Here is a 134,569-nt window from a genome sequence, read left to right as displayed (position 1 = left end):
AAAGTTATGGCTCTTGGAATGCGGAGTGTGAGACGAAAATTCGAAATAAAAAAATGGCTTTGTCCCGAATGGGTTAAGGTGATGGGAAGTGTTGAGTTTGCACCACACACAGCGTTTCCCATGTTAACCAAAAAGTTAAATTTTAGTCTCATCTGACCAGAGAATATTCTTCCATATGTTTGGGATATCTGCCACATGCTGTTTGGCGAGCTCAAATTGTGTTTTCTTATGTTTTTCTTTTAGTGTAGATATGGCTTTTTTTCTGGCCTCTATAAGCCCCACTTTATGGAGTGTATATCTTAAAGTAGTCTTATGTACAGATACTTCCATTTCCGCTCTGGCTCTTTGGAGCTCCTTCAATGTTAGTGATGGTGTCTTTGTTGAATCTCTAATTAATGCCCTCCTGGACCGGTCTGTGAATTTTGGTGGGCAGTCTTCTCTTGTCAGGTTTGTAGTTGTGCCATATTTTTTCCATTTTGTTATAATGGATTTAATAGTGCTCCATGGGATGTTGAAAGTTTGGGATATTTATTTTTATAACCTAACCCTGATTTATACTTCTCCACAACTTTATCTCTGAGAGAGCTTCTTGGTTGTTATATTGCTTGCTTAGTGGTGTTGCACTCAGGGGCATTTCAGTTCAGGTGTATTTATACTGACATCATTTGACACTTTGATTGTACACAGGGGGACGTTAGTCACGATATGTTGAAGCTATAAGGGCAAAGCCACACGTGGCGGAATTGCTCTTGAATTCCGCTGCAGACACTCCGCAGCGTTAATCCGCAGCGGAGCCGTTTCTCCATTGCCTTCCACTTGTTTTTAGTAGGCTTCGTTTAGACGAGCCAGAAAATTCCGCTGCGGAGCATAGGCTGCGGAGCGGAATTTGGTGTCCGCAGCATGCAATGGCTGTTGCGGAGTTGTGGCGGACTGGTTGCGGACTCATGGCGGAATTTCTCCATTGACTTCAATGGAGATTCTAAATTCCGCAATGAAGTCCGCAGCTGTCATTAAAATGTTATATGTGCTGCGGATGCGTCTTGCTTTTTTGACATGACATTTCTTCATTCTGGCTGGACCTATGTATTTCTAGGTCTACAGCCAGACTGAGGAAGTCAATGGGGCTCCCGTAATTACGGGAGCGTTGCTAGGAGACGTCAGTAAATAGTCACTGTCCAGGGTGCTGAAAGAGTTAAGCAATCGGCAGTAACTTTTTCTGCACCCTGGACAGTGACTACCGATCCCAATATACAGCAACCTGTCAAAAAAATAGAAGTTCATACTTACCGAGAACTCCCTGCTTCTGTCTCCAGTCCGGCTTCCCAGGATGACGTTTCAGTCTAAGTGACGGTTGCAGCCAATCACAGGCTGCAGCGGTCACATGGACTGCCGCGTCATCCAGGGAGGTCGGGCTGGATGCCGAAAGAGGGACGCGTCACCAAGACAACGGCCGGTAAGTATGAAATTCTTTTACTTTCACTAGGGAAAGTGCTGTCCCTTCTCTCTATCCTGCACTGATAGAGAGAAGGGAAGCACTTTTCCCGCAGTCCGCAGCAGCTAGTCTGCATCAATTTACTGCACATTTTGGGCAGATCCGCCGCAGAATCTGCAACGCAGATTCTGTGCGGCATTGATGCGGACAGTTGCGGAGGAAATCCGCCACGTGTGGGCATGCCCTAAAAGGTCAAGTGCATCAATTTAAAGAATGTCTCTCTCCACCTCTTATTAATTATAAATTTTCAAACCTTTTCCCAGCCTAGTATTATTTCTATTATCTTTGGATCCAGTGTCCATTGTCCCCATGTCTTAAACAAATGTTGGGGATCTATTTTTAGGAAAATATTTTTTTTAAGCCCTTTATAATATGGATAAACTAACCCTATGAAAATCAGGACCTATAATGTCATCCAACGTATGAGTGGGTGCTTCTTTACTTAAATCTCCCATTTGCAGAAAATATACATGTGCATCATATCCAGAAAACTTCTAATACCTAAATTAAATTTTTTTTAATCTCTATTGGAGAGAGCCATCTACGACCCTCAGTATGTATCAGGTCTTTGCTACTCGGATGCCTCTTGCTTGCCATAGCTGGGACATCCTGGCATCTCTACCCTGTGGGAATTTTCAGATGATTCAAAATCAGCACGTGTTTTAACACCAGGAAGGGCAGAACAAATAGTCTCCTAAAGGTATTTGCACACGACAACGCAAAATATGTCTAAAATTACAGAGCTGTTTTCAGTTGAAAACAGCTCCTGAATTTCAGACGTTTTTGTATGTACTCGTGTTTTTCGCAGCGTCTTTTACGGACGTAATTGGAGCTGTTCTTCATTGGAGTCAATGAAAAACGGCTCCAATAACGTCCCAAGAAGTGTCCTGCACTTCTTTGACGCGGGTGTAATTTTATGCGCCGTCTTTTGACATCGACGCGTAAAATGAAACCTTGTCTGAACAGAATATCGTAAGACCCATTGCAAGCAATGGGCAGATGTTTGCAGACATATTGGAGCAGTCTTTTCAGGCGTAATTCGAGGCGTAAAACGCCTCCATTACATCTGAAAATAGGTCGTGTGCACATACCCTTATAGTCTACTAGATTACAACCGTGTCTCTGAGCAAAATAGACAATTTAATATGTGGCAGATATTTAGCATAAACCATATGTAACAAGGCCTCTAGCTCCATTGAATCGCTAAACTACTTTACTGGGTACAATTGGAATGATCAGTATGATAAAGTCTACATGTCTAATAGAGACTGACCACATTATACCTTCTGATATTGGAGAAATTAAATCCCCCTTCTGCCTTACTGAGAATGAGCTTTTGTAGTGCGATGTGCGGTCATTTCCCAGCCCAGATGAAACGTGTAAATGCTGCATTTAAACTAGAAATGTCAGAATACTTTAAAAACAAAGGGAGGGTTTGGGAGGGATATAACAATCTATAAAAGCTGATCATTTTCACCAGGTGGCATCTTTCTAGAAAGATTAGAGGCACGTGTTTCCATCTATCTAATTCTGCTAGGATTTTGCGTATTAGTAGAGGGTAGTTTACGGAATATAGTTGATCTGGAGATTTACCAATTTTAATATGGGGTGATTTTCAGGGGTTGGCCTAGGCCCCTTAGTTCCAGTAAAGGGAAAACTTAATGCTTCAGTTTACAAAGACATTTTAGACAAATTGTTGCTTCCAAATTTGTGGGAACAGTTTAAGGAAGACCCTCTTCTGTTCCTAGGCAAACCCCAATAATTGCATGTGCAAGGGGCCGAATATCAAAAGAGGAAATGAGCGGCTGCTTCCTCTGGTTAGAAGAGTGGATTGCTGGAGATTTAAAAAGCCAGACTGTCAATGATCAGTTGGTCATTGTGGCTGTTGGGACAAACTCTTTAAGAGCGAGTTCAGGCGTGGCAAAACCTTTATCCACATGTAGCGGAAAATATCTGCAAGGAAGCGGAACATGTGCGGAATCCAAAGCATGCGAAGTCTGTGGTTGTGAAGCCAAGGATTTTCACCACAGATTTCAAGCTTTGCTATGCATAGGCTGAAACCTGAGGTAAATCTTCTTCTAAATCAGAAACAAAATCTGCCTGTCTGAACGTGTCCTGGGATTTGACTGCCGTAAAAAAATTTCTCTGCGTATTTCTCTCTAGGAAAACAGCCAAGTGTCTCACAAAGAAAACACTATACTGGCGCTCGCATGGCAATGTTTTTCTGGTCCCCTGTCTCTGTACACCCGGCCTCCAGCAATGACATGTCGTCACATGTGACAATTGCAATTGGTTGCACAGGTAATCCGCAGCAAAATGCAGATTTCTTCTTCCCCGTTATATACAATGGGGAAACTTTGCAAGAAATCCATGCACATCTGCAGCAGAAATCGGCATGCTGTGGATCCGCTGGGTCCGCTGCACTAAAAATGTTCACAGCATGTGGATAAGATTTGTTCAAATCTCATCTACTTAGCTGCTTCTGTATTCTGCTGCGGATTTTCCATCCAGAAAATCTACTCCGTGTGAACCGTTAAACATTTACTTAGCCTAGGCCAGGGGTCTCAAACTCGGCCGGGTAAGTGGGCCGCATATAGAAAAAATGGGAAGTTGACGGGCCGCATTACTTTCAAATTTGATACAATACAAAATTATTGTTAATCAATTAGTTATTTGAACTACTAGAACACTATATTACTAGAATAATAATACTACATTACTATAATAATAGCGCTAGGTTTAAAATTTGAGATATTTCTCCACATGCTTATTTCAACAATCCAGCTTTCCAGTTTAAGTGTCGCTAACTGCAGTCCGGCAGCTCAGTTAGCACACATGTCAAGATTAGGCAGCCCCTTTTTAGATGGTGCCGCAGTGCCCTCTGTGGATGGTGCCGCAGTGCCTTCTGTGGATGGTGCCGCAGTGCCCTCTGTGGATAATGCAACACACCCCTAGATAAGGCCACAGTGCCCTCTGTAGAGAAGGCCACAGTGCCCTCTGTAGAGAAGGCCACAGTGCCCTCTGTAGATAATGCAACACACCCCTAGATAATGCCAGTGTCCTCTTCAGATACTGCCACACACCCACTTGTAGAGGCTGCCACAGTGCCCTCTGTAGAGGCTGCCCCAGTGATGTCAGGGGCTTGCCCAGAGCTGGAGTCCCGGAGCAGAGCCGCTTCTAGCACCCTGCCTGGGATTCCAGCTCTGCTCCTGACATCACTGTCCATATATGGACAGAGGTGTCCGGGACAAACCCAGAGCTGGAGTCCCAGGCATAGCACTAGTAGGCTCTTCCTGGGACTCCAGCTGTGCTCCTGACATCACTGGGACTCCTGCTCTGGGGAAGCCCCTGACATCATTGTCGATGTATGGACAGAGATGTCAGAGGCTTCCCCAGAGTCCTGGAGCAGAGCCGATAATAGCGCTCTGCCCGGGACTCCGCTCTGGGGAAGACCCTGACACACTGTCCATATATGGGCAGATATGTCAGGGAATTCCACAGAGTCCCGGAGCAGAGCCTGTACTAGCGCTCTGCCCGGGACTCCGGCTCTGGGGAAGCCCCAGGCATCGCTGTTCATATGTGGACAGCGATGTCAGGGAATTCCACAGAGTCCAGTAGCAGAGCCGACACCAGCGCTCTGCTCCGCTCTGGGCAAGACCCTGACACACTGTCCATATATGGGCAGCGATGTCAGGGAATTCCACAGAGTCCAGTAGCAGAGCCGACACCAGCGCTCTGCTCCGCTCTGGGCAAGACCCTGACACACTGTCCATATATGGGCAGCGATGTCAGGGAATTCCACAGTCTCGGAGCAGAGCCTGTACTAGCGCTCTGCCCGGGACTCCGGCTCTGGGGAAGCCCCAGACATCGCTGTTCATATGTGGACAGCGATGTCATGGAATTCCAGAGTCTCCGAGCAGAGCCGATACTAGCGGCTCTGTGTCCCGCGGGCCGCAGATGACAGCCCCAGGGGCCACATGCGGGCCGCGTGCTTGAGACCCCTGGCCTAGGCCATAAGCCTATGTCATGCAGCAACTTTGTTGCTACAATATTGTGCAACATTTTGTCTGCCTGACTTCTGTAGGGAAAAATTAATTCTATGCTGAAAGTGTTGAAAAATCACACGTCTCATTAAAATTTATCAAAGTCTCCATGTCCTAGTTTTTTATTCTTTTTAATTTTTTACTCATGATAAAAAATGATTCAACATTAGATAACCTATAGTTTCAGTAAGCATAATTAATGAGCATATTAGTGAATATGGAAATAGTGTGCTAGTCTCTGAATATCCATAGGAAATTCAACAAGCATTCATGATAATTTGGGTCAGTGTTTACATTCATGCATCGCTGAAAACCTAGGGGCAGCATATCTGGAAGATTTATAACAGGGATTCTTTTTATGAAGAAAAATGGATTTAGAGAACAAGATCCGCCAGAGGGAGTCTGGAAAGGATGTATAGACTCATACAAATAAATGAGAACTGGCTGCACAAAAATCTTTATTACCACTGGAAGTAGCCAGGGGCTGGAAGGCACTGCTGAGAAAGTTCCATAGAGCTGCAGGCTATTGCAAGTACATTATTTATACAACAGAGCCTGTTGTAACAGTATGAATCCTTTTAACAAAATGCCCATTCTGTTTTCAAACAAACTTTTCTTCCTAATATGGTACGAACATGTACCTTCTCCAGTTGCATGTTTAGGAGGTATCAAAGTTTGGCTATATGCTTGTCCCCCCATTTTCCCGCAACTTCATTTGGTACTTTGGGGCTTGGTACTCTAAGGGTATGTGCACACACACTAATTACGTCCGTAATTGACGGACGTATTTCGGCCGCAAGTACCGGACCGAACACAGTGCAGGGAGCCGGGCTCCTAGCATCATACTTATGTACGATGCTAGGAGTCCCTGCCTCGCTGCAGGACAACTGTCCCGTACTGAAAACATGATTACAGTACGGGACAGTTGTCCTGCAGCGAGGCAGGGACTCCTAGCATCGTACATAAGTATGATGCTAGGAGCCCGGCTCCCTGCACTGTGTTCGGTCCGGTACTTGCGGCCGAAAAATACGTCCGTCAATTACGGACGTAATTAGTGTGTGTGCACATACCCTAAGGGTATGTTAACACGCTGTGTTATCAGGCGTTTTTCGAGCTGTAAACGCCTGAAAAAACGGAAGCTGAACGCCTACAAACATCTGCCTATTGAATTTAATGGGAAAAACGTTGCTTCTGTGAGATTAATCCCCATCACTCTTGAGTTCCTTTTTTCCATAACAGAATTTGTCCAGGATTCATTCATATTTAGAAAAATGACTGATCTGGAGAGATTCTACATACAATGGTTTGATGTACAGAAATCTAAAATGGCTGTGGACGGAGCCTTTATTTATAGGTTCATGCTTTCACTTAACACACATTAACCAATCAGATGATACCAAGTATACAATGTGTATGTTCACTTCTATATAAAGTAACAAGATTCTTCCTCCTAGAATCCCTTCAAGAACATCTGGTAGTTATTCGTTTGGAATGGCTGATGACGTCATCTTTAGCCTATGTATTCAAATGTTGGGGAATGCCATGTTTTAAGAGAATCTTAAAACATATCTTATTTATCCTTGAATATAATGCAGATATTTTGATAATGTTTATACAATTTATAGAATTACTCTGACACTTCGTTCAGACAAGGCGTTTTTTTTTTACGCGGCCGTTTGAAAAAAAGTAGCATGCCACCTCTTGATCCGTTTTTGGAGCGGTTTTTCATTGTCAATAGGGTATGTTCACACTCTCAAGTAAAAACGACTAAAATACGGAGCTATTTTCAAGGGAAAAAAGCCACTGATTTTCAGCCGTTTTTAACCCCTTTCTGACATTTGACATATGGTTACGTCATAGCCGGGAATGGGAAGTATGGAACTGGCTCCATTCGATGCCGGTGTCGGCTGTATGTTACAGCCAACACTTCACAGTAACGAGAGGGATCACTCTCGAGCGCGATCCCGCTTGTTGAACCCGTTAAATGCCGCGGTCAATAGCGACCGCGGTACTTAAATAGTTAGAAAGAGGGGGGGGGCGACCCCTTTTAGCAGCTCATCGTGCCCCCCGCAATGAGATCACGGGGTGGCGATGGCAGCCTGGGGCCTAATGAAGGCCCCCAGGTCTGCCATCTTTGTGCTCCCATTAAGCCCTGCCTCTGGCAGAGCTTAATACAAGCCTGTCAGAAAGATGATATACTGCAATACATTAGTATTGCAGCATATAGTGCAAGCGATTGCTGGTTGAAGTCCCTGATGGGGACTAATATAAAAAAAAAAAAGTTAAAATTAGTGCAATAATAAAAAAAAAAATCTGTAAAAAAAAATAAAATATGTATATTAAAAGTTAAAAAAATCCCTTTTCCCATTATCCCCCTAGAGCATTGTAAAAAAATAAATAAACATAATTGGTATCACCGCATCCATAAAAATCGGAACTATTACAATATATCATTATTTAACCCGCACGGTGTATGCCGTAAAAAAATAAATAAAAATAAATTAAACGCCAGAATCGCTATTTTTTGGTCACCTCATCTCCCACAAAAAAATGGAATAAAAAGTAATCAAAACCTTGCATGCAATCCAAAATGGTAGCATTAAAAACTACAGCTTATCCCACAAAAAATAAGCCCTCATACTGCTTACTCGACAGAAAAATAAAAAAGTTATGGCTCTCAGAATTTGGCGACACAAAATAAATATTTTATTTTTTACGTTTAGTTTTTTCCTTGTAAAAGTAGTAAAACATAGAAAAAACTATATATATTTGGTAGTGTCGTAATCGTATTGACCCGCAAAGTTAACATGTTTTTTTAGATTGCACAGTGCATTCTGTAAAAACAAAGTGCAAAAAACAATGGAGGAATCGCTGTTTTTTTTCGTTTTCTACCCCATAAATAACTTTTTACCTGTTTCCCAGTACATTATATGGCACAATAAATGGCGCTACAAAAAACTACAACTCGTCCCGCAAAAACAAGCCCTCATAGGACTATATCGGCGGAAAAATTAAAAAGTTATGGCTTTTGGAAGGTGGGGAGGAAAAAAACTAATATTAAAATCTGAAAGTGCTTTACGACGGGAAGGGGTTAAAGCAAACGTTTTTTGATGCTTTTTTTTTGGAGCCGTTTTTCTATTGACACAATGAAAAACAGCTCCAAAAACAGCTCAAGAAGTGACATGCTACTTCTTTCTACGCTGTTTTTTTACGTGCTGTTTTTTCAAACGCACAGTCTGAACGAAACGCAGTTTTTCACATTGAAATCAATGGGCACATGTTTGTAGGCATTCAGCTTCCGTTTTTTCAGGCATTTTTCGAGGTGTTTACTCCCCGAAAAAGTCTGAAACCACTGCGTGTGAACATACCCGAATAATCCCAGGGTTTTAGTGCGTGTTGTTTGTCCAGTAGTTAATGCTCTGGACAGCACATAGAAATATTAGGGAAGGGAAGGTAATTGAGCAGGTGGTTGCCAGAAGTAACATAAGGTCTCATAATCAGCAAGCAGTGTCAAAATCATGCAGATACAAAGTTAAAGGAGCATCTTGGTCACAAAGCTAGTCAGGGTCAAACAAGGGATTAGTAAGTACAGGGGCCTCAATCTTAGGCCTCATTTACACGAGCGTAATATACGCGCATGCGACGCGCGTGCTTTTCACGCGTGTCGTACGTACCTATATTACTCTATGGGGCAGTGCAGACGATGCGTGAATTTTGCGCTGCGCGAGTGCGTGGCGTAAAACTCACGACATAATCACGCATCACTTGTTATGTCCATGAAAGAGAGTCTATAAAGCTGGACAAAGCAAACAAAAACCAGGAAGTGCTTGCGTTTTGACTGCGAGTGGGCAAGGCTATTGAGTTGAGTCAGAACTTAGCTTCCACTGACATCTGCTGCCATGCTGCGTGGGATGGACGTGGAGCGCCTCATCGCCCTGGTCCAGGGCCATCATGCAATTTGGGACACTCGCGCGGAGGCGTACCACGACCGCACGGTCAAGGAGGACGCCTGGGAGGAGGTCGCGAGGGAGCTTTTTGGCCAGGAGTGGGAGAGTGGCCGAACCCGGGACCGCAGTCGGTTGGGTGAGTACCATGGTTTTTCTGTCAATGCAATGTCATCCCTATTGAAGAACTGGGGCCCTGTATGTGTCTTCCGCGCATTTGCCCGATGACCTTTTGTGGAGCAGGCGCATCACCGTGTACCACGTAATTGGCAGTGCAGGGCCCCTCATTTTTTTAGTGAGAGGGCATAGTTCTTATGGCGTGATATTTGTTTTTACTCCAACAGTCCAAGACATCAAAACACGGTGGCGGAGCTGCCGTGACCAATTCCGCCGTGAAATGGGGGAAAAGGGACGCAGCAGAGATGGCGGATCGCGTAAGCGCCCTTATATGTACACCAAACAGCTGATGTTCCTGAAGGACATAATGGCGACGCGCACGTAAGAGATTCTGCTTTTGCATGTGTCTAATGTGTGTTCGCCCATGTCCTGTTTGCCATCGTGTTGTTGTGGGCATTGTTCTATATTCTGTTCTAACGTAATTTTCCCATTATAGAACCACCGACAATTTGGAGGATACGACAGAGGAGACGGACGTTGGAGTCTCTCTGCCGGAACCTCCTGCTGCCCAGGTCCTGCCCCCTAGCCCCGAGCCGACACCCCTGGACCCCGCCCCTGTCCTGTCTGCACGAGCCGTCGCCTCTCAGGCTGAGGAGCGCCCCGTGCGTGCCCCCACTCGCCGGCGCCGGGCTCCACAGGCCTCCGCTGCTGCCCAAGTCGATAGCCGGGTCCTGGAATATCTCAGGCGAGCCGCAGATGAGGACGGGAACGACTCCTTTGGGCGCAGCATCGTTCCCCTACTCTGGCTGGTCCCCATGGACCGTATGGCCTGTCTGCAAGCGTCGATCGTAACGTTGATCGACGCCTCCAGACCGCCCCGCAATCCCAACCAGTGCTTCACGGCCATTGAGCAGTGGCGCAGTTTAGCCATGCCGGCCACCACGCCCCAGAGGCCGGGCACATACCATACAGCCCCCCAGATGCCACGTCCGCATCCCTATATGCGCCCTATGGCTCCCCACTTCCCTGCCCCAACATACCACGGGCAACATCAGCACCACTATGCTGGCGAGGAACAACCTCCACAGCTCCAGGTCCAGCATAGTGGTGCTGAAATGCCGGCGTATTCGTCCCCGGGCCACCAGTACCAACACCTTTGAGTGTGTTGGAGGCGAGATATTTGGGCGGCATAGATCAGTTTGATGCAGGGATGGCAACTCGCCGTCTTATGTATGTTTTATGTATATTCCACCATGTTGGTGTTTGTTTGTTTATTTTCCTGACCACACCATGTTTTCGTTGTGTGCATTCCAAACACATTAAAAACATGGATGTTGATTGTTTCTATTGCGTGTTGTTTTTAATTGATACCCCTCAACACAATGTTTGACCCACATTTCCTTTGGCTATACCCTCTCACACTTCTGGCCTTTGGGCCCAATGCATACACACGTGATATGAGGTTTTAGTTAATCTCTCGGGGTTTGACATGGTTTGCAAGAGGTGCGAACGTTTAGGTGCTGTCATGGGCCCCGAATCAAACTAAGTACACTTGCAATTGGACTTTCCTAACTTTAGGCCGCACATCATTCTATCTCCAGAAAGAAGGTTGGCAACTGTCAAAAGTCCTGCTCAAACCCCGACAGATGTAAGCTCGCAACCCGCGTCAAGGGTCCTCATGAACGCAACACGAACCCAAAAAACGTCCAAAAAACCTGGCCACATGTGACGTGTGTAGTGAAGCCGCCAAATAACAGACAACCCTTCAAAGGTCATCACGCCCCCACGGTGCGGCTCCTGAGGGGCACTCAAAATATGCCGCCAAAGTATCCTGCACTCGAAGGCCGGAAGAGAGAGGAATCACCGGGACAGTGTGGCTTGTGCCTGCATGTGTTAGGATATATTCTGCATCAAAGGTAGCATCATTAATGCGGCAGAAGTTATGCAGAACGACACACGCTTGTATAACATGTGTGACTTTCTGCATGGACAATTGCATTGTCGTCAGAAAGACACGCCACCTGTTCGACATAATGCCAAAAGGCACATTCCACACATCGACGAGCTCGGCCTAGGCGGAGATTGAACATGCGCCGACGGTCATCCAAGCCCCTTCTCGCAAAAGGACGCATGACTTGCCTTGTCAGGGCAAACCCCTCATCCGCCACGATGACATACGGGATTGGGGGTCCGCTGGAGCCCGGGAGGATGGAAGGTTCGGGCACCGCCAGTCGATTATTCACGAGTCGCTTGCCCATTCTTGATGAACGGAATATGCGGGCATCTGCCGAGCTTCCGTATGAGCCGATGTCAACAATAGTGAGACAATAATTCGTGTCCGCCAAGGCTAACAATACCATAGAAAAATACTGCTTGTAGTTATAGTATTGAGAGCCACTGCGTGGGGGCTCTCACACGAATGCGTTTGCCGTCTAGGGCACCAATGCAATTTGGAAATTCACTTGCTCTAAGAAACCCCTCTGAAATACTTAGCCACTGTTCTGTCGTGGGCTGAGGCATGACCGTGCTCTTTAACCTCTGCCACAACACGACACAGGTGGATGTGACAATGAACGAAATGGTGGTCACTCCCAAAAGAAATTCAAAATGTAACGAATGACAACTATTGCCTGTGGCCAGAAATCTATAAAACAAAGAGAAAGAAAAAGAAAGCCACAACACATGTTAGGGGGGGGGGGGCTGGTAAAGCAGACAGCGTCATTGTCTAAGTAATAGCAGCTGCACACATACCTCAAGGTCACAAGCAGACGTTCCTCGGGCGAAATGCAGCGTCTCATGTTGGTATTCTTGTAGGTGAGACCAGAGCGAATCTGCTCAAGCAGAAGGTCAAATGTGGCCACAGACATGCGGCAGAAGGCTCGAAATTTTTCAGGATGCCGTCGTAAGTCCTCATACAGGCTATGGAAATGGCCTTTCTTCGTACATTGGGCCACAAGTGGATGAACCCAAATGCGACATCTTCCAGGCGTCTGGTGCTGCAGCATGGGTCGACGCTCCCCAAAACGACGTGAGATCATGCAGGCAAGAAGCACACGTGCCAGCGACTGAGAAGGCATAATTGTGTCGTGCGAAGGCGATTCCAACCTCAATGGAAAAACACACACTGTGGTTTCTGCAGAGGGGGAAATAAGGTGCAAAACCGGCTTCTCCCATCAAGCAGGGGTTGGGCCAGCTGGCCTATTTGTAGGCTGGCCTCGCATTAATCCCCTCAGCGTTTTTTACGCGCGATGCAAACGCTAGTCGTGCGCGCGTTTAAAACGCAACAACGCTGCGTATACGCAGTGCAAACGCAATACCAACGCGCACAAAACGCCGCGTTTTTTCAGCGCGCAAAACGCACACGCTCGTGTAAATGAGGCCTTATACACGGTCAGAATCTTTCAGATGTTGATAAATTGGAAAGGTAGCAATCCGGCCGAGCTACATAAGGTTTACAAACAGGTAGAGTAGGCAATGAATCCTGTTCAAAACACAAGTAGTGTGTAAATCAAGGTATAAAGCTAGACACAGGGAGTGCACCGCTACAACTGGCAACAAGGAAAGATGCAGGAAAGTTTAAAAAGCGTACCCTATAGTGGAAGAAGCTGTACGCACTGCACTTTTGGAAACAGAAGGCTGTCACTAGAGCGTGGCAAGATAAGTTTATTACACAAATGCTCTTTTTATCTTGTGGGTCTTTCTTTATTTTAGTCACATACAGTATGTGATATTTTGTTACGTTAATATTATTCTTGTATCCTGTCGTGATATAATCTGTTTAGCCATAAAAATAAAAACCACTGACAGGTGAAATTAATAACATTGATTTCAATCAGATTCTTACACGGAGTTCATACGGGTTGGACACACTGCGTAAAGTTACACAGCGTATCCGCCCCGGTGGCCGGTTTTTCGCCCGGAAAGTCCGCTGCGGAAACCTGTATTTAGCCAGCCTGCTAGCAGGCTGGCCTCCTGGAATGACGTTTCATCCAAGGAGACTGCTGCAGCCTGTGATTGGCTGCAGCGGCAGTCACATGGGCGGAAACGTCATCCCAGGAGGCCGGCCCTGACTGCTAGCAGTCAGGGCCGGCAACCTGGGATGACATTTCATCCTAGGTGACCGCCGCTACAGCCTGTGATTAGCTGCAGCCGTCGCATGGGATGAAAGGTTATCTAAGAGGCTAGCCTGGAGGAAGAAACACAGACTTCTGGGTAAGTATAAGATCTTTTTTTTTTTTTTGGAGTTGCATTTTTGACACGAAATCGCTGTGATTCCACCGAAAAAAAAAAAAAGCAACATCTGATATTTGTAGCGGGTTTTACCTCCCCATTGAATTCAATGGGCAAAACCCGCAACAAATAAGCGCTTATGCAAATACAATTGACATGCTGCGGATTAAAAAAATGCTAAATTTCTTCGTATTTAAGCAGCGTGTGGATGAGATTTGATCTCTCTCATCCACTTTGCTGCTAATGTATTATGCTGCAGATTTTCCGCAACTAATTTAGTTGTGGGAAATCCACAATATTTATGCAACGTGTGAACTGACCCTGACAAGGGCCATATTGTGATTGCTAGATGACTGGTCAGAGCACCCCCAAAACAGGTCTTGTGGTGTGTTCCTGGTATGCAGTGGTTAGTATTTACCAAGGCTGACTGATGCGCATGGGGAGCGAAGGCTAGATCGTCTAGTCTGATACCACAAAAGAGTTACTGTAGCACAAATATGTGAAAAACTTAATGCTGGCTATGATAGAAAGATGTCAGAAAACACAGTGCATCTAATTTTTCTGCTTAGCCGCAGACCAGTCTGAGAGCCCATGCTGACTCGTGTCCACTGCTGAATGTGCCTACAATGGGCATGTGAGCATCAGAACTGGACCATGGAGCAATGCAAAAATGGGTCTGATCGTGTTTTCTTTTACATTTAGTGGATGGTGGAGTATGTGTGTGTCGCTTACCTGGGAAAGAGATGAAACGAGAATGCACTATGGGAAGAAAGCAAGCTGGTGGAGGCAGTGTGATGCTCTGGGCAATGTTCTGCTGGGAATCCCTAGTTCCTGGCATTCATGTGGATGTTACTTTGACACGTACCACCTACCTAAACATTGTTGCAGACCAAATACACCCCCCTCCAAGCAAAGGTATTCCCTAATGACAGTGGACTCCTTTAGAAGCATAATGCACCATGCAAAAATAGTTCAGGGATGGTTTGAGGTGTTGACTTGGTCTTCAAATTCCCAGATCACAATCCGATTGAGCATCTGTGGGATGTGCTGAAAAAAGTCAGAGCCTACAGTATTGAGATGTTCTGCTTCTAACATCTTGGTGCAAGATACTACAGAGCACATTAGGAGGTTTTGTGGAGTCCATGCCTCAACAAGTCAGAACAATTTTGGTGGCACGAGGTCGACCTACACAATCTTAGACAGTTGGCTTTAATGTTTTCGCTGAACGGTGTATAATCACAATATTGAACTCTATAGTTCATGCCCTTTCATATATTTTTAATGATACCTTTCTTTGAGGTATGTCAGGTGGTCATTTTGCATATACAGTGAAACCTCTCCTTTCTTTGAGAAGACCACTCACGACAGACAATAGACCAGATTTTTCTGTGATGAATTTCCAATTCCTTTAAATCCTGTCCATAATGTCTCTCTTCTTGAAGAGGACCACTTTGCAAGATTATTTTGGGTGGTCATCTCAAAAGTTTCACTTTATATGTTTCTGAGTTGCGGAGAATGTGTCCATAACCATAGCTCCTTTTTTTTGTAATCTTGATATGATTTGCCCTCGTCTTACTGCTTTTTCTGACTTTGATATTGTAATGCAGCCTTGAATTGTTGAATATAGTTGTGATTAGGGTTTTCAACTACTTTAAGAACATTCTCATCAATACCTGTACTTTGCAGGATCTCAACATTCAGGTAATGTTGGGAGCACCTCCGAACATGAAGGTGGTCAATTTCTTTTTTTTTCCCCAATTAAGTTTTTAGGTTTTTGAAACAATACACATACATAATGCAAGGACTCCAACAAGGAGCAGTCACGCAAAGAGCAGTTAACAATGGAATCAGGACAAAGGATTCCAACAACAGTAACAAACAAAATTGGCAACATAACATCTGCAAGTAAATGTGTCAGCATAGGCAAATAAATAAACAGATAATATCAGTGTGAATACAGGAATAATTGAAACAGTACAGTCACGCAAAATATGTAGATAAAATAAAAGGGGACAATCAGAATTCGCAACCAGTAAACTCCTCAGCTAGAAGAGGGTTACGGTAGGGGAGAGAGACCAGGAGGGGAAGTGTGTGTAGTCCTGAGAATTCTGTTCAGTATATCCACCGGGGAATCACATTTTTCTAAAGCATGTGTTCTAATAGCCTATGCTTTTCCCATCTGTTAAAGAGAAATGTATCGGATTTATCAATTCCACTTCTGAGAATATATCAGCGCATTTCCATTTACGGGCAATCATGAGTCTGGTCGCCTAAAGAATGACACGCTACAGTTCTTCCATGACTCAGGATACAATCTAGGTTCAGGAAGCATAAGGTCAGGCCAGGATCCAAGGAAACGTGCAGCTCCAGAGCCCCGGATATCAATTGGAAGGTGATATCTCAGAGATTATGGACTAAACCACACTCCCACCAATAATGTAAATAAGTACCTCTCACCCCATACCCCCTCCAACACATATCTGAAGCAGATGGAGATATTAAAAGGTAGTCAATTTCTTTGTATCAAGAGAAATGTGGCAAAAAATTAGATCAGGTTTAAGCTAAAATATCTCCATCTTAGCTCTCTGGTCTTGGTCCATCTTGGAAAACCCCCACAGGCCCACTTGTTCCATCAAAATATAACAAAATTGGTGCATGACCATACGGTGCCCTTAACTTTTAAACACCATAAGGGAATGTTCACACTGGGCGGATATGCTGCATAAAAGAACACAGGGTATCCGCCCTGTGCGCCGCAAAGAATTCCGTCTGAAAAACCGCACCAAAAATTGTGGTGCAGTTTTTCGGCCAGAATGTCCGCTGCAGAAAGCTGCACAGAAAATATATACTTACCATGACGACGTTTCCCTCAGACATCCTGCAGCCCTGGGATGAGGGCCTGGATGAAGAAACACAGAATTCTGGGTAAGTATAAGATTTTATTTTTCTGAGTTGCGTTTTTTTGCCACGGAATCGCTGCTTTTCAGAAACAAAAAAACGCAACATCTACTAGTTGTTGCGGGTTTTACCTCCCATTGAATTCAATGGGGAAAACCCCACAACAAATAAGTAGTGTTGACAATTGACATGCTGCAGACTAAATAACCGCACCGCAGTTCACGTTCTGAGCGTTTATTTCCCCCTCAGCATTTCTGCAGCGTGTGGATAAGATTTGTTCAAATCTTATCCACTTTGCTGTACTGTATTATGCCGTGGATTTTTCGCAACAAAGTCCATTGCGGAAAATCCGCAGTATTTACGCTATGTGTGAACTTACTCTAAGGCTGAATTCACACACAGGGTTTTGCGTGGCATTTTTTTATAAATTTTTGTGCGGCCAGATGTTACATTAAACTCTACAGTTCAATATAAAATGCACTACATACAACTGCATTTTGGTTTGTGACATTTTAGAGGCAATTTTGTGGTCAGTGGCGTATTTTCCTAAATGCAGCATGCGCTCTTTATGATGTTTTTTTTCAGGTATCTTTCCCATAGGTTTCTCTATTAGACTTCAAATACACCAGAAGAAAAACCATGTACAAAATGACACTAAATAGAAAACACCACTAAAAACACCTTAAAAAAACGCATGTTACATATTAATAACGCTGGCGTTTTGTGATGTTTTTTAAATTGTCAGAAAAATTGTGTGTGAAGGAGGCCTTAAGACATAAGGAACTTAACAAATGACAAGTTCTCAGCACAGGATGAATCCAAATCTAATATTTCTGGTTCAAACGTGAGACATTTTGTCCATCTAAAACCTGGAGGGAGCTACATTATTGACTGCAGCCAACTACTGCATAGAAGGTAGACAAATGGGGAAGAACAGATGAGGTAAAGGGAAGGAATTGCATACAATACGGTATAATTTTGTTTCATCAGACCTGTGTTTTATATACCAAAACCACACAATGCAGAAGAATATGATCACCTGGGTCAAATACACTGCTGAAAAGTCAGCAGTGTATCAGACTCAAAATCCACAGGGAAATCCGACCGAATATACACACCAAATCGTGCTTAGTTTTGTGCGTATATACAGGCAGAGTTTCTGCTGTGGAAATCAGCGGACAGAAAGGAAGCAAATAGGGCTAGATAAGAATGGTAAAATTTCTGGGGGACAGAATTTTTTTTCGAATCTAATACGACCGTTTTAAGGAATTCCGACATCCCACTATGCCTTTTAAAAGGGCCAGAGCGGTAAATGTTTTCTCAGCCAATGGCCTAGCAATTCGGACATCAAATCCTTACCTCAGCAGCAGGGTCCCTTGGTTTCCGGACTCTGTGAATGTGTTTTTTTCATGTATTCAGGATTGTTCCAGACTACACTAACAGATTATTGTCTACCCTGACCCATGCCTGTTTAAGCCTGGCAGAGTACTTTCATCACAGGTAAACAATACGGGGAAGCTCAGTCGTATTGAAAGTTCATGTTACCACGTTTAAACATATCTATCTACTTGCAGTCAGCCATTGCTAACCGAAACTATTTCAGGAGAGGGACCTGGGGATTCCCTCAGAGAAAGTCCATATCCCCATAAGGGGGCTTTAGAATAAACAAGAAATAATCCCGTAAACACCACCACCTTCCCTTATTTAGCCGCAAGTCATATATTAGTAACTCCGTGGGCAAACTAGCTGTCCATGACAGGTGCCAACTATCTATAACATTTGGTGCCAGTCATCTGTGGTACTGTGCTTCCTTCCAGTTTCAATCAAAGATTATTACTAATCCACTATTAAAATACTAGAACACTGGAGGGAAGTTTAATAACTCCATAGTAAATAGAACCTTACTGTAGTAGCCTGTCCACAAACACTATAATAAACATGTAGGACACTGAAAGAACAGATTGGGAAAGAGAAAGTACTGTCATATTTTATATAATTTTATTACATTATTGTGTTTATTTCTTTAAAACATATAAAAATAGTACATATGGCTTGTCATGGCACAAATCAGACATTAGATAAGAATCAAATATATGTACGGTCATATGCATGTACTTGGCCAAGAGCTTGTTGGTCTTACAATACATGATTTTAGCCTAGTATAATCAGAATTCTATTTTTAATGGTTTGTAATAACTCATAAAGATGCCAAAATTTCACTCAAAATATGCTTCCTGAACACATTTCACAAAATAAAAAAATAAAATAACCTTTTTATAGTTGATTTTATTATAACGGAGGTTCATGTGAACGTGTTAACCGTTCATGTGCATTTTTTTTAGAAACCAATGATATCAATGGTACAAACGGATGTTTGTTCTGCAGCTTAGGTGTTCACTATAGATGGCGTTGGCATTTTTTACAGCACAGTATTCGTATATGGTGCGGTTCACTGCAAAGATAAGTAGAGAGGTTCGACACCATACGTAAAATTCACCAAGGTTGAGAATTGCCGCACCAACTAAATTAAGCAAAAAGCCCTCCCTCATTACATTTTCTATTATTTGGATCTACTCCTTGCTTTGGCTGAAAAAAACAAAACCCTAAGACTAAAACTGCATGTGTAAATACAGCCTGAGGTGGTGCAGGTTGGGATCGATTTTTTTTTCTCGGTAAAAACAAGGTGTGAATTCTAGAGAGAGGAAAGGTATAAAAGAACGGAGTATTTTATTCTTTTAGATGAGAATACATAATAATAAAAATAAAAAAAAAGCGTCCAAGGGACATAGTCATCTTTTGTTTTTCTGTCATGTTCTGTATGAATCCTTAAAATGCCTCCAAATAAAAAATGGAGTATGGGGCGATATATTCTTCTATAGGTGTCAAAGCACCGTTCTGTAAAAATAGGCGGCCTTAATAAGGCCATGTGAATGTGCCCGAAGTAAAAGCATGATCAGATATCAGAGGGCCACTATCTCAAAGCAGGCTATGTAAATACCATACTGATAACGGCAGTGTAGAAAAATATAATAAACAATGTGGTAACTTATTGAGCATTCAGAACATAAGAAACTGCCACATAATATAGAAAATCAAGTAGCAAATGCATACAGAAATATTGGTGGAAATTTATGGAGCGGTCTACGCTACTTTTCTGGCGTAGAAAAGTTTCAATTTGCTCAAAAAGCAAGTTTTTATGCAAACAAAATGACCACTTCTATTTTTACGCGGACTCCGCAACTTTTTCAAAAAAGTGTGCAGGGCTTAGCTAAATAGGGTAGGGCCACAGCAGCCTGATCAATTTACTAAAATTAGGTAGAATACTGGCGTAAAACTATAGCGCAAATGTACTCCAGCTTATAGTTCGAGTGGATTTGATTTTCTGGCACAAATATGTTAATTTATTAGGAGGCTTGCACCTCTTAATAAGTTAAGCACATCTTACTCTAACTTTCTTTAGATTAAGATTGGCATATAAAATTGCAGTCCAAAAAAATTGCCCCCAGTGTGTATTGTTACTGGTCGAGAAGAGTCTTCATAGATGGATAAAAAACATTTTCAATCGTCTTTTAAACTAAGTGGCTGAAGAGCAGCTACATTGTGCGGTTCATGGACCACAACGGAATCTTGCAATGCATAGCATGTTATCCTTGATCAGATGTTCTCATGTTGATACTCTATAAAATACATTTATAAAATGTGCAAAAGAACAAGATTATGATTAACCTGAAATTCCAATAAAGGTAATGTTTATTCAAGTCCCCTCCTTTATCATGGATTATTAGACATTTAGTGTACTTCTGCTTAGATTTCACTTATTTTCCCATCTGGACTGTGAAAGTGGCTGTAACACACATCAGTCACTTACTACAGAAAAAGTAATCACAAATGCACCAATGGTGATAAAAGAGAATACAAAAAAAAGAAAAAAATATAGCAAATGTTTATATCAATTTGAATATAAAAAAAATATAGGTCTAACCTGACACTTTACATATCCGAATCCGCATACATCCCATTAATTAAATAATCTACTTGAATATAGTCTTTTTTCTTGTAGCTCTCGTAAGCCTGAAGTGCAAAGAGAACAACAACAGCTAAAAAAAACAGGTTTCCAAACAACAGGACTGCCAGCAAGAAGCTGGTATTCTGCACATGTTGTGTTACCTCCCCAGCAACAATAATGATACTGTCATTATCTTCCTTTGGGTCACCATCCTTGGAGGAAGGCACTGCCGATATCTTGGTAGCAGTTAACACATGAGAGTCTGGCTTGGACATATTGCTTGTGATTGGGTTACTGCTGCTGCTTGATGACATAGTACCTAGTATTGTTGTAGAGGTAATTATATTAAGTGAAGATGTCTCTAATAACTTTGTAGCAAGTGAAACTGGGATAGTAGTTTCCATCACTGTTGTCTCTGTCGTAATTAATTGTTTGGTTGGCTTCTTAGGGTTGATTTCTGTTGAAGTTGGACTCTTTGTAATATTAGCCTCTGTTGTGGTTGCTGGTGAAGGCTCCTTGGTACTAGTGAAGGGTTGAGCTGTCCCAGGAGACAACAAGGCTGAAAAAACTGTTGACTGAGTGCCGCTAATAGCTGTTGGCACCATAGTTGGGATTGTACTAGAAGTTTTTTCTTTATAGTTTACGTGCTCCGTTTTTAAAATTGTATCGGTTAGTACTGTTGCTGGCTTTGCTGTTATATTTATAACTAGAGGCTTCAAGATAGAAATAATTTTTGTTGCAGATTCTGTGTTGGTGGCCATTGCAGAGTAAACTTTTGTGGTTACTAGTTCTGTGCTTTTTGAGGTTATTTGAGAAGATCTTCTTGTTGTTGTAAATATGGCCTCTGTACGAATTGTGGATTCCGTAGTAATTGTTTTGAACGTTAATTTTGCTGTACTAGAGGTTGTTGAATTAGTATTTATGGTTTTCTCTGTGATTTCTATAGTTTGTTTTTCTGGATGTTCTGTACTTAAAGGCAAAGCTTTAGTGGTAGCCATTTTTGGTTCAGTTGTCTCTAGGGTAAATGTTTTTATACTTTTTGTTGTGGGCATTTTTGAGAGCATCGTGGTAATTGGGGGAGCTTGTTCTGTTACTGTCAGAAACAGTTTCTTGTTTGTAGGTTCTTTTTCTGTATTGCGTTTTCTTCTTTTCTTTAAATAATTTATACCTGTTCAATGTTTAAAAAAAAGAAAAATCAAACCACTTTAAAAAGGAAAAGTTTAATATCTGTAATAATTCAAATATTTTCCTGGTGTAGGAACCAGCACAGAATAATAAGATACCAGCAATGACACACTTGAACTTGTGACTTTGACAATTAAGTCAGGGTATAGTATTAAATCTTAAAAGGTGTTGACCCAACAACCCTTGTCAATTAGACAGGTGGTAAGGAAAGTCCAAAGTCTTACTTAGGGCGGATTTACACAAACGCGATATACGTCCGTGCCACCCGCGTGTTTTTCACGCGTGTTGCACGGACCTATGCAAGTCTATGGGGCAGTGCAGACTGTCCGTGATTTTTGCGCAGCGTGAGTCCGCTGCGTAAAACTCACGAGAGGTCCTATATTTCTGCGTTTTTCGCCAATCACGCACCCATTGAAGTCAATGGGTGCGTGAAAATCACGCGCACCACACGGAAGCACTTCCGTGGGACGCGCGTTATTCGCGCAACAGCAGTCAAAAGTATGTTTGGAAACAGAAAAGCACCACGTGCTTTTTTGTTTACAAACATCCAAACGGAGTGCCATAATGATGGCGACTGCACGAAAATCACGCAGCCGCACATCCTATGTGATGACACACGGAGCTGTTAAGTGCCTTTTGCGCCCGCCAAACGCGTTTTTTGCGTGCGCAAAAACGCACACGCTCGTGTAAATCCGCCCTTAAAGAGGCTGTCACCAGATTATAAGTGCCCTATCTCCTACATAATCTGATCAGCGCTGTAATGTAGATAACAGTGGTTTTTATTTTGAAAAACTATTTTTTTAGCAAGTTATGAACAATTTTAGATTTATGCCAATTTGTTTCTTAACAAAGGGGCATTTTTTTACTTTTTACCAATTGGGCACTGTAAAGAGAAGTGTATGACGCTGACCTATTAGCGTCATACACTTCTCTTCATTCATGTTTAGCTGTACTCACAGCACAGCGATATCTCGCGAGATCACGCTGTGCCGTCACTTACTCCCACAGTAACTTTAACGAAGTGTCTTAAGAGTGAATAGACATCGCCTCCAGCCAGGATGCGATTTCTATTCACACTTCTGACACTTTGGTAATGTTTCTTTGGGACTTACTCACAGCACAGCGTGATCTCGCGAGATCACGCTGTGCTTTGAGTACAGCTAAACATGAATGAAGGGAAGTGTATGACACTGATTGGTCAGCGCCATACACTTCTCTTTACAACTCCCAGTTGGTAAAGAGTTAAAAAAAACGCCCAGTTGTCTATTAAGAAACTAATAAGCATAAATCAAAAATTGTTCATAACTTGCTCAAAAATCAACGTTTTGCAGAATACAAAACACTCATCCACATTACAGCGCCGATCAGATTATGTAGGAGATAGGGCACTTATAATCTGGTGACAGAGCCTCTTAAACCCGTTAGTGACCCTGCTCGACCGGGTGAGATCGATATAAGTATCGTTCTCACCCTTTTAACCCCTCAGATGTGGTGCTGAATAGCGTGCACTGCATCGGAGTGGTTTTGGAGAGAGGGAGCTCCCTCTCATCCAACTGACACCCGGCGATAAGATCGCCGAGTGTCTGTTTCTCCGATGGCAGCCAGGGGCCTAATAAAGGCCCCCAGGTCTGCCTGTGGTGAATGCTTGCTAGGTCATGCCGGAGGCATGACCTAGCAGATGCCTGTCCGTTTTACACGGACAGGCATAATACACTGCAATACAGAAGTATTGCAGTGTATTATAAATGCGATCGGAGGATCGCATAGTGAACTCCCCTAGTGGGACTAGTAAAAAAAGTTTAATAAAAAGTGAAAAAAAATAAAAAAGTGAAAAAAAATAAAAAAGTGAAAAAAAATGAAAAACCCACTTTTCCCCCTTACAAACTGCTTTATTATTAACAAACAAAATAAAGTAAAAAAGTTAAACATACTTGGCATCGCCGCGTCCGTAACGACCCCAACTATAAACTTATTACATCATTTAACCCGCACGGTGAACGTCGTAAAAAAATATGCAAAAATTGCTGTTTTCTTTTAATCCAGCCTTAAAAAAAATGTGATAAAAAGTGATCAAAAAGTCGCATCTAGTCCAAAATGGTACCGGTAAAAACTACAAGTCGTCCCGCAACAAAAAAAAGCCCTCCTACAATTGCATCGGCGAAAAAAAAACGTTACGGCTCTTCAAATATGGAGACACAAAAACAAATAATTTTGAAAAAAAAAGTGTTTTCACTGTGTAAAAGTAGTAAAACATACAAAAAACTATACAAATTTGGTATCGTTGCAATCGCAAGAACCCGCTGAATAAAGTTAGTGTTATTTATACCACACGGTAAACTGCGTAAATTTAGGACGCAAAAAAGTGTGGCGAAATTGCAGTTTTTTTTCTATCCCCCCCCAAAAAAATTAATAAAAAGTTAAGCAATAAATTCTATGTACCCCAAAATGGTGCTATTAAAAATTACAAATTATCCCGCAAAAAACAAGACCTTATTCAGCTATGTCGACGCAAAAATAAAAAGTGTATAGCTCTTTGAATGAGACGATGGAAAAGTGTAAAAAATGGCTTGGTCATTAACGTCTAAAATAGGCTGGTCATTAAGGGGTTAAGCCTTTATGAACACAAACGTGTTTTTGCATCCGCAATTCATCTACAAGAATGCAGACCCATTCATTTCTATGGTCCCATGCACAAGACCGTGGTTTCCACGGTCCATGCATTGGCCGGTCACCGGACCGCAAAAAAAAATAGGACAAGTAATTTTACGGGCCATTTGTGGCCCGGGCGCAATGAAATCAATGTGTGCATGATCCGTGAATTGCAGACGGGCCGCAGATAACACTCCGCGGCTATCCGTGCCGTAATCACGGGCCGTGATTTTACTTTTCTGACCACGTGGACCCACATCTATACTACTTTTATGAACAAAAAGGATGGACAACACACTTTATGAAGCTAGATTAGTACAAAAATGTTATACCTGCCATAATGATGCTATTCTCCAAACGGTTGCTGATAATTGCTTTGATATTAGCCCCTGCCTTACTAATCTCCATATGTACCACTTTTATATGAGCCATAGACACAGCACATTCTAAAAAAGTAAAATGTTGTCCTGTCAGTCTGATGGTGGAAATAGCTCCATGTTATTCCGTTTTGAATCAATTGTGTAGCTAAGGTTTAGTTCACACTGGCATCGTGGGTTCAGTTTTAATAAGAGCCATGATGGTTCCCGTTGACTGATAATGGGATTAGGTCAGAGGAAAAAGTGGGCGCTGCGGTCATTAGAAGTCAACGATGTGTTGGTAGTGGTAAAGTAAATTTATTTACGGTGTCTTCATCTGGCCAAACAGATAAAAACGATACAATAAATACATAAAAAGGCGCATTAAAAAAAAATAATAGACGAGCTGTAGTTTTTATTGGTACTATTATTTGGTACATGCAACTTTTTGATCACTTTTTATTTCATTTTATTTAGAGCTTTGGTGACCAAAAAGTGATTTTGGCGGTTTAAATTTTTTATTTCTTACGGTGTTCATAATGCGCTATAAATGACAATTTTATTCTGCGGGTCAGTATGATTACGGCGATACCATATGCATATAGTTTTTTTATGTTTTGCAGCGTTTGCACAATAAAATCACTTCTTTATAAAATAATTTATTTTCTGTGTCACCATATTGTGAGAGCCGTAACGTTTTCATTTTTCAGTCAAAAAAACTGTGTAAGTGCTTCTTTTTTGCGGGACGGGTTGTAGTTTATATTGCCACTATTTTCGGGTACATGCAACTTTTTGATCACTTTTTATTCTATATTTTGGGAGGGGTGGTGACCAAAAAAATAGCGATTCTGGAATTGTTTTTAGTTTGTTTTTTGCGGCGTTCACCGTGCGTTAAAAATAACATTATAGTTTTATAGATTGGGTAGTTACGAACGCGGTAATACCAAATATGTGTACGGTTTAAGGGTTTCATTTTTTCCCTATAAGAGACTTCTTATAGGAAGAAAAAAAAATTATTTTTACACTTTTGTAAAACATTTATTAACTTTTTTTTACTTTTTACACTTTTTTTTTTACCTGCAGCTTTGATCGCTGCTAGAATAAATTACGCTACCTAGGTAGTGTAACGTATTCCAACTCTCAGTGTGACGTCACAGTCACTCTGACAGTAAGTCTACGAGGACCAGCCAGAGCTGGTCCTCATAGGCTTCCATACGTGGCAGACCCGGAGGCCGTTGTCTGGCCCCCGGGGTGCCATCACAAGCATCAGCAGCCCCCACAATTGCATGGGGGCTGCTGATGTGCTACAAACCCCCTACATGCGGAGATCGCAATCGAGCCCCGCATGGAACGGGTTAATTGCCGAAATCAGCGGCAATGAGCCGCTGATCGGCAACAGTAGAGTGTCAGCTGTCAGGGACAGCTGACCTCCCGGTTCCCGATGCACACTGTCACCGCGAACGGCAGTGACGTCCTGTCACTCTGACAGGATGTCTATCAGGAGGCTGGTCCTGATAGGCTTCCGTACATGGCAGACATAGAGGCCATTACTTGGCCTCCGATCACCATGCTAGCCATCTGCAAACCTCACAATTTCATTGTGAGGTCTGTCGATGTGCTAGAAACCCCTGAATGCGGTGACTGCAATCGATCACGGCAATTAAGGGGTTAATTGCCGAAATTAGCAACAACAAAAAAGCCGCTGATCGGCATACAGTTGAGTGTCAGCGACAGTTGGCCTCCCGGTTCCACCAGTAACTGTACGTCCCTGTGCGCTAAGACACTGGCCACATGGACGTACACTTGCGTCGTGGTGCGCCTAGGGGTTAAAATCTGCAATTAAGAAAAATGAGCAAAGTATTAAAAAGGGTCTGTTACCAAATGAAATGGACGAAGGACAAAAAAAAGAAGAAAGATATGCAGTAGTGTTAAAAAAAATATATCATCAGAGATAGCGTCCGAGATGGAACCTGTTTTAGGTAGTGACGATGACAGCGTCACTTCAGGTTCATCTTCAGGGGACGTTGCCCCTGATGCAGTTGAAACTGCAGAACTTGAAAGCGCAGGGCCAAGTAGCGCTGTAGCACGGGACAGCCTGGTCCCTTCAGTCCAGGCTCTTGTATGGGCACCTGCCCTATCTTTTGGGCCTAGAATCCACGGATTTACTGCCACTCCTGGCATAACCGTGGACAATACAAATTTTGTCCAAATGGATTACTTCCATTTATTTATAACGGACGACATCCTAAATCAGATTGTCCACGAAACAAATTTATATGCCACTCAATATATAAGGCAGAAACCTTCATCCACCCATGCCAGAGATTGGACGCCCACCAATTTGCTGGAATTAAAAAAAAATTTTGGGGCTCACCCTAAATATGGGTATTGTCAAAAAGCCCTCCATTAGGTCTTACTGGTCAACAAGACCCGCCCAAGCCACCCCAGTATATTCTGCAGTAATGCCCAGGTCTCGTTATGAGACAATAATGAGGTTCCTCCACTTCAATGACAACGCACAGGCCCCCCCAAAGTACCGATGCAAACCGGGATCGGTTGTTCAAAATAAGACCGCTAATAAATTCCCTGAATAATTTATTTCTGCAACTCTACACCCCTGAGCAGAATGTAAGTGTGGACGAATCCCTCCTCAACTTTCATGGCAGACTTAGCTTTCGCCAATATCTACCTTCAAAAAGGGCAAGATATGGCGTTAAGCTCTACAAATTGTGTGAAAGCGGGTCAGGATATACCACCGCCTTCAGAATTTATGAAGGGCGGGACCGCACAATAAATGTTCCTGGATGCCCCCCTGATCTTTCCACGAGCAGTAAGATCGTGTGGGAGATAATGCAGCCTCTGCTTCACAAGGGGTACCACCTGTACTGTGATAATTTTTATTCGAGTGTGCCCCTGTTTAGGCATTTGCATGCTGCAAGGACTGGGGCATGTGGTACCATGCGCAAAAACAGAATTGGTTTTACACAGCAATTAGTGGGGAAGCGCATGGTAAAGGGGGACTCCTGTGCTTATGCATCTGAAGAATTGCTGGCGGTCAAGTTCAGGGATCGCAAAGATGTGTATGTGCTAAGCACGATTCATACCGCAGGAACAGTGGCAGTGAGGGAAAGGGGGGCAACATCGGACAAGCACAAACCAGTGAGCGTGTCCGAATATAACAAGTACATGGGGGGGGTGGATTTAAGCGACCAGGTTTTACAGCCCTATTTAGTAAAACGCAAAACTAAAACCTGGTACAAAAAAGTGGCCATTTATTTGTTACAGGTGGCCATCCACAACTCATTTGTGCTCTACAAAAAAAACAGAGGCAGAGACACATACCTGGATTTCCAGGAAAAAATTATTGAAGGCCTCATTTTTGATGTTCAGGACACCCGAGAATGCCCCCAGTCTGAGGATGTCATGCGACTGACTGAAAGACACTTCATCAGTCGGATTCCCCCAACAGCAACCAGAAGCAACCCTCAGAAAAAGTGCCGCGTCTGCAGAAAAGACGGGCACCGCAAAGATTCCCGATATTTCTGTCCCTCATGTCCCTCACAACCAGGCCTGTGCATTGAGCCATGTTTTAAAAAATACCACACTGTTCTGAATTATTAGATTTTAGTTAATTCGTTGAAAATATATTTGCCCTACATTACGTTTTTATTTTTCCCCTGATTTTACTCCAAGGGTGAGGGAGGGAATGGGTGGGTGGGGGGTGGATGTCATGTTTGCATATTCTCTAAAGTTCATCTGCTGGAGAGCTCCATTTGCATAAACCTGCAATTTCTTATTTTAGAAAACCCCAAAAAATAAATTCCCCTTATACCCCTAGATGAATATTTTGGGATTTCTGCTTCAAGAGCAGATATTTTGGAAGTGTTATAGAAACTCTGTTGAGTTTGGTAAGACCAGCTTTGAAAAAAAGCGATTTGTGAAATAAGCTTCTTCTATCGTCCGCCCTCCTACTTCTCTATGTGATAAATAAGACACACATATTTGGTATCCCCATGCTCAGGAGAAGTGGAAGAATGTGAAAGGAGATGAATTTTGGCCATGGTCTATGCCGTGTGTGAAAAATGCTGGTATAAACTGACGCATTTGCTAAAAAATTGCTAATTTTATTTTGATCCATCTTATTCAAGAAACTTTCAGAAGAAAACTGGACTGTCTAAAAATATGATAAACCCCTTGAAGAAAACCTTGTGGGGTCTACTTGCGTGAATGAAGTCATTTATGGGGTGATTCTAATGTTTCAGCAGCATTACGCCCCCCAGAAAACAGTATGCGGCTATAAAATCAAATGCAAATTTCCTGGACCGAAAAGCCTCCTTTTATGCCAAGCCCTGGCACATGCCCGCACAGTGAATAAGGCACACATATTTGGTATCCCCATGCACGGGAGAAGTGGAAGAATGTGAAAGGAGATTAATTTTCTCCGTGGTCCATACCGTGTGTGAAAAATGCTAGCATAAACTGGCGCAATTGCTAAATTCTTGCATTTTTTTCCAATTTTGCCCACTTTAGAGAAAAAAAAAAAAATTATATATACTGACAAATAGTCATCTAAAGAAGCGCATAGCAAAATTGTGAAATTTGCTCTGGTCATTTAGCTGTAAAACAGCCTAGTCCTTAACCGGTTAAAGAGGCTCTGTCACCAGATTTTGCAACCCCTATCTGCTATTGCAGCAGATAGGCGCTGCAATGTAGATTACAGTAACGTTTTTATTTTTAAAAAACGAGCATTTTTGGCCAAGTTATGACCATTTTTGTAGTTATGCAAATGAGGCTTGCAAAAGTCCAAGTGGGTGTGTTTAAAAGTAAAAGTCCAAGTGGGCGTGTATTATGTGCGTACATCGGGGCGTTTTTAATACTTTTACTAGCTGAGCGTTCTGATAAGAAGTATCATCCACTTCTCTTCAGAACGCCCAGCTTCTGCCAGATCACGCTGTGACGTCACTCACAGGTCCTGCATCGTGTCAGACGAGCGAGGACACCGGCACCAGAGGCTACAGACGATTCTGCAGCAGCATCAGCGTTTGCAGGTAAGTAGCTACATCGACTTACCTGCTAACGCTGATGCAGAATCAACTGAAGCCTCTGGTGCCGATGTGTCCTCGCTCGTCTGACACGATGCAGGACCTGTGAGTGACGTCACAGATCTGCACTGCCAGAAGCTGGACGTTCTGAAGAGAAGTGGATGATACTTCTCATCAGAGCGCCCAGCTAGTAAAAGTATTAAAAACGCCCCAATGTACGCACATAATACACGCCCACTTGGACTTTTACTTTTAAACACACCCACTTGGACTTTTGCAAGCCTCATTTGCATAACTACAAAAATGGTCATAACTTGGCCAAAAATGCTCGTTTTTTTTAAATAAAAACGTTACTGTTATCTACATTGCAGCGCCTATCTGCTGCAATAGCAGATAGGGGTTGCAAAATCTGGTGACAGAGCCTCTTTAATGAACAAGCCATTTTTCAAGTTTTTTCCATCACCACATTCAAAGCGCTATAACTTTTTTATTTTTGCGTCGACATAGCTGTATAAGTTCTTGCTTTTTGCGGGACAAGTAATTTTTAATAGCACCATTTTGGGGTACATGGAATTTATTGATTACGCTTTGTTAAGAGAAAAAAACCCCAGCCATTTCGCCACACTTTTTCGTGTTCTAAATTTACGCCGTTTACCGTGTGGTATAAATAACACAATAACTTTATTCAGTGGGTTGTTGCAATTGCAACAATACCAAATTTGTATAGTTTTTGTATGTTTTACTACTTTTACACAATGAAAACACTTTTTTTTCAAAATTATTTGTTTTTGTGTCTCCATATTTGAAGAGCCATAACTTTTTTATTTTTTCACCGGTTCAATTGTATGAGGGCTTTTTTTTTTTTGCACAACGACTTGTAGTTTTTATCGGTACTATTTTGGAGTAGATGCGACTTTTTGATCACTTTTTAATCGCTATTTTTTTTTAAAATCCAGCCATAAAAAAAAAAATCAATTTTTGCATGTTTTTTTACGACGTTCACCGTGTGGGTTAAATATATACACACACACATATATATATATATATATATATATATATATATATATATATATATATTACACATACACGCATATACACACACACACACACACTCACACATATAAATATCTACACATATAAATATTGTGGTCAATGTTACCTACTCTAAATGTTCCCTGGTTATAGGTGGTGTAGCCCAGGGTTCCGTGCTGGGACCACTAATATTCAACTTCTTTATTAATGATATAGAGGATGGGATTAATAGCACTATTTATATTTTTGCAGAGGACACCAAGCTATGTAGTAATGTTCAGTCTATGGAAGATGTTCGTGAATTGCAAGGGGATTTAAACAAACTAAATGTTTGGGCGTCCACATGGCAAACGTACGTGGCAGACCGAGAGGCCATTGTTAGGCCTCCAGTTGCCATAGTAACGATCGTCATCCTCACGATCACATTGTGTCCATGCCGATCCCTACAAACCACTAAGATGCTGCGATCGCGGCATCTAGGGGGTTAATGGAAGGGATCGTAACTAGCTCCGTTCCCTGCCGTTACAGCAGACACCCGCAGCTGATATCGTAGGCTCAGCACCTGAGCCTGCACCATCTCCTTTTTGCGGCCGGAATCCTTTTAGGCCCTGCCTCCGGGCGGGACCTAGCAGGCTTGTACTTGGCAGACAGGAGGCCATTGCATTGCGGGGTTCTGATCTGCTAGGAAGCAACATAGATGCAGCGCTCGCTTTTGAGCGCTGATTATAAAGGGTTAATCGGCCGGATCGGAGGCTAGCTCCGGTTCTGGCCTTGCCCCAGGTTGTCAGCTGTAATATGTAGCGGACACCCGCTGGCGATGGTGTGGGCTCAGCTCCTGAGCCCTCATTAGCAACCCCATGTACCAGTATGTTGTGTTGCGTTAAGTCCTTAACGACAAGTATTAGTACGTTGGATGTCGTTAAGGAGTTAACCAATGTAGGTCCATGTTATTTTGGGCCTTGAAGACCAGACATAGTTTAGCCATTTTTAGCACGTGTTAGATTAATTTATTACCCATAACTTTATTTGTTGGATTGTTGTGATTGTTTTTGAGGGTTTTTTTGTTACTAATGCAAGTTTTTTTTTTCTTTTATCATTTTTAAAAACATAATTCTAGTTTTTAGATAAAATTGTTAGGCTTAGAAATAAATGTTTCAATTCTAGTTAATATTTATGGTACTTCTATGTTTATATATTTAGGTGTTATACTATTTTTATATATTATGTGATATAAACATTTTTTTTTTTTAATGTTTATTAAAAAAAACTACATTTTTATATATCATATGTCGTACTTAAATAATTGGGTCTGGGGCTAGCGCTAGAAAAACAACTGGTGGGAGTAAATTTTATGGTCTTTTGTTTTTTTTGCATGCGCTATATTTGTCATCTATCTCAAGACCATTGGGGGACATTATTATGTTATATATTTTTCCCACTATACTGTGGCTCCACAGCAAGCCCAATTAAAGGGGAAATCCACCCAGTTATAGAGACAATGGTCACTGAAAGCTGTGCCAGGTGTAGTCAGACCATGCAGCTTCTTACTGCTACTGGCGACTATGTGATTAGACACAGGGGGATACTCTTTTACACACATTAAGACACAGGGGGAGGCTGTATGATGAAGCTAATTATCCATGCAGCGGGTGTAGTATTCACACTGGATTTGGGGAGGGGGGTTCGCTTTGGCTCATAAAAGGGCTCCCGAACTGGGACCCCTCTCTATGACATCTGATGAGACAACCCCCTTTAAGAAAGAAAGCTGGCAGGAAGGCCTGATTATCAGGAAGAGTTTTGTAGCGGCTGAAGCAACTTGTGACCATGATTACCTGAACCTGGGTTTGCACTTGTTGTATGTACTTTGTTCCACATTCATTTTCTTTTTAAGTTTAGTACATGCTAGCATGATGTGCATGTTACAGGTTAGCTAATGCACTACTAGGTGTACAGTACTCAAAACTTTTAATACATTTTTCATGTATCTTACCTACAGGCGAATCTGTCATCATTCGGACTCCAGTTGTGTGACAAAACCTATTACAGAGCGTTATTGCACACCACTTGTTGAATATCAAAGATTTGCTGCAATAAAGATCTAAAAAGAATGACAGATTATTAATTTCCAAAACATCATTCACTTTCAAAGGTAGAAGAGAAATTAAAAATAAAATACTTTGCCCATTAAAGGGGTTATCCCACGAACCCTCTTATCCTGCAAAGTACGGGCATACACATTGTAATAAAAAAATAAAAAAAAATAAAAAGGACTATGCAAACTCAGAGATAGCCTGCTCGCCAGAGAAGGGAGTACCCCCGCATTAACGATTAGTCCTGGCTGAGCAAAGAAACGGCGCATGCCTGTCCACCTCAGAACATTATAGGGGCAGTATAGGGTTAGTGCAGAAAGGGTAGGTGGCGCTCTAATAAGTTTATAAGTTGTATATCGAATGATAAACAGTTTTTGAATGGGTTTAAATACACAATATGGTTAAAATCTGCGGCGATATTTAGGTAAACACCAGGAGGGAATTTATCTGGTGCAGAAAAGGTCTTGTGGTGCCAAAACAGTGGAAACACCCCAAAAGTTACCCCATTTTGGAAACTACACCCCTCAAGGAATTATCTAGGTGTATAGTTAGCATTTTGACCACAGGTTTTTTGCTAAATATATTGGAATTGGTCTGTAAAAATTAAAATCTACTTTTTTCCTGAAAAAACATAGAAATGTTTAATATTTACGAGGAATAATGAAGAAAATCTCCCCAACATTTGTAAAGCAATGTCTCCTGATTACAGCAATATTCCATATGTGGTAATAAACTGCTGATTGGACCCACAGCAGGGCTCAGAAGGGAAGGAGTGCCATTTGGATTTTGGAGCATGAGGAAGGACGTGCTGTACGTCTGAAACGCGTAGGCACCGTACCCATATTTTCACCCTTGCATTCGGGAATGATCTTGTTTTAAATCATCCAAATAAAATTGGAACTACTTTCTATTTTAAATTTGACTGCGCTGGACCATCTACTTTTGTTCGTTCCTTCTGTCTACAACACCGTGAGCCGTCACGGAGATCCAGGCTCTGCATCAAGGTGAGCTGGAGGATTCCTCCCACAGGTTTTTTTTATGTCAGATTCTTTATGACATTCTTTTCCTACAACTTAGAAAATCCCTATTAGGACATATGGATATCGTAGAGGGGGGGAAACTCTCTCTCTCTGGAGGACCCGCCATGGCCATGCATTACATGATCGGCCATCCATTTAAACGGCTGATGTAAAATACATTTCCAGGTGCAGTCAGCTGATCACGAGGGTGCCTCTATTTAGAATAGGTTATATCTTTATGAGACAACCGATTAAAGTGAATAACAGATATATTTGCATATTTTCTATATAGAATTGCAGTTATACTCTGTTTTTATTTTGAATGCATACTGTATGCTAACAAATTATTTCTAATGTAGATGGCATTTCAAGATTTTCTACCGAGGATATTGGTGTCAACCTCTGAGGTGATCTGTAAAATCACTCAATAAATTGTTGCGACAACGACCAGTTAACAAAGAGTTCCTGAAAACAGTGGACTTAAAATAAAGCAGTGAGTTACATATAATCCATCAGCATTAGTGTTTAGAAACACAAGATGCTGACTTGTTCAGCTCCAAATATGTTCAGATCACTTACAACAAAGTGTACAATGAGACGGAGCCTGGGAATTGATATTTGGTAAATGTAAACATAGTTTACAGATTCTGATTTCATATATCCAAATATAGCCCATTCTATACATATTAATGCTGCTATTGCAAATTCAATTTGTATACAAACAGATGAGCTATAACATTCAGAATTGTAGACAAGGGAGTGACGTTAGAGGTAGTGTGAATGGCGTTTTTAAAGAACAGTTGTACATTTTAAAATTCTCAACAGCAACTTCTTATTTTTTAAGGAGAGAAGAAGGTGTGAAAGTCCAGTTAGCCACAAAAATAGAATTACGGACAACCTTAATCTAATAAATACGGATGACAACCATGCCAGATAAGAAACACAAATCTAAGCACAGGGGGAAATGGGTGCAGAAGGAAAGGGCACACACTACTGCAATACAAAATCCACGTGTAAAGGATCTGCCAGACACAGCTTGTGTGTCAGACGCCCATGGTTAATCAGTCTGCATCTGCTCCTAGGTCTGATAGAGTGAGTCGATCTGCTACCACTCAGGCTGGTAGTCTGAGGAGTGGGAGAACCTATCACAGCCTGGCCAGACGGAGCTAGCTCCCGCCCTCGGTCTATTTATAACTTCATTTTCTGCTCTTCCTTTGCCTGTGATTCTGTCTGGTTTCCTGGCTCTGCTGTTCCTGCTAGTACTATTGACTTCTGCTTCAAATTGACCCTGGCTTTACTGACTACACTCCTGCTCTGCGTTTGGTACCTCGTACACTCCTGGTTTGACTCGGCTCGTTCACTACTCTTGTTGCTCACGGTGTTGCCGTGGGCAACTGCCCCATTTCCCTTAGCTTCTGTGTACCCTTGTCTGTTTGTCTGTCGTGCAATTATTGAGCGTAGGGACCGTCGCCCAGTTGTACGCCGTCGCCTAGGACGGGCCGTGCAAGTAGGCAGGGATTGAGTGGCGGGTAGATTAGGGTTCACCTGTCTGTCTCCCTACCCCGACATTACACAACGGCAAAGAAAGTATGTTAATATAGGTTTGTCCCAACTTTGTACCTAGAATGCGGACATGGAAATGGTAAACAGTGTAATATATATAGTCAAGTACACAAGAGCGACAGCTGTGAAGGGGGGTCCTGAGTGGGGGAAACACCTTTTCCGACATTCATATACTTTAATGGGGCAGAAGAACAGGAGTTACCCAATAGAACAACCTATTTAATACAGGCTATTTAAAAGGGGTTTTCCCAAGAACAAAAAAGAAATATATATATATATATATATATATATATATATATATATATGCCCAAACTGGTCAAATAATAAACATCATTTGCAACTTTCTTTATCATTCGAATGCTGCCGCTGTTCAGGAACCCTGGCCAGTCTGCGTGATGTCACATGAGTGGGCTGGCCTATAATGACCATTGCAGTGACATGTCAGCCATAGTGAGAACACTAAAGAGGGCTGTGACTTGCTGGCAGGTTCACATTACATCTAGTCCCTATGGAGCGATGAATTCTGGAGGTTAGAATATTGAGGAGTTCAATACTATATAACCCTCACCCCGAAAACCCCTTTGAAGAAACAGTGTTAGAAAAATGTTGCTAGAACTGATTCTATGGAAAAACTGGTCACGGTACCGCAAGTAAAAACGGACAACAGTGGAGGAAAAACCGTGACCAATCTGCAATGTTTAGGTTTGGATGGAGTGGTCATTTAATTCATGAAAGTTTTGGAAGGGATAAGGTTATGTAGGTTAGGATGCAAGATAAATCACAAATTTAATTTTGAGAAAATAATTTTGTACCATATATGCCAGACACCGAGAACAAACATGTTAAAGATGCTGCAACAAAGTCTGAAGAAATAAATGCATACTGGCGACAAAGGAAAGTGTAAACATACTTGTGGAATGACTCTCCCTGCAAATTTTTCTGCATTCAATCTCATTACTAATCTCAGAAACCTCCTGCAGATGGACTGCATTCTCTGCCGAATTCTTAATCCTGCTGTCAGATAGGCACAGACTCACTGACCAGAGCAGTGCAAGTGTCTTCCACATCATAGCTGAATTCTGCAGTCATCCACGGTAAGTCTGTTTCAGAGAAGCATGACCTTTAAAAAAAGACAAACAAGCATTTACATACATTGTGACAATCGGCAATACCATATTATTCATAGTGCACTGTATATGTAGTATAGTCAAGTCAAATCATAGTTTGAGTAGACACCAGAGGGTTAGCCAGAATCATTTGTGTTGAAGTGACCTATGAACGCTAAATTAAAAAAAAAGGTCTTTACAGGTAGCAACCAGAGCACCATTACGAGTATAAAGTACAGCCGTACCCATGCCACAGGGGGAGGCCGCATGACAAGGGAAATAGGAAGGGGAGTAGCCGAGGGACACTGGGAGGAACTGAGGGACACGAGGTGAAGTCAGATGGAGCTCTGGTTTGAGAGCCAGTTTGACCGGAAAGAGAACACAGAGCAGTTGTACAACTGCTCGCTCCTGCACCCGGCCTTCTCCAGTGTTTATTTCATTACACAGCTGCTGGAGCAGCTCCATTCACTGGCCGGCGAGCAGGGTTCGGATTGGCTTAGAGCCCAGCTCGCCGGTCTGGTAGGCGGCCCAGCGGGGCCTAGTGAGCTTGCGCCCTTGGCGAAGGTTGTGCATGGGGGAAGAGACTAGGGGTGAGAAGAGATCACCACTAGGATCTCCAAAAAACAGTGTGTCTGCAGCAGTCCAGGGGGTTGCGGCCGCCATCCAGATTGCGCCGGACCATGGGAGTGGTGATCAGGCTCAGAGTGGGGAGCCCCTACAGGGACCATGTAGGCGGGGATTCTGGGCCATCTCCTCCAGGCCTCGGTCTGGCTGGAATCCCACTTCCCTGCTGGATCCCGCAGTGGCAGGGGGACCAATCCTCTTGAGGCGGGGGACGACCCATGGATCACCAGGATCCACAGCGGGTTGGCCTGGCGATGCTCAGGTCGGACGGCCCGCCTATTTGCATGAGAGCAGTTCCAGGACCTACCGTCAGCCAGTCGGTGGTCGTGCGGTGCAACGGTGCCCATCTAGCTCAGCGGCAGAGAGACAATGGCCGTTCTAGCTCAGACGGAGTGTAGCAGGAGCTGGGTTAGACTTCTGGTTTTGTGACGCAAGCACCGGTGGACTTGGAGGAACTTTGGGATGGATGACTGGATGATCCTGTTCTTCTGGCTGGTGGGATCACAGCTCCTGCGCAGCCTGGTTAGTCCTTATTTTTTCCTTATTCAATTCCTGCCATATTTGGGACCCTGAGGTTGTGAAGTCCCTGTGTGGTGTAGTTAGGGGATCTGGGGTAGTGCGGGTCGTGAGGATAGTGAAAAAGTGTTCGCGAATTGTTGAGCAGCGTGCGGGAGTTGCTGTCACGGTGCCAGCACTATGGCTTAGCAGGGGGGGGGGGGTGTCACCGATCTCTCCTTAGACAGGAACTCGAGGGCAGTCGTCCCCGGGGAGATAGGTCATTAACAAGTGCGTCGGGAGTCCAAGGTGGTGGTGTCTGTACAAACGGACAAAGACTCGGAAGTCGATCGGGTCCGTTTTTATGATAGGGCAAAGGGGGAGTGTATGTGTGTTTCGAAGGCCCCCTTAGGGATCATTTGTAGGAGCTGTTGGGTTTGGCAATGGAAGTTTTTTGTACTTCAGCGTATGAGGCAGTTGTGTTTAGGGTGGCTTTTTTTCAGTGCGTTTCGGGTAGGGGGAGTTGGTGTCCCCCAGAGGATCACGGCCAGGTGGTCTGTTGGGGGAGTACGTAGTGCTGATGAACCAGAGGGTGAAGTTCCGGATTCGGCGCTCTAAGAAGGATCAGAGGGGGAAACTGGACAACCGAAACTGGAAAGTGTTGGAGGTGGTTCATGGTGCGCTCATGTGTCCTGTCTGCTCCCTCTTGGCTTACTGTAGGGATAAACTCTTAGCTGGTCCCTTCCTTACGGCATGCGATGGTGCGTTTTAGTCTCGTTATCAATTTCTGGTTGTTTTTTTTTTTAAATGTTTGATTTATGTCGGTCTCGACAGTAGGGCTCTTGCTCTACATTCTTTCCGGATAGGAGCTGCTACAGACGCGGCTGGGTGGGGGCTAGGGCCGGATGCGGTGAATCATATTGGAAGGTGGGAATCGCAGGGTTTCCGTTCACATGTTCGCCCTCATTTCCTTGTATAAATAGGGTTTATAGTTTTTAATTTGTTTTTTTGTCTAAGGAATAATGTTTGTTGCTAATCATTTTCAGTTTTATTCTTTCAGGTCCTTCCCTGTGCCAGACATGCATTTTTCTATACTCCTAAGTCCATTGTGGGGCAGTGCGAGAAGATGTTTGCCCGGACAGGCGGCAGCTTTGTTTTCCTAGATCAATGGCTATATTGCACTGGCTCAGATTCCGAAGCATGGGGTGGGGGAGGCGTATTTTCACCACTACGTGCTGCTGGATAGGGTACCGTATGTCCTTGCGTTGCATGTTGGGAAGGAACGATCTAGGAGTCAGGCCTTTCCGCGAGTTGATCAGGGACATCCGGTACGATTTGCTTAGGCTGTGGTCACTTTGTCCCCATGATTATGGTATGGTCGGAAATTGTGCATCGTAGGTCGTGGAGGGCTGTCAGGTCAGTAGTAGGGATTAATAAGGCTCGTGTGAAGGTGAATCGGGCTGTCATTTGTGGTGAGGAATGGTGGTGTGTTTGGCCGGCATTACGATTCTGAAGATGGCCTATGCAATTTCTGGTTGGCTGATGGTGTGCATTTGAATGCGGTGGGGATTGATTTGTGGGCATTGCGGATCCAGGAGGGAATTGAGCGTGCAATCTTATTGCTGGGGAATTTGCATACTTTAGGTGGTCAAGGTGTGCTTGTGGCAGGTTTTTTTGGGGGGGGTCCTTGGAGTTGGTTAAAATAGGTGGGGGAAGGATTCATAGTGGGTTTGGTCCCTCCCAAATTTATACGTTATGGGGGATCTGGCTTATTTGGGCTCCTGCTGGGTGGGGTCCCAAGGAGAAAAAGATGCAAATTTTAGAAATCTGCGGTTGGTCACGCTGCCCCTGCGCCTGTTGTAGTAATAGCTGTGTGTAAAATAGAGATATAGGCAGAGTGGCACCGGATCCTTTTCTTAGCTTGAAGGACCTCCTCATTTTTCCATAGGGTTGAATGGTTTTCAAGTGAATGTTGTCTGTACGGGTTTTCGTGAAAAAGTTACGTTTGTCACTTTTTAAATCAAATGTTTATTGATTTTCAAAAGTTTTACAGTACAGAAACAAAACTGAACATATAGAACACTCCCCTGACCTTCCGTCCAGGCACAATCACACATGACAAAACATATTAATACATGTTCCAAATATCAAAAAATTAATCCACAAGAGAAAATTTACAGTACATTTGGGACGTACTCAAGGTACTTCAAGGCATTCATAATCTTATTCCACACCGTATACATATCTGAGCAGGGTAGAGTAAGCCTCACTTATAGAACACAGATTATAGAAATAGGGATCATAGCCATTATCTTGCCAGCATCAAAGGTGTAAGTTCTAACATACTTAGCCATGGTCCCCAAATGGATTACATTTTTAAGTAGCATTACGTTTGACATAAATTTTTTTCCAGTATAATCATTGTATTCACTTTAGCAATGAACTCACTCCTAGTCGGCGGGGCGCCTTGTTTTCAGTGTAATGCAATAAGTTTTCTTGCTATGTAAAGCAATCTTGAGACAGCAAGCCTACCCAATATGTATCGGTACGTGTGTAACGCAACCTAAGACACATTACAGAGGAGTCCCCTGAAGTGTGATCCCATGAGTCATTAATCAGCTTCACTAGTGCAGACCAATAGGATATTAAAGGTGTACACGACCATAACATATGAATATGATCAGCTCCCTCTTCCGAACATCTGGGACAGGCAGAGTCACCGAACTCTCCAATATCAAAGAGAAATTTAGGTGTTTTATACACTCTATTAATAACTTATAATTGTGAGAGGCGCCCAGCCTCACTAGGAGAAATGTTCGGGACGGCTTCCATTATAATCGGACCACTGATCTTCAGAAATGGGGCCCATATTACGTTCCCCTTTTACGAGAGGCAAGCGTGAGATCCTAGAATTTTCCTAGAAATAATTGATAAATGGTGGAAACAGCACCAGAGGTGTCGCTCCCAGTATGCAGTATAGCCAACAGACCGTCTGAGTGTATAGTCACATCTGTGAGTTTACGATGAGTATCGTATACATGTCTGTTCTGCAAATACTGATAAAAACAACTATGCGACAGGTCAAATTTATCTTGAAATCGGTGGATACGTTTTAAACGTTGCATCATGCAGTAGCTGCGACAATCGAGAAATGGCAGCTGACCTCCACCGCAGGAAGCCCTCAAGGGAAAATAACTCCTGCATTGCCCAAGATAGGCATAAAAGCTGTACCCTCACCTATAGCTTTAATTGATCTTGCCCTTTCACAGACCTGAAGCATAAGAGTAAAGATGGGTATGTTCTTTTCCAAAAGCAAAGATTTTCCGGCCTCTAAAACGCAGCAGGGAGGCAGCTGACATTGCGCACCGAGTACGGCCTGACGACCTCTGGCGACATCCAGTATGTGAAACAGGCCTGTGATTCCTCTCTTATAAATTGCTACTCTTGAATGTTTGTGTACTTTTCTTGATGCTGAAACGACGCTGGGTATAAAGACCTCGATGACTTAGAACACACTAGTCAGGAAGAACCAGACTTTGAGATGCCTCAACCAAGTGTTACTGGAATGGTATACTGCTGTATATAATATATACCCACCTGAGCCTGCCTGCTGTATAATATATATGCTGTATGCACACCCCCTGGCTCTAAACCTTCTGTATACTAGTAGTATACAGCAGACTCCGGGGGTATATTATATAATAGTAGTATACAGCAGGCTCAAAAGATAAACATTAACTCAACAGTGTAGCATGTAAATAGGGGGCGTGGCATGCAAAAAGAAGTGTGGTCTAAATTATCATAATTGGGGTTGCATGTTCAATTTATCATGATTTTGATATAGGTCATAATCGTCCAGCCCTAATTAAAGGGCAACTAAACCTTCAGAAAACTTCTGACATGACATAGTGATATATCAGAAGTTTTGATCGGTGGGGGTCCGAGCACGGAGACCCCCCCCCCCCCCCCATCGCTAAAGCGAAGCAGCAGAATCGCTAGGGGTGAGCGCTAAGCCGCTTGATCTCTGATCGGCTTTTCTCGGAAAGGCGAGCAGTTGGTGTACAGACTCAATAGAAAGTCTATAGGCCTGTACACAAACTGCTCGGAAACTAAGCTGCGAAGCCCAGCAGCGCCCTTCTGCTGCTTCGCTTTAGCGATCGGTGGGGGTCTCAGTGCTCGGACCCCCACTAATCAAAACTTCTGGCATTTCACTATGACATGTCAGAAGTTTTCTGAAAGTTTAGTTATACTTTAATAGAAATAAAAATTGGAGTAAAGTGTGATAAATTTATTAAGAGGTAAAAGCCTCTTAACCCCTTCTAGACATTTGACGTAAGGCTACTTCATAGCCGGGTAGAGGGAAGTATGCGGAACAATGCGGGTGTCAGCTGTATGTTACAGCCGACATTTCACAGTAACGAGCAGGATCCCGCTCATTTAACCCTTTAAATGCCATGGTCAATTGCGACCGCGGCATATAAATATAGTTAGAAAGAGGGGGCAACCCCCACTAGCAGCTCATAGCACCCTCCACGCAATGCAATGGCGGGGTGGCGATGGTTGCTATGGCAGCCTGGGAGGAATAATGAAGGCCCCCAGGTCTGTCATCTTTGTGCTCCCATTAAGCTCTGCCTCATTTAAAAATGTAAACACCAGAATCGCTATATTTTTAGTCACCTCACCTCCCACAAAAAAAAAAAAAAAAAAAAAAAAAAGGAATAAAAAGTGAAAAATAACTCGCATGTACCCTAAAATGGTAGCATTTAAAACTACAGCTTATCCTGCAAAAAATAAGCCCTCCTACCGCTTAATCGATGGAAAAATGACAAAGTTATGGCTTTTAGAAAGTGGGGAGGAAAAAAAAAATGAAAATCTGAAAATTGTTTAAGACTGGAAGGTGTTAAAAATGTGTCACATATTTCAGCCAGGCCAAGCACCATTGTGGCGCAAGGACCATTACCATGCGCCATACATACCCCTCCAAAAATAAAAAGCACACTCATCTACCGTCCGAGTCCCTTCATCATTCCAGAGCGGCTCATACAAGGTCCTGATAACAAGCAGCGTCAGGGCCTTATATGCAATGCAGCACTTGATCAATGCTGCAGCGCATACGACGTTCTGACGCTGCCTGGCGTCATTGCATTGTATGAGCTGTGCTGGAATGATGAGGGAGCCTGAGGGGAGAAGAGGAGCGGCGACGTGAGTAGTGTGTATATATATTTATAGACACTATTATATAGTGGGGTATTTAAACAAGGGCTGAGGAGGGAGGTCAATGTAGAAAAAAAAAGGGGTAGTCAGGTTAGAGAGGGGTCAGACTATATTGGTGGGGGGGGAGAAACATCCTGTTGTCTAGTCCTCTCCCCACAGTCTAAGGCAGGGGTGGGCAAACTTTTTGACTCGCGGGCCACAATGGGTTCTAAAATTTGACAGAGGGGCCGGGCCAGGAGCATTTGGAGGGAGTGTTTGGGCCGGATATACTAAAGCATTAAATGTAGTGTGTGCAAACCTCATAGCACCTACACATACAGCCGTTGATCGGACTTCAGTGAAGAAGTATTTTGTTAAAGTGAAATAAAGAGAAATACGCGCCACATTAACAACGGTCAATGTGTTTTGAGTGCGCCATCTATTGGGAAAACGTGGGCATTGCAGGGAAAGGGGAAAAAAAAAAGGAGGTTTTTACTATAATTTGGACAAGTTCAGCGGGCCGGATTAAAAAGCCTAACGGGCCGTATGTGGCCCGCGGGCCGTAGTTTGCCCATGTCTGGTCTAAGGAGATCCTTTTTTACAAAACAGCAGTGTAAATAAAAATGCCCAAATAATGTCAAATCACATTTCTGATAATAAAAGTGAAAAAGGCAAGTTAAAGTGTATGTTCACAAATGCCAGAAGTCTAGCAAGCAAAATAGGGAAGCTGGAGGCCTTGGTACTGGAAGAAAATATAGATATAGTTGGCGTTGCTGAAACATGGCTGGACTCTTCACATGACTGGGCTGTAAATCTACAGGGTTTGATACGGTTTCTGAAAGACAGGACAAATAGGAAAGGCGGTGGTGTATGTCTGTATGTGAGAAGTGATATGAAGGCGAGTGTGAAAGAGACAATAGTGGGTGAATCCTGTGAGGAGGTTGAAACCTTGTGGGTGGAACTAGAAAGGGAGGTAATCACTGAAAAATTACATTTGGTGTAATCTATAGACCCCCCAATATAACTGAGGAGTTGGAAGGTCAGCTATATAAAACAGATGGAGCGGGCTGCACAGGCGGGTACTGTAGTGATAATGGGAAATTTTAATTTACGTGATATTAATTGGTGTCATGGTTCGGCTTCAACTGTAAAATGGAGACATTTCCTCAACCTGTTGCAGGAAAATTTTATGGGCCAGTTTGTGGAAGACCCGACTAGAGGTGAAGCTCTGTTGGATCTGGTCATTTCTAATAATGCAGAGCTTGTTGTGAATGTCAATGTTCGTGAAAACCTTGGTAACAGTGATCACAATATAGTTATATTTTACCTATACTGTAAAAAACAAAAACACAGGCTGGGAGGGCAAAAACATTTAATTTTAAGAAGGCCAATTTCCCCAGGATGAGGGCTGCAATTCAGGATATAGACTGGGAAGAACTAATGTCAAATAATGGTACAAATGATAAATGGGAGATTTTCAAATGTACTTTGGGTAATTATAGTGCAAAATTTATTCCTATAGGTAACAAGTATAAAGAACTAAAGTTAAATCCCACATGGCTCACACCTTCTGTGAAAGGGGCAATACATGACAAAAAAAGGGCATTTAAAAAAATACAAATCTGAGGGTACATCTGTAGCCTTTGTAAAATATAAAGAGCTTAATAAAATCTGTAAAAATTTAATAAAATTAGCAAAAATACAAAATGAAAGGCAGGTGGCCAAGGATAGTAAAACAAATCCCCAAAAAATCTTCAAGTATATAAATGCAAAAAAGCCAAGGTCTGAACATGTAGGACCCCTAGATAATGGTAATGGGGAGTTGGTCACAGTGGATCAAGAGAAGGCAGAGTTACTAAATGGGTTCTTTAGCTCTGTATATACAACTGAAGAAAGAGCAGCTGGTCTAGCCGCTGCCAGTGCTGTTAATATATCAGTTGATATACTGAATTGGATGAATGTAGATATGGTCCAAGCTAAATTAAATTAAATAAATGTGCACAAGGCCCCGGGACCAGATGGGTTACACCCTAGAATTCTTAAAGGGCTTAGTTCAGTTATTTCTGTCCCCCTTTTCATAATATTCAGAGATTCTCTAGTGACTGGTATAGTGCCAAGGGACTGGCGCAGGGCAAAGGTGGTGCCTATTTTCAAAAAGGGCTCTAGGTCTTCCCCGGGTAATTATAGACCAGTAAGCTTAACATCCATCGTGGGGAAAATATTTCAGGGGCTATTGAGGGACTATATACAGGATTATGTGACAAAAAAAATAATATTACAAGTGACAGCCAGCAGTTTTACTAAGGACAGAAGTTGTCAAACTAATCTGATCTGTTTTTATGAAGAGGTGAGCAGAAGTCTAGACAGAGGGGCCGCTGTGGATATAGTGTTTTTGGACTTTGCAAAAGGCATTTGACACTGTCCCTCAGACGTCTAATGGGTAAATTAAGGACTATAGGTTTAGAACGTATAGTTTGTAATTGGATTGAGAATTGGTTCAAAGACTGTATCCGGAGAGTTGTGGTAAATGATTCCTACTCTGAATGGTCCCCAGTTATAAGTGGTGTACCCCAGGGTTCAGTGCTGGGACCACTATTATTCAACTTATTTATTAATGATAGAGGATGGGATTAATAGCTCTATTTCTATTTTTGCAGGTGACACCAAGATATGTAATATAGTTCAGTCTATGGAAGATGTTCGTGAATTGCAAGCGGATATAAACAAACTAAGTGTTTGGGCGTCCAGTTGGCAAATTAAGTTTAATGTAGATAAATGTAAAGTTATGCACCTGGGTACGAACAACCTGCATGCATCATATGTCCTAGGGGGAGCTACACTGGGGGATTTACTTGTTGAGAAGGATCTGTACTTGTAGATCATAAACTAAATAACAGCATGCAATGTCAATCAGCTGCTTCAAGGGCCAGCAAGATATTGTCGTGTATTAAAAGAGGCATGGACTCGCGGGACAGGGATGTAATATTACCACTTTACAAAGCATTAGTGAGGCCTCATCTAGAATATGCAGTTCAGTTCTGGGCTCCAGTTCATAGAAAAGATGCCCTGGAGTTGGAAAAAATACAAAGAGCAACGAAGCTAGTAAGGGGAATGGAGAATCTAAGTTATGAGGAAAGATTAAAAGAATGAAACCTATTTAGCCTTGAAAAAAGACGACTAAGAGGGGACACGATTCATTTATATAAATATATTAATGGCACATACACAAAATATGGTGAAATCCTATTCCATGTAAAACCCCCTCAAAAAACAAGGGGGCACTCGCTCCGCCTGGAGAAAAAAAGGTTCAACCTGCAGAAGCGACAAGCCTTCTTAAAGGGGTTTTCCGGAAGTAAAAAATTACATTCATTTAAATTAAACAATGAAAAATATATAACTTTACAATGTACTTACGTTTCATCAGATGGCTGTAGCGTCGTATATCCTCTTCCGTCACCGCCCCCTTAGTGACGCAAAATCTGCACTTCCTGTGCAGACCCGTCCATTTGGTCTGCTACCTTACTTCCGGTTTCCAGCTTTCACTGTACGGTTACGTCACAAATGACGTAACCGTACCACGTGCTTCTTTATCTGATTAGAGCATGCGTGGTTAACACTCCACCACGCATGCTCTGTGAAATTAGCAACGGAATATGAAGTTGCGGGAATAACGGCCGTTTCGGCAGTCTTCCCGACAGATGCAGGAGCTGTGACAGCTGCTGTCTTGTTCAGCAGCTGTCACAGCTCCTACAGCGGGGACCGATCGCTGTGTTCCCGCTGTTTAACCCCTTAAAAGCCGCGTTCAATAGAGATCGCGGCTTTTTAGGGGTTAAGTTACCATCGCCGGCCTGCTACACGATAGCGGCCGGCGATGGTTACTATGGCGTGCGGCTATGCCATAGACGGAAGCCTAGTGGGTCCTGACAACGTCAGGACCCACTATGCTTGCTGTCAGTGAGTAGCTGACAGTTCTAATACACTGCACTACGCATGTAGTGCAGTGTATTAGAATAGCGATCAGGGCCTCCTGCCCTCAAGTCCCCTAGTGGGACAAAGTAATAAAGTAAAAAAAAGTGTCAAAATAAGAAAATAAAAAAGTTTTAAAAGTGAAAAAAATCCCCTTTTTTTTCCCTTATCAGTCATTTATTATTAATAAAAATATCTAAATAAAAACTATACATAATTGGTATTGCCGCATCCGTAACGGCCTGAACTACAAAATTGTTTAGTTATTTATCCCGCACGGTGAACGCCGTAAAAGAAAATAATAATAAACCGTACCAAAATCACAATTGTTTGGTCACTTCACCTCCCCAAAAATTTATTAAAAATAGATCAAAAAGTCGCATGTACCTAAAAATGGTACTGATTGAAACTACAGTTCGTTACGCAAAAAATAAGTCCTCGCACGGCTTTATTGATGGAAAAATAATAAAGTTCTGGCTCTTAGAATAAGGTAACACAAAAAGTGAATGATTTTTTACAAAACGTATTTTATTGTGCAAACGCCATAAGACATAAAAAAAAAAACTATAAACATCATTATGGCACTCCGTTTGGATGTTTGTAAACAGAAAAGAACGTCTTGCTTTTCTGTTTTCATTCATCCTTTACAGTGCTGTTGCGCGAACCACGCTTGTCCCACGGAATTGCTTCCGTGCGACATGCGTTTTTTTCACACACCCATTGACTTCAATGGGTGCGTGATGCGCGAACAGCGCACAAATATAGGACGTCGTGCATTTCACGGAGCGGACATACGCTGCCTGAAAATCACGCACCTGGCTGCACGGCCCCATAGACTAACATAGGTCCCTGCGACGCGCGTTGCACGGACGTATAACACGCTCGTGTAAATGAGCCCTAATCGTATCGCCCCATAGAATAAAGTGAATGTCATTTATAGCGCACGGTGAACGCTGTAACAAAAATAGAATAAAAAAAACAATAATAGAATTGCTGTTTTTTAGTCACCACGCCACTTAAAAATAGAATAAAAACTGATCAAAAAGCCGCATGCACCCCAAGAAAACTACAATGAATTCCTCAAGGGGTCTAGTTTCCAAAATGGGGTCACCTTTTGGGGGTTTCCACTGTTTTGGTACCACAAGACCTCTTAAAACCGTTTAACCCCTTAATGACAAGGCCATTTTGCACGTTAATGACCAAGGATTATTTTTTGTTTTTTCACGGTCGCATTCCAAGAGTCGTAACTTTTTTTTTATTCTGTCGACATAGCCGTATAAGGGCTTGTTTTTTGCGGGACGAGTTATATTTTGTAATTGTACCATTTTTAGATGCTTATAATATATTGATTAACTTTTATTAACTTTATTTTCGGAGAGTATTGAAAATAAGCAGCTATTCCAGCATTGATTTTCACGTTATAAATTTACGCCATTTACTATGCAGCGTAACTAACATGTTAACTTTATTCTATGGGTCGGCACGATTATGGGGATACCAAATATGTAAAGGTTTTATATGTTTTTCCTACGTTTGCACAATAAAAAGCCTTTTAGAAAAAACGTACTTGTTTTTGCATCGCCTCATTCCAAGAGCTGTAACGTTTTTATTTTTCCGTCGATGTGGCCATACGTGGGCTTAATTTTTGCGGGACAATGTGTAGTTTTCATTAGTACTATTTTGGGGTACATAGGACTTATAGAATAATTTTTATTTAATTTTTTAGGGTGGAATGTGAAAAAAGAGCGAATTTTGCCGTTTTGTTGCGTTTTTTTGGGATGCCGTTCATTCGGCGGTTTAATTAATGTGTTAATTTTATTGTTCAAGTTGTTACGATCGCGGGGATACCATATATGTGCATGTGTGATTTGTTTTGACACTTTTACTAAATAAAACCACTTTTTGGGCAAAAAAAGTAGTTTTATTTGATTTTCACTGTAATTATTTTTTATTTTTTTTCAGCAACTTTATTTAACTGATTGACATTTTTTTTTTTTAGTCCCACCAGGGGACTTCACTATGCGATATGCCGATCGCGTATATAATGCTTTGGTATACTTCGTATACCAAAGCATTATTGCCTGTCAGTGTAAAACTGACAGGCAACCTGTTAGGTCATGCCTCCGGCATCGCCTAACAGGCAGATGCTGAAGACAGACCTGGGGGTCTTTGTTAGACCCCCGCTGCCATGGAAACCCGACGGCGACACGCGATTTCTTTGCGGGGGCGCCAATGGGTGACAGAGGGAGCTCCCTCCCTCTGTCAAACACATTAGATGCCGCTGTCACTATTGACAGCGGCATTTAATGGGTTAAACTGCCGGAATCGGAGCGCGCTTCGATTCCCGCAGTTGCAGCAGGAGCCAGGCTGTGTATAACAGCCGTGCTCCTGCCGCTGATCGCGTGGGTACAGTGACAGTACCCGCACGATTACAGGACGGATATATCCGTCCTCCTGCGCGAACAAGCAGCTGCTGAGGACGGATATATCCGCCCTTCGGCGTTAAGAGGTTAAAAACGCAGATATCCAGTGATTTCAGCTTGTGCCATCAGTAATAGAATGAGAGCACCAAAATGAAGACTGAGATTGCAGAAGTTAGTAGAACTGGGTGTAGTAGGCGGAGCAAGTGCACTGCTGCATGCACATTGCATGCTGGGACTAGAGCAGTGCATGCAGGGAGAGAAACACAGGAAGAGAAGAGGAATTAACCCCTTTAGGACACAGCCTGTTTTGGCCTTGTGGACACAGCCTATTTTTTCAAATCTGACATGTGTCACTTTATGTGGTAATAACTCCGGAATGTTTTTACCTATCCAAGCGATTCTGAGATTGTTTTCTCGTGACATATTGTACTTTATGTTAGTGAAAACATTTGGTCGATAAATTCAATATTTATTTGTGAAAAACTTCAAATTTTAGCAAAAATTGGCAAAAATTAGCATTTTTCTAAATTTAAATGTATTTGCTTGTGAAACAGATAGTAATACCACACAAAATAGTTACTAGTTAACATCCCCTATATGTCTACTTTATGTTTGCATCATTTTTGTTCACGTACTTTTATTTTTCTAGGACGTTACGAGGCTTAGAACTTTAGCAGCAATTTCTCATATTTTCAATAAAATTTCAATAGGCCATTTTTTCAGGGACCAGTTCAGTTCTGAAGTGGCTTTGAGGGCCTTATATATTAGAAAGTCCCCATAAATCCCCCCATTTTGAAAACTGTACCCCTCAAGGTATTCAAAACCACATTCAGAAAATATTTTAACCCTTTAGGCGTTTCACAGGAATTAAGGCAAAGTAGAGGTGAAATTTACAAATTTCATTTTTTTTGCCGAAATTCATTTGTAATAAAAAAAAATCTGTAACACAGAAGGTTTTACCAGAGAAACGCAGCTCAATATTTATTGCCCAGATTCTGCAGATTTTAGAAATATCCAACATGTGGCCCTAGTGTCCTAATGGACTGAAACACAGGCCGCAGAAGCAAAGGAGCAGCTAGTGGATTTCGGGGCCTCCTTTTTTTAGGAATGTATTTTAGGCACTATGTCAGGTTTGAGGAGGTCTTGTGGTACCTAAACAGCCGAAACCCCCCCAAAGTGACCCCATTTTGGAAACTACACCCCTCAAGGCATTTTTCTAGGGGTATAGTTAGAATTTTGACCCCACAGTTTTTTTGCAGAATTTAGTGGAATTAGTCTGTGAAGATGAAAATCACCTATTTTTCTGTGGAAACATAGAATTTTTTCATTTTTACAAGGAATAAAGGAGAAAAAGCACCCCAAAATTTGTAACGCAATTTCTCCCGATTACGGCAATACCCCATATGTGGTCGTAAACTGATGTTTGGACCCACAGCAGGGCTCAGAAGGGAGGGAGCGCCTTTTGGATTTTGGAGCGCAGATTTTGCTGGATTGGTTTTCAGTGCCATGTCGGGTTTGCAACGCCCCGGAGGGACCAAAACAGTGGAAACCCGCCAAAAGTGACCCCATTTTGGAATCTACACCCCTCAAGGAATTTTTCTAGTGGTATAGTGATCATTTTGGCCCCTCAGGATCTTTTTTAGAGCTAGGGTGACCAAAAAACAGCGATTTTGGCGCTTTAAATTCTTTATTTATTACAGCGTTCACCGTGCGCAATAAATTACGTTTTAATTTATTCTGCCGGTCGGTACGATTACGCCGATACCATATGTGTATAGTTTTTTTTACGTTTTGCAGCGTTTGCACAATAAAATTAAGTTTCTATAAAATAATTTATTTTCTGGGACACGCTATTCTGAGCCGTAACTTTTTTATTTTTTCGTCAAAAAAGCTGAGGGAGGTCTTGTTTTTTGCGGGACGGGTTGTAGTTTTTATTGGTACCATTTTGGGGTAAATGCGACTTTTTGATCACTTTTTATTCTATATCTTGGGAGGGGTGGTGACCAAAAAATAGCGATGCTGACAGTTTTCCGTTTATTTTGTTTGCGGCGTTCACCGTGCGGAAAAATTAACATTATAGTTTCATAGATTGGGTCGTTACGAACGCGGCAATACCAAATATGTGTACTTTTTTTTAACGTTTTCATTTTTTCCCTATAATAAATGACTTATTATAGGAAAACAAAACCATTTATTTTTACACTTCTATAAAACATTTTTATTAACTTTTTTTTACTTTTTACACTTTATATTTTTGTTTATTAACTTTTCTATTACTTTTTACACTTTCTTTTTTTGACCTGCAGCTTTGATCGCTGCTGGAATACATTTCACTACCTAGGTAGTGTAACGTATTCCAACTGTCAGTGTGACGTCACAGTCACTCTGACAGTTGGTCTACGAGGCTCAGCAGAGGCTGATCCTCATAGGCTGACATACATGGCAGACTTGGGGGCCGTTGTCTGGCGCCCGGGTGCCATCACAAGCATCAGAAGCCCCCACGATTGCATGGGGGCTGCTGATGCGCTACAAACCCGCTACATGCGGAGATCGCAATCGAGCCCCGCATGTAACGGGTTAATTGCCGAAATCAGCGGCGATGAGCCGCTGATCGGCAACACTGGTGAGTGTCAGCTGTCGGGGACAGCTGATCTCCAAGTTCCCGATGCACACTGTCGCCGACAGTGTGCATCGGGAACGGCACAGTGACTTTCTGTCACTCTGACAGGAAGCCTATCAGGACCAGCCGAAGGTTGGTCCTGATGGGCTTCTGTCCGTGGCAGACCCGGAAGCCATTGTTTGGCTTCCGTTTGCCATACTAACTATCGGCAGACCCCGCGATTTCGGACGGGGGTCTGCCGATATGTTAGAAACCCCTAAAATTCGGCGATTGCACCCGATCGCCGAATTTAAGGGGTTAATGCGCCGAAATCAGCGGCAAAGGACCGCTGGCCGGCAAGAGGGGAGTGTCAGCTGTCGGCGACAGCTGACCTCCTGGTTCCCGGTGCACACTGTCGCCGACAGTGTGCACTGGGATTAACTCAGTAACTGTACGTCCTCGTGCGGGAAGTAACTTCCCGCAACGACGTACAGTTACGTCCTGGTGCGGGTAGGGGTTAACTTACTGAGCAAAACAAACCTCTCAAGGTAAACAATAGGGAGTAGTGTTACTAAAACCATTTATTATCAGGAAAAAGATAGTCAGAGTGCACTAATATATTAATAGAGGAACATTGCATTGATTTAAAAAAAAAAAAAAAAAAAAAAGGATTGGAAAACCCCTTTAACCCCTTCAGGACCCAGCCACTTTTGGACCAAATGACAGCCTCATTTTTTAAATCTGACGTGTGTTACTATATGTGGTAATAACTTTTACCTATCCAAGCGATTCTGAGATTGTTTCCTCGTGACATATTGTACTTTAAGTTAGTGAAAAAATTTGGTCGATATATTCAATTTTTTGGTGTGAAAAACACCAAAATTTTGAGAAAATTTGCAAAAAATTAGCATTTTCTAAATTCAAATGTATCTGCCTGTAAGACAGATAGTTATACCACACAAAATAGTTACTAGCTAACATTTCCCATATGTCTACTTTAGATTGGCATCATTTTTTCAACATCCTTTTCTTTTTCTAGGACGTTACAAGGCTTATAAGTTTAGCAGCAATTTCTCAAATTTTCATGAAAATTTCAAAAGCCTATTTTTTTTAGGGACCAGTTCAGTTCTGAAGTGGCTTTGAGGGCCTTATATATTAGGAACCCCCACAAATCACCCAATTTTAAAAACTGCACCCTTTAAAGTATTCAAAACAGCATTTAGAAAGTTTCTTACTCCTTTATGCGTTTCACAGGAATTAAAGCAAAGTGGAAGGGAAATTTGCAAATTTCATTTTTTTTTTGCAGAAATTCCATTTTAATAATTTTTACCTGTAATACTGAAGGTTTTTACCAGAGAAACACAACTGAATATTTATTGCCCCGATTCTGAAGTTTTTAGAAATATCCCACATGCGGCCCTAGTGCGCTACGGGCCTGAAACAAAAGCCCCAGAAGCAAAGGAGCACCTAGAGGATTTTTGGGCCTTCCTTTTCTTAAATTATATTTCAGGCACCATGTCAGGTTAGAAGAGGTCTTGTGGTGCAAAAATAAAGGAAACACCCCCAAAAAGACCCCATTTTGCAAACTACACCGCTTGAGGAATTCATCTAGGGGTGTAGTGAGCATTTTGACCCCACAGGTGTTTCATAGATTTCATTAGAATTGGGCAGTGAAAATGAAAAATAACATTATTTTCAACAAATAAATGAGGAAAAGCACCCCAACATTTGTAAAGCAACTTCTCCAGAGTACGGAAATACCAAACATGTGGTCATAAACTGCTTTTTGGCCAAGCAGCAGGACTCAGAAGGGAAGGCACGCCAATTAGCTTTTGGAGCGCTGATTTTGCTGGATTAATTTCTATGAACCATGTTGCATTTGTAAAGCTCCTAAGGTACCAGTACAGTGGAAACCCCCCAAAAGTGACTCCATTTGGGAAACTACACCCCTAAAGGAATTCAACTATGGGTGTAGTGAGCATTTTGACCCCCCAGGTGTTTCATAATTTCATTAGAATTGGGCAGTAAATATGAAAAATTTCATTTTTTTTCCACTAAGACGTAGCTTTAGCTAAAAATGTTTCATTTTCTCCTCAAAGGAGAAAAATCACCGTAACATTTGTAAAGCAACTTCTCCAGAGTACGGAAATACCCCATATGTGGTAATAAACCACTGTATGAATACACATCATGCCTCAGAAGGGAAGGAGCGCCATTTGGCTTTTGGAGAGCAGATTTTGCTGGATTGGTTTTTCTGCACCATGTCGGTTTTGCAAAGCCCCTTAGGTACCAGTACAGTGGAAACTCCCCAAAAGTGACTCCATTTGGCAAACTACACCCATTGAGGAATTAATCTAGGGGTGTAGTGAGCATTTTGACCCCACAGGTGTTTCATAGATTTCATTAGAATTGGGCAGTGAAAATGAAAAATCACATTTTCCAATAAGATGTAGCTTTACCTCAAAATTTTTATTTTTTTCAACAAATAAATGATGAAAAGCACCCCAACATTTGTAAAGCAACTTCTCCAGAGTACGGAAATACCCAACATGTGGTCATAAACTGCTTTTTGGGCAAGCAGCAGTACTCAGAAGGGAAGGCACGCCATTTAGCTTTTGGAGTACAGATTTTGCTGGTTTGAATTCTCGGCACCATGTCGCATTTGTAAAGCTCCTAAGGTACCAGTACAGTGCAAAAAAGTGACTCCATTTGGCAAACTACACCCATTGAGGAATTCATCTAGGGGTTTAGTGAGCATTTTGACCCCACAGGTGTCTCATATTTTATTAGAAATGGGCAGTGAAAATGAAAAATTACATTATTTTCCAATAAGATGCAGCATTAGTTCAAAATTTTTCATTTTCTCAAGAAAGAAAAGGCACCGTAACATTTGTAAAGCAACTTCTTCAGAGTAGGGAAATACCCCACACGTGGTCATAAACTGCTATTTGGACACACAACAAGGCTCTAAAGGGAAGGAGCGCTATTTAGTATGTGGAGTGGAGATTTTTATAAGATTCGTTTTTTGACACCATGTTGCATTGAGCTATAGTACCAGTACAGTGGAACCCCTGATAAATTACACCGTTTTGGAAACTAGATCCCTCAAAGAATTTATCTAGGGGTGTAGTGAGCATTTTGACCGCACAAGTGTTTTGCAAAAATGAGTAAACAATAGATGTTGCAGATTGAAAATTGCGGTTTTCCACAGATATGCCATTTCAATGCCCAATGTGTTGTGCCCAGCTTGTACCACCGTAGACACACATCCCATAAATTGTTAAGCGGGTTCTCCAGAATACAGTAATACCCCATATGTGGTCATAAATTGTCGTTTGGGCACACTGCCAAGAATAGTTGGACCACCATTTGGCTTTTGAAGCGCAAATTTTGCTTGGTATTTTAGTGGTATATTATCTTATAATGTGGGGGCATATGTAAACTGGGCGGAGTACATCAGGGTATATGTAAGCTGGGCAGAGTACATCAGGGTATATGTAAGCTGGGCGGAGTACATCAGGGTATATGTAAGCTGGGCGGATTACATCAGGGTATATGTAAGCTGGGCGGAGTACATCAGGCTATATGTAAGCTGGGCGGAGTACATCAGGGTATATGTAAGCTTGGCAGAGTACATCAGGGTATATGTAAGCTGGGCGGAGTACATCAGGGTATATGTAATATGTGAGGCATACATCAGGGTATATGTATTATGTGTGGAGTACATCAGGGTATATGTAAGCTGGGCGGAGTACATAAGGTCATAATAAGATGATGTAATAATAGGATGATGTAATAATGGGGAGAATGAATAATTCATGGATTGGTGTGGTACACTTTGAACCAATCCTTTATGCACAGGCCGGGTTTATTGGGTATTATACAAAATGTCTGCACTCCACCATTGCCTAATCTTAGACTTCTTCACTAGCCCTATAAGCAGCACAAGGCCCTAATGCTTCCTCATCTCCGCTGAATCGACAGGGTCTACCTGCGGGGTCCAGCAAATGACGATGTCGGGTATTTAGTGAAATTCTACTGGATCTAAAAAATGAGTCTGGGCCGTCATTTAGCATCATTTGAGAGTCATAACGTGTTATTTTTCCGGTGACGGAGCTGTGTGAGGGCGCGTTTTTTGTGAAACGAGCTGTAATTTTTATTGGTTCCATTTTGGGGTACATGCGATTTTTTTCATCACTATTTATTCAATTTTTTGGGAGATGAGGAAACCAAAAAACCGCCATTCTAGCACGGTTTTTTTTTGTTTTTTATTTTCAGTGTTCACCGTGCAGTATAAACAACATGTTAACTTAATTCTGCGGGGCGATACGATTACAGTGACACCAAATTTATATCGTTTTTTTACGTTTCACTACGTTCCCACAACAAAAATACTCTTTTCTAAAAAAAATCATGTTTTAATGTCGCCATTTTCTGAGAGCCATAACTTTTTTATTTTTTAGTTGATATCGCTGCGGGACAGCTTGTTTTATGCGTGACGAACTGTAGTTTCTATTGGTACCATTTTGCGTTACATGCAACTTTTTGATCACTTTTTATTACATTTTTTTTGAGACAAGATGACCAAAAAAATAAAATACTGTCATTGTTTTTTATTAAAAAACATTTGACGGTGTTCACCGTGCGGTAAAAATAATGTGACATTTTTGTAGATCAGGCCGTTTAGAACGCCGCGATACCTATTATGTATAGTTTTTTTTTCAGGTTTTCATTTTTTTTCTAATAATAAAGGAGTTGATCAGGGAAACAAGGCAAGTGTTTTTTTATTTATTTATTTTTCTTTCACATTTTTTTTTACTTTTACACTGACCTGGGGACTTGAAGATCTGGTCTTCTGATCCCCGCTACGATGCACTGCACTACTTATGTAGTGCAGTGGATCGTAACTGTCATTCTTCATTTGACAGTTAGCGTATTAGGTCCTGCCTCGGGCAGGACCTAATAGACTTCCGTACCTGGACAACCAGGAAGCCTAGTAACGGCTTCCTGGTTGCCATAGCAACAATCGGCACCCGCGATCCATCGTGGGTTGAAGGGGTTAAATGGCTGCGATCGGCGGTAACAGCCATCGCAGCCATTGCAGCGGCATGTCAGCTGTGTATAACAGCTGACAGCCGCTGAAGATAAAGCGCGCACAGCTCCTGTGCTCTCTTTATCTCCAGGGCGTGACTGTACGCCCGAATGCGGGAACTCACTTGGAATTTGGATGTACAGTCACGCCCAATCGCGGGAAGGGGTTAAGGGCGGATTTACACGTGTCTGCGTTTTGGGCACGCAAAAAACGCGGCGTTTTGCGTGCGCAAAAGGCACTTAACAGCTCCGTGTGTCAGCCCCGTATAATGCGCGGCTGCGTGATTTTCGCGCAGCCGCCATCATTATGACACTTATTTTCACGCACCCATTGACTTCAACGGGTGCATGATGCGCGAAATACGCACAAAGAACGGACATGTCGTGAGTTACGCAGCAGACTCACGCTGCGCAAAAATCACTTACGGTCTGCACTGCCCTATAGACTAATATAGGTCCGTGCGAGGCACGTGAAAATCACGTGCGTTACATGGACGTATATCACGCTCGTCTGAATAAGCCCTTACTGTGAATCTATGGAATAGCCTACCGCAGGAGCTGGTCACGGCAGGGACAGTAGGGGGCTTTAAAAAAGGGTTTGATCATTTCCTAGAACAAAAAAGTATTAGCTCCTATGTGTAGAAATTTTTTCCCTTCCCTTTTCCCGTCCCTTGCTTGAACTTGATGGACATGTGTCTTTTTTCAGCCGTACTAACTATGTAACATATATATATATTATTGCTGTTTAATTTAAACTGTCCAATAGAGGGGGGCAAGGTACGAGGCACAGCACGGGCCTCTACCTTGCTACGCCCCATAGAGTAAAATCTACACCAGTGATCTCAATTATAATGGACACCATTTCCTGGCATAAATAATACATTAATCAGAGCGCAGTGGCCATGCCCCCTTTCCCCGAAGCCATGCCTTCTTTCCACAAAAGTGGCGAAAGGCCAAAAGTCACAATTTGCACCGCAAGTGTGTGCAATTCCTCTTTAAATTGAGCCTTTTAGGCCCCATGCACACGAACGTACTTTTACGGTCGCAATTGCCCCGAAAATCCACGGGAGAATTGCGGCCCCATTCATTTCTATGGGCCCATGCACCCGACCGTGGTTTCCTCCTTTGTCACATCTATTCGACCCGAATTCCACCCGTATTTACGGACCCGTTTTATCTGCACTAATCGGCAGCCCCTTCCCTCTATCAGTGCTGGAAAGAGAGAAGGGGCAGCCCTTTCAGGCAGAGTTTCCGCAGCGATTGAAAGTAAAAGAAGTTCATACGTACCGTTGTCTTGGTGACGCGTCCTTTTGACATCCAGTCCGACCTCCCTGGATGACGCGGCAGTCCGTGTGACTGCTGCAGCCTGTGATTGGCTGCAGCGGTCACATGGGATGAAACGTCATCCCGGGAGGCCGGACTGGAAGAAGCAGGTAAGTTAACTTTTAAGGGTATGTTCACACTCAGAAAAAATGCCCCTAATACGCCTACAAACATCTGCCATTGCTTTCAATGGGAATTACGATGTTCTGTTCCCACGAGCCTTTATTTTACGCGTCGCTGTCAAAATACGGCGCGTAAAATGATGGCTCGTCAAAAGAAGTGCAGGACACTTCTTAGGACGTTTTTGGAGGAGTTTTTCATTGACTCCATTGAAAAACCGCACCAAAAATGTCGGTGAAAAACGCAAGTTGTTAAAAAAAAAAACGCTGCAGTGGTCACATGGGCTGTAACGTCATCCCAGGATGCCGGACTGGAGGAAGAAGCAGGGAGTTCTGGGTAAGTATGAACGTTTTTGTTTTTTTTTACAGGTTGCTCTATATTGTGATCGGAAGTCACTGTCCAGGGTGCTGAAACAGTTACTGCCGATCGTTTAACTCTTTCAGCACCCTGGACAGTAACTATTTACTGACGTCACCTAGCAACGCTCCCGTAATTACGGGTGCACACACGTAGTCACCCGTAATTACAGGAGCCCCATAGCCTTCTATGGGCCTGCCCGTGCAGTAATTACGGCCTGAAATAGGACATGTTCTATATTTTTCAACAGCCCGGGCACCTTCCCGTAAGCATACGGGGAGGTACCCGTGGCCAATAGAAGTCCCTGGGCCCGTAAAAACATGCCGTAATTACGGCCGTTTTTACGTTCTTGTGCATGGGGCCTCACTGTGGGATATCCTTCGACATACAATGATTGTGACACAATGATTTACTAGAATTATCCTTGTGTGCCATCTAGTGGTATACTTGCTTTAAGAACACACTTACCCATCAGTGACCGTGTAGTACTTGACTTATCCTTGTGCACCCTCTAGTGGTATGTAAACGTGTTTATTTTATATTTCCATGTTTAGTGCAGAGAGGGTTGTACTAGACTTTTCAAATAAATGAATTATTAACCCCTAGGCGCACAAGGATGCAACTGTACGTCCTTGCGGGAAGTTACTTCGCGCATCAGGACGTACAGTTATTGAGGCGTTTCCGATACACACAAAGTGACAGTGTGCACCGGGAGAGCGGCTGTCCCCGAAGCCAACACTCCCCAGTCAGTGGCAATGGACCCGTAAAAGCGGTCCAATGCCAGCGATCGATGTGATCAGTGGAGCTGTACAGATCCACTGATCACATTGTTTCTACCGTAAAAGTTTTAAAAACCGTTCACGGGACTTGTAGCCAAGTCCGGGAACAGTTCCTATGGTCCCCACCCTGCCTCATATGACCGGCAACAGACCAATAGCAGCGGTCCATTTTCGGCGATTGCAGTGATAGGTGGGTCTGTTCAGACCCACCAATCAGTAGGTTTTCACCCAGGGAGGGTGAAAAATAACGGATACAGGCACTGATCTCTTAGTAGGTGAAGAGAAGCTGTAGAGATCAGAGCCTGTGCCGTTTTGTGTGCCCCTCACAAGTGAAAAACAGCATTAACTCCTCATATCCAGCTCCCTGTTCCCAGTGTGTGACCCCACCACCTCCCACTGTATAAGGGGGATTTTTTTCCCCCCATAATTCACTAAAAATAATTTTATTTAGTTAAAGAGGCTCTGTCACCAGATTTTGCAACCCCTATCTGCTATTGCAGCAGATAGGCGCTGCAATGTAGATTACAGTAACGTTTTTATTTTAAAAAAACGAGCATTTTTGGCCAAGTTATGACCATTTTTGTAATTATGCAAATGAGGCTTGCAAAAGTCCAAGTGGGTGTGTTTAAAAGTAAAAGTCCAAGTGGGCGTGTATTAGGTGCGTACATCGGGGCGTTTTTAATACTTTTACTAGCTGGGCGCTGTGAAGAGAAGTAACATCCTCTTCTCTTCAGAACGCCCAGCTTCTGACAGTGCAGATCTGTGACGTCACTCACAGGTCCTGCATCGTGACGGCCACATCGGCAGCAGAGGCTACAGTTGATTCTGCAGCAGCATCAGCGTTTGCAGGTAAGATCGACTTACCTGCAAACGCTGATGCTGCTGCAGAATCAACTGTAGCCTCTGGTGCCGATGTGGCCGTCACGATGCAGGACCTGTGAGTGACGTCACAGATCTGCACTGCCAGAAGCTGGGCGTTCTGAAGAGAAGAGGATGTTACTTCTCTTCAGAGCACCCAGCTAGTGAAAGTATTAAAAACGCCCCGATGTACGCACATAATACACACCCACTTGGACTTTTACTTTTAAACACACCCACTTGGACTTTTGCAAGCCTCATTTGCATAACTACAAAAATGGTCATAACTTGGCCAAAAATGCTCGTTTTTTTAAAATAAAAACGTTACTGTAATCTACATTGCAGCGCCTATCTGCTGCAATAGCAGATAGGGGTTGCAAAATCTGGTGACAGAGCCTCTTTAAGTAGTGGTCCGGCTATCCCATCGGTTCTACACTGGGTTTCTAAAGTCGGACAAATAGCTAGATTAGAAGATTTATCTCATTGGGAATAGCGCACGCACCATAACTTCATTCAGCTTTGGAAAGACTGGATAACTCAGAAACCTCATATATACAGTTCTCTAAGTAACAGACACACACACATTATATATATATATATATATACACGTGTGTGTGTGTGTGTGTGTGTGTGTGTGTGTGTGTGTGTGTGTGTGTGTGTGTGTGTGTGTGTGTGTATATATATGTACACACACACACATATATCTGTGTGAGATATATATATATACACACACACACACATACACATATATACACGCACATACATATATATATATGTGTATGTGCGTGTATATATGTGTATGCGTGTGTATATATATATATATATATATATATATATATATTACACATACATATATGAATCACACACGTGTGTGTGTGTGTGTGTGTGTGTGTGTGTGTGTATATATATATACACACACACACACACACATACACACGTGTGTGCGTGTATATGTGTGCGCGTGTGCTATATATTTATAGTGTGTGCGCTATATATATATATATATAGCGTGTGCGTATATATACGTGCACACACACGTGTGTATATGTGTGCGTGTATATATACACGCACACACTATATATATAATATATATATATATATATATATATATATATATATTTATATATAGCGCGCGCGCGCGTGTCTGTATATGTGCGTGCGTATATATGTGCGTGTGTGTATATATGTGCGTGTGTGTATATACACACACACACCCCCGTTCAAAAGTTTAGGGTCACTTAGAAAGGTCCTTAGTTTTGAAAGAAAAGCACAGTTTTTTTCAATGAAGATAACATTAAATTAATCAGAAATACACTCTATACATTGTTAATGTGCTAAATGACTATTCTAGCTGCAAACGTCTGGTTTTTAATGCAATATCTACATAGGTGTATAGAGGCCCATTTCCAGCAACCATCACTCCAGTGTTCTAATGGTACATTGTGTTTGCTAACTGTGTTAGAAGGCTAATGGATGATTAGAAAACACTTGAAAACCCTTGTGCAATTATGTTAGCACCGCTGTAAACAGTTTTGCTGTTTAGAGGAGCTATAAAACGGACCTTCTTTTGAGCTAGTTGAGAATCTGGAGCATTACATTTGTGGGTTCGATTAAACTCTCAAAATGGCTAGAAAAAGAGAGCTTTCATGTGAAACTCGACAGTCTATTCTTGTTCTTAGAAATTAAGGCTATTCCATGCGAGAAATTGCCAAGAAACGGAAGATTTCCTACAACGGTGTGTACTACTCCCTTCAGAGGACAGCACAAACAGGCTCTAACCAGAGTAGTAAGAGTAGTGGGAGGCCCCGCTGCACAACTGAGCAACAAGACAAGTACATTAGAGTCTCTAGTTTGAGAAATAGATGACTCACAGGTCCTCAACTGGCAGCTTCATTAAATAGTATCCGCAAAACGCCAGTGTCAACGTCTACAGTGAAGAGGCGACTCCGGGATGCTGGCCTTCAAAAGGAGTGTCGATTTGTACTGTTGAACATAAATGCGCCTTGTTCGCTGATATATTAAGGTTTATTACATCACCACTTACTACATTGCCAAACCTATTTCATATTCTTGCTACTTTTGGGAAACTGTCAGGACTACGTGTTAATCATCAAAAATCCTCTCCCAGGCAGAGTAGTCAAACTATTGAAGTTCAACTTTGATTTCCAATGGGCATCCCAGAAATGAACTTATTTGGGAATCAAGATCACTTCCTCGGTAGATACTTTATATAATGCAAATTTTACCCCTTTATTTAAGAAGTTGGAGATGGATCTTATGGCTTGGTCACATTCTCTCTCCTGGTTTGGTCGTATCTCCTCTGTCAAGAGGACACTATTACCCAGAATTCTGTATTTGTTTCGGACTATACATATTAGAATACCTTCATTGGATTTGAAGTGCTTCCAATGTGCCCTTCTGAAGTTTATCTAGGGTGATAGAGGTCCCGGTATTGCAAGGTCGAATACGTATACCCTGAAAAACGTCGGTGGGTTAGGAGTTCCAAATTTGGTTAATTACTACTATAATGCGGCTCGCTTAGCTCAGACAACTGATATTTTCTCTAGAACATATTGTCCTCAATGGGTGAAACTAGAAGCATGTGCATGCTATCCGATTCTTATTGAAACTGTTCTTTGGCTTCATCCTCATCTTCAGCCCACCATTCCGGCTCCAATATTGTCTCAATCATTGTGTTTGTGGGATGCGCTGGCCAAGAGGTTCCGACAAAGATCCCCTCACGTCCCGCTTGCTACTATATGTTGTAATCCTGATTTTCCCCTTGGTCTACGTCTGGCCTTTTAAGGACATTAGAACCTTAGATTTTTTTCCATTCCCTGCCGATGGGACCTTAGAGTCCCATTCCCTGCCAATCTCCGAAATATTCCGCTGCTGACAGATTCATCATTTCCTGACCTCCTGGAAATCTGATTATGATCACATTTCCACTCTATGGCACCATGCACACGACCGTAAAATCGCCCGTAATTATGGACCCATTAATTTCCATGGCCGACGTACACATTCCCATATATATTTACGGCAAGGTGTCAGTGCTGTAGAATCTCGGCAAAAAAAAGAAATAGGCAATTTCCTATTTTTTTATTTTACGGACCGTGCTCCCATACTTTATAATGGAAGCACGGCCCGTAAATACTGCCGGCTTTGCGGCCGTTATTACGGGTCGTAATTACAGGCACGGACGTGTGCATGGAGCCTTGCAATTTTTGAGCGTCTGTTGGATACCTACCTCCATAGAGAAAATCTCCATTATATTCAGAGCTGTTTTCTCCACCAGGAAAATGATCATATATGACGAAGTGGGAATAGGAGGTTGGCAGGGAGTTGGAATTAAGACAATGGCAAGACATAGTTAGTACGGTTGAAAAAAGACACATGTCGATCAAGTTCAACCAAGGGATGGGTACATTTTCCATTAATACCTCCTTAGTGGAAGCTGGTTATAAAGTACTCATTAGATGGTACATGGTGACTTCCAGGCTAGCTTGTATGTATCCTGATGTTGACAGTTTTAGAAAATGTGGTAATACAGGAACGGTGTTTCATATTTGGTGGGGATGTCCCATGTTAAAAGAGTTCTCCCGGGTATCGCGATGCCATATATGTGGAAGTAAACAGCTGTTTGGGGATGCTGTAGGGTTCAGAGGGGAGGGATCACCATTTGGACTTTGGAGTGTGGATTTGCTTGGTAGTAGTTTTGTTTAGTTTATAATGCGGGGGTATAGTCAGGTGGTATAATAATTGGGTTAAAAAAAAAAAAAACTGTAAAATAATCCATAGATGTGTGTGTGTTACAATCCTTTCTGCACAGGCCAGTGTCTTTCTGATAAATGTCCTTCCCTATCCCCCTTTTGGTCCACACCCTGCACCTTTGCAGTTTGGGGATTTTTGCTGGGAAGTGTTTTCCTGGTATAACACGGGCACCGTCGCTACCAGCAGATATGTTTGGGCCCTCCCCTTCCTGGTTCCCCGATTTTAGGGCCTTGATAAATCGCATCTTGAAGAAATGTTCCCCTCGGGCCTGCACAACTGCATATTTTTTATTTCCTGACTTATGGAAGCCTTAACTAATTTTATTTTTTCATAGACGTAGTGGTACGAGATCGGTTTTTAGCTGTAGCTATCATGGTTACCATTTTGGGGTAAATGCGACTTTTTGATCACTTTTTATCCTATTTTTTGGGAAGCAAGGTGAATTGTTTTTTTTTTGTTTTTCTTTATAAAGTGTTCACCATGCGTTACGAACTACATGTTAACTTTGTTCTGCGGGTCAGTGTGATTCCGGCAATACCTAATTTATAGCACTTTATGTTTTACAACTTTTTCCAAATAAAATTACTTTTGTAAAAAGAATGTATTTTTTGTCGCCAAGTTGTCAGAACCAGAACGTTTTAATTTTTTCAACAACGGGGCTGTATGTGGGCTTGTTTATGGTGAGATGAGCTATGGTTTATATAGGTACCATTTTTGGATATAGGCTACTTTTTTTTTTATCACATTTTATTCCAATATTTGTAGGACCAAACTACTAAAATTCTGGTATAGTTTTTTTACGATTCTTTTTTACACTGTTCACCGCGTGGAATAAATAACATTTTTATAGCTCAGGTCGGTATGGTTGCGGCGATACCAAATATGTATGGTTTGTTTTTGTTTTTTCAATAATAAAAAGGACTTGATAAGGGAAAAGGGAGATTGTGTTTTATTTTATTACTTGAAACTTTTATTATATGTTTTAAAACTTTTTTTTTTTTTTTTACACGTCCCACTAGGGAACTTGAAGGTCCAACTGTCTGTCTGTTTTGTTTGTTTTTTCTAATACATTGCACTACAGAAGTAGTGCAATGTATTAGATCTGTCAGTCATTCACTGAAAGCAAGCCAATTAGGCTTCGCCTCCTGGCGGGGCCTGATCGGCTTCCGTATCGGCAGAGCAGGAGGCCATCGTTAGGTCTCCTGTTGCAATAGAAGCAGTAGGCAACAGTTGCTAGCAACCTCTAAGATGAAGCTAGCTCCTGTTCCTGCCGTTACAGATGGATGTCAGCTGTAACATACAGCTGACATCCACCACTGATGACGCCAGCTCAGCACCAGATCTTGCCGTAGCCTGGAAGGCTTCCATGCTACGCAGACCGGGAGGCCTCCGGTTTGCCATTGCAGCCACCGGAACCCGGGGAATTTCATTGCTGGGTGCCGATGAGCTGCAAACAAATTAAATGCAGCGATCACTTTTGACTGCTGCATTTAAGGAGTTAATGATGGGGAAGCCTTAAATCTTTTTCTAAGTCACGCCCAGTTACCTCACCAAGACATCAGCAGCAACCGGAGGACAGTTCAGGTGCTCGATGTGGGACTATGTAGAATATCAATTAAGTAGAAGCGACACCTTACATGCCCCGGAGCTGCACGTTACGCCTTTAGCGGATGTATAAATCGTATAGTGGAGAGGTCCTGGATCACCGATAGCATAGATCCCAACCGTCCTGGATCCGGTGGGACAGTCCCGGTTTTTCACCGCTGTCCCACCGTTGGACGGTCTGAACAATCTCCTGCCCTGCCCCAGACCCTCCCTGTTCCCACACGCCCCCCCAGCAAGGATGCTGCCTGTGCTCAGCGTGACCACGTCACTGTGACATTCGAGGGAGCATTGCAGAGCAAAAGAAGCCACAGGACAGTGTGTAGAGAGTTTAAACAATTTAGTGGCTGGGAACAGTGGCATTTCTAAAATCATAAAATAAACATTATTTTATGAATTCAGAAACACATTCTTTTTGCGCCAACCCCCCCGCACCCAACCCCTTGTGCGACTGCTGTAAGTGGGAGAATAGGAAGTGTGGTAATATAAAAGAAAACATTTCTCCATTAAACATCTATCTATCGAATGTGGGGCTGCAGAGCTCGAGTAGCCACTCATCTTTTTTTCCTGCATTACATCACTCCTGACTTTGGGCTTAGTTTACACTGCACATCTATTATACAGCTTGTATTACTCCCACCTTAGAGAGTCCCTTTAGGCCAGAATCAGTGTATTGATGCAGTTTTTGACCCAGTTGTTTTTAGCCAAAGCTAGAAGTGGATCCAAATACATAGCTCCCAACCATCCCGTCCCCGGCGGGATAGTCCCAGATATTCACCACTGTCCAGTTTGGTCTGAAAAATGCCCTGCCGTGCCCCGGACCCTGCCGGTTACCAGGCAAGAGCCCCCCATCCTGTTATCCCTGACCTTTGAGTTGCCTGTGCTTAGCGTGACCACGTCACTGACTCTCTGCGCAACACAGCAGCAGTCTACCTGGAGTGAGGGAGCAGGGTAACAGAAACCACGAGACAGTGAGTAGAGTTTAAACAATTTAGTGCTTAGTGTTTCTAAAACCATAAAATAAATGACATTGTCTCCAGGCACATTATTTTTAAATAAAAATACCCAGGTGGATGCCCGATATGGAGTTAAAGGGGTTTTCCAGTCCCTAAAAATTGATGGTCCATTCTCAGTATAGGCCATCAATTGCTGGATGGGTTGGGGACCGACCCCCGAGACTTCCAGCTGATCATGTTTTAAAGAGGGTGCAGCGCTTGTATGAGCGCTGCGGCCCCTTCATTTCTACTTGCTCACTGTGAATTGACACGGATGTAGCTGCGATTTACTGGTATTGCAGCCTTCTTCTCCCATTCACTTCAATGGGAGAAGTCTGCAATACTGTGAATCACCGCTAGAAATTAAGGGGAAGCAGCGCTGCACCCCCTCCAAAACATCTGATCGTGGGGGTCCCGGGAGTCAGACCCCGACCAATCAGCTTTTAGGGACTGGAAAAATCCCTTTAGGGCCTGTTCACATCAGTCGACTACTGGTCAAAACAACGGAACCCTGTCACAATGGTGACCAATGGACCATTAACAAAGTTTCCGTCACCATTGAGATCAGCTAAGGTTTCAGTTTGCCTTTCCCTTGAGGGATTAACCGGACGAATAGCTCAGATGGAACCCCTTAACAGAAGGGAAACGCTGATGTGAACAGGCCCTAAAGGGGTTTTCCCACAACCACATGTATCCCCTATCCACAGGATACTGGATACATGTGATCGCTGGGGTCTGACCACTGAGACCCCCAGTGTTGAGAACGGACCACTGAAATTCCCCGAAGTGGTCCATGAGAAAAACGCTGGTGCACTTGCTCGACCATTGCTCCATTCATTTTTATGGAGCTGCCGGAGACAGCGGTCCCATAGAAATTAATGGAGCGCTGGCCACTTCAGGGGAATGTCAGGCCCCAGTTCTCATTTCTGGTGTTACCAGTGGTCGAACCACCAGCGATCACACGTGTATCCCCGATCCTGTGGATAGGCGATACATTTGTTTGTGGAAAAAACCCTTTAATTTGTAATATATGATGTTTCAGAAGTTCATTGATGTCTAGTTTATATTGTGGCGCAGGGGAGAAGACAGAAGACTGCTGGAGGGGAGTAGAAGTTTTTTTTAATATTACTAACTTTATTTTTTTGTTTTGCAGGTTCCGCTGGACCGTTTGGACTAAGTCGTAGATTCGCTGGACTATTTAAAGATTTAAGTTTTTTGTTTTTTTAAATAAAATGGTGAAAGAGGGTTGTGTGGGGGAGTTTATTTCAATAGAAAAATATTTTCTTATGTCTGTTTTTTTTTTTTTAATACTTTATTAGCACCTTAGTAATGGCAGTTTTCTGATTGACAGCATCCATTACTAAGGAGGGGATAAAAGTTAGCCAGTGCAGAGGCTAACACTAACCCACATTATTACCCCGGTACCCACTGCCACCAGGGGTGCCGGGAAGAGACGAGTACGATCCAGTACCCGCCCATATGTAGGGATTGTCGGGTACTGGGGCGGCCGCAGGTTGGCATTATTAGGCTGTAATGCTAGCCTGCTGCTGTGTTGTATCTGGCTGGTTATAAAGATGAGGAGGGAGGGGGGCCACGTCGTTTTTTTAATTTAAACAAAAAAAAAATAAGAATAATAATTGAAGAAACCGACATGGGGGCACTCCCACTTTTTTCCTAACCAGTCAGATACAATAAAGTAGCAGCAGGCTATCATTACCAGGGTGGGAAGGGCCATGTTTTTTGGCCCTTCCCAGCCTAATACCAGCCTGCGGCCGCCCCAATTACCACCAATCGCTAGAGATGGTCGGGTACTGGATCGCACCCGACTCTTCCCGATACCCCTGGTGGCGGTGGGTACCAGGGTAATAATGTGGGTTAGGGCTAGCCTTTTTACTGGCCTTAGTAATGGACGTCGTCAAACAAAACTGCCATTACTAAGAAAATATTTTTTTATTGAAATAAAAATTGCCACAAATTCCTTTGACCATTTTATTTAAAAAAAAACATACATCATCGCAGTAGTCCACCAAATCTATGACGTAGTCCTAACGGTCCAGCAGAACCTGCAAAACAAAACAAAAAAAGTTTGTAGTATGAAAAATAAAAATACTTATACTCACCTACAGCGACTTCTGTCTTCTCTCCTGCATATAACTCTGCTACCTGTCAACTGAAAAGTCATCCACCTCAGGGAAAAATATGTTTCCCCATCATGTCTGATGCCCAGGTGTTTCTTTGTGGTAATACGCTGACAGGTAGCAGATGGGAAGTTATTTCCCGCTCATGTCTAATTACTAGTTGATGCATTCAATGTCCTTCTCCATGGGGAAACATTTTTCCCTCTGGCGCATGATTTTTACATTGACAGGTAGCAGAGTTACACAACAGGAAAAAAAATTCCACATCATGTAACTCTGAAACCTGCCAACTGAAAAGTCATCCACCACAGGGTCTCCCTCTTGACTTTCATCATTCTCAACCTTTTGGTGTGATCTGTAGCTTCTGCTGTCGTGATCACGTCCTATCATTGTAGAGTCACTCAAAACATGGCGCTGCACTGGGCTAGACAATTTGAAGACACCCCCTCCTGGGCTTGTAGACTTTTTTTTTTTTAAGTCTAGAGATCTGCAGTGAGAATATGCTCTTGTTATTTGAAGGAGGAGCTGGGCATGATTTTATGTGCTTGTGCGGGATATCGGATGTGGTTAGTGGGCGTGGCTTAAAATATGGCTATTGAGCACTGCATCTGAGGGGTTAAATGGGTGAGCGATACGGATATCGATCTCGCCTGTTAGAGCAGGGAAGCCCCCATCTACCTCTGGTAGCTGAGAACAGGGAGATTTAAAAGCTCCCTGCTCTGTTTATTTATTCCGATTCAGCGCCGTAAAAAAGCTATTGCATCGGAATAAGGCCCGTTAGTGGCCGCCTAAAAAACACTATGGGGCGGTCACTAACGGGTTAAGGCTGCATTATTACATCACCAATGTGGCAACAGCTAACGGTTTGTTGACTCCGCCTACTTGTGCTGGCTCCACCCACAACATGGTGCCACGTGTAGATATTTTTCCAGGGCCACTTTAACCCCTTAATGACCGGGCCTGAAAAGACCTTAAAGAGGCTCTGTCACCAGATTTTGCAACCCCTATCTGCTATTGCAGCAGATCGGCGCTGCAATGTAGATTACAGTAACGTTTTTATTTTTAAAAAACGAGCATTTTTGGCCAAGTTATGACCATTTTTGTAGTTATGCAAATGAGGCTTGCAAAAGTCCAAGTGGGTGTGTTTAAAAGTAAAAGTCCAAGTGGGCGTGTATTATGTGCGTACATCGGGGCGTTTTTAATACTTTCACTAGCTGGGCGCTCTGAAGAGAAGTAACATCCTCTTCTCTTCAGAACGCCCAGCTTGTGACAGTGCAGATCTGTGACGTCACTCACAGGTCCTGCATCGTGACGGCCACATCGGCACCAGAGGCTACAGTTGATTCTGCAGCAGCATCAGCGTTTGCAGGTAAGATCGACTTACCTGCAAACGCTGATGCTGCTGCAGAATCAACTGTAGCCTCTGGTGCCGATGTGGCCGTCACGATGCAGGACCTGTGAGTGACGTCACAGATCTGCACTGTCACAAGCTGGGCGTTCTGAAGAGAAGAGGATGTTACTTCTCTTCAGAGCGCCCGCCCAGCTAGTAAAAGTATTAAAAACGCCCCGATGTACGCACATAATACACGCCCACTTGGACTTTTGCAAGCCTCATTTGCATAACTACAAAAATGGTCATAACTTGGCCAAAAATGCTCGTTTTTTAAAAATAAAAACGTTACTGTAATCTACATTGCAGCGCCTATCTGCTGCAATAGCAGATAGGGGTTGCAAAATCTGGTGAGAGCCTCTTTAATGAGCAGCTGAATTTTTCTGTTTTTGCCTCTGCTTTTTTTTTTTACGGCGTGAATATAGGATAAATGGTGAATAAAGAGTCTCATCACATACCCCTCCATCTGCAGCCAACCGAGGGGTAATTAGTAGCTTTTTATTACATTTTAAACAAAAAAACTTTTTTTTTCTGATTTGCCATTTGTTGTGGGTTTTACCTCCTATTGAATTCAATGAGAAAAAAGCCGTAACAGACGAAGAGCAGCGATTCCGCGGGATGAATGGACATGCTGCAAATTTTTTAAATAAAAAACCACGCACTGCAGGACTAGTTTTCGCTGTGTATTTTTCTGCAGCTTGTGCAGGAGATTTGTTTAATTCTCATCCAGTTTGCTGCTGCTGTAAATGCTGCAGAACGTCACAGAATTCGGTTGTGGAAATTATGCAGAATTTACGCACATGGGAACCGTGTCCAGCGCAGTGGCGATACTCCGGCCGGTCGCGTACTACATTTATTTCCCACAGATACCCTACTATTAGTCACTACAAGCATTACGATACAAGGCAATCTTCCTAAGTGTTCGAGAAATACGCCGTTTTCTTCCTCAGGGGACGTCAGGTTTATTATGAGTGATCTACTAGGCAGATATACATCCACATTACCGGTAGGATTTATATTTGGAGTTTGGCGCCAGGGTCTCAATTTAAAAGCACAAAATTAGTCGATTACATTCCTGAACCAGAGATTATTTGCGGCACAGTGTCGCCTGCAACCATCACTTCTGCCAAAACTTCCCCCGCCCCAAAACTAGCGGACGCCTCCAGCTGAGAATCACTGCTCTACAAAAATATACTGTGACAGGCTCTCAGCTGTGTGAGCAAGACTAGGTCAGGACATTCTCATTCACTGACAAAAAGCAGAGATCTTGTAACAAAGTCAATTAGAAAGCGGCGGAAAAAGATACAATGACGAAGCTCTATTTACATAGGACTGCACCTCTCCTATACGTAGGATACATATTTCCAGTTAATAGGATTGAAGTAACCTAACCCGACCGGTAACGTCAAATTGCGGTTGCAGACACTACGTGTAAGTTATCCGATAGTCATGTGACCTGCCCTGAAATCAGTGAAATAGTAGCTTGTGAACGGCGACCATCAGTGACGTCCTATCACAACGATTTATTGTAGAATTAATTTTCCCGTTACCGTCCTGACCATATATCTACATACAAAGAACATGCAGATAATAACCAGGATGCTCGTCTAATAGCCGTCAATATCGCTCCCTATAAACTCAGCATTACACCTTCAGAAATCAGAGCTGCATCCATTGAGATTTTACTCACGCACCGAGGAGAAGAGGACGACAAAAGGTGGCAGGACCACGAGCAGCCAGCGCGGCGATCCCATGGGCTACGCAGTTGGCGACCGTACCCGGCTTGGAGCTGAATATTGTGGCTCGCCATCAGTCAGCCGCATCTCACTGTTGCAGACAGATCCCACTCCGCTTGAAGGTCAATAAACCTTATGAAGACAACGGATTAGGTCGCAGCGAGGAATAAACTTTGCAATAACCTCCTTTTGCCTCGTGGTTTTTGGGGATTTGTGGACTTTTCCACTGATTTACGTTCTGCACAGGTGCAGCGGTCACTGCCCGAAACACGCGCTGAATAACCGACCAAACTCCTAAACTTCAGTAACAAAGCCCACAGGACATGAACTCTCCCCACAAAACACCCCTCTCCCACCCCCAGTTCTCCTCCATATACAGCAGACGTGTGGCAGAACAGAAAACAAACATGACCAATGTATGGCTAGAATAACAAATTATAGCCAGTGTTATACTCCGGAGCTGCACTCACTATTGTCCTGGTGGAGTCACTGTGTACATACATTACATATCCTCTACTGATCCTGAGTTACATCCTGTATTATACTCCACCAGCAGAATAGTGAGTGCAGCTCTGGAGTCACTGTGTACATACATTACTTATCCTCTACAGATTCTGAATGGTTTAGATTCTACTCCACCAGCAGAATAGTGAGTGCAGCTCTGGAGTAGAATATAGGATGTAACTCAGGATCAGTACAGGATAAGTAATGTAATGTAATTGTTTTCGCGTACTGTTTTCTCTCCCTGACAGCCTGCCAAGAGGGAGAAGTTACGGGGGGGCGGACAGAGGTGCCGCGGGAATAGAAAAGCCTGAGAGGAAGGGGAGCACTGCAGAACAGCCCTATCAAAACAGCTGATCGCAGCTCATGGGCGCCCTGTAGTGTGGTAAAACAGTCGTCCGTAGTTCCCCCGTCTCTGCCCCCCACGTGGCACAATCCCCACCCCCCCCCCCTCTCCTGGCAGGCTGTCGGAGGGAAAACAAATGAAAACACACACCACCTCACATCTGTCTATCTAGGGGCATAGCAAGGGGGGGCAGACAGGGCTACAACTATGATGTAGGGAAGGGGGGGTGCTGAAAGGCAGCCGTATCAAAACAGATGATCGCTGCTGATAGGCGCCCTGTATCCTGGGCGGCTGCAGGGCGCCCTTGAGCTGCGATTTGCCGTTTTGATACGGCTGCTCTGCTGTGAATGAAAAAAAAAAAAAACCCAGGACATTTTTTTTACAATACGTAGTTTTGGCTAAAAATTTCTTATTTTCACAAAGCATAAAGTATCCCATTTTGTTGGCCAGTTTGTCCCGAGTGTGGCAATACCTCATTTGTGGTGATAAACTGCCGTTTGGGCCCATGGGAGGGTTCAGAAGGGAAGGAGTGCTATGCGTTCTTTGGAGTCCAGATTTTGCTGGATTGGTTTTCGGGTGCTATGTCGCATAGGGTCTGTCTTACAGGGGTTGTCTAATCAAAGACAATCCCTTGCACATTGGAGATCTGCTAAACACAGCAGATTTTGCCTGGGGAACCAGCCTGAAATGTAGTATTAACCCCTTAACCCAAAATATGTACATGTATGTCATTGGCGGGATGTAGTTTGTTATTGAAAAGCTTTGATCCCGTCCAATTAACCCCTAAAACACAGCAATTTTTTTTTAAGCCAAGACCTGGAGTGGATCATAAGGGAGATAAAGTATAAAATGCAGATACTACTTCTCCTCTTATTTGAATCCTCTCTGTGAATGCATTCCAAAACTGTGCAAACCTACAGAGCCAAAGTATTTGAGCTGCTCCAATAAGCTGATTTTCACTTTCGAACTCTTCCATCCCTCCCAACTTTCAAGTATTGCAAAGAGGGCCAACCGATGTCCATGTATCCTGATCCCATAGTGCCTCTCACACAGGATAATGCCCAATAGAAGCCCACGCAAGTATAATGCCCACTAGCCGTCACCATACAGTAGAATACATGCTGCGACACCATTGTTCTGCAATACAAAACCCTTTAACAATGTATGCCGGGTGTTAAACGTTCTTTCGGACTCATTAAATAGTTGATATTGACCGTGTTTCCTTCAATATTGTTGATCAGTATTCAATAGGAGGAATACAGAACTTATACAAAAAATGGTCAGTTTATTTAGATATAGTAATACCATAGCAGAGATACATACATAGACACAGAACTATGTATGGAATTTAATATCGCAGCATGTCAATTTATGCTGCGTTTTAGTTGATTTTCCATTGCGGGTTTTTCCCATTGAATTCAATGGGGATGCAAAACCCGCAAAAGAAAGCACAGTGTTGCGTATTTGCTACGTTTACGCAAAAAAAGCACAAAGCAGGAAAAAAACAAAAACAAACAAACATACTTACTCGGAATGCCCACCTTCATGCAGTCCGACCTCCTGGGATGACGTAGCCCATGTGACCGCTGCAGCCAATCAGAGGCTGCAGTGTCACATGGCTTGAAACTTCATTCAGGGAGGCTGGAGCAGTTGTCAGAGGAGGGAGTGGGTAAGTATGGGCTCCCTAATTACGCAGGGGAATTTTTGTCAAAAAACTTGCACCACAATGTGGTGCGATTTCTCGGACGGAATGTCCTGCAGGTACCAAGTCAGATACGTTGTGTGCTTTTTACGCAGCGTATCCATCCCGTGGGAACCTGGCTTTACAGTAACAGAAAAGTGAATGAGAAATAGTAAAATATCATGCCCACGCTGCTGAAAAAAAACGAAACAAAAGTCGTGCGGAAAGTGGCGGGATTTTTTTTTTCAGTAGTAGTATCTCAATTGTATTACTTTAATTGTTTTTTTAATTCAACCTGAGTTGTGCCCATCTCATCTTTACTATCCCACTCGTGTGATCACTTATAAAAAAAAAAATTTTTACTTATGCTCTTCATTATCACTTAGGCCTCATGCACACGGGCGTAATTTTTTTTTGTTTTTGGAAATACTTTATTTAACCTTTTTTCAAAGCAAAAATATAATTACATAAGAAAAAAGGGGGGGGGGTAATACAGAAATAAAAAGGGAGAACCCGAACAGGCAGGGACAAAGGGATAAAACAAACATAAGGAAAGGAAGAAGGGCATGCTATGTACATGGGCACTATCTACATGGACACGGCCACTATCTACAAGGGCACTGTCATTAAAGAGGCTCTGTCACCAGATTCTCAAATCCCTATCTCCTATTGCATGTGATCGGCGCTGCAATGTAGATAACAGTAACGAGTGTGAGATTCCAGCAAGCCACGCGTTATCTCGCGAGATTACGGAGGTAAACGAGATTTTGTTTCCCTTGCTGGAAATCTCAAAGAAAAGAGTCAGAAGTGTCAGGATTCTGAATACACATGACGTCCAGGCTGGATGATCATGTGTATTCATTATCAGGACACTTGATTAACGTTAATCTCTGTTTATGTGGCTGCACATCGCTGCTGTGTAAATGAATGGAGAGGAGTGTATGACGCTGACTGGTCAGCATCATACACGTAAACACGTCCAGTTAAAAAAAAACACAATACAGGCCCAGTTGGACATAACGAAAAAAAAAACGCCCAGTTGTCCATTTCAAAGCTCATTTGCATATATATAAAATAGCTCATTACTTGGCCAAAAATGAACGTTTAAAAAAAAAACAAAAAAACACGTTACTGTAATTTACATTGCAGCGACGATCACATGCAATAGGTGATAGGGATTTGAGAATCTGGTGACAGAGCCTCTTTAACCCCTTCCCGCTCCTGGACATACTATTAGGTCATGGCAGCTGTATCGTTCGCGCTCCATGACCTAATAGTACGTCCTGCAATTAGAACAGCGGTGCTCGCGCCCGGCGCATTAATGCGCTGTGATAGCTGCTGTTTCTGACAGCAGGCTATCACGGCATAATGGGCCGGGACCATTTACTATAGTCCCGCCTCGCCGATCGCCGCTATTGGCTAGTCAGTGAGTAACTAGCCAATAGCAGCGATCGGTCTCTTCACTTCCTCTCTCTGACCTCACATCCTGCTGCAACCGCCCTGAACGCCCTGTTGGAGTTAGCGAGGCGTTGAGAGCGGTTGTGAGCAGAGAGTCAGAAGAGAAAAGAAGTTAAAAAAGCGAAAAAGAGTTTCTAAAACAACGTTTTTTTTGCTTCCCACCACCCCATCCACTACCCACTCCTGTTCCCTTCCTCTTTGAGTTCCACCCACGTTTTTTGGTCAGTGATCTCCTATCACTGACCACTTTTCAGTCTTCAGGACCAAATTTCTTGGTCCCTGGGGATTTTTTTTTCTATATAAAAAAACATAAAACAAAAAAAAAATATAAAAAGAAAAAAAAGAAACAAAAAAAAATAGTTAGTTTAGCCAATTTAACTTGTTAGTTTAGTATTAGGGTTAGTTAGCGTCAGGGAATCGTCAAAAAGCGTAGTTAGGTATAGTGCCAGGGAATTTAGTGTCAGGAATCGGTCACCGTAGATAGGCTTAGCGTTAGGGATCCATCACCGTAGTTAGGTTTAGCGTCAGGGAAGCTCGGAATAATCTAGATAGGTTTAGTGTCAGGGAATAGTCGCCGTAGTTAGGTTTAGCGTTAGGGAAGTCCACATAAAATTTAGTTAGGTTTAGTGTCAGGGAAGTCCACTTGCTCTCTAAAAACAAAAACACGCATTTGTGCTATCCTATTGCTCCCAGTTAGGGATTTATTTTTTTGCTGTATATAAATTTTGTCTTAGCACAACAAGCATGTCCCAACGGACATTTACTGCTGAAGAGGCGTATGCATTTCTGGCCTCCGACACAGACTCGTCAGATGGTGATACACTATTTTATTTGTCTACCTCCTCATCCAGCGATGAAGAGGAGGGACCCCCTAGGAGACGCCCCAGGACCACCACCTTAGTAGAAATCCCTGAGAGAAGTGACCCCACAACAAGTGATACCCCTGAGCGAAGTGACCCCATTTGGACGCCCACACCAGACCATTATGAACCCCAAATCCCTGAGTACACGGGCAGCCCAGGGATCAAAATTAACACGGCAGGGTTCAGTGAGATGGACTTTTTCAAGTACTTCTTCACTGATGACTTTATAGAGCTAATGGTCTCCCAGACTAATTTATATGCCCAACAGTATATCACCAAGAACCCCAACTCATTTTATGCCCAATCCCAGAGGTGGACTCCTGTAGACGCAGCAGAGTTGGGCAAGTTCTGGGGACTGCTCTTGAACATGGGGCTTCTGAAAAAGCCATCCATTAGGACCTACTGGAGCATGGACATCTTATACCACTCCCTGATGTACCGTATGGCCATGTCCACGATGCGTTATGAGGCAATACTTCGCTTCCTACATTATGCCGATAATGAGCAGTGCCCACCCCGAGATGACCCCAGTTTTGACCGTTTATATAAACAGAGACCCTTATTAGACCATATCAGTGCCCGGTTTGCCCAAGCATACACCCCCGAGAAGTGTATTTCCATTGATGAGTCCCTGGTACATTTTAAAGGGAGGCTTCAATTCCGCCAGTACCTGCCAAGTAAGAGGGCAAGGTATGGCGTGAAGTTGTATAAGCTGTGCGAGTGTGCATCAGGGTATACATATAAATTCAGGATATATGAAGGGAAGGACAGCAGTATTCAGCCCCCAGAATGCCCCCCCCTTACTGGGAATTAACGCAAAAATTGTGTGGGATTTGGTGCACCCACTGCTGGACCAGGGTTACCACCTCTACCTGGATAATTTTTATACCAGCGTCCCACTCTTCAAGTGCCTCGCTTCCAGAAGGACTGCGGCATGCGGCACTGGTAGAAAAAAATCTTAGAGGCCTCTCTAAAACACTGCTTGGGCAAACACTCAGAAGGGGTGAGAGCAGGGCACATTCTAGCAGCAACATATTGTGTGTCAAGTACAAGGACAAGAGAGATGTCCTTGTATTGACAATACATGGCCACACCAGTACCCATGTACCTGTACGAGGTACCAGTACAGAGACCCCCAAACCAGATTGCATCCTGGACTACAATAGGTACATGGAGAAAGGAGGAGAAAAAAATGGATCGTCTGGAGGCGCTGCTGCGTGGCGAAATTTGTAGAAATGACGGTAAAGTCCAGATATAATAAAATCGTTTATTTCAATATGTGGCTACGCGTTTCAACGCTGAACGAGCGTCTTCCTCAGGCCATGTACACATTGTGCTTCTGACACTTTATATAACATAGTGAGTTCAAATTAACAGGAGTGAAAAACCGCCAAATCTGCCGAGGTCAGAGTGCGACCGTGACGTCACACCCGGTTTTTTCAACAAAAGAGCAGTTAAAACAGAAATTAAACATTATAAAAATAAATACATTCTTTTGTTTACAAAACATAGACACTTGATGATAGGGATACAGTGGGATGGTGCCCGAATTGTATAAATTACAAAAATAACCTAAAAAGTAGTGGTCTTTAAAAACCGGGAGTGTGTTCTCATCTGCAATGCATTAAAACAGGTGCATTAAAACCAGTAAAACAAGCTCTGAATTGACATTTTTATATAAATGGTTAGTGAAACTTTCAATATTGTTGATAAGTTTAGCGTGAAGTAACTTTGTAATGAAAATAGTTGTGTTGCTAGGTTACACTGAACGCTGAGACGCGTCTCCGTGGCCGGGACAACCAAGGAAAGTCAAGACATCAGGGGGAACAAGACATGATGGGCCAAACGGACTGTAGGTAAGTTGATGAAGAAGTAAGAATACTTATGTGTATTTATTTGGCATATATAAGATAATGACAAACTTTTTAGTTATTACATCAAATGGTTTACATCGATATTGATATAAGATAGTAGGTATGCCAGAAGGAGTATCCATTAGGGATAATTTTATTCTTCTTTTCGTTTTATTTTAATTTCACTGTTATGAACATGTTAGCAATGGCTTTTGTTGATCACGTTGCCTGAAATTGAGATATATTAATCTAATCTGGACTCAGATGTCATTAAGACCCCCTGGGTGTAGTGTTTGTAGTCTGAATATCCAATAATTTTCCCTCTGTTTGAGTTTATTGAACCTATTGGGAACATCTGGAGGGATGTCCTCAATTGGTGTAATGTTGATTTGGTTGAATTGGCAATTGTGTACCTGGGAGAAATGACGGGACACGCTGTGTTTTAGAAAGCCCGTGTTCACATTAAATCGATGTTTGTTCAATCTAGATCGCAGACATTGTGTGGTTCTCCCTATATATTGTAAATGGCAAGTACATTCCATTAGATAAATTACGTAGGAACTACTGCAATTGAGGAATGACTTAATCGTAAATAATTATTTTGTGACAGTGGATGTGTATGTATATTTCTTGTGAGTGATGCTGTTACAACATAGACATCGTGAGTGACCACATTTAAAGGAGCCATTTAATTTGGACAAAATTTGTTTGCCGCATTTTCGGTTTCCGAACCCTGCTAGGGGCTAGGATGTTTTTCAAAGTCAGAGACCGTCTGAATGTGATGCTTGGTTGAGCCGGTATCGCATCCTTCAGATAGGGGTCATTTTTTATAATATGCCAATGTTTGTGCAGGATGGCCCTGACTGCTTTGTTCCCTTGATTGAAAGTAGTGATAAAATTCGTATTGTATTTATTGGATTCTAATTTTTTATGTGTTGGATTTATACAGAAGTCTTGGGACAACTCTGAGGCTTTACGACGTGCACCTTTGATGAGGTTTAAAGGGAAATTCTTCTCCTTGAACCTTTTTTCCAGGATGTTACATTCTTTTTTAAAATTTTCATCGGTGCTACAGTTTTTTCTGACCCTTCTGAATTGCCCGAAGGAAAAATTAGAATCCAATAAATACAATACAAATTTTATCACTACTTTCAATCAAGGGAACAAAGCAGTCAGGGCCATCTTGCACAAACATTGGCATATTATAAAAAATGACCCCTATCTGAAGGATGCGATACAGGCTCAACCAAGCATCACATTCAGACGGTCTCTGACTTTGAAAAACATCCTAGCCCCTAGCAGGGTTCGGAAACCGAAAATGCCGCAAACAAATTTTGTCCAAATTAAATGGCTCCTTTAAATGTGGTCACTCACGATGTCTATGTTGTAACAGCATCACTCACAAGAAATATACATACACATCCACTGTCACAAAATAATTATTTACTATTAAGTCATTCCTCAATTGCAGTAGTTCCTACGTAATTTATCTAATGGAATGTACTTGCCATTTACAATATATAGGGAGAACCACACAATGTCTGCGATCTAGATTGAACAAACATCGATTTAATGTGAACACGGGCTTTCTAAAACACAGCGTGTCCCGTCATTTCTCCCAGGTACACAATTGCCAATTCAACCAAATCAACATTACACCAATTGAGGACATCCCTCCAGATGTTCCCAATAGGTTCAATAAACTCAAACAGAGGGAAAATTATTGGATATTCAGACTACAAACACTACACCCAGGGGGTCTTAATGACATCTGAGTCCAGATTAGATTAATATATCTCAATTTCAGGCAACGTGATCAACAAAAGCCATTGCTAACATGTTCATAACAGTGAAATTAAAATAAAACGAAAAGAAGAATAAAATTATCCCTAATGGATACTCCTTCTGGCATACCTACTATCTTATATCAATATCGATGTAAACCATTTGATGTAATAACTAAAAAGTTTGTCACTATCCCATTACCATTCATTATCTTATATATGCCAAATAAATACACATAAGTATTCTTACTTCTTCATCAACTTACCTACAGTCCGTTTGGCCCATCATGTCTTGTTCCCCCTGATGTCTTGACTTTCCTTGGTTGTCCCGGCCACGGAGACGCGTCTCAGCGTTCAGTGTAACCTAGCAACACAACTATTTTCATTACAAAGTTACTTCACGCTAAACTTAACAATATTGAAAGTTTCACTAACCATTTATATAAAAATGTCAATTCAGAGCTTGTTTTACTGGTTTTAATGCACCTGTTTTAATGCATTGCAGATGAGCACACACTCCCGGTTTTTAAAGACCACTACTTTTAGGTTATTTTTGTAATTTATACAATTCTGGCACCATCCCACTGGATATTCACTGAAGTGAAATATGAGTAAAATGTATAACTTTTATTTCATAACTCTCTAAAAACAGGGGTACAATCACCACTGTGAAGAACCCAACCGTGTGTATTAAAAACGTATTAAACAAATAAATACTCCAAGTCCTGATTCACTTGTGAACCCTCTATGACTGGGTATACTATAGAGATACAATTATGGAATCAGCGTTTAAACATTGGTGTAACAGGGGTTTAGACCCTAAAACACACCGGAGCTTGCGATAACCGCACCTAAATCTCCTGATGCTAAGGTACACAACGATGCCACTGTCCCCTACACTAAAATCCCTTGCTTAACCCGACCCTACGCGTTTCTATACTTATCATTATCAGGGGTCTGTAGCTTGGTCACTCTGGCCAGGATGCCAGCGATATTTCTTCAGCAGCAGATATTCTACTGCACAACACGGAAGCATACACGCATAGATGTCACCATCCCACTGTATCCCTATCATCAAGTGTCTATGTTTTGTAAACAAAAGAATGTATTTATTTTTCTAATGTTCCATTTCTGTTTTAACTGCTCTTTTGTTGAAAAAACCGGGTGTAACGTCACGGTCGCACTCTGACCTTGGCAGATTTGGCGGTTTTTCACTCCTGTTAATTTGAACTCACTATGTTATATAAAGTGTCAGAAGCACAATGTGTACATGGCCTGAGGAAGACGCTCGTTCAGCGTTGAAACGCGTAGCCACATATTGAAATAAACGATTTTATTATATCTGGACTTTACCATCATTTCTACAAATTTCGCCACGCAGCAGCGCCTCCAGACGATCCATTTTTTTCTCCTCCTTTCTCAGTCAATCAAGCGGTCCCTTCTGGGAACCGATCCGGATCTGGCAGCAGCATATGTGAATCTAACCTTACGCTTTAAACACCCTACCTAGGTGAGCATGGTAATTGCCCCCTTGCTTCACCCACCTAACATATTGACCTGCACAAGTTGGCACCGTGTGTTTTTTGCTCTCTCTCTTTACAATAGGTACATGGGAGGGGTGGACTTGTCAGATCAAGTCCTGAAGCCCTACAGCGCTATGCGGAAATCGAGGGTGTGGTATAAGAAGCCGGCCGTGCACATCATACAGATGGCATTGTACAATGCGTACGTGCTACGTCGATGTGCAGGCCAGAGGGGAACTTTCCTGGAATTTCAAGAGGTGGTTATAAAGAACCTAATTTTTTGCGACCAGGAAGGAGGGGCACCCAGTACTTCTGGAAGCGAGGCCACACGCATCGTACCAGGGCAACACTTTCCAGGAGAAGTTCCCCAAACCGGTGGAAAGGGAAAGAGTCAAAAGAGGTGCAGAGTCTACTATAAGAGGGGGGATAAGGAAGGACACAATATACCAATGTGACACGTGTCCCGAAAAACCAGGGCTCTGTATAAAAGATTGTTTTAATATTTACCATACATCCCTTGATTTGTAATTTACCCTGATGCACTCCGCACAGCTTATCCCCCTCATCTTTCCCTTTTGAGCCCTGCCATGTGCCCAAGCAGCAAATAACAGCCACATGTAGGGTATTGCCGTACCCGGGAGAACCCACATTACAATTTATGGGGTGTATGTCTCCGGTGGCACATGCTGGGCACAATATATCGGACACTGAAATGGCATATATGTATAGGAAATTGCAAATCTCACTTTGCACCATCTGCTGCGCATTACCTTTTACACAATAACTGTGGGGTCAAAATGCTCACTACACCTCTAGATGAATGCCTTAAGGGGTGTAGTTTTTAAAATGGGGTCACTTCTCGGGGGTTTCAACTGTACTGGTACCTCAGGGGCTTCTGCATACATGACTTGGCACCAGAAAAGCTCCAGTGGGCCAAATGGTGGTCCTTCCCTTCTAAGCCCTGCCGTGTGCCCAAACATCAGTTTATCACCACAAATGGGGTATTGCCGCACTAAGGACAAATTGGGCAACAAAATGGGGTATTTTGTTCCCTGTGAAAATAAGAAATTTTGATTTAAAAAAAATGACATCTTATTGGAAAAAATGTCATTTTTTAAATTTCACAGCCCAATTCAAATAGGTGCTGTGAAAAAACGGTGTGGTCAAAATGCTAACAACCATAAATGAATTCCTTGAGGGGTCTAGTTTCCAAAATGGGGTCACTTCTGGTGGGTTTCCATTGCTTTGATACCTCAACACCTCTTCAAACCTGGCATGCTGCCTAAAATATATTCTAATAAAAAAGAGGCCTCAAAATGCACTAGGTGCTTCTTTGCTTCTAGGGCTTGTGTTTTATTCCACGAGCGCAGTAGAGCCACATGTGGGACATTTCTAAAAACTGCAGAATCTGGACAATACATATTTAGTAGTATTTCTCTGGTAAAACCTTCTGTGTTACAGAAAAAAATTGAATAATATTGAAATTCAGCAAGAAAAATGAAATTTGCAAATTTCACCTCCACTTTGCTTTAATTCCTGTGAAATGCCTGAAGGGTTAAAAAACTTTCTAAATGCTGTTTTAAATACTTTGAGGGGTCTAGTTTTTAAAATGGGGTGTTTTATGTGGGTTTCTAATACATAGGCCCCTCAAAGCCACTTCAGAACTGAACAGGTTCCTTAAAAAAAAAGCTTTTTAAATTTTCTTAAAAATATGAGAAATTACTGTTTATGTTCTAAGCCTTGTAACGTCCAAGAAAAAAAAAATATTCAAAAAACGATGCCAATCTAAAGTAGACATATGGGAAATGTGAACTAGTAACTATTTTGGGTGGTATAACCGTCTGTTTTACAAGCAGATGCATTTAAATTCTAAAAAATGCTATTTTTTCAAAATTTTCTCTACATTTTGCAATTTTTCACCAATCAACACTGAATATATCGACCAAATTTTACGACGAACATGAAGCCCAATGTGTCACGAGAAAACAATCTCAGAATCGCTTGGATAGGTTTAAGCATTCCGACGTTATTACCACATAAAGTGAAATATGTTAGATTTGAAAAATGGGCTCTGAGCCTTAAAGAGGCTCTGTCACCAGATTGTGCAACCCCTATCTGCTATTGCAGCAGATCGGCACTGCAATGTAGATTACAGTAACGTTTTTATTTTTAAAAAACGAGCATTTTTGGCCAAGTTATGACCATTTTCGTATTTATGCAAATGAGGCTTGCAAAAGTACAGCTGGGCGTGTTGAAAAGTAAAAGTACAACTGGGCGTGTATTATGTGCGTACATCGGGGCGTGTTTACTACTTTTACTAGCTGGGCTTTCTGAAGAGAAGTATCATCCACTTCTCTTCAGAACGCCCAGCTTCTGGCAGTGCAGATCTGTGACGTCACTCACAGGTCCTGCATCGTGTCGGCACCAGAGGCTACAGTTGATTCTGCAGCAGCATCAGCGTTTGCAGGTAAGTAGCTACATCGACTTACCTGCAAACGCCGATGCTGCTGCAGAATCATCTGTAGCCTCTGGTGCCGACACGATGCAGGACCTGTGAGTGACGTCACAGTGCTGCACTGCCAGAAGCTGGGCGTTCTGAAGAGAAGTGGATGATACTTCTCTTCAGAAAGCCCAGCTAGTAAAAGTAGTAAACACGCCCCGATGTACGCACATAATACACGCCCAGTTGTACTTTTACTTTTCAACACGCCCAGTTGTACTTTTGTAAGCCTCATTTGCATAAATACGAAAATGGTCATAACTTGGCCAAAAATGCTCGTTTTTTAAAAATAAAAACGTTACTGTAATCTACATTGCAGCGCCTATCTGCTGCAATAGCAGATAGGGGTTGCACAATGTGGTGACAGAGCCTCTTTAAGGCCAAAACTAGGCTGCGTCCTTAAGGGGTTAAGGGCAGCTAAGGGAGCATTATATTGTATGGGGGCAGCTATGCATTATGGGAGAATTTGTTTGAGCATGTGTGGTCTTTTTTCTCCTATTACCCCTTGTGAAAATAAAAAATTGGGAGCAAAAACGACATTTTGAGAAAGATTTAATTTTTCATTTTCACTGCCCAATTCTAATAAAATCTATGAAACATCTGTGGGATCAAAATGCTCACTACACCCATAGATCAATGCCTTGAGGGGTATAGTTTCCAAAATGGAGTCACTTCTCATGGGTTTCTACTGTACTGGTACCTCAGGGTCTCCGCAAATGCGGCATGGCGGACAATAAAACAATCAAGCATGGGGGCATCTGTATAAGATTTATACTGTATGGGTGCATCTATGGGGCAGTAGATTTGATATTATACTGTGTGGGAGGCACTATGGGAGCATGATACGGTGTGAGCTGAACTGGGTGTCTATGGGGAGGATTAGAGGTGTGGTTTAAAAGAAAAAAAAATTACGCGCTAGACTGCATCGGTTGTCCCTCTTTGTGGATACTTACAGCTGGGGCCCTGTATCTAAGGCTACATTCACACGAGCGTGACAGATTTACATGCGTAAAAAACACGAGTAAATCTGTCCGTGTGCGTTGCGAATGTATGCCGGGTGTTAAATGTAGTTCTTTGACTCAATAGTTGTAAAGCGCCTTTCTGCCCTCTTGTGACCAAAACTGGTGCTGCAACATGGTATTCTTTTTACATTTGACTGTTTACAACCTGAACAACGTGTCACAGCTGAAACCAATAAAAGGTAAAATACGAGAAGCCAAAGAACGGACAGACATTTTCTGCAAATACAAAACTGAAAGTGCAAGCATACAACGTTGCAATACCAACTATAGCCACAAGATGGTGGAGAATATATTTTTAGTCCTGATGTCCCCTATCACTCTTGAAGTTATGTAAACCGCGCAGGATCCAGAAAAGTTAAGTATAAGGCTGGATTCACACGAGCATGTTCGGTCCGTAAAGGATGGAACGTATTTTGGCCGCAAGTCCCAGACCGAACACACTGCAGGGAGCCGGGTTTCTAGCATCATAGTTATGTACGATGCTAGGAGTCCCTGCCTCTCCGTGGAACTATTGTCCCGTACTGAAAACATGATTACAGTACGGGACAGTTGTCCTGCAGAGAGGCAGGGACTCCTAGCATCGTACATAACTATGATGCTAGGAGCCCGGCTCCCTGCACTGTGTTCAGTCCTTTACAGACCGAACATGCTCGTGTGAATCCAACCTAATAATTGCTTTGCTTTTTTATGTTACTATTTATTTTTTTGTGTTTTTTTACAGGTTCGGTTGTTGGACTACTTCAGATTAGAGGACTACTTCGATGACGCCGGTTTTTTTTTTATTCTTAATAAAATGGTTAACGAGGAATGTGTTGTTTTTTTATTTCAATAAAATATACTTATGTCTTTTTTTTTTTCGTTATTTGCATTTATTTCATTTTGTCGTTTTAATAACCATTTGGAGACACAGTAGATTCTGAGATTGTTTTCTTGTGACACATTGAATAAACACTAAATGTATAGACCAAATTTTACCACTAAGAGTACAGAGTCGTAGCTAGGTTCTCCTGCACCCGGGGCAAAAATTCATATTGGCACCCCCCTCCCCCAATTTCTTTCCCCTCAGCATGTTCGCTTTCTCTACCAATCAATGAGAGGTCTTTTTTTTTTTTAATGTCACTTGAGCATAAAACCATTCTACATTTTACAAGCAATATAGTTCTATAAAAGGTAGTAAACATAATAAACAATAACAATGTCTCGCATCCCCCATAGATGAGAATCTATGGGGGGGGGTGCATGATGCGTGAAAAGATAGGACATGTCCTATTTTCCCATAGACTTCACACGGTCCGTTGAAACAACGGCTGTGTTAACGGCCACATTGAATTACATAGGTCCGTGGGACTGCCGCTGTTTCAATGGAAAACTGACAAAAATGCCTCCCATTGATTTCAATGGAAGCCAGAGGAATTATTTTCCCGCGAGTGGAAAAACAGTTTTGCGGGAAAAAGGGACATGTCCTATCTTCGGGCATTTACGCCTCTGACCTCCCATTGACATCAATGGGAGGCAGAGAAAGTATATTTCGCAGCGTTTTTTGCCCGCAGCGCTCAATGGCCACGGGCGAAAAAAAACGAGGTGAAAATCAGTGTGCAGGCAAAGCAAAATCTGCCTCAAAATTCCAAACGGAATTTTGAGGCAGATTTTCCACCTGCAAAAAACTCTGTGTGAACCCAGCCTAATTGTATTGAGTCGCAAAAAATAATTGAGTTGTCGTTTTTACTGCACGGTGAAAGCAGTAAAAACAAAACACAAAAAACAATGGAGGAATCAGGTTTTTCAAGTCTCAGCCTCCAAATAATTTTCTTTCAGTTTCCCAGTACATTATATAGTACTTTAAATGGTGTCAATAGAAACTACAATTCCTCCCGCAAGAAATAAGCCCTCACATCACTCTGACAGAAAAAGAAAAAAAAAAAAAGTTATGGCTCTTGGAAGGCAGGGAGTGAAAAACGAACATAAAAAAAAGCAAAAAATGGATCAGTCCAGAAAGGGTTAATTAATACAATCCCGACACTACAGCACAGGAAGCGTAATCTCGCGAGATTACGCTGTAAACGGTCATTTCAAACGAGATTACGCTTGCTGTGCTGTAGTGTCGGGATTGTATTAACGAAGTGTCAGGATTCTGAATACACATCACGTCCTGGCTGGAGGTAATGTATATTCATTGTCATGACACATGAGTAGCGTTATAGTGTGTTTATGTGGCTGCACATAGTGATATAGCTATATCGCTATGTGCTGTATAAATGAATGGAGAGAAGTGTATGACGCTGATTGGTCACTGATTGGTCAGCGTCACACACTCCCCTCCACAATGCCCACTTGGCCATATAGTAAAACACGCCCAGTTGTCCATTGAGAAACTCATTAGAATAAAGCAAATATAAGGTCACATCATGTACAATAAAGGCGATTTATAATGTGGTGACAGAGCCTCTTTAACTGGTGCAGTTTCCCAAATGGGGTGTTTACATGGTTTTGGTTCCTCAGGGGCTTTGTAAATGCGACAGGACACCCAAGAACAATTTCAGCTAAATTTTAGCTCCAAAAGCCAAATAGCACTCCATCCCTTCTAAGCCCTGCTGTGGGTCTAAACAGCCGTTTATTACCACATATGGGGTATTTCTGTAAACTGGTGAAATGGATTTACAAAACGCTGGGGTGTTTTTTTCTCCTTTATTCCTTGTAAAAATGTCGACATTTTTTCAGAAAAATAAGTCGATTTTCATCTTCACAGACTAATTCAAATACATTTAGCAAAAAATCTGTGGGGTCAAAATGCTAACTATACCCCTAGATAAATTCATTGAGGGGTGGAGTTTTTTTTTTTCTTTTACCAATTTGGCACCACAAGAGCTCTTTAAACCTGACAGGATACCTAAAATATATTTTTTTTAAAAAGGAGGCCCCAAAACCAACTAGGTGCTCCTTTGCTTCTGAGGCCTATGTTTCAGTCCATTAAGACAATAGGGCCACATGTGGGATATTTCGAAAAACTGCACAATCTGGGCAATATATATTGAGTTGCATTTCTCGTGTAAAACCTTCTGTGTTACAGAAAAAAGAAAAAAAAACCTGTTACAAATGAATTTGGGCAAAAAAGATAAATAAAATGAAATTTGTAATTGTCACCTCTACTTTGCTTTAATTCCTGGGAAACGCCTATGGGGTTAAAAACACTTTCTGAATGCTGTTTTTGATACTTTGAGGGGTGCAGTTTTCAAAATTGGGACTTTCTAATATATAAGGCCCTCAAAGCCGCTTCGTAACTGAACTGGTCACTGGAAAAAAAAATGGGCTTTTGAAATTTTCTTGAAAATATGAGAAATTGCTGCTAAAGTTCTAAGCCTTGTAAACTTCCTGGAAAAATAAAAGAATGTTCAAAAAACGCTGCTAACAAAGTAGACATATTGGATATATGAAATAGTAACTATTTTGTGTGGTATTACTGTCTGTCTTACAAGCAGATACATTTAAATTTCGACAAATGCAAATTTTTGCAAATGGTCTCTAAATTTTGGTGTTTTTCACACAAATATTCAATTTATCGACCAAATTTTTTTTACTAACAAAAGTACAATATGTCTCAAGAAAACAATCTGAAACACTTGGATAGGTAAAAGCATTCCGAAGTTATTACTACATAAAGGTAACATGTCAGATTTGAACAAAAATTGGCTTTTTACTCCAGGCCAAAACAGGCTCAGTCCTGAAGGGTTTAACCTCTTCGCGCTCAGTGACGTACTATACCGTTGCACTAACCAATACGTTCGAGCGCGACAGAATAGTACGTCGCGGGAGTAACGGCAATTTTGGCCGTCCTCCCGACACATGCAGGAGCTGTGACAGCTGCTGTCTCGTACAGCAGCTGCCGCAGCTCCTACAGCGGGGACCGATCGCTGTGTCCCCGCTGATTAACCCCTTAAAAGCCGCGTTCAATACCGAACGCGGCTTTTTAGGGGTTAAGCTACAATCTCCGGCCTGCTACACGATAGCGGCCGGCGATGGTGACTATGGCAACCGGACACGCCATCGACGAAGTCAGGACCCACTGTGCTTGCTGTCAGTGAGTAGCTGACAGTTCTAATACACTGCACTACGCATGTAGTGCAGTGTATTAGAATAGCGATCAGGGCCTCCTGCCCTCAAGTCCCCTAGTGGGACAAAGTAATAAAGTAAAAAATAAAAAAAATGATGTGTAAAAGAAAATAAAAGTTTTAAAAGTAATAAAAGTAAAAATCCCCCTTTTTCCCTTATCAGTCCTTTATTATTAATAAAAATATATGAACAAAACTATACATAATTGGTATCGCCGCGTCCGTAACGGCCTGAACTACAAAATTATTTTGTTATTTATCCCGCGCGGTGAACGCTGTAAAAGAAAATAATAAACCGTACCAGAATCACAATTGTTTGGTCACTTCACCTCCCAAAAAAATGGAATAAGAGATCAAAAAGTCGCAGGTACCTAAAAATGGTTCTGATCGAAACTACAGTTCGTTACGCAAAAAATAAGCCATCGCACAGATTTATTGATGGGAAAATAAAAAAGCTCTGGCTCTTAGAATATGGTAACACAAAAAGTGAATGATTGTTTACAAAAAGTATATAAGACATAAGACATAAAAAAAAAAAAAAAACTATAAAACACATGGCATCGCCGTAATCGTATCGCCCCGCAGAATAAAGTGAATATGTCATTTATAGTGCATGGTGAACGCTGTAAAAAAATAGACTGAAAAAACAATAGTACAATTGTGGTTTTTTTAGTCACCACGCCACTTAAAAATAGAGTAAATACTGATCGAAAAGTCGCATGCGCCCCATGAAAACTGCAATGAATTCTTCAAGATGTCTAGTTTCCAAAATGGGGTCACTTTTGGGGGGTTTCAACTGTTTTGGCACCACAAGACCTCTTAAAACCGGACATGGCGCCTAATAAAAAGGGAGGCCTCAAAATCCACTAAGAAATCTGAGAGGCCTCCCTAAGACTCTGCTTGGGCAAACACTCAGAAGGAGTGAAAGCAGGGCACAATCTAGTAGCAACATATTGTGTGTCTAGTACAAGGACAAGAGAGATGTCACACCAGTACCCATGTACCTGTACGAGGTACCAGTACAGACACCACCAAACTAGACTGCATCCTGGGCTACAATAGGTACATGGGAGGGGTGGACTTGTCAGATCAAGTCCTGAAGTTCTACAGCGCCATGCGGTGTGGTATAAGAAGCTGGCAGTGCACATCATACAGATGGCATTGTACAATGCGTACGTGCTACATCGATGTACAGGCCAGACGGGAACTTTCCTGGAATTTCAAAAGGTGGCCATCAAGAAACTAATTTTTAGGGACCAGGAAGGGGGGGCTCCCAGTACTTCTGGAAGCGGGGCCACACGCATCGTACCAGGGCAACACTTTCCAGGAGAAGTTCCCCAAACTGGCAAGAAGGGAAAAAGTCAAAAAGAAGAAGTCTGCTATAAAAAGGGGGATAAGGGAGGACACAATATATCAATGTGACACGTTTCCCGAAAAACTAAGGCTCTGTATGAAAGAGTCTTTTAAAATTTATCATACATCCCTTGATTTTTAATCTACGCCAGTTTTACTTACCCTGATGCCCTCCGCACAGCTTATCCCCCTCATCTTTCCCCTCTGGGCCCTGCTGTGTGTCCAGGCAGCTGTTAACAGCCACATGGAGGGTATTGCCGTACCCGTGAGAACCCACATTACAGTTTATGGGGTGTATGTCTCCGGTCAAAATGCTCACTACATCTCTAGATGAATGCCTTAAGGGGTGTAGTTTTAAAACGGGGTCACTTCTCGGGGGTTTAAACTGTACTGGTACCTCAGGGGCTTCTGCATACATGACTTCGCAACAGAAAATCCCCAGTAGGCCAAATGGTGGTCCTTTCCTTCTGAGCCCTCCCATGGGCCCAAACGGCCATTTATCACCACAAATGGGTTATTGCCGCACTCAGGACAAATTGGGCAACAAAATGGGGTATTTTGTTCCCTATGAAAATAAGAAATTTTGATCACAAATGACATTTTATTGGAAAAAATGTCATTTTTTTCATTTCACAGCCCAATTCAAATACGTGCCATGTAAAAACTGTGCGGTCAAAATTATAACAACAACCATAAATGAATTCCTTGAGGGGTGCAGTTTCCGAAATGGGGTCACTTTTGGGGGATTCCTCCTGTTTTGGCACTTCAACACCTTTTCAAACCTGGCATGCTGCCTAAAATATATTCTAATAAAAAAGAGGCCTCAAAATCCACTAGGTGCTTCTTTGCTTCTGGGGCTTGTGTTTTAGTCCACGGGTGCACTAGAGACACATGTGGGACACTACTAAATATGTATTGTCCAGATTCTGCAGTTTTTAGAAGCGTTTCTCTGGTAACATCTTCTGTGTTACAGAAAAAAAATTAATACAATTGAAATTCAGCAAGAAAAATTTAATTTGCAAATGTCACCTCCACTTTGCTTTAATTCCTGTGAAATGCCTAAAGGGTTAAATAAACTTTCTAAATGCTGTTTTGAATACTTTGAGGGGTCTAGTTTTCAAAATGGGGTGTTTTATGGGGTTTCTAATACATAGGCCCCTCAAAGCCACTTCGGAACTGAATAGGTACCTTAAAAAAAAGGCATTTTTTCTTAAAAATATGAGAAATTGCTGTTTATGTTCTAAGCCTTGTAACGTCCAAGAAAAATAAAAAAAAAAAATGTTCAAAAAACGATGCCAATCTAAAATAGACATATGGGAAATGTGAACTAGTAACTATTTTGGGTGGTATAACCATCTGTTTTACAAGCAGATGCATTTAAATTCTGAAAACTGCTATTTTTATACACTCTAAATTTTGCAATTTATCACCAATAAACACTGAATATATCGTCCAAATTTTACCACTAACAAAGCCCAATGTGTCACGAGAAAACAATCTCAGAATCGCTTGGATAGGTTTAAGCATTCCGACGTTATTACCACATAAAGTGAAATATGTTAGATTTGAAAAATGGGCTCTGAGCCTTAAGGCCAAAACAAAGCTGCGTCCTTAAGGGGTTAATAGACAACTGGGCGTGTTTTTACTTTTGACCAAGTAGGCGTTGTGGAGGGAAGTGTATGACGCTGACCAATCAGCATCATACACTTCTCCCCATTCATTTACTCAGCACATAGTGATCCTGCGTTGTTCACATGTGCTGTCACATACACCCACATTAACGTTACTGAAGTGTCCTGACAGTAAATAGACATCACATCCAAACAGGACAGGAGGTCTATTCACAATCCCGACACTTCGGTAACATTTGTGTGCGACTTACTCACACAGCACATCGAGATCACACTGTGCTGTCATTTACAGCGAGATATCGCGAGATTACGCTTGCTGCACTGTAAGTCACAAACAAACGTTACCGATGTGCCGGGATTGTGAATAGACATTCCGGCCTGGGTGGATGTGATGTCTATTTACTGTCAAAACACTTCAGTATCGTTAATGTGGGTGTATGTGACAGCACATAGTGAACAATGCAGGATCACTGTGCAGGGTAAGGCCCCATGCCCACTTCAGTTTTTTCCTTCAGGGTGCTAGCCGTTTTTCTGACGGCTAGCACACTGACCCATTCATTCCAATAGGGCCATGCACACTCCAGTTTTTTTGACGGTACCGTTGCTCCGCTTTCCGATCCAAATTAGAGCATGTCCTACTTTGGTCCGGGATTCCGTGACCGTGAGGCCCATGCAAGTCAATGGGACCGTCAAACTGAAGGCACACGGAAGGAATCGACGGAGCCGTTGCCTAGCAACGGCTGGGCGGGCAGAAAAACATAACAGAAATATTACACTAATCGGCAGCCCCTTCTCTCTATCAATCACCGATAGAGAATAGAGGCGGCTGATTAAAAATTAAATAAAAAGCATTTCATACGTACCCGGTCGTTGTCTTGGTGACGAGTACCTCTTCTTCCTCCAGTCCGACCTTCCTTTCTGACGCGGCAGCCTGTGATTGGCTGCAGAGGCCGCTGCAGCCTGTGATTGGCTGCAGAGGTGGTCACGTGGGATGAAGCGTCATCCCTGGAGGCCAGCCTTCTGACGTCATTTTGACGTGCGTGACCGCCACTACAACCTGTGATTGGCTGCAGCGGTGACATGGATTAAACGTCAATCGCTGGAGGAAAAGTATGAACTTATTTTTTTTATTGCATTAAAATTTTATTTTCCGTTCGCCGAGCATGGTACTGTCCAGGGTGCTGAAAGAGTTACCACGGATCAGTGCAGCCCAGTAACTCTCAGCATCCTGGACAGTACCATGCTCGGCGCACGGAAACAGAGTGCACATGGGAGTGCACACGGCCGCTAAAACCAACACACGGATCCGTCAAAAACGGCCGTGAAAACGTCCGGAAGTGTGCACGAGGCCTAAATGAATGGGGAGAAGTGTATGACGCCGATTGGTCAGCGTCATACTCTTCTCTCCACAACGCCCACTTGGTCAAAAGTAAAGACACGCCCAGTTGTCTATTAAGAAAGTCATTAGCATAAATCTAAAAGAGGTCATAACTTGGTGAAAATAGATCATTTTTCTAAATAAAACATACCACTGCTGTAATCTACATTACGGCGCCGATCAAATTATGTACAAGATAGGCCACTTATAATGTGGTGACAGAGCCTTTTTAACCCCTTCCCACTACTGGGCGTAACTGTACGCCCGAAAACCAAGTGAGTTCCCGCAGACGGGCGTACAGTTACGCCCTGCAGATAAAGCGAGCACAGGAGCTGTGCGCGCTTTATCTTCAGTGGTTATACACAGCTGACATGCCGCTGCAATGGCTGTTACCGCCGAACACAGCCATTTAACCCTTTCAATGCGGCTGTCAATGACGTCCGCCGCATTGAAGTGGTTTAGGGGGAGGGAGCTCCCTCTGTACCCCCTGGGCCCCCCCCCCGCGATGGGTTGCGGGTGGCGATTGTAGCTATGGCAACCAGGAAGCCGTTACTAGGCTTCCTGGTTGCCAAGGTACGGTAGCCTATTAGGTCCTGCCCGAGGCAGGACCTAATACGCTAACTTTCAAATGAAGAATGACAGTTACGATGCACTGCACTACATAAGTAGTGCAGTACATCGTAGCGCGGATCAGAAGACCAGATCTGCATGTCCTCAGGTCAGTGTAAAAGAAAACGTTAAAAAAAAATATATATATATATATATATATATGTGTGTGTGAAAGAAAAATAAATAAATAATAAAAACAACACTTGCCCTGTTTCCCTGATAAACTCCTTTATTAGTAGAAAAAAAAATGAATATGAAAAAAAAAAAAACCTAACTGTACATAATAGGTATCGCCGCGTTCAGAACAGCCTGATCTATAAAAAAATATCACATTATTTTTACCGCACGGTGAACACCGTAAAAATTAGTTAATAAAAACCAAATGACAGCATTTTATTTTTTGGTCATCTGGTCTCAAAAAAAAATTTCATAAAAAGTGATCAAAAAGTTGCAAGTAACGCAAAATGGTACCAATAGAAACTACAGTTCGTCACGTATAAATCAAGCCGTGCCGCAGCGATATAAAACTAAAAAAGTTATGGCTGTCATAAAATGGCGACACTAAAACATGATTTTTTTTTAGAAAAGAGTATTTTCATTGTGGGAACGTAGTGAAACGTAAAAAAACAAACGATATAAATTTGGTGTCGCTGTAATCGTATCGCCCCGCAGAATAAAGTTAACATGTTGTTTATACTGCACGGTGAAAACTGTGAAAATAAAAATAAAATAAAAAAAAAGGAACGTGCTGGAATGGCATGTACCCCAAAATGGAACCAATAAAAATTACAGCTCGTTCCACAAATAAACGCGCTCACACAACTCCGTCAACGGAAAAATAACTGGACTCATTTTTAGGTCCAGTAGAATTTCACTAAATACCCCACATCATCATTTGCTGGACCCCACAGGTGGAGCCTGTAGACGCAGCGGAGATGCGGAAACTTTAGGGCCTTGTGCGGCTTATAGGGCTAGTGAAGAAGTCAAATATAAGGCAATACTGGAGCGCAGATATTTTGTATAATACCCAATAAACCCGGTGTAATGGCAGGAAGGAGGTGAAGGGAACAAGTGAGCCCTAATCTACCCACCGCCCTGTCCCTGCCTACTTGCAACGACCCGCCCTAGGCGACGGGGTACAACTTGGCGGCGGTCCCTACGCTGTCTAAGTGCAAGGGAGTACAAACAGGGAACACGCAAGGGAAGGGGCAGTAGCCCACGGAACGCCGCGAGGAAACGGAGCGGTGAATGAGTCAGTCAGGATCAGGATGCAGAGGAGTATACCAACGAGAGCACGGAGCAGGAAGCAAGCCAGGGGCAAAGCGAAGCAGGATAAGCGGAACTGAAGCAAGGCAGAAGCACGGCAGAAGCAGGCTGGAGCAAGGCAGCAGTGGGGCCAGGAATCCAAGAAGAATAACAAGCACTGAGGAAGAGAACACGGCAGGTATAAATGGACAGGGGGCGGAGCTAACTCCGACTGACCAGGCCGCGATAGGCTCTCCCACTCCTGAGCCTGCCACCCTGGTTGGTGGGAGCCGGTGTCAGTCTAAGAGGTCTGGCCTCAGGTGTCGACTGATTAATCCCGGGAGTATACACAGACGTAGTACCTGGCAGATCCTTTACACCCGGCCTGTGTATAAAGGATTGGTTCAAACCGTCCAACACCAATCCATGGATTATTCATTCTCCCCATTATTACATCATCCTATTATGACCGGATGTACTTCGCCCCAGCTCACATATGCCCTGGTGCACTCCGCCCAGCTCACATATACCCTGGTGCACTCCGCCCAGCTCACATATACCCTGGTGCACTCCGCCCAGCTCACATATACCCTGGTGCACTCCGCCCAGCTCACATATACCCTGGTGCACTCCGCCCAGCTCACATATACCCTGGTGCACTCCGCCCAGCTCACATATACCCTGGTGCACTCCGCCCAGCTCACATATGCCCTGGTGCACTCCGCCCAGCTCACATATGCCCTGGTGCACTCCGCCCAGCTCACATATGCCCTGGTGCACTCCGCCCAGCTCACATATACCCTGGTGCACTCCGCCCAGCTCACATATACCCTGGTGCACTCCGCCCAGCTCACATATACCCTGGTGCACTCCGCCCAGCTCACATATACCCTGGTGCACTCCGCCCAGCTCACATATACCCTGGTGCACTCCGCCCAGCTCACATATACCCTGGTGCACTCCGCCCAGCTCACATATACCCTGGTGCACTCCGCCCAGCTCACATATACCCTGGTGCACTCCGCCCAGCTCACATATACCCTGGTGCACTCCGCCCAGCTCACATATACCCTGGTGCACTCCGCCCAGCTCACATATACCCTGGTGCACTCCGCCCAGCTCACATATACCCTGGTGCACTCCGCCCAGCTCACATATACCCTGGTGCACTCCGCCCAGCTCACATATACCCTGGTGCACTCCGCCCAGCTCACATATACCCTGGTGCACTCCGCCCAGCTCACATATACCCTGGTGCACTCCGCCCAGCTCACATATACCCTGGTGCACTCCGCCCAGCTCACATATACCCTGGTGCACTCCGCCCAGCTCACATATACCCTGGTGCACTCCGCCCAGCTCACATATACCCTGGTGCACTCCGCCCAGCTCACATATACCCTGGTGCACTCCGCCCAGCTCACATATACCCTGGTGCACTCCGCCCAGCTCACATATACCCTGGTGCACTCCGCCCAGCTCACATATACCCTGGTGCACTCCGCCCAGCTCACATATACCCTGGTGCACTCCGCCCAGCTCACATATACCCTGGTGCACTCCGCCCAGCTCACATATACCCTGGTGCACTCCGCCCAGCTCACATATACCCTGGTGCACTCCGCCCAGCTCACATATACCCTGGTGCACTCCGCCCAGCTCACATATACCCTGGTGCACTCCGCCCAGCTCACATATACCCTGGTGCACTCCGCCCAGCTCACATATACCCTGGTGCACTCCGCCCAGCTCACATATACCCTGGTGCACTCCGCCCAGCTCACATATACCCTGGTGCACTCCGCCCAGCTCACATATACCCTGGTGCACTCCGCCCAGCTCACATATACCCTGGTGCACTCCGCCCAGCTCACATATACCCTGGTGCACTCCGCCCAGCTCACATATACCCTGGTGCACTCCGCCCAGCTCACATATACCCTGGTGCACTCCGCCCAGCTCACATATACCCTGGTGCACTCCGCCCAGCTCACATATACCCTGGTGCACTCCGCCCAGCTCACATATACCCTGGTGCACTCCGCCCAGCTCACATATACCCTGGTGCACTCCGCCCAGCTCACATATACCCTGGTGCACTCCGCCCAGCTCACATATACCCTGGTGCACTCCGCCCAGCTCACATATACCCTGGTGCACTCCGCCCAGCTCACATATACCCTGGTGCACTCCGCCCAGCTCACATATACCCTGGTGCACTCCGCCCAGCTCACATATACCCTGGTGCACTCCGCCCAGCTCACATATACCCTGGTGCACTCCGCCCAGCTCACATATACCCTGGTGCACTCCGCCCAGCTCACATATACCCTGGTGCACTCCGCCCAGCTCACATATACCCTGGTGCACTCCGCCCAGCTCACATATACCCTGGTGCACTCCGCCCAGCTCACATATACCCTGGTGCACTCCGCCCAGCTCACATATACCCTGGTGCACTCCGCCCAGCTCACATATACCCTGGTGCACTCCGCCCAGCTCACATATACCCTGGTGCACTCCGCCCAGCTCACATATACCCTGGTGCACTCCGCCCAGCTCACATATACCCTGGTGCACTCCGCCCAGCTCACATATACCCTGGTGCACTCCGCCCAGCTCACATATACCCTGGTGCACTCCGCCCAGCTCACATATACCCTGGTGCACTCCGCCCAGCTCACATATACCCTGGTGCACTCCGCCCAGCTCACATATACCCTGGTGCACTCCGCCCAGCTCACATATACCCTGGTGCACTCCGCCCAGCTCACATATACCCTGGTGCACTCCGCCCAGCTCACATATACCCTGGTGCACTCCGCCCAGCTCACATATACCCTGGTGCACTCCGCCCAGCTCACATATACCCTGGTGCACTCCGCCCAGCTCACATATACCCTGGTGCACTCCGCCCAGCTCACATATACCCTGGTGCACTCCGCCCAGCTCACATATACCCTGGTGCACTCCGCCCAGCTCACATATACCCTGGTGCACTCCGCCCAGCTCACATATACCCTGGTGCACTCCGCCCAGCTCACATATACCCTGGTGCACTCCGCCCAGCTCACATATACCCTGGTGCACTCCGCCCAGCTCACATATACCCTGGTGCACTCCGCCCAGCTCACATATACCCTGGTGCACTCCGCCCAGCTCACATATACCCTGGTGCACTCCGCCCAGCTCACATATACCCTGGTGCACTCCGCCCAGCTCACATATACCCTGGTGCACTCCGCCCAGCTCACATATACCCTGGTGCACTCCGCCCAGCTCACATATACCCTGGTGCACTCCGCCCAGCTCACATATACCCTGGTGCACTCCGCCCAGCTCACATATACCCTGGTGCACTCCGCCCAGCTCACATATACCCTGGTGCACTCCGCCCAGCTCACATATACCCTGGTGCACTCCGCCCAGCTCACATATACCCTGGTGCACTCCGCCCAGCTCACATATACCCTGGTGCACTCCGCCCAGCTCACATATACCCTGGTGCACTCCGCCCAGCTCACATATACCCTGGTGCACTCCGCCCAGCTCACATATACCCTGGTGCACTCCGCCCAGCTCACATATACCCTGGTGCACTCCGCCCAGCTCACATATACCCTGGTGCACTCCGCCCAGCTCACATATACCCTGGTGCACTCCGCCCAGCTCACATATACCCTGGTGCACTCCGCCCAGCTCACATATACCCTGGTGCACTCCGCCCAGCTCACATATACCCTGGTGCACTCCGCCCAGCTCACATATACCCTGGTGCACTCCGCCCAGCTCACATATACCCTGGTGCACTCCGCCCAGCTCACATATACCCTGGTGCACTCCGCCCAGCTCACATATACCCTGGTGCACTCCGCCCAGCTCACATATACCCTGGTGCACTCCGCCCAGCTCACATATACCCTGGTGCACTCCGCCCAGCTCACATATACCCTGGTGCACTCCGCCCAGCTCACATATACCCTGGTGCACTCCGCCCAGCTCACATATACCCTGGTGCACTCCGCCCAGCTCACATATACCCTGGTGCACTCCGCCCAGCTCACATATACCCTGGTGCACTCCGCCCAGCTCACATATACCCTGGTGCACTCCGCCCAGCTCACATATACCCTGGTGCACTCCGCCCAGCTCACATATACCCTGGTGCACTCCGCCCAGCTCACATATACCCTGGTGCACTCCGCCCAGCTCACATATACCCTGGTGCACTCCGCCCAGCTCACATATACCCTGGTGCACTCCGCCCAGCTCACATATACCCTGGTGCACTCCGCCCAGCTCACATATACCCTGGTGCACTCCGCCCAGCTCACATATACCCTGGTGCACTCCGCCCAGCTCACATATACCCTGGTGCACTCCGCCCAGCTCACATATACCCTGGTGCACTCCGCCCAGCTCACATATACCCTGGTGCACTCCGCCCAGCTCACATATACCCTGGTGCACTCCGCCCAGCTCACATATACCCTGGTGCACTCCGCCCAGCTCACATATACCCTGGTGCACTCCGCCCAGCTCACATATACCCTGGTGCACTCCGCCCAGCTCACATATACCCTGGTGCACTCCGCCCAGCTCACATATACCCTGGTGCACTCCGCCCAGCTCACATATACCCTGGTGCACTCCGCCCAGCTCACATATACCCTGGTGCACTCCGCCCAGCTCACATATACCCTGGTGCACTCCGCCCAGCTCACATATACCCTGGTGCACTCCGCCCAGCTCACATATACCCTGGTGCACTCCGCCCAGCTCACATATACCCTGGTGCACTCCGCCCAGCTCACATATACCCTGGTGCACTCCGCCCAGCTCACATATACCCTGGTGCACTCCGCCCAGCTCACATATACCCTGGTGCACTCCGCCCAGCTCACATATACCCTGGTGCACTCCGCCCAGCTCACATATACCCTGGTGCACTCCGCCCAGCTCACATATACCCTGGTGCACTCCGCCCAGCTCACATATACCCTGGTGCACTCCGCCCAGCTCACATATACCCTGGTGCACTCCGCCCAGCTCACATATACCCTGGTGCACTCCGCCCAGCTCACATATACCCTGGTGCACTCCGCCCAGCTCACATATACCCTGGTGCACTCCGCCCAGCTCACATATACCCTGGTGCACTCCGCCCAGCTCACATATACCCTGGTGCACTCCGCCCAGCTCACATATACCCTGGTGCACTCCGCCCAGCTCACATATACCCTGGTGCACTCCGCCCAGCTCACATATACCCTGGTGCACTCCGCCCAGCTCACATATACCCTGGTGCACTCCGCCCAGCTCACATATACCCTGGTGCACTCCGCCCAGCTCACATATACCCTGGTGCACTCCGCCCAGCTCACATATACCCTGGTGCACTCCGCCCAGCTCACATATACCCTGGTGCACTCCGCCCAGCTCACATATACCCTGGTGCACTCCGCCCAGCTCACATATACCCTGGTGCACTCCGCCCAGCTCACATATACCCTGGTGCACTCCGCCCAGCTCACATATACCCTGGTGCACTCCGCCCAGCTCACATATACCCTGGTGCACTCCGCCCAGCTCACATATACCCTGGTGCACTCCGCCCAGCTCACATATACCCTGGTGCACTCCGCCCAGCTCACATATACCCTGGTGCACTCCGCCCAGCTCACATATACCCTGGTGCACTCCGCCCAGCTCACATATACCCTGGTGCACTCCGCCCAGCTCACATATACCCTGGTGCACTCCGCCCAGCTCACATATACCCTGGTGCACTCCGCCCAGCTCACATATACCCTGGTGCACTCCGCCCAGCTCACATATACCCTGGTGCACTCCGCCCAGCTCACATATACCCTGGTGCACTCCGCCCAGCTCACATATACCCTGGTGCACTCCGCCCAGCTCACATATACCCTGGTGCACTCCGCCCAGCTCACATATACCCTGGTGCACTCCGCCCAGCTCACATATACCCTGGTGCACTCCGCCCAGCTCACATATACCCTGGTGCACTCCGCCCAGCTCACATATACCCTGGTGCACTCCGCCCAGCTCACATATACCCTGGTGCACTCCGCCCAGCTCACATATACCCTGGTGCACTCCGCCCAGCTCACATATACCCTGGTGCACTCCGCCCAGCTCACATATACCCTGGTGCACTCCGCCCAGCTCACATATACCCTGGTGCACTCCGCCCAGCTCACATATACCCTGGTGCACTCCGCCCAGCTCACATATACCCTGGTGCACTCCGCCCAGCTCACATATACCCTGGTGCACTCCGCCCAGCTCACATATACCCTGGTGCACTCCGCCCAGCTCACATATACCCTGGTGCACTCCGCCCAGCTCACATATACCCTGGTGCACTCCGCCCAGCTCACATATACCCTGGTGCACTCCGCCCAGCTCACATATACCCTGGTGCACTCCGCCCAGCTCACATATACCCTGGTGCACTCCGCCCAGCTCACATATACCCTGGTGTACTCCGCCCAGCTCACATATACCCTGGTGTACTCCGCCCAGCTCACATATACCCTGGTGTACTCCGCCCAGCTCACATATACCCTGGTGTACTCCGCCCAGCTCACATATACCCTGGTGTACTCCGCCCAGCTCACATATACCCTGGTGTACTCCGCCCAGCTCACATATACCCTGGTGTACTCCGCCCAGCTCACATATACCCTGGTGTACTCCGCCCAGCTCACATATACCCTGGTGTACTCCGCCCAGCTCACATATACCCTGGTGTACTCCGCCCAGCTCACATATACCCTGGTGTACTCCGCCCAGCTCACATATACCCTGGTGTACTCCGCCCAGCTCACATATACCCTGGTGTACTCCGCCCAGCTCACATATACCCTGGTGTACTCCGCCCAGCTCACATATACCCTGGTGTACTCCGCCCAGCTCACATATACCCTGGTGTACTCCGCCCAGCTCACATATACCCTGGTGTACTCCGCCCAGCTCACATATACCCTGGTGTACTCCGCCCAGCTCACATATACCCTGGTGTACTCCGCCCAGCTCACATATACCCTGGTGTACTCCGCCCAGCTCACATATACCCTGGTGTACTCCGCCCAGCTCACATATACCCTGGTGTACTCCGCCCAGCTCACATATACCCTGGTGTACTCCGCCCAGCTCACATATACCCTGGTGTACTCCGCCCAGCTCACATATACCCTGGTGTACTCCGCCCAGCTCACATATACCCCCACATTATAAGCTGAAATACCACTAATACACCAAGCAAACTCTGCGCTTCAAAAGCCAAATGGTGGTCCAACTGAGCCTGGCAGTGTACCCAAACGGCAATTTATGACTACATACGGGGTATTCTGGAGAACCCGCTTAACAATTTATGGGATGTGTGTCTATGGTGGTACAAGCTGGGCACAACACATTGGGCACTGAAATAGCATATCTGTGGAAAACCGCAATTTTCAATCTGCAACATCTATTGTTTACTCATCTTTGCAAGACACTTGTGCGGTCAAAATGCTCACTACACCCCTAGATCAATTCTTTGAGGGATCTAGTTTCCAAAATGGGGTAATTTTTCAGGGGGTACCACGGTACTGGTACTATAGCTCAATGCAACATGGTGTCAAAAAACAAATCTTATAAAATCTCCACTCCAAATACTAAATGGTGCTCCTTCCCTTTAGAGCCTTGCTGTGTGTCCAAATAGCAGTTTATGACCACGTGTGGGGTATTTCCCTACTCTGAAGAAGTTGCTTTACAAAGGTTAGGGTGCTTTTTCTCCTTTATTTGTTGAGAAAATGAAAACAATTTTTTACTAATGCTGCGTCTTATTGGAAAATAATGTAATTTTTCATTTTCACTGCCCATTTCTAATAAAATATATGAGACACCTGTGGGGTCAAAATACTCAACTACACCCCTAGATGAATTCCTCAATGGGTGTGGTTTGCCAAATGAAGTCACTTTTGGGTAGTTTCCACTGTATTGCTACCTAAAGGGCTTTGCATGGCACAGAAAAACCAATCCAGCAAAATCTGCTCTCCAACAGCCAAATGGCGCTCTTTCCCATCTGAGCCCTGATGTGTATTCATACAGTGGTTTATTACCACATATGGGGTATTTCCGTACTCTGGAGAAGTTTCTTTACAAATGTTACGGTGATTTTTCTCCTTTATTTGATGAGAAAATGAAACATTTTTACCTAAAGCTACGTCTTAGTGGAAAAAAAATGAAATTTTTCATGTTTACTGCCCAATTCTAATGAAATCTATGAAACACCTGGGGGGTCAAAATGCTCACTACACCCCTAGATTAATTCCTCAATGGGTGTAGTTTCCCAAATGGAGTCACTTTTGGGGGGGGGGGGGACGACTCCACTGTACTGGTAGCTTAGAGGCTTTACAAATGCGACACGGTGCAGAGAAATTAATCCAGCAAAATCAGCGCTCAAAATGGCGTGACTTCCCTTCCGAGTCCTGCCGCTTGCCCAAACAGCAGTTTATGTCCACATGTTTGGTATTTCCGTACTCTGGAGAAGTTGCTTTACAAATGTTGGGGTGCTTTTCCTCATTTATTGGAAAAATTAAACATTTTGAGGTAAAGCTACATCTTATTGGAAAATAATGTAATTTTTCATTTTCACTGCCCAATTCTAATGAAATCTATGAAACACCTGTGGGGTCAAAATGCTCACTACACCCCTAGATGAATTCCTCAAAGGGTATAGAGTCACTTTTGTGGGGTTTCCTTTGTTTCGGCACCACAAGACCTCTTCTAACCTGACATGGTGCCTGAAATATAATTTAAGAAAAGGAAGGCCCAAAAATCCTCTAGGTACTCCTTTGCTTCGGAGGCCGGTGTTTCAAACCAGTAGCGCATTAGGGCCACATGTGGGATATTTCTAAAAACTTCAGAATCGGGGCAATAAATATTCAGTTGTGTTTCTCTGGTAAAATCCTTCAGTATTACAGGAAAAATGGAATTTCTGTAACAAAAAAAAAATAATTACATTTGCAAATTTCCCTTCCACTTTGCTTTAATTCCTGTGAAACGCATAAAGAGTTAAGAAACTTTCTAAATGCTGTTTTGAGTACATAAGGGGTGCAGTTTTTAAAATGGGGTGATTTGTGGGGGTTCCTAATATGTAAGGCCCTCAAAGCCACTTCAGAACTTAACTGGTCCCTAAAAAAATAGGCTTTTGACATTTTCTTGAAAATTTGAGAAATTGCTGCTAAACTTATAAGCCTTGTAACGTCCTAAAAAAAAAAAAAAAAATGTTCACAAATTATGCCAATCTTAAAGAGGCTCTGTCACCAGATTTTGCAACCCCTATCTGCTATTGCAGCAGATAGGCGCTGCAATGTAGATTACAGTAACGTTTTTATTTTTAAAAAACGAGCTTTTCTGGCCAAGTTATGACCATTTTTGTAATTATGCAAATGAGGCTTGCACAAGTCCAAGTGGGTGTGTTTAAAAGTAAAAGTCCAAGTGGGCGTGTATTAGGTGCGTACATCGGGGCGTTTTTAATACTTTTACTAGCTGGGCGCTGTGAAGAGAAGTAACATCCTCTTCTCTTCAGAACGCCCAGCTTGTGACAGTGCAGATCTGTGACGTCACTCACAGGTCCTGCATCGTGACGGCCACATCGGCAGCAGAGGCTACAGTTGATTCTGCAGCAGCATCAGCGTTTGCAGGTAAGATCGACTTACCTGCAAACGCTGATGCTGCTGCAGAATCAACTGTAGCCTCTGGTGCCGATGTGGCCGTCACGATGCAGGACCTGTGAGTGACGTCACAGAAATGCACTGTCACAAGCTGGGCGTTCTGAAGAGAAGAGGATGTTACTTCTCATCAGAGCGCCCAGCTAGTGAAAGTATTAAAAACGCCCCGATGTACGCACATAATACACGCCCACTTGGACTTTTGCAAGCCTCATTTGCATAACTACAAAAATGGTCATAACTTGGCCAAAAATGCTCGTTTTTTTTAAATAAAAACGTTACTGTAATCTACATTGCAGCGCCTATCTGCTGCAATAGCAGATAGGGGTTGCAAAATCTGGTGACAGAGCCTCTTTAAGTAGACATATGGGAAATGTTAACTAGTAACTATTTTGTATGGTATAACTATCTGTCTTACAGGCAGATACATTTGAATTTAGAAAATGATAATTTTTTGCACATTCTCTAAATTTTGGTGTTTTTCACACAAAAATATTGAATATATCGACCAAATTTTTTCACTAACTTAAAGTACAATATGTCACGAGAAAACAATCCCAGAATCGCTTGGATAGGTAAAAGCATTCCGGAGGTATTACCACATAAAGTGACACATGTCAGATTTAAAAAATGAGGCTGTGTCATAAGGTCCAAAAGTGGCAAGTGAAGTGCATGCTCGATCGGGTTGAGATCTGGTGATAGACTTGGCCATTGGAAAATATTCCACCACTTTGCCTTAACCCCTTAATGACCGGGCATGTTTGTACCTTAATGACCAAGCCAGATTAGTCAAATCTGGTATGTCTGACTTTACCAGAGAATAACTCTGTGAAAGTTTTGAATATCCAAGTAATTCTGACATTGTTTTTTCGTCACATGTTGTACTTTATTTTAGTGGTAAAAGTAGACTGATACGAATTGCGGAAATTAATTAAAAAATAGAAAAATGGAAGAAATTTTGTAAAAATTACCATTTTCCCCTATTTTTAACTGCAATATGTCACATATGTACACACATACTGTACAATTTTTTTCATTAAATATATATTTATATCTCTTTACTCTATTTTGGCAGCACTTTTGAAAAAATAAAATAAATTTTCAGCAATTTAGAGGACTTACAAATTGAATAATAATTTTATAAATTTTGAAGTACATTTTGTTTTCCTGCACCAAGCCAGGCTCATAGGTCTCAGAGTGATGGAAACCTCCACAAATGACCCCATTTAGAAAACTAGACCCCTTAAGGTATTTACCTAGGGGTATAGTAAGTATTTTGACCCCACAGTTTTTTGCTAAATTTAATACATAGCAGGTGAAAAAAATAATTTCACTTTTTTTCATAAAAGTATCAGTTTGAAGACCAATTTCTTTGTAAAGCGACCATGAGAATGAAGAAACACACCACAAAATCTATCACCCTGTTTCTCCTGTTTTCAAAAATACCAACATTGTGGTCCTAATGCGCTGCCTGGACACACGGCAGGACCCAAAAGGAAGGGAGCACCCGGAGGCTTTCAGGACACATATTTTGCTTGAAAATGTTTTAGGCCCCACTGTACATTTGGAGAGGCTTTGAGCTGCCAGAACGATAGAAACTCCCCATAAACGACCCCATTTAGAAAACTAGACCCCTTAAGGTATTTATCTAGGGGTATAGTTAGCATTTTGACCACACAGGTTTTTTGCTAAATATATTGGAATTAGTCTGTAAAAATTAAAATGTACTTTTTTTCTGAAACATAGAAATTTTTATTATTTACAAGGAATAACGAAGAAAATGCACCCCAACATTTGTAAAGCAATGTCTCCCGATTACGACAATACCCCATATGTGGTAATAAACTGCTGTTTGGACCCACAGCAGGGCTCAGAAGGGAAGGAGCGCCATTTGGATTTATGATTTTGCTGGAATGGTTTTCGGTGCCATGTCGCATTTGCAATGCACTGGAGGGACCAAAACAGTGGAAACCCACCAAAAGTGACCCCATTTTGGAAAAACCTTCAAGAAATTTTTCTAGGGGTATAGTGAGCATTTAGACCCCACGGGTCTTTTGCAGAGTTTATTGGAATTAGGGCGCGAAAATTAATATCAACATTTTTTCCACTAAAATGTTGCATTTTCTCAAGGGATAAAGGAGGAGAAAAACAACCATTTTTTATAAAGCAATTTCTCCCGAGTACGGAAATACCCCACATGTGGTCAAAAGTTTTTTCATTAGAAATGAATTAACCCTCAGGACTGATCCATTTTTTGCTTTCATATTTTAGATTTTCACTCCCCGCTTTCCAAGAGCCATAACTTTTTTATTTTTCCATCAATAGAGTGGTGTGAGGGCTTATTTCTTGCGGGAGGAGCTGCAGTTTTTATTGGTACCATTTTTTTGGTACATAAAAAGTGATTCAAAAGTTGTATTACATTTTTTTTTTAGAGCGAAGGTGACAACAAAAATAAAATAGCCATTTTGGCGGTTTCAATTATTAAATTTTTTTAAGGTGTGCACTGTGCAAATTAAATAATGGTATATTGTAATAGTTCGGACTTTCACGGACGTAGCGATACCAATTTTGTTCATTTTTTTACATTACTTTAGAAGAAAAATGCGAAAAGGTGTTTTGCTTTTTTAACTTTAAAAAAAATAATTCTCACTACTAATAACTATAATTCTTCTACACATTTTATTATTCAATCCCCTTAGGGGACTTGATCCAGCGATCATTGGATCACTGGTACAATATACTGCAATACTAATGTATTGCAGTATATTGTTATTCTTACAGGCTTCTGTAACAGAGCGATCGCTGTACCTGTCCGTTAGTACCGAGGGGGCCTGCTGTAATACACAGCCGACACCCGCAGCTTATGGAGCGGGCTCAGCATGTGAGCCGGCTCCATACATCAACCGCCGCACCATGACGGGCAATTAAGTCATAGTGCGCAAAGGGGTTAATGCGCAGCGGATGGTTCAAAGTGAAAATTGCAATTTTCCACTGATACGCCATTTTAGTGCATAATATATTGTGCCCAGTGTGTGCCACAGAAGACAAATACCTCATAAAACGTTAAGCGGGTTCTCTCAGGTATGGCGACGCCATATGTGTGGGCGCAAACTGCTGTTTGGGCACGCTGCAGACCTCAGAAGGGAGGGACGCCATTTTGCTTTTGGAGCGCAGATTTTGCTTGGTAACTGTTCTGTTTTGGGTTTTGCTGGTATTTCAGTTTATAATGTGGGGGCATATGTAATCTGTGCGGAGAACATAAGGGCATAATAAGAGGGTATAATAATGGGGTAAATAAATAATAATTCATAGATGTGTGGCCGGTGCCGCACTGATAAATGGCGCCCGATCTTATCCGCTTTTGGACACTCTGCACATTTTGCATCGCCATATTCTGAAAGCCAGAACTTTTTTATTTTTTCACCACCGGAGCTGTGTGAGGGCTTATTTGTTGTGGGACAATCTGTAGTTTTCATTGGTAGCATTTTGGGGTACATGCGATTTTTTTTTATCACTTTTTATTCATTTTTTTTGCAATTCTGAGCAAAAAACAGGAATTCTGACACCGTTTTTTAGGTTTTCTTTTTTGCGGCGATCACCGTACGCTATAGGTGACATTTTTACTTTATTCTGCGTGTTAGTACGATTACGGCGATACCAGATGTATATAGGTTTGGTCCTTTTTTTTAGCGTTTGCGCAATAAAATGACTTATTTGTAAAAAAAAAAAATTCTGTGTCACCATATTCTGAGGGCCATAATTTTTACATTTTTTTAGTCAAAAAAGCTGTGTAAGGGCTTGTTTTTTGCGGGACGGATAGAAGTTTTTACTGGTACTATTTTCGGGTACATGCAACTTTTTGATCACTTTTTATTCTCTGTTTTGGGAGGGGTGGTGACAAAAAAAAAATTGTGATTCTGTCGTAGTTTTTTATTGTTTTTTTTTGGGGTGTTCATCGTGCGGGAAAAACAACATTATAGTTTTATAGTTGGGTTCGTTACGAACGCGGTGATACCAAATACGTGTACTTTAACGTGTTCATTTTTTTTCTATAATAAAAGTCTTATTATAGGAAAAAAAGCATTTAGTGTTTATATCACTTATAACTTTTATTTTTACACTTTTTTTAAAACATTTTTATTACTTTTTTTTACTTTTTTTTCTTGTCCCACTAGGGGACACTTAGACTTGCAGCTTTGATCGCTGCTAGAGTACATTACACTACACACGTAGTGTAATGTACTCTAACTGTCATTGTGACGTGACTGTCACACTGACAGAAAGCAGAGGAGGAACGGCCGGAGGCTGTTCCTCCGAGGCTTCCGTACATGGCAACCCGGAGGTCATTATCTGACCTCCGATTGCCGTGACAAGCATCGGTAGCCCCCACGATCACTTCGTGGGGGCTGCCGATGTGCTTCAAACCACTTAAATGCGGCGACGGCAATCCGTCGCCGCACTTAAGGGGTTAACTGCCGGAAGCAGCGGCGATGGTCCGCTGTCCGGCGAGACCGATGTCTCAGCTGTCTAGGACAGCTGTCAGCGCGGGTCTGTCACTGTGTTTACACAGTGTGACAGTTTGAAATGCGGACGAAAATGAACGTCATGGTGCGGGAACTAGCAGCCGACCATGACGTTCATTTTCGTCCTTGGTCGTTAAGGGGTTAAAAAACTCCTGGGTTGCATTTGCAGTATGTTTTGGGTCATTGTCCATCTGTAATGTGAAGTGATGTCCAATCAACCTTGCTGCATTTGGTTGAATCGGAGCAGAAAGTATATCCCTGAACACTACAGAATTCATCCGGGTGCTTCTGTCTTCAGTCACATCAAAACGAGTGACAGTGCCTTTGGCAGCCATGCATGCCATCACACTGCCTCCACCATGTTTTACAGAGGATGTGTTGTCCTTCTCCATACATTCTTCCTTCTATCATTCTGGTATAGGTTGATCTTAGTTTCATAAGTCCAAAGATTGCCATTCCAGAACTGGGCTGGCTTCTTTAACTGTTACATAGTTACATAGTTAGTACGGCTGAAAAAAATACACATGTCTATCAAGTTCAACTAAGGGACGGGAAAAGGGAAGGTAAAAATTTCTACACTTAGGAGCGAATACTTTTTTGTTCTAGGAAATTATCCAAGCCTTTTTTAAAGCCATCTACTGTCCCTGCTGTGACGGCTCCTGCGGTAGACTATTCCATAGATTCACAGTTCTCACAGTAAAGAAGGCTTGTCGCCTCTGCAGGTTGAACCTTTTTTTCTCCAGACGGAGGGAGTGCCCCCTTGTTTTTTGAAGGGCTTTTACATAGAACAGGATTTCACCATATTTTTTGTATGTGCCATTAATATATTTATATAAATTAATCATGTCCCTCCTTAGTCGTCTTTTTTCAAGGCTAAGGCGGGATTCACACGACCGGGTCGGGTCCGAGCCCGAGTGCCGGCCGGTAAAATCGGCCATTCTGCCCGGCCAGTTTGCATAAAGTTATGCATCCGTGCCGGGCCGGGCAGATCCGGACAGTGACATCAGCGGCAACTCCTGAAGGGGAATCCCCATGTGTTCGGGGATTCCGCTTCAGGAGTTTCCCCTGATGTCACTGCCCAGATATGGACAGAGACATCAAAGCGCTCTGTCCAGGAGCGGAATCCCCGAACACACGGGGATTCCGCTCCTTCAAGGAGCTAAAGTGCGGCTAGCACATACCTCCCCGCTCTGGCAGGAAGTGAGTGACGTCACAGCGTGATCTCTCGAGAACACGCTGTGTGTCTGCACTGCCAGAAGCTGGGCATTCTGAAGAGAAGTGGATGATACTTCTCGTCAGAACGCCCAGCTAGTAAAAGTAGTAAACACGCCCAGATGTAACACATAATACACGCCCAGTTGGACGTTTACTGTAAACACGCCCAGTTGTACTTTAGAAAGCCTCATTTACATAAATATAAAAATGGCAATAACTTGGCCAAAAATGCTCGTTTTTTAAAAAAAAAAAAAACGTTACTCATATCTCCATTGCAGCGCCGATCTGCTGCAATAGGAGATAGGGGTTGCAAAATCTGGTGACAGAGCCTCTTTAAAGGAACAGTGTCACCAAATTTATTTTTTTTTTATATATATATATCAGTTTTATGTTAGGGTTTTATTAAAAACGTTTATATTTATTTGTGTGTTACTTTTTTCTATTTTTACACTTTTTCTTCCCTATGGGGGCTGCCATTTTTTTTTCCATTTCTGTATGTGTCGATTAACGACACATACAGACATGGAATACGGCAGCTCCAGTCCCATAGGGACTGCGAACGGGGCCCGTTCCATCCACTATGGTGTACGCCGTGTGTGTGGGAACGGCGCATGCGCCACTCCCACACAGTCCGATTTGAAATGCGCGCCGTCCGGCGCCATTTTCCTGTGGACCGGAAGTCGCGGCCGGGCAGTAAGATTACTACTTCCGGTCGCGGCTTCCGGGCTTGTGCACATGGAGCAGCGGCAGCAGACGGAGCGGACGGAGCGGCGGCGACTGGAGCAGGTAAGTGATTTCTATGTATGTTCGTGTTTCAGTGTGTGTTTACTACTGTATGTAAACCTTCTACACTGTGTGTTAGCTCAAAAATGGCGACACACAGTGTAGGAGGTTTGACCGTTCAAACCCCTCGTTTCTCCCGGCACTAGCCAAGATAAAGGAGGGGGGGGGATTCTGAGAGCTCACTAGAGCGAGGGATTTTTTCCCAATTTTGCAGCATAAAGCAATGTGGTTGCTTTACCACATGCAATGCTGCAATTTTGGGAATTGCTCCATCCAGTGACCAGTGCTGGGAAATATTATAAATTGAATCCAATTTATAATATTTCCTGACTCGTGAAAAAAAATTAGAACAATGTTTAATCACCTACACACTAATTGTTTAACTAAAAAAAAAAAATACATGTTTTGCTGGCAACACATTCCCTTTAAATAGCTTTTGAGATAATTGTCCAATTACCTTTGGTCTCTTGAAAAAGAGGCAGCTACATATTAGGCTGGATTCACACGAACGTTGCGTTTTTGCGCGCGTGAAAAACGCGCCGTTTCGGTTGCGTTGGAGTTGCATGTGGCATCCGTTTGGGCAGCGTGATAGCGTATTTAACGCGCGTATGGCATGCGTTTTTTACGCGCGTCAAAACAACGGAGGGTAGAGTAATGGAGAGGGCAGCCTACAAAAAGACACCTTCTCCAACACCTGCTTGCTGTGAGCACATGTTCGCATCAAGATTTCACGTTACCTCACACTTTGGCCCGTGTTTGTTGTTTTTGGGTGGTTTTACAGGTAAAAAAAACTACTATTGCTGCAGATGTCAGTTTAAACTGTGCGAATGTGCTCAGAAAGTGAAAAGCCACTTCCTGGTTTGTAGTTGTTTTGTCTAGTCTGCTCAACTCATTTACATACACTTAAAGGTAATGTGTTGCCAGAAAAACATGTTTGTTTTTTTTTAAATTAAACATTTAGTGTGTGGGTGATTAAACATTGTTCAAATTTTTTTCACGAGTCAGGAAATATTATAAATTAATTCTAATTTATAATATTACCCATTTTTGGTCACTAGATGGAGCTATTCCCAAAATTGCAGCATTGCAAAATTGGGTAAAAAGCCCTCGCTCTAGTGAGCTCTCAGCATCCCCCCCTCCTTTATCCTGGCTAGTGCCGGGATAAACGAGGGGTTTGAACGGTGTAACCTCCTACACTGCGTGTCGCCATTTTTTGAGCTAACACACAGTGTAGTAGGTTTACATACAGTAGTAAACACACACAAACCCGAACATACATTGAAATCTCTTACCTGCTCCTGCCGCCGCGGCTCCCTCCGGCCCGTCCGCTCCGTCTGCGGCCGCTGGTCCAAGTGCACAAATCCGGAAGCCGCGACCGGAAGTAGTAATATTACTGTCCGGCCGCGACTTCCGGTCCACAGGAAAATGGCGCCGGACGGCGCCAATTTCGAATTGGACTGCGTGGGAGCGGCGCATGCGCAGTTCACACACAGACGCCGTACACTGAAGTCAATGGGACGGGAGCCGTTCGCAGTCCCTATGGGACTGTGGCTGCCGTATTCCATGTCTGTATGTGTCGTTAATCGACACATACAGAAATGGAACAAAAAAATGGCAGCCCCCATAGGGAAGAAAAAGTGTAAAAATAAGAAAAAGTAAAACACAAACACACAAATAAATATAAACGTTTTTAATAAAGCACTAACATCTTTAACATATAAAAAAATAATTTGTGATGACACTGTTCCTTTAACAAGTGTTGCGTGAAAAACGCTGTGCGTACGAAGGTGCATCCGTGTGCCCTGCGTTGTTTTCACGCACCCATTGACTTCAATGGGTGCGTGATGCGTTGAAAACGCTGAATCAACGGACATGTCGTGCCTTTTTGGCAGCAGACTCACGCTGCGCAAAAACCACGCACATGTCTGCACGGCCCCATAGACTAATATAGGTCCGGGCAACGCGCCTGAAAATCACGCGCGTTGCACGCGCGTATTTTACGTTCGTCTGAATAAAGCCTTAAAGAGCTGTAATTCCTAAACCCCTCCTCAAATTAGGATGTGAATACCCTCAAATTAAAGCTGAGAGTCTGCACTTTAAGCCCATATTGATTATAAAACTGTATATTAAATATCTTTTAGTGAGGCCTCATGCACACGACCGTGCCCGCAATCACGTCCCGCGATTGCGGGCACGGCCGGCCGCTGACTGACCGCCGCATTTTCGGGCCGTGCTCCCATACAAAGTATGGGAGCACGGCCCGCAAAATGCGAAAGAACGGACATGTTCCATAATTCCCGGAACATTTCCACGGCACTGACACCCTTCCGTAGTGCTACGGAAAGGTGTCAGTGTTCAATGAAAGTGAATGGCTCAGTTTTTGCGGACCGCAGTTGCGGTCCCCAAAAACGGAGGTTTTTTGCTGTCGTGTGCATGGGGCCTGAACCGCTAAAATGCAAAAAACTTGTCACGGTCGAAAAAATTCGGAACCTAACTGTATGCACTTCCAGCGTGCTTTCCTTTGTGGCAATTAGGTCTCAACAGATGATCCAAATACCCCTTATAAAGAGCCGGCCACATCACATTATTTGGCCCAGGTCAGCACTCCACTACGTCGCCTCTAAAAATCAGGAGGACCTCAGATTTAATGTATGCACTTGAATTCTTGTCCCACACATTCAACATCATGAAAGAAATATAAATGGTGGTGTTGAGTCAAAGAAGAAAAAGAGGCACCTTGACATAATTTTGGTCAAGTCAAGAGGCGTTTCCAGAGAAGAGTCATATTGTGGTGATCCAATATCGTGATATATCTGCTGTACTAATTGTTTCCTATGACATTTTCCCTATGTTTGATATTGGAAAATTAGATTATGAGCCCTAGTGGGGATAGGTACTAATATGAATGATTATTTATTAACCCATTCCCAACATTTGACATCTGCCTAAGGCCTTATTAACGCGAACGTGTTTAACGTCCGTGATACACGCGTTTAAATCACACGCGTTGCACGGACCTATGTTAGTCAATGGGGCCGTTCAGACATTCTGTTATTTTCACTCAGCGTGTGTCCGCTGCATAAAACTCACATGTCCTAAACTTGGGTGTTTTTCGCGCATCACACACCAATTGAAGTCAATGGGTGCGTGAAAATCACGCGCAGTTCACAGAAGCACTTCCGTGTGTCGCGCAACAGTAGATAAAGACATGAAGGAAAAAATAAAAGCACTTCCTTCATTTCTTTTTCTAAACATCAAAACCACGTGTCATAAGGATGGCATATGCGTCAAAAATCATGCAGCCACGCACCATTCACTGATGACACACAGAACTGCAACAAGCGCAAAACGCTGCGTTTTTTGCTTGCGCCAAAAACGCACACGTTCGTGTGAATAAGGCCTAAGTCATAGCAGGGTAGGGGGGAGTATGGGGCGGGCTCATGGGCTGAGCTCCATACAATGCGGGTGTCGGCTGTATGTTACAGCCGATACTTCACAGTAATGAGCGGGATCGTGATCGAGCGCGATCCTGCTAGTTTAACCCAATAGATGCTGCGGTCAATACCGACAGTGGCATTTAAATCGTTAGAGGGGGTTGGCCCTCTCTAACAGCTCATCCCTCTCCCACAATATGATTGCGGGGTGCCTATGGCAGAGGCGTAGCTAGGTTCTCCTGCACCCGGGGCAAAGATTCAGATTGCCCTCCCCCCCCCCCCCCCGACCTTATTTCACAATTTTTTTAATGTAACTCAAGTATAAAAGCATTTCTACATTTTACAAGCGATGTAGTTCTATAATGTAATTAACATAAAAATAAATTAAGAAAATAAATTAAAGAGGCCACACACAGCCCCCTGTAGATACTGCCACACACAGCCCCCTGTAGATAGCGCCACACAGCCCCACTTGTAGATAGCGCCACACACAGCCCGCTGCCCCCTTGTAAATAGTGCCACATTCCCCCTTTTAAAGAGCGCCACATCCCCCCCCCCCCCTTTTAAATAGTGCCATATAAATTTGGTATTGACGTAGAAGTCATTTTAATTACAGTGAATTCCATAAAAACGAAGCATAAAAAACAATGGAGAAATAATTTTTGCCCAGTTTCCTAGTACACTATATGGTTAAAAAAAAATAAAAATACAAAAAAATAAATAAAAAAAAAAGGTGCAATGAAAAACTACAACTAGTCCCGCAAAAAATCAAGCCCCCAGGACTATAATCGAGTGAAAAAAAAAAAAAAAAAAAAGAGTTATGGCTTTTGGAAGGTAGGGAGGAAAAAAAATTGAATTGAAAATCTGAAAAGTGGCTGCGGCGTGAATGGCAAACAAACAGTAAAGAAAACAAACAATCCACCAGAATGTTTACTAGGGTGCGCTACAGACTAGAGTAAGATACGTGGAGAGCCTGCATATCTAACAGCAACCCATAGGGACTCTGTGTGTCAGATTACATGCTCTGTGCACGAGGTCTAAGGGCTCATGCACACTGGCACAGAGCCTGTACGCCAGTGCACGGAGGCAGAGCCAATACAGACTCCGTGCGCCACCAAACAGACTCCGTGCGTATGGAAATATTCTCCCCTGGAATCTAATGCTTCTAGGAGACAATGCTTCTGTACATACAAAGTCTGACGGAGCAAATTTGTACAGAATCTGACAGAAAAAACCTCCATATGCCTCTGTATGAGATTGGGGACACCAAAAGGTACAGTAGAGAGCTTATGCACCTCTATGGACCTGCTTTACGGCCCTCTACAAAACAGTCGAAATACAGCCGTGTGAATGAGGCCTTAGGGTTTACTCAATTTAACATGTAGAACAGAAAGAACCTATAGGAAACCTTTTTGTCTCCATGTCAGTTATTTGTTTTCACTTTTTCAAAACCAGTTCTGTTCATACATTTTGCAGAAAGTGAGAACTATACGCCGACCGGCTGACTTCTTGCTATATTGAAAATGCTTGTGTAATCTCTCTTCTACTGTATGGCAAATAAATTGCTAGACCCTACCAGAGAAAGAGATCAACAGCAGAACAGGGGACATTGTAGAAATGAAACTTGGGTTGCAATAAATAGGAGGGGGGGGGGGTACCTCATGTAGTTCTATGCTTACACGTGCGACATCCCAAACACCTACCCTACTGACTGGTCTTGGTCCCAGTTTCCATTACATAAGTCTCTATAGTACGGTAGGAGAAGAAGGTTACTATCACGGTCCGTAGCGTTAGGTGATCAATCCCGTTTTTCTGAAAATATCGGCACTTCCAATGATAATCAACATTGCACTCGAGATTTTTTGGTGGTCATCTTCGAAAATCTCTGAGCTCATGAACAGCTCTTACCTTTTTGCATGTGTGTAAAAAAAAAAAATTAAAAAAAAAAAAAAAAAGGGAAATCTTAGGGTATGTTCACACGCAGTAACCAAAAACATCTGAAAATACGGAGCCGATTTCAGGCGAAGACAGCTCCCGATTTTCAGACGTCTTTGTAGCAACTCACATATTTTACGGACATTATTGGAGCGATTTTTCAATGGAGTCAATCAATGAAAAACGGCTCCAAAAACATCCCAAGAAGTGACATGCACTTCTGTTTACGCCTCGTATTTTGACAGCGACGCGTAAAATTACACCTCGTGGGAACAATGGGCAGAGGTTTGTAGGCGTAATGGAGCCGTTTTTTTCAGGCGTAATTCGAGGCGTAAAACGCCCAAATCACGTCTGAAAACAGTGCGTGTGAACATACCTTTATACCCAGTGCCAGTTTTGTTGAGACATCTGTAAAGATGGCTAAACTATAATGCCCCATATTAGAATACACGGAGCAAGAGAATCACGGGACATTCATACTAATTTATCCGCATGATGGAAGTTTTGTCAATTTTTCTTAACTTGTGGCCAAGAAGTGACACCACAGGTATACTCAATGCATACTGAACGTAAAGTGACATTGTGGGAATGCTCTTCCATTATTTACAGGTTTCAGCCTTAATCACACCTATGCGGAAATGATATCACTATGAACCCACACACTGCAAGTGACAGGACCCACAAGTATCTCGGTTACTCACCCTGTCCCTGGAGAGGACTGCTCATAGAGATGGCAGCGGGCAATGAACGTCACATCACAAGACAAGGTCCAGAGTCTGTCCGCCCATTCCACATCAGTGTGAATCATGCAATGAGACAAGAAACGGATCAACGAGACTACACATGCATCGTCACCACACACCCGCACTGCCGCGACGGCAATACGAGCCAGGCCGCGCCCACTTCTAACTAAGCACGCCTACATTCCTATGCATGGAGGAAGATAGGCGGGGTCGTGACGTCACGACCAGCATAACCCTGCCTTTACAGAGAGGCGGCTCGTTTGAACGCTCCCAGTAGTGACTGCGGCGTTTTGTGGAATCGGGCACTGGGCAAATTGGAAAAGACATCACAAAATGTTATAGAACGAACAGTGGTGCCAGCTTGTGCCAACACTTTACTGCTAGTTTTTCCTTCTGCTGTCAAAAATAAACAAGAAGGACAGGGAAGATAGTAGATGGGTTTCCATTCGCCTAGTGAGGGGACTACAGTGCAATTGTGCTTTGTTCCGTCAAGAAAGCAAAGCAAGAAAAAAAAAAAATAAGAAAAAGAAGCAAGAAAATGCTTAGGCCCCATGCACACGACCATAAAAAACCTCAGTTTGTGCGGACCGGAATTGCGGTTTGCAAAAACTGACCCATTCACTTCCATTGAACGCGGATACCATTCCGTATCGCTACGGATGAGTGTCCGTGCCGCAGTACTGTTTTGGGAATTATGGAGCATGTCCGCTTTCGGGCCGCAATTGCGGCACGGACTCCTCCATAGAAGCCTATGGGGGAAGCCAAAATTGCAGATGGCTACGGAGGTGCGTCCGCACATACGGATAGCCATCCGCAAACACAGAAGTGTAGCTAAGCGACACAAAGGGGTTTTCCCATCAACCAGGCCACTTTTTGTGGATCCGTGTATACGGATGTAATATGGATGCACTACGGACCGTATTTGTGGATACCATTCAGCAGAAATGGGTACGTTGCTGATGATTTGCTGATGACTATAATGCAATACGGAACCGTTTTTATGGTCAGTATTTGCGGACATGGTCGTGTGCATGAGGCCTTAGGTCCCATGCACACGACCGTAAAAAACCTCAGTTTTTGCGTACCGCAATTGCGGGCCGCAAAAATGGACCCATTCACTTTCATTGAACGCGGACACCTTTCCGTAGTGCTATGGATGGGTGTCCGCGCCGCAGCACCGTGCCGGAAATTATGGAGCATGTCCTATTTTTCGTATTTTACGGGCCGTGCTCCTATACTTTGTATGGGAGCACGGCCCGAAAATGCGGATGGCAGTCGGCGGCCGGCCGTGCCCGCAATTGCGGGACGTGATTGGTGGCACAGTCGTGTGCATGAGGCCTTAGGCTCCATGCACACGACGGTGCCCGCAGTTATGACCCGTAATTATGGGCACGGACGGCAGTGGGCAGCCGGCCGTTTTTAGGGGCCGTGCTCCCCTTATAAAGTATAGGGGCACGGTCCGTGAAATAAGAAAAAGGTACATGTTCTATTTTTTTAGGCCGGTTTCTACTGCACGGACACCCTCCCATAGGCATACGGGAAGGTATCCGTCCGCCATAGAAATGAATGGGCCCGTAAATACGGACTGTAATTACGGGTGATTTTACGGTCGTGTGCATGGGGCCTTAGACTAGGAGTTGCCCCTTCAGGACCGAGCTCATTTTGGTCTTCAGGACCAGACCCATTTTTCCAAATCTGACATGTCGCTTTATGTGGTGATAACTTCAGAATGCTTTTACCTATTCAGTCGATTATAAGATTGTTTTCTCGTGACTTTGTACTTTTATAATTGTACTTTATGGTAGTGAAAAAATTTGGTCAATAAATTCATTGCTTATTTGTGAAAAACCCCAAAATTGAGAAAATTTGAAGGAATTATGATTTTTCTAATTTTAAATGTATCTGCCTGTAAGACAGATAGTAATACCACACAAAATAGTTACTAGTTTACATCCCCCATATGTCTACTTTATATTTGCATCGTTTTTTGAACATCCTTTTATTTTTCTACAACGTTACAAAGCTTAGAACTTTAGCAGCAATTTCTCACATTTTTAAGAGAATTTCAAAAGGATATTTTTTCAGGGACGAGTTAAGTTCTGAAGTGGTTTTGAGGGCACTATATATTAGAAACACCCAATTTTGAAAACTGCACCCCTCAAAGTATTCAAAACAGCATTTAGAAAGTGTTTCAACCCTTTAGGTGTTTTATAGGAATTGAAGGAAAGTAGAGGTGAAATTTTCAAACTTAATTTTTTTAATAAAATTCATTTGTAATAAAAAAAATTCTGTAAGGGTATGTTCACACGAGGTCATTACGTTCGTAATTGACGGACGTATTTCGGCCGCAAGTACCGGACCGAACACAGTGCAGGGAGCCGGGCTCCTAGCATCATAGTTATGTACGATGCTAGGAGTCCCTGCCTCTCCGTGGAACTATTGTCCCGTACTGAAAACATGATTACAGTACGGGACAGTTGTCCGGCAGCGAGGCAGGTCTTTTGTTTAATGGCAGAGCGGAGAGATACCTCCCTGCTCTGTCGTAGTGTTCAGTGGCGTCGCGCTGTAGCAGCCATAGCGGCAGCTAGCAGAGCCTCCGGCCATGGTGGGGGCCCGTGCCGGCGGGCGACACGGGCCCCCTCATGCCACGGGCCCCGTAGCAGCCGCTACGGCTGCTACAGCGGTAGTTACAAAACTGCTGTGCGGAGTACATCAGGATATATGTAAGCTGGGCGGAGTGTATCAGGGTATATGTAAGCTGGACAGAGTACATCAGGGTATATGTAAGCTGGGCGGAGTACATCAGGGTATATGTAATCTGGGCGGAGTACATTAGGGTATATGTAAGCTGGGCGGAGTACATCAGGGTATATGTAAACTGTGAGGAGTATATCAGGGTATATGTAAGCTGGGCGGAGTACATCAGGGTATATGTAATCTGTGAGGAGTACATCAGGGCATATGTAAACTGGGCGGAGTACATCAGGGTATATGTAAGCTGGGCGGAGTACATCAGGGTATATGTAAACTGGGCGGAGTACATCAAGGTATATGTAAGCTGGGCGGAGTACATCAGGGCATATGTAAGCTGGGCGGAGTACATCAGGGTATATGTAATCTGTGAGGAGTACATCAGGGCATATGTAAACTGGGCGGAGTACATCAGGGTATATGTAAGCTGGGCGGAGTACATCAGGGTATATGTAAGCTGGGCGGAGTACATCAGGGTATATGTAATCTGTGAGGAGTACATCAGGGTATATGTAAGCTGGGCGGAGTACATCAGGGCATATGTAAGCTGTGCGGAGTACATCAGGGTATATGTAAGCTGGGCGGAGTACATCAGGGTATATGTAAGCTGGGCAGAGTACATCAGGGTATATGTAAGCTGGGCGGAGTACATCAGGGTATATGTAAGCTGGGCGGATTACATCAGGGTATATGTAAACTGGGCGGAGTGCAACAGGTCATAATAGGATGATGTAATAATGGGGTAAATTAATAATAAAATTAATTATCCATGGATAGTGACGTACGCTTTGAACCAATCCTTTATGCACAGGCCAGATTTTTGGGTGCAGGAGTCGCACTTCCAAAAGGTGACCGTGGTATTGTACAAAATATCCGCACTCCAGCATTGTCTAATCTTTGACTTCTTCACTAGCCCCATATGTAGCACAGACCCCAAAATGTCATAATTTCTGCTGCATTTACAGGGTATATCAGTGGGGGCTGCAAATAAAGACGTGGGGTTTTAGGTGAAGAACTGCTGCACATATGAATTAGTCTGGGCCGTCGTTTTGCATTATTGCGTTCCAAGTGTCATAACTTTTTATTTATTCATTTATCTAAAACTTTTTTTTTACTTTTTATTTTACACTTACTAGGGGACATGAAGATCTGATCTTCTGATCACCTGTACAATATACTGCACTACTTGTGTAGTGCAATGTATTGCAACGTCATTTTACAACTGACCGTTGAGCCTATTACGTCCTGCCTCGGGCAGGACCTAATAGGCTCCCGTACCTGGCAACCAGGAAGTCGTTGCTAGGCTTCCTGGTTGTCATTGCAACCATCAGCACCCCACGATTTTTCGCGGGGGGCCAACGGGGTACAGAGGGAGCCCCCTCCCTCTGTGTCAATCACTTAAATGCCGCTGTAGCTATTGACAGCGGCATTTGAGGGGTTAACGGCGGCGATGGGAGAGAACTGTGATCGCCGCCGTTGCAGCGGGATGTCAGCTGTATATTACAGCCGACACCTGCTGAATATGAAGCGCGCACAGCTACTTACTGTACGCACATTTGCGGGAACGACCCGCTAAAAAGGACATACAGTAACGCCTATTTGCTAGAAAGGGATAATCATACCACCCATCATCTCGCTGCAGATCATACAGTGACTACAGTTCTGATTAGAGGCAGAATAAACATTTACATTAAGTGACTCACCGGTGACGTCTCAGATTCTAGTTCTATTTCTCCATCCTGTCCAGACCTCTATGATGACTTCTCCCGCTCACAGCCCATTTCTGCAGTTTGCTGCTCAGATTCAGCTTCTCACTTTTCAAACATTTCTACACCTATAAACAAACATAAAGTTCTCATTATAACATACACTACACCCCTAAATATAATAGCGCCATACACTGCACCTCTAATTATAATAGCACCATACACTGTGTCCCACACACACACACAGTGCCCCCTGTAGATAGTGCTCCCCATAGAGCCCCCTGTAGATAGTGCCCCACATACAGCCCCCTGTAGATAGTGCCCCACATACAGCCTCCCTGTATATAGTGTCCCATATATAGTCCCCATGTATATGGTGTCCCACATATAGCTCCCCTATAGTGCTCCACATATAGCCCACACCTGTATATAGCCCCCTGTAGATATAGCCCACTCCTGTATATAGTGCTCCACATATAGCCCACTGCTGTACATAGTGCTCCGCAGATAGCCAACCCCTGTATATAGCCCCCCTGTAGATATAGCCCACCCCTGTATATAGTGCTCCACATATAGCCCACCCCAGTATAAAGCCCCCTGTAGATAAAGCCCCCCCCCCGTAAATAAAGCCACCGCCCGTAGATAAAGCCACTGCCCATAGATAAAGCCACCCCCCTGTAGATAATGCCACACACTTTTTTATTAGAATAAAAAGGCAAACTATACAAACTCACCTTAAAGGGAATGTGTTGCCAGAAAAACATGTTTTGTTTTTTTTAATTAAACATTTAGTGTGTGGGTGATTAAACATTGTTCAAATTTTTTTTATTTTTTTCACGAGTCAGGAAATATTATTAATTAATTCTAATTTATAATATTACCCATTTCTGGTCACTAGATGGAGCTATTCCCAAAATTGCAGCATTGCATAATTGGGTAAAAAGCCCTCGCTCTAGTGAGCTCTCAGCATCCCCCCCCTCCTTTATCCTGGCTAGTGCCGGGATAAACGAGGGGTTTGAACGGTGTAACCTCCTACACTGTGTGTCGCCATTTTTTGAGCTAACACACAGTGTAGTAGGTTTACATACAGTAGTAAACGTACACAAACACGAACATACATATAAATCTCTTACCTGCTCCTGCCGCCGCGGCTCCCTCCGGCCCGTCCGCTCCGTCTGCTGCCGCTGGTCCAAGTGCACAAGTCCGGAAGCCGCGACCGGAAGTAGTAATATTACTGTCCGGCCGCGACTTCCGGTCCACAGGAAAATGGCGCCGGACGGCGCCAATTTCAAATTGGACTGTGTGGGAGCGGCGCATGCGCAGTTCCCACACAGACGCCGTACACACAAGTGAATGGGACGGGAGCCGTTCGCAGTCCCTATGGGACTGTGGCTGCCGTATTCCATGTCTGTATGTGTCGTTAATCGACACACACAGAAATGGAACAAAAAATGGCAGCCCCCATAGGGAAGAAAAAGTGTAAAAATAAGAAAAAGTAAAACACAAACACACAAATAAATATAAACGTTTTTAATAAAGCACTAACATCTTTAACATATAAAAAAATAATTTGTGATGACACTGTTCCTTTAAAGAGGCTCTGTCACCAGATTTTGCAACCCCTATCTGCTATTGCAGCAGATAGGCGCTGCAATGTAGATAAGAGTAACGTTTTTATTTTTAAAAAACGAGCATTTTTGGCCAAGTTATGACCATTTTTGTATTTATGCAAATGAGGCTTGCTAAAGTCCAACTGGGCGTGTTTAAAGTAAAAGTCCAACTGGACGTGTATTATGTGTGTTACATCTGGGCGTGTTTACTTCTTTTACTAGCTGGGCGTTCTGACGAGAAGTATCATCCACTTCTCTTCAGAACGCCCAGCTTCTGGCAGTGCAGACACACAGCGTGTTCTCGAGAGATCACGCTGTGTCGTCACTCACTTCCTGCCCCAGGTCCTGCATCGTGTCGGACGAGCGAGGACACATCGGCACCAGAGGCTACATTTGATTCTGCAGCAGCATCGGCGTTTGCAGGTAAGTAGCTACATCGACTTACCTGCAAACGCTGATGCTGCTGCAGAATCAACTGTAGCCTCTGGTGCCGATGTGGCCGACACGATGCAGGACCTGGGGCAGGAAGTGAGTGACGTCACAGCGTGATCTCTCGAGAACACGCTGTGTGTCTGCACTGGCAGAAGCTGGGTGTTAACGAACAGAAGTGGATGATGCTGATTCGTCAGCATCATACACTCCCATTCCTAACGCCCAGCTAGTAAAAGAAGTAAAAACGCCCCGATGTACACACACAATACACGCCCAGTTGTACTTTTACTTTAAACACGCCCAGTTGTACTTTTGCAAGCCTCATTTGCATAAATACAAAAATGGTCATAACTTGGCCAAAAATGCTCGTTTTTTAAAAAGAAAAACGTTACTGTAATCTACATTGCAACGCCTATCTGCTGCAATAGCAGATAGGGGTTGCAAAATCTGGTGACAGAGCCTCTTTAATCCCGTTCCCGCACTGTCCGGCGGCAATGGAGACCTGCTCTCATCTGCGCAGGTCTCCTGGGGGTTGAACGACGCAAGTAGCACGATGACGTGATCACGCCGCTTGCGTCTATGAAAGGCGCTGATTGGCAGGGCAGAATGACTTTCCCTGTCAATCAGCGCCTTTCATCGATGCAAGCGGCGCAAAGTATTGCGCCGCTTCACTCATAGAAAGGCGGTGAATGTCCGGGCACGGAATGTACCCGGCCATTCATTGCTTCTAATTGTACCTGTGTCCTATAGACGCAGGTACAATTATAGTGCAGGAGGGGGGGCGGCGGCTGGTTCCAGTGGCGCCGCCGACCCCTCAGAGAGGCAGCAGGCCGCCGTCTTGGACGATGAGGCCCTGGCGCCCCCCTCTAAGTTTCGCCCGGGGCACATGCCCCGCCTGCCCCCCCTAGCTACGCCCCTGATTTATGGCATATCCCATTGATATGTCATGAATGTCTGAGATGGGAATTAATACATTGATATGTCTGCAACTCTGTGAAAATACTATCCCAGACATTTAGGCTAGGTTGCCACGTAGCGTAAATGCTGTGGAATTTCTGCATCAAATTCTTTGTGGAAATTCCGCAGCATTTATAGTAGCAGCAAAGTGGATGAGATTTTAAAAATCTCATGCCCACGCTGCATTTTCGTGGCTTTCTGTTGCAGCTTTTCCCCATTGGATTCAATGGGGATGTAAAACCCGCAAAAAAAATAGCCAAGTGTTACGACTTTTGCGATGGAATCGCAGCGATGCCGCCACAAAAATCGTAATTTAGAAGACTCAGAAAAAACGCACAAAAAAAAGTTTATGCTTACCCAGAACTCCCTGCTTCTTCCTCCGTCCGGCCTCCTGGGGTGATGTTTCATCCCATGTGACCGCTGCAGCCAATCACAGGCTGCAGTGGTCACATGGGCTGCAGCGTAATCCAGGGAGGCCAGACTGGACGTCAAAGGAGGGATGCGTCACCATGAAAACGGCCGGGGTAAGTTCTACCGTTGCTTTCCGCAGCAGAATGGTGTATTTTTGGGGATAGAATGTACTGTGGGTTTTAGGTAGGATATGCTGCTTAGTTTTATGCACCCGGCCTTATTGCATATTTATGGGATATTTAGATGCTATAAATGTCTAATAGATGATGTCATAGCTCTGGGACCTGCACCTATTTCGGGATCAGTGGTCCCCTGTCCCCACCTAATGAGATGGCCGCTGACTGTTGCATCCAGGCAGGGAATCGGTGCAGAGGTGGTCAGGGTTCCAGAGCTACGCTGTTTCCATAACGCACATAGAAGTGAATGGGAGCAATGGAAACAGCTTAGCTCAGCGAGCTTGGCTGTTTCCATAATTATTGGTACCTTGCAACTGAGTCTCTGCCTGAATGTGGCAACTGGTAGCCAGGGAACCCCGTTGCCGAGATGCAGGTCTCAGAGCTGGGACCCACATATATCAGACATCTATGGCGTATACCAGAGTTTCCCAACCTTTTCAGGCTCGAGGCACCCCAGGAGAAATGGCTAAAAAAAAGCACTACACTCTTAGGGTATGTTCACACAACGTCTTTTCGTAAGGCTGAAACTAACAATCTGCCTCCAAATTCATTTAGGTATTTTGAGGCAGATTTTGAATTGACAGCGGTTTTTTTTGCCCACATTTAATTTAAGCCATTGAAGCGAATGCAAAAACCGCAGACAAAAAAGCACCAAACGAGCGCCGCAGGTTTTTTCTGCCTCCTATTAATTTCAATGGGAGGTCAGAGGTGGAAACCACTCGAAGACCATCAGCCCCCCACTCACCGTAATGACCATCAGCCCCCCACTCACAGTAATGACCATCAGCCCCCCACTTACAGTAAAATGACCATCAGCCCCAAACTCACAGTAAAATGATCCTCAGCCCCCCACTCACAGTAAAATGACCATCAGCCGCCCACTCACAGTAATGACCATCAGCCCCCCACTCACAGTAATGACCATCAGCCCCCCACTCACAGTAATGACCATCAGACCTCCACTCACAGTAAAATTACCATCAGCCCCCCACTCACAGTATAATAACCCCTCAGTAAAGAGACCATAAGCCACCTCCAGTAAAGTGAACATCAGCCTCCGTCCCCCCCCCCAGTAAAATGACAATCAGCCCCCTCCAGTAAAGCCACCATCAGCCTGAGTCCGACCAACCACCCGCCCCCCCCCGATAAAATGACCATTTGCCCCTGTAGTAAAGTGACCATCACAGAGAGAAAGTGTGCTTACCCCAGGGGAAGGAATAAATAAGGAAGTATAAGAACAACAACTCACAGCATGTCCAGGCTATTATTATGTGATATCAATGGACATTACAGGGAGGGGGTATAAGAGGAGAGGACCACAACTACCAGCATGTCCAGGATGTTATTATGGGATATCAGAGGACATTACAGAGAGGAGGTATAAGAGGAGAGGACTACAACTACCAGCATGTCCAGGATGTTATTATGGGATATCAGAGGACATTAATAATAATCTTTATATAGCGCCAACATATTACGCAGCACTTTACAATTTAGAGGGAACATGAAACAAACAATATCAGACATTACATAGTGACAAAGTTAATTTACAATTCAAACCTGATGAGTGAGGACCCTGCTCGCAAGAGCTTACAATCTATGAGGAAATAAAGGAGACACAAAGTGTAACAGTGTTTGTTCTGTACAATAGTCCAGCCATTTTTATTCACATGGGGTGGTACACATAAAGCTGCATGAGCCGGTCACCAGCCAGTATCCGTGTATGACTGACATGAAGAGAAGCAGTGTTACGGAATCTTATTCTGATGACTAATCTAAAAGGAGGGCCATGGAAAGGAGTCAGATTAGGGAATGTTATAGGCCTGTCTAAATAGATGTGTTTTCAGGGCACGTTTAAAACTGTGGATATTGGGAATTAATCTGATTGTCTGGGGTAGCACATTCCAGAGGACTGGTGCAGCACGAGAAAAATCTTGGAGACGGGAGTGGGAGGTTCGGATTATGGAGGATTTTAATCTAAGGTCATTGGGAGAACGTAGAGCCCGAGTATGCTGGTAGACAGAGATGAGGGAGGAGATGTAAGGGGGTGTAGCACTGTGGAGAGCTTTGTGGGTGAGAGTAATAAGTTTGAATTTTATTCTGAAGGGCATGGGCAACCAGTGCAGTGACTGGCACAGATTAGAGGCGTTGGTGTAGTGGTTGGTCATAAATATGAGCCTGGCTGCTGCATTGAGGATATATTGGCGAGGGGAGAGTTTGATGAGGGGGAAGACCGATTAGTATGAGTTACAGTAGTCAATACGAGAGTAAATCAGAGCAACAATGAGAGTTTTGGCTGTTTCCTCCGTAAGAAAAGAGCGGATTCTGGAGATATTTTTGAGGTGAAAATGACAGGAGCATGAAAGTGATTGAATGTGAGGAGTAAAGGAAAGATCTGAGTCAAAAATAACCCAGAGACAGCGGGCGTGCTGCATAGGAGTGATGGTAGTGCCACACACTGAGATGGAGACATCCGGTTTAGGGAGGTTAGTAGATGGTGGGAACACAAGGAGCTCAGTTTTAGAAAGATTCAGTTTTAGATAGAGAGAGGACATGTTGTTAAAGACAGCGGACAGACAATCACTGGTGTTTTGTATTACAGCAGGGGTGATGTCACTGAAGAGGCATATAATTAGGTGTCATCAGCGTAGAGATAGTACTGGAAGCCAAATCTGCTGATGGTTTGTCCAATAGGAGCTGTGTAGAGAGAAAAGAGCAGCGGACCTAGGACTGATCCCTGAGGAACCACAATAGCAAGGGGAAGAGGAGAAGAGGTGGAACCAGCAAATGACACAGTGAACGAGCGGTCAGAAAGATAGGAGGAAAACCAAGAGAGAGCAGCGTCCTTGAGGCCAATAGAGTGGAGCATGTTAAGTAGGAGTTTGTTGTCTACAGTGTCAAAGGCTGCAGAGAGATCCAGAATAATCAGTAGAGAGTATTTGCCGTTAGATTTAGCCGCCAAGAGATCATTTGAGACTTTATTAAGGGCAGTTTCTGTGGAGTGTAGAGTGCGGAAACCAGATTGTAAAGGGTCTAGAATCGAGTTGGCAGAGAGATAGCGGATAAGGCGAGAGTAGACCAAGCGTTCCAGGAGTTTAGAGATGAAGGGCAGATTAGAGACTGGTCTGTAGTTAGCAGCGCTGGATGGGTCAAGAGTTGGTTTTTTCAGTAATGGGTTTATAATGGCATGTTTAAAAGAGGAGGGAAAGATACCAGAGGAAAGAAAGAGGTTAAATATTTTAGTTAGGTGACCAGTGACAGCTGGGTAGAGGGACTGGAGGAGGTGTGAGGGGATAGGATCACTTGTACAGGTAGTAGGACGAGAAGAAGAGAGTAGCCTGTAGACTTCTTCTTCTGTTATTGGGTCAAATGCTGAGTGAAGAAGAGGGAGTGCGGAAGGGAAGGGGATCAATATTACTAGGGGACTGGGAGATAATATCATGGCGGATGTTGTCAATTTTAACTTTAAAATAAGTGGCCAGGTCTTCAGCACTGAGATCTGTGATTGGCGTCTGCACTTTAGGACTAAGGAGGGAGTGAAAAGTGTCAAAGAGGCGTTTTGGCTTATTAGATAGTGTGGAGATGAGAGAGGTGAAATAGACTTGTTTGGCTCGGTGAAGGGCAGAGTTGTAAGTTCTCAGCATAAATTTGTAATGGAGGAAATCTGCATCCAAATGCGATTTTCTCCACAGTCGTTCGGCACATCTCAAGCACCGCTGAAGAAAGCGGGATTGAGGCGTGTGCCAGGGTTGTCATCGTCTTTGTCGAGTGGTTCGGAGTGTAGGGGGGGCTGCTTCATCCAATGCATTCTTGAGAGTGTTATTGTAAAGTTTGGCAGCCAGATTGGGACAGGAGAGGGAAGAGATAGGGGACAATGAGGACTGTAGCCTGTCTATGAGTTTCTGAGTGTTAATACCATGTAGATTTCTGTATGTCTGATACGTAGGGATGACTTGAGAAGGTAGAGAATATTTGATAGTAAAGGAGAGAAGGTTGTGGTCAGAAAGCGGGAGAGGAGAGTTAACAAAGTCAGAAACTGAGCAGAGACGGAAGAAGACCAGGTCAAGTGAATGCCCGTCTTCATGTGTAGGAGAGTTAGTAAGTTGTGACAGACCTAGGGAGGAGGTTAAAGATAGTAACTGGGAGGAAGATGGGGAGATTGGGTTATCAATGCGGATGTTGAAGTCACCCATGATGAGAGTGGGTGATTGTGGAAGCCAGGCAGCAAAATGATCCAGGAATTGGCAGGGTGAGCGCGGGGGGGGGGGGGGGGGGGTTTGGCGGTAGACATCTGCCACTCGGAGGGAAAAAGGGTAAAAGAGTCTGAGGGTGTGGACTTCAAAAGACGGAAATGTGAGTGAGGGGACCGGGGGAATGACCTGGAAAGTGCAGTGTGGGGAAAGAAGTATACCTACTCCTCCATCCTGACTGTTCTCATGTCTGGGGGCATGAGAGAACTGGAAACCACCATAAGATAGAGCAGCAGGGGAAGCAGTGTCGGCTAGGTGTAGCCATGTTCCTGTAAGAGCCAGGAGGTTGAGAGAGTTAGAAAGGAATAAGTCATGAATAAAGGTGAGCTTGTTGCACACGGACTGAGGATTCCAGAGAGCACAGTTAAAAGAGACAGGAGAAGACGTACAAGGAATGGTAAGAAGATTTGCAAGGTTTCTATGTGTGGCAGGTAAGTGGTTGAGCTTGGCAGAAGAAAATGGAGGACCAGGGTTGGGCTGAGATGTCTCCTGCAGCTAGTAGCAGGAGAATGGAGAGAGACAGCAGATGGTTCTGTGATTTATGAGAGTGTTTTTTATGTTGGGCAGTGGGATGAGATGGGTTAAGTTGGCTGAGGAAAGTGAATAGTGCATGGCAGCTGTACATGGGCGAGGCAAGGAGAGAGGGACTGATGTGGACTGTTTTTGCCAAGGCCTAAATGGGCGGTAGGATTGTAAACCCATAGCAGCTATAATGATAAGTGCGGTAGCGAACATGTTTGTTTGTAAACAGATAGAATATGGAATCTAATCATTAGAGTTTGTTTAGTTTTGCAGCTTACCTGTCACTTTCCCTGTCTAAGTGCCATGTATAACTGCCAGGACACTTTGACAGTATGACACTTAGACAGAGATGACTTCTGCCTTCGTGCCCCCCTGCATTACAGGAGGAGGTATTAGAGGAGAGGACTACAACTCCCAGCATGTCCAGGACGTTATTATGGGATATCAGAGGACATTAGAGAGAGGAGGTATAAGAGGAGAGAAGTGCAACTACCAGCAAGTCCAGGACGTTATTATGGGATATCAGAGGACATTACAGAGAGGAGGTATAAGAGGAGAGAACTACAACTACCAGCATGTCCAGGACGTTATTATGGGATATCAGAGGACATTACAGAGAGGAGGTATAAGAGGAGAGGACTACAACTACCAGCATTCCCCTGGCTCCATTTCTCACACAACTGCTAACAAACGAAAGAAAAAAAACACTTACCCTGCCCAGCGTTAATGGCTCCTCTCCCTGCGTCAGGCTTCTAGTGGGAAGCGGTGGGCAGGACTCGTAACAGACGTCCACGCGTCACGTCTGCTACAACGTCGGGGGCAGAGCTTGTAGCAAAAAAAAATAATATATATATATATATATATATATATATATATATATATATATATATTGCTTTTTTGCAGTGGATGAGCGGAGTGCTGCGGCACCCCTGGACGGCTCTCCGGTTGGGAACCACTGGCGTATACTATGGATATGCCTTAAATATCTAAGATGAGAATACTCCTCTAAAAAATAAGGTTCGTACATCTGTTTTTCTTTTTTTATAGACCAACATATTTTTATAAAACCATACATGAAGCAAGAGAATGCAATATGAATACAGTAGCGTATATAATGACAGGGCAGTCCAATTCTCATTCTACAGACAAACAGATAATAGCAGTAGATTTTTGCGCAGTTAGACAACTACAAAACAGTACAACTAAGGTGGCAATTATCCCTATGTTCAAACTAGGAGTGTAACCAGCAAAAACTAGAACAATTTAATCCCCTTTCCAACCAGACCCTTACCTTCCCCACCTTCACTGATCCCCAAAAAAATAGACTTGGTACCTAAACAAAAATTACAGTATGACACACTAACTAAGTAATGAGCAAATAGCCACAGACTCGGTGGCTATCACCTGTAAATGTATGCCATAAGCGTCCGGTTTAGTAGTTCTCAAGCAGCCCTGACAGATTTGCTGGATAACTACCGCCATCAAAGGGAGGCAATCAGCGGTTCATTATCCTTATAGGCTTGTGATCCGCAGGTGTAATGTCCGTGGCTGCGGGCTGTCAGCCCCAACCTCCCACTGACAGCCGCAGCCACGAGTCGGCAAGCGCTGGCCCCAGCCTTCTCCTCTGGAGACGCCAGCGCTCGCGTCCACTCACCTCTGATGGATCCCGTAGGGTGCGCGCGCACGCTCGTGCCCGCTCTTAAAGGGGCAGCACGCGCACCGGACCTCATGGACGAACTTTGACCCGTGAGTACCCTGGACTATAAGAGGGGTCCAGCCCCCTAGTTCTATGCCTGAGCGTTGTTGTTTTTCCTTAGTCTGTCTATGCAAATGGTCCCCTAGTGTTTCCTGCTCCCAGTGTTTCCTGTTCCTGTAACCTGTATCCTGATCTAGTGCCGTGCTTGCTACAGTCGTGCTGTACTGGAATCCACGCTTGTCTGCTTCCCCTGACGTCCACCTACCGCCTAGTTCCTGCCAAGCTACTGTCCGTGCTGCCACAGGTACCCTATATCCTATATCCTATAGACACAGACCTGCGCCCTGTTGGCCAGCTGCCTTACCGCCAAGGCGGTACGGCCCAGTGGGTCCACAGACCCTTTGTGACAGCAGGTCAGGTAAAACAAGGCCACTTAATCTTGACACCACCATCCAGCAGGATCCGCGAGACCATCCAATCACACCAACACCTCTCTTGGGGACTCCTAGAAATGTGCAAGGACATTCCAATTCACTGAGATGGACCGGGAAGGCCATATACATAGAGTAGGAGATTCAGGATATGGACAAAAGAATTGGGACACACCTCTTTTTTATAAATTCTTTTATTTATCCATTTTACAAACAAACATATCACATTAAATGGCAAAAGAATATGCAACCATATAGTACTTCGGCACGCAGGCCGGCATATGTGGACATCCTGTATGGTAGATGTACAAACAGAGTATAGTCAAGCAATAACTGGGGCTAATCCCCTGCATCCTGAACCTGCAGACATGCATTAAGGCCCACAGCGAAACATAACTTAGAAGGAAGTATGAAAAGGAAATGAGAAAAGAGAAGCGACAGGGGAGGGAAAGGAAGGGACGAGTTCCGTCGTTAAGTGTCATGTATGAAGTGCAAATTAAGAGGCTACGATATTCCTGAATTCCAAAGATGATTGAAACCTGACCCAATGATACCAAGTCTTGATGAACTTGGCGTGAGTACCTCTCATTGAAGCCGAGAGATCCTCCATCCTCATGATCTCCTGTATCTTATCGAACCACATGCTGAGCGACGGTGCAGCCGATTGTCTCCACAGCGCTGGTATGCCGGCCCTGGCAGCATTCACCAGATGGCGGACCACAGAGCGACGATATGTGAACAGCGGGATCTCGCACAGATGGAGCAAGAAGAAGGCCGGTGTACATGGGAGCGGGAAGTCCGTGAATTTGGAGGTGATACGCCACACTCCTGACCAGAAAGCAGTCAGCCGCGGGCACTCCCAAAAGACATGTAGTATCAATCCCACCTGATCACCACATCTCCAGCACAGCAGTGAGACCGCCGGAATCATAACGTGTAGTCTGGAAGGCACCCTATACCAGCGCGTTAAAATTTTAAAACCCGCTTCCTGATACCTGCTGGCCATGGACGATTTATCTGTCATTGTGTATATCCTATCTATTTGTTCCGCCGAGAGCGTGATTCCCAGGTCCCTTTCCCACCGTAGCAAATATGTGGGTGTGGAGAGGGTAGATGGGGAGATCAGTAGGGAGTATAGTCTGGATAGTGTGTGACGCATTGAG

At 43.9% G+C, this 134,569-nt stretch overlaps 1 protein-coding gene across 1 annotated transcript; it reads right to left on the bottom strand.

The window, feature by feature from the left end:
* Window positions 1–18,705: 18,705 nt before the first annotated feature.
* Window positions 18,706–118,609, bottom strand: LOC142660277 (uncharacterized). Its single transcript, XM_075836865.1, has 4 exons — window positions 118,423–118,609; window positions 36,577–36,786; window positions 32,985–33,092; window positions 18,706–21,898 (listed from the first exon to the last, which is right to left on the bottom strand). The coding sequence occupies exons 2-4, from the start codon at window positions 36,734–36,736 to the stop codon at window positions 20,715–20,717; spliced, it is 1,452 nt and encodes a 483-aa protein (XP_075692980.1). The 5' UTR covers window positions 36,737–36,786; window positions 118,423–118,609; the 3' UTR covers window positions 18,706–20,714.
* Window positions 118,610–134,569: the final 15,960 nt, after the last annotated feature.

This window comes from Rhinoderma darwinii, chromosome 9, assembly GCF_050947455.1.
Source record: "Rhinoderma darwinii isolate aRhiDar2 chromosome 9, aRhiDar2.hap1, whole genome shotgun sequence".
In the NCBI taxonomy this organism is placed as follows: Eukaryota; Metazoa; Chordata; class Amphibia; order Anura; family Rhinodermatidae; genus Rhinoderma; species Rhinoderma darwinii.
The sequence above is the reverse complement of the archived record's forward strand: the minus strand, read 5'-3'. Positions and strand labels throughout refer to the sequence as shown.

Coding starts and splice junctions, on each gene's coding strand:
- LOC142660277 (XM_075836865.1), bottom strand. CDS start 36,736: ATGATGTGGAAGACACTTGCACTGCTCTGGTCAGTGAGTCTGTGCCTA. Junction 33,093..36,576: donor CAGGGAGAGTCATTCCACAA/GTATGTTTACAC, acceptor CATTCTTTTTAG/ATCTTTATTGCAGCAAATCT. Junction 21,899..32,984: donor GATGACAGATTCGCCTGTAG/GTAAGATACATG, acceptor AACATTGAACAG/GTATAAATTATTTAAAGAAA.